Source organism: Oncorhynchus nerka, linkage group LG12, assembly GCF_034236695.1.
Source record: "Oncorhynchus nerka isolate Pitt River linkage group LG12, Oner_Uvic_2.0, whole genome shotgun sequence".
NCBI classification, from domain to species: Eukaryota; Metazoa; Chordata; class Actinopteri; order Salmoniformes; family Salmonidae; genus Oncorhynchus; species Oncorhynchus nerka.
The window spans coordinates 69,086,932-69,216,610 of NC_088407.1; the positions used below are offsets into that span (position 1 = coordinate 69,086,932).

Here is a 129,679-nt window from a genome sequence, read left to right on the forward strand (position 1 = left end):
TTGGGATTCTGATGTTAGGTGTGATTCCATTGTTGGCACGTACTGAACCTTCAAATGGGTGGGCTAGATAAATAAAAAGTGCCCTCAAATAAAAGATGACATTCTGCCAAATGAAATGTGTTAGCTTCACTGTCCAAAGAAATACGTAGGGGAGTGTGCTGTATCGTAAGTATTTGGACAAATTCACATATAGTATATTACATTTAGTCAACGGTTTAGTATTTGGCCCAATATTCCTAGCACGCAATGTATACTCTACAAACTTGCTGGATGCGTTTGCAGTTTGTGGGAGCTTATATTTGTGCTTAATGGCTGTGTTTCAGATTATGTTGTGCCCCTCAATAGAAAATAATGGTAAATAATCTATTGTGTCATTTTGCAGTCACTTTTATTGTAAATAAGAATAGAATATGTTTCTGAACACGTCTATATTAATGTGGATGCTACCATGATTATGGATAATCCTTACTGAATCGTGAATGATGAGTGAGAAGAGGAGTGAAGATCATAAACCCCCCCCTCAAAAAAATAATGCTAACCGTCTCTGTTATTGGTAATGGTGAGAGGATAGTATGTTTTTGGGGGTATAATCTTTGACCCTCTTGCGATGTATTATTTTTGTGCCATTTTTCTTGACTGAATATCACTACTGAATGTTATCCCTTTAAATGGCCTTTCGGTGAAGATTTCATAGACTTTCTATTACTTGAGAGAAGTATTAGGTGTCATGCGGTGGACCTTGTATGCTATTGACCGGTGATCTGCATTGCTAATCAATAAAATATGATATTTCCCTGTGAGTGGTTATGGGGTCAGCCACTGATTAACAGCCACTGATCAACCACTGATTATTGGTTATTTGCCTGCTGGTTGGATGGAAGAGATTGTGTGTTCTTGTTCGAGTCGTGAACCAACATTCGTTCAATATTGAGCATGTTATTGAGCATATTGCAACCTAACATTTTGGACCATGACATGTCCATTTCTTGTATATACTCATTGGTTTACATGGCAGAGAATGTATGCACTCATTTAGTATGCACTAAGTTGCTTTGGATAAACAACATGAGAAATCAGACTGGGATGAAAGTGTCTGCAATGTGGCACATGTTATATTATATATTTTATTTTAGTAAGTAACTGATTTGGAAGTTAGCAATTGTGTTGTTGTTGATACAGTTGGTGCATTATGACATTCATGGAAAAGAGCAAACATACTGTATCTGGCACCATACAAAATGTGCTTGGTTTTTGATTTGGCTTATATTCTAATCCTGTTTGATATTGTCATATGTTGAAATACACTATTTCCTAAAAACTCTGGCACTGGGAAAAGGCAGCGAGTAATTTATAATTAAAATATATGTGACAGATCATAAAAAAATATTATGTAACAGAAATAGCCTGGAGCTGCCAGAGGAGAGAATATGATGAATGTATAGCAGTAGTATTCATTATATGCCCCATAGGCAACGGACTATTTCAAGTACAATCTAATGCTGCATGTTATAGAGATGATCCCTTTCTCCTGTTCTCTCCTCTCCTCTCATCAACACTTCTCTCCTACCAAACAAGCTGGACAATCACACATACTCTCAGTCACACACACACACACACACACACACACACACACACACACACACACACACACACACACACACACACACACACACACACACACACACACACACACGTGCACAGCTCTCAGACTCAGGCAGCACACCTGCCAGATATGGTGATCTGAAGTGTTTTTTTCTCTTTTTCACAGCACTCTCTGGAACATGGAACAAAATGCTTCAGATGTTGGAAGAATGCATTACGTTTGATCCTCCAAGCTGTTACATTTGCCAATATTGAAGATTTTACATTTCCCTAGATGATTCTCATCATTTATTTTGCCAAAGTCATTGATTACTATCCAGGTCACAGACCTCTACCAAAAATATAGACATATTTCAGATTTCATATACTGTATGCAATATCTCAAGTTTTTTGCCTTTTGAGTTCTACCTCTATAGCTGTAACTACAGAGTATTTGAATGTATGAAGGTGTTAAACCATATAGGCTCTCCTGTTTGGCTAAAATTCTAGAGTCATTGGTGAATAGGCAATTACAATCATTTTTAACTGTTAACAATACTCCTTCTAGCAATCAATCTGGCTTCAGATCTAAACACAGTACCACTCCGGCCACTGTACATGTTGTAAATTATATTACTAATGCCCCAGATAATAGAAAGTACTGTGCCGCTTTGTTCATAGATTTATCGAAAGCTTTGACACTGTAGACCATACGATACTTTTGGGTAAGCTGTCGTCAATTGGAATAGGACCGGATGCCTGTCGTTGGTTTCATGACTATCTAAAGGATAGAAGTCAGGCTGTTAGAGTCATCGGCATCCAGTCGGAGCCATTGGAGTTGGTTAAAGGGTTCCCACAAGGTTCTATACTTGGTCCATTACTGTTCACTCTCTACATAAACAATATTGGTGATGAGATAAGTAAGTGTAAAATTCATTTATATGCTGATGACACTATCATGTAATCTATTCTTTCAACAGCTGACCAAGCATTATCACAATTGGAGACAGATTTTAAGATATTACAAAGGCCTTTTATGCAGCTGAAACATGCAAAGAAACCACATTTTATGACTTTTAATAGGTTCAAAAAGTTGGTTGAAAATACACTTGCACTTACGAGCTTAGATGGCTCTCGAATAAATCAGGTCTCTGCATATAAATAATTGGGGATATGGTTGGATGATAAACTGTCTTTTAAAATGGATGTTGACGAACTTTGTAAACGGCTAAAAATCAAGCTAGGCTTCCTCTATAGAAACAGGACATGTGTGTCACTCTACAAATAGAAGACAAATTGTGCAAGCTACTTTTATGTCTGTTATAGATTATGGAGATATTATCTACATGCATGCTACGGCATCCCCACTTTAATAGCTGGATACTACTTATCATTGCGCACTTAGGTTTATTACGGGTGATAGCTACAGAACTCACCACTGTGTTTTATATCAAAATGTGGGTTGGACTTCGCTGTCCATGAGACGAGAAACATGCTCTCGTGTTCGTCTATAAAGCACTTCTGAATAAACAACCTTCTTATTTATCATCACTCATCAACATTAAAATTATAATTCCTTAAACCAGGTCTCAAGCATAGATTACACTTGAGGCCCATGCGATTTCCACAGAGTTGTGTATGGCTGCCTTTTCCTGTTACGCTCCTTGTTTATGGAATAGCCTGCAGACTAAACTTAAACTTGAGACTCTTGTCCCCCTTGCACATTTAAAACATTTATTGGAGGACTTTTATTTTTGTATTGCTTGTAACTGTTTTGGGTAATGCAAGTTCTTGTGCTGTTAGGGGAATCACCTTGTGTAAATGTATCAATATGCTGCTGTATTTTTATGTGTTATCTGTGATCTTTTTGTTTGTCTTGTGTAGTTTCCTAATCGTTGTACCTAAACTGTATGTGTAAACATGTATATGCAGGGCCCAGCTGCAATAGAGACCTTGGTCTCAGTCTGTGAAATAAAAGTATAATATGGTTCCTATGTCTGGCACGGTACAGGGGTCTATGTATGTAGGCAGCAAACACCAGGCAGACTGACTGTGTGCAGCTTGGCTGTATGTGGCCAGTGCTGTGGGTGATTAATGAGTCTATTCTCAGAGATGAAAGTCAGAGCCCACGGCTCCACACACACACACACACACACACACACACACACACACACACACACACACACACACACACACATACACACACACACACACACACACTAGATATCTGAAATAATTCTGTGTGTGACCAACAAACTGAGGTATAGTGCAATAGTCATTTAGAGGAGCAATTTCATCTTCTTCATCATAGAGAATCCAGGAATTATCTAGTTAGCAATATTCTATGAAACACTCTTGGGCTCTTAAAGTCATCTTCATAAGATTCTCACAACCACAATATGGTGATAACTAGAGACTGCAACCATGGTGAACTCATACACAAGTGGTGAAAAAAAATACATTTGGCAATAGAGGTGAAAGTGTTATACAGTCGTAGGATTAGTTGAGTGCTTTTTTTGTAACAGTATTTTTATTGAAATTTCACAATTTTCACCCATATTAAGAGATACAACAACAGAGACAAAGCACACAGAACAAAAAGAAAAACAGCCCCCACTTACCCATATCTACGTGCATATACATACACATACATACATACCCATACATACATATACATATACCCATGCATATACCCACACATATACATACACATACATACATACATACATACACACATATACATATACCCATGCATATACCCACACATATACATACACATACATACATACCCATACATACACACATATACATATACCCATGCATATACACACACATATACATACACATACATACATACCCATACATACACACATATACATATACCCATGCATATACCCACACATATACATACACATACATACATACCCATACATACACACATATACATATACCCATGCATATACCCACACATATGCATACATACACGCACGCACACACATATACACACCCATACATACGTACACCATTTTCCTCTCCCCGCTCTGTGCTTCTCTCACCCCATCACCATCATTGCATCCCTCAATACATACATTTTAAACAAACTTACAAACAGAAATTAAACAAAAAAGCTCAGTTTAAACCAAGAGGTTAGGTTCCACACATGGAACGTACAGTGTAGTTCTGAAATACATAGATCCCCGCCATTCTAAGAGAATCCTTGCAGCATAATAGCTGATACCTCAGGTTCTAGGTAATTTAGATAAGGTTCCCATACTTTGTAGAACTGGTCTGTTTTAGAATGCAATGTACATGTCAGATATTCCAGAGGCACCCATTCAAATAGTATCTTATGCCAGTCTTTAATAGAAGGAACCTTATCACTAATCCACTGTAAAAGGATGTTTTTCCTCGCTGCGAAGGTAAGGATGTTGTAAAGCCTTCTTTTACAGACAGAAGTAACATGCCTACTAGGGAGACCTAACAGTAAAGAAACTGGGTCCAATTCTAGATCAACCCCTAGGATCTTTTCAATTTCTTGCAGGACACCAGACCAGTATCTTTGTATTTTGGTACATGACCATAAACAATGTGTTAGGGTGCCTGTATCAGTTTTGCATTTAAGACACTGAGGGGAAGAGGAAGTGGGGCTAAAAGCATGTCTGCGATTTGGGGATATATGCAATCTGTGTATTATTCTTAATTGGATTGCTCTAGTACGGTTACATATAGATATTGTTTTTGCATATCTCCAAATGTCCTCCCACATCTCTTCGTCAATAGTAACAGACAATTCTTTCTCCCACACTTGTTTCACCCTCTGTGTGTTGACAGCAGAAAAGGACCTTAAAGTATCATAAAACAGACTTACAGACATTTTCCTTTGTGGGAAAAAAAAGCATTCTTTCAATGACAGACATATCAGGGTTACCAATTAAGGTGGTGCTCTCCAGAATATAATGTCTTACTTGTAGGAAGCGGAAAAAGTCCTGCTTTGGGAGTCGATATTTCTCGACCATCTGCTCAAATGACAACAAAATCTTGTCAGCAAATAAGTCGTTTAGCCTGCGTATGCCCTTATTAAGCCATAAGTTAAAGCCAGCATCCAGCAATCCTGGACTGAAATCTGGGTTGTTAAGAATTGGGGTAAGAGCAGAGGTTAGTTTGGACCTTCCCAGGAAGCGTTGAACTGACCTCCATACTTTGAGTGTGTTAAGTGTAACTGGATTATTGCAGTGTTCTTCTACAGACTTGAAACTTCTGAAAAATAAAAGATCCTGTAAGGGGTATTTTGAAAGAGAAGTCTCAATGTCTAACCAAATAGAGGAGTCATCATTTGTGATCCAGTCAGAAATATAACAAAGGTGGGCACACCATTGATAGAACTTGATATTGGCAGGTCCAAGCCGCCCATAGAACTTGGCAGCTGCAATATTGCCATCTTAAGTCTTGGCTTGCGTTTACTCCATATAAAGGAACTTAGCCATCCATTTACATCCTTTGTTACCTTATTGGGGAGTAATACTGGGATCATTTGGATTGGGTAAAGTAGTCTAGGTAAAACGTTCATTTTCAGGAGGGATATTCTACCCAACCAAGAAATGGGGAGAGAGTTCCAGCGCTCCAGATCCTGTCTTATTGTATCAAACAAGGGAACAAAATTGGCTTTGTACATTAGCTGGAATTTAGGAGTTACAAATATACCCAGATACATGAAACCTGAGGGAGACCATTTAAAAGGGAAGGGGGAGAAGTATTAGGTACAGAGTGTAGGCTACCAAGTGGCATAGCCTCTGACTTAGTTAGGTTAATCTTGTAGCCTGAGAATTCACTGAATAATTCAATTATATTAATAAGAGATGTAATTGAAATCTCGGGACTAGAGATGAATATCAGGACATCATCAGCATACAAGCTTATTTTATGGTGAACATCACCAATGAGCAGCCCCTGTATAGCAGGCGTTACCCTGATGGCCTCGGCCAGTGGTTCCATAACGAGTGCAAAGAGGAGGGGGGATAAAGGACAGCCCTGTCTGGTACCTCTGTGTAGAGGTAGAGATTAGAGATTAGTTAGGACAGCAGCCTGAGGATCATCATACAAAACTTTCACCCATTTTATAAAGTTGTCCCCCAGACCAAATTTATTTAGAGCAAATAATAGGTAAGACCACTCCACACGATCAAATGCTTTCTCAGCATCTAGGGAGAGCACAAGACCATCTACAGCACTTTGTTGGTAGGCTTGAATTACATTAAGAAGCCGCCTGACGTTGTTGCATGACTTACGGAAGCCAGTTTGGTCTCCTTTCACAATTAGTGGCAATGAGTCCTCTAATCTTGTGGCTAGAATTTTAGAAAGCAATTTTCTATCCACATTCAGAAGGGAAATTGGTCTGTACGAGGAACAAGACTCTGGACATTTTCCCTTTTTGAGAATAAGTGAAATGTTGGCTTCTCTCAGCGTTTGAGGGAGTTGGTCATTTGAAAATGAGTGGTTAAACATATCACGCAATGGCTCAAGGATCAGGCCATGGAACTCTTTATAGAACTCACTACAAAACCCGTCTGGTCCTGGGGCCTTACCATTTTGCAGATTCTTAATTGCGAACATTATCTCTTCCTTGGTAATAGGGGCATTAAGGAGGGACCTCTGTTCTTCGGAGATAGTAGGGAGCTCAATCTTACCAAAGAAGTTCTCCATTAATTTGGGTGCATCCTTTGGCAGGTCTGAGGCATAAAGGTTTGTATAAAATTTCTTAAATGAGTCACTTATCAATTTATTTTCATATAAATGATTACCATCAGAATCAGTAATAGTAGCAATTGACTGAGAGTCAGCCCTCTTTTTAGCTAGGTATGCCAAGTACTTTCCTGGCTTATCGCCATGTTCATATAGCTTTTGCCTGACAAATCTCATTTTCTTTTCAGCATCCTGTGTTAGGAGAGAGTCTAGCGTTGATCTAATGACTGATATTTCCTTTAATAGGGCAGGAGTGGGCGTTTAATGTAGTCCTTCTCTTTAGTTCCTAATTCACCCTCTAACATTTTTGCTTTTCCCGCTTTTTCCGTCTCTTAGTAGCTGTGTATGACATAATCAGACCCCTGGCATACGCTTTACAGGTCTCCCAAAGGAGCGAGGGGTTATCTGTTGATTGAGAGTTAATAGAGAAAAATGCTTTAAACTCTGTTATAAAGTATGATGTGAATGTATGGTCTTTAAGGATGGTTGTGTTCAACCTCCAATGTCTTGACCGATTGAATGCCCCGTTGAGTTTTATGTCCAGGATCACCTCAGCATGATCAGATATGACTATGCTTCCTATCCTAGCAGATAAAACAGACTGCAAAGACGTCTTGGGCATAAAAAATAATCTATTCTAGTCTGACATCCATGAGGTGCAGAGAAAAAAGTGAACTCTCTGTTGGAGGGATGGAAAGCTCTCCAGACATCCGCATACCCCAGATCATCACAAATAGCTTTAAGTGACTTAGCTTGAGGAGAGAGTGAAGCTATACCACTGGGAAACTTATCAATAAGGGGGTTCAACAAGCAGTTAAAATCTCCTCCAACCACTGCAGTGTCTGAGTTTAATTCTGAAAAGTCTAGAAATGCCTTAGTGAGGAAATCAGGGGGGTGAGCAGGGGGGAAGTAAATGTTCATCATGGAAATGTTCTGCCCTTGTAAAGTACCATTAATTATAACAAAGCGACCAAATTTATCTTTCACACAATTCAAGACCTTAAGTGGTAAGTTCTTTTTCACCAGAATTGCTACACCTCTACTTCTGGATGTAAATGATGAGAAAAACACTTGACCAAACCCTCCTTGTTGTAATTTCAGGTGCTCCTTATCATCCAAATGGGTTTCTTGCAACAGTGCAATATCAATATTTTATTTTTTCAAAAAAGACAATACTTTCTTCCTCTTAATGGGGTTATGGCTCCCTCTAATGTTCCACGTACATACACGCAGTCTGTTATCTGCCATTGTATCTTGACCATTCAATATTCAGACTGGATCCTACTGTAAAAGTGGGGTGGTACCTTTTTCCATGTGTTGAACTCTCCTCTATCTCACTGAGCATAAACAAAAAATATGAACCCTGAACTCGAACTATACTAAACCCAAAAAATAAACATGTAAAATTCCAAAAGGGGGTTTTCCCACTAGCTAACATGCAGGGGATTTCAACTCTCCAATGTAGACTCTTAAGTCCGCATTGCCGCTCAATAGCCTCATCCTTTATATATATGGAAAAGAGAATCAATAGAAGAAGATTGAGGCTCTTCCACCTAAAACCAAGCCTGGGCACCAATATGGATTCACACATATCTCAGCCTGAGCTATAGCGGCTATTAATTTAGCAAGAAAAATAATAAAGTTACGAATATTACTGAGCCGGAGTACGTGGGGACTCACACCACTGTTTCATGATCAGATTCAACCAAAAATAAGCAAAGTTATTCAATGCTGTGGAGGTGCAGCTTAAAGTTATTTACCCGAGAGAGTCAATAAACGCAGCAGCCTCTTCAGGTGTGTAGAGCTTTTTAGGTGATCCGTTGACCATAATCTTCAATGTGGCCGGGTACAACAGTGCGTAGTCCATCTTCATTCTCCTGAGTCGAGCCTTCGCCTCATCAAACGCTTTGCGTCTTCGTACAACCGCTGTGGAATAATCATTGAAGAATGAGACCTTTGGACCTTTATGTTGACTACCATCAGAGCCGATGTTTCTAGCCGCATCCATGACGCGCTGCTTGTCGGTGAAGTTGTGGAACTTTATAACCACCGGCCGTGGGCGTTGATTGGGGCCCGGTATCGGTGCTTGAGAGCGATGGGCTCTGTCCAGCTTCACACGACCAGCCTTAGTGTCCATTTGTAGGTAGCCAGGGATCCATTCCTCAAAGAATTTTACTGAACGTGTCCCTTCAGAATTTTCCGGGAGTCCCACAACACGAATATTGCATCTGCGTCCTCGATTATCCAAGTCGTCAATGTGCTCCGCCATTTCGCGCACCTGTTTCTCAAGTGCTTTTATCTTAGCGTCCATAGGCTCTGTATTTCAGCTGAATGGCCTGCTATTGCTTCCAAGACCGTTCTTATCTTAGCATCGATCACTTTAGTAATGTTATCAGTCATCTTTTGAATCATCAGGTCCATTGTGCCCGGGTCCGCAATGGTGTTAGCTTCGCTAACGTTAGCTAGCTCCTCATGCACATCCACAGGGGTGGTGGTTTTGGTCGACTTCTTAGTATTTCTATTGGGCATGTTGTCGGAGATTTTTGCGAAATAGTCGTCAAGACTCATTATATGGTAACTTATTTAGCCAATTCTACCACTTTTTCAAGCTAGGAGATTAATGTAAGAATATAAATTTACGAATGCCACGAGAGCTCGCTGAAACACCGTGTTCTCTCTACGGCGCCATTTTGTTCGGTCTAGTTGAGTGCTTTTAACTTCCTTTTTGTTTTTTATACAAATGACTATGAATAATCAGGAGAGGGGTGCTGGTGGAGGTTGGCACAGAAAAATAGCACACTTCTCTCCTCATGCAACATGGTTCAAGTGGAGCCTTCCTGCCCTGTATTATTCCTGAAACACACATTATAGCAGATGTCACACACACACACACACACACACACACACACACACACACACACACACACACACACACACACACACACACACACACACACACACGCACACGCACTCTAAGATATTTCACAAACACAGCACATGTGCGCACACTCACACATTCTAAATGTGTTTTTTTTTATACACAAATCATATTACAGTCAAGAAGGATTGAAACATCTCAAAGGACACGGATGTCTGGATACAGAAAGCAACTTCTTCTCCCACACGGCCAGGCTGCCCGAAGCAGTACCTCACTAGCTGCAAAGAGCCTGCTAATATTGGTAATGATTGCAAGTTATTTGCAGTTCAGAGAGAATGATAAACGAATATATAAAGTGTACAGGTTTGTAGAGAGAGACTTCCATTTTATATGTCGAGAAGAATGGATAGAATGTAGTAATGTAGTATTAACCTGTATTAACCTGTATTTAGCTGCTGATGAAAATGTATTGCATGTTGCACTAAAATGTGTGAAACAGAATAAACCAAAAATGGAGGGCCGACAGAACTAAATAAAACAGTGTCATTTTGGAATCCAGATCCATTCTGGTGGTGGCATTACATTAAAGTGTTCCATTATCAATGTCAGTTCATATTTTCTAGAACCTGACTGTCAGCCTGGAGGGTGTAAATGATTTAGCAACACGTATATTGATTCCTGTATTTACTCTCCCTGCATGTCTTTAGCTACAGTAATGTTCATATAATGTTCCCAGGAATGTTTGGGAAGTTGAAGCTCATTTACTGCATTTCTAAACTATTTAAAAACTAAAATGCTATTTGGAGAACAGCAAAAACAAATCAAAATGATCCCAGCCATTAATTATCACCGCAATATTAGGTTTAACCCTGTTGAGTCTATGTAAATCCTGACTGGTTACTGTAATATTATCCTGTCCTCTCCTGCTCCCGGTGTGTCAGTAGTGTGATGGTGTTAGATTGCTTTGGCAGGCTGCAATAGCCTGTGTGTTTTATGGGGTGACAAATTAAGCGCTGGGAGGATTGTGGTGCGGCAGACACTAGAAAGTGGTGGCGGTGGCAGGCGGTCGGTGTAGTGTCATAAACGTGCATCAGAACATTGTGTATGGTGGGGGGGGGGGGGGGCAGTGATTACAGCCTCATTGGACTGTTAGTGGGAATGGAGCAGCCATATTCAGAGGCCTGTAAACCACACGGCGGCTTTACTGTGGTAATGCCTAATGGAATCACTCCAATGCAGACATGTTATTGCAAAGGCATGAAGGCTGGCAGGACGGCACAGGTGCAAGAATAAGGGAAAACTCAATCCGCTAAAAGTCAAATGCCACGTGAGTACTCTCTCCCCCTTTTGCACATACCACCCTCTGTCTCTTTTGCCTCAATCACTCTCTCTCTGAACCTCTCATGGTCCTTTGGGAGCTTACTCTGAATAGTTAGATAACTTGTTAAAACTGAAACACTGAACAAGTCAGAGAGAGAGAGAGTGAGAGAGAGAGAGAGAGCAGTGAGTGTGAGAGACAGAATAGAGAGAGGGGGGAGAGAGAAAGGGGAGAACGGTGAGTGTGAGAGATGAGAGAGAGAAAGGGGAGAACAGTGATTGTGAGAGACAAATAAGAGAGAGAGAGAGACTAGAGGGAGGCTGAGAGAGGGAAAGGGGAGAACAGTGAGTGTGAGAGACAGATAACAGAGAGACTAGAGGGAGGGGGAGAGAGAAAGGGAAACACAGTGAGTGTGAGAGACAGATGAGAGAGACAGATAACAGAGAGACTAGAGGGAGGGGGAGAGAGAAAGGGAAACACAGTGAGTGTGAGAGACAGATGAGAGAGAGAGACTAGAGGGAGGGGGAGAGAGAAAGGGAAACAGTGAGTGTGAGAGACAGATAACAGAGAGACTCGAGGGAGGGGGAGAGAGAAAGGGAAACACATTGAGTGTGAGAGACAGATAACAGAGAGACTAGAGGGAGGGAGAGAGAAAGGGAAACAGTGAGTGTGAGAGACAGATAACAGAGAGACTAGAGGGAGAGGGAGAGAGAAAGGGAAACACAGTGAGTGTGAGAGACAGATGAGAGAGACAGCAGTGTGGAGGTGGTAGGCCTGTGCAGGAGGGAGTGTGAGAGACAGCAGTGTGGAGGTGGTAGGCCTGGGCAGGAGGGAGTGTGAGAGACAGCAGTGTGGAGGTGGTAGGCCTGGGCAGGAGGGAGTGTGAGAGACAGCAGTGTGGAGGTGGTAGGCCTGGGCAGGAGGGAGTGTGAGAGACAGCAGTGTGGAGGTGGTAGGCCTGGGCAGGAGGGAGTGTGAGAGACAGCAGTGTGGAGGTGGTAGGCCTGGGCAGGAGGGAGTGTGAGAGACAGCAGTGTGGAGGTGGTAGGCCTGGGCAGGAGGGAGTGTGAGAGACAGCAGTGTGGAGGTGGTGGGCCTGGGCAGGAGGGAGTGTGAGAGACAGCAGTGTGGAGGTGGTAGGCCTGGGCAGGAGGGAGTGTGAGAGACAGCAGTGTGGAGGTGGTAGGCCTGGGCAGGAGGGAGTGTGAGAGACAGCAGTGTGGAGGTGGTAGGCCTGGGCAGGAGGGAGTGTGAGAGACAGCAGTGTGGAGGTGGTAGGCCTGGGCAGGAGGGAGTATAGGTTGTTCATCTAAGTATGTCATGTCTTATTTAGCTTTTCTTCTTAAGGACTTGAGTGGAATAGGAAAATACTGGAGAACATACTGGAGTAATACAATGAGACAGTCCTAAAACAGCTTCTGTTATGTTTTTTTCTTCATCGGCAGGATAGAACCAGAATGGCTTTCTGTTCTGACTCCCAGCTCTGCTCTGAGATGCACTGTAATTGTTTTGGTTTTAAATAACCTGCTTGAATTATTCAGTGCTACTTAGACAAAGAGCCTGTTAATATTGATTCTGATTGGTGATGGCTGCAAGTTATTTGCAGTTCACAGAGAATGGGCATGAATATATAAAGTGTACAGGTTTGTAGAGAGAGATACACTTCCATTTTATATTACTACAAGAACGAATAGTCAGTAATGCTGTATTAAGCTGCTGATGAAAATTAATTGCATTTTGCTCTAAAATGTGTGAAACAGAATAAACCAAAAAGGGAGGGCCGACAGAACTAAATAAAACAGTGTCATTTTGGAATCCAGATCCATTCTGGTGGTGGCATTACATTTGTCACGGTTCATGAATCCACTGCCTCCTTCTCTCTTTCTCTTTCTCTCTCTCTCTCTCTCTCTCTCTCTCTCCCGTGTTTGTGTGGGCGTGGTTCCCAATCTCGGCCTGATTGTCTGCGCCAGCTGGAATCACTTATCTTCCCTTTATATGTTCTGTAACCAGTGTTTCTTATTGTCAGATCGTTGTTACTTCCCTGAGGTTGTGTCGTGTGTCCGTGCTCATTTCTCGCCGCCCTTGTGTGGATTATCTGCTGTGCTCCTTCCTACCCTTCCGGACACACTCCCCTGGATTTCTCAGCACGCTATCATCGGAAGATGCGCCCTAGTCCCTGGGTCGGATTCCGTCTGAGTACAGTCTGTCTGTCCTGTTGCTGCTGTAAACTGTATTCATTAAACCATCGTTGCTTGCATCTTGCATCCGCCTCTGTATTGTCACAACATTAAAGTGTTCCATTATCAATGTCAGTTCATTCTGGTGGTGGCATTACATTAAAGTGTTCCATTATCAATGTCAGTTCATATTTTCTAGAACCTGACTGTCAGCCTGGAGGGTGTAAATGATTTAGCAACACGTATATTGATTCCTATATTTACTCTCCCTGCATGTCTTTAGCCACAGTAATGTTCATATAATGTTCCCAGGATGCTGCCTGGCTGCCTGCGGTGCTGAGAGGCCTGGCTGCCTGTGGTGCTGAGAGGCCTAGCTGCCTGTGGTGCTGAGAGGCCTGGCTGCCTGTGGTGCTGAGAGGCCTGGCTGCCTGTGGTGCTGAGAGGCCTGGCTGCCTGTGGTGCTGAGAGGCCTGGCTGCCTGTGGTGCTGAGAGGCCTAGCTGCCTGTGGTGCTGAGAGGCCTAGCTGCCTGTGGTGCTGAGAGGCCTGGCTGCCTGTGGTGCTGAGAGGCCTGGCTGCCTGTGGTGCTGAGAGGCCTGGCTGCCTGTGGTGCTGAGAGGCCTGGCTGCTTGCGGTGCTGAGAGGCCTGGCTGCCTGTGGTGCTGAGAGGCCTAGCTGCCTGTGGTGCTGAGAAGCCTGGCTGCCTGTGGTGCTGAGAGGCCTAGCTGCCTGTGGTGCTGAGAGGCCTAGCTACCTGTGGTGCTGAGTGGCCTGGCTGCCTGTGGACTAAATGAGGCAGCTTGACCTGCTGCTGCGGCCCGGTGACATTGTGCATGTGCGTGTGTGTGTCTGCAGGACCCAGTGACATTCCACAGAACAAAGCTCACTGAATAAATGATAGGATACATTGACAGCCTTTCTTTCTTAACACTGCATGGGAGGAGGAGTCAGGTCAGGGTCTGAGTACAAGGAGATAAAAACCATAAAGGGAGCGAGAAAAAGAGTGAGAGAGAGTGTGAAAGACAGGCTTGAGGGAGCACTTGTCTCCAGTGTGATCGCTAGCCAGCTCCAGTGAAGTGGAAGGGTATGGCAGGGTGATCAAGCCTCTCAGGCTGTCTGTCTTTCTGGCAGGACTAACCGTGTGACGTGTGAAAGCAAGTTTCAAAGTTTATTTGTCACGTGGTGTAAAACAGTACAGTGCAATGCTCACTTGTAAGTAGGGTTTAATAGTGGGAACCGGGTTACCGAGATTTCCTGCTCAAACCTGGCTTCTCTACAGCCCTCTCAGCTCTGCTAGTGATCAACACCCAATATGTGTGTGTGAGTGAGTGAGTGAGTGAGTGAGCTTTTGTAGCCTATAAAGAGAAATTGGCCTGCTACAAAAGGGTACAAAAGGCATATACTGGAAAAAAGGAAAACCCTGAAGTCACTAAAATATTTTTTAAAGTTTTAACGTCTTATTTTTAACAGCAGAGGTTATTTTATGCTGCAGCCTTTGTCAGCGTTTGGAGAACATTAGACATCCCGCTGTTGTAGCCTACCATATTTACACAAAGTTGCCATAAATTCAAAGCACACGCATTGCTTATGCTGAAACTGTACAGGTGACCTTGAAATGCAGCTAATACAGTGATAAAATGAGCTGTTGAGCTACCAGTAGGTAGACCTACCTGCTTTTATTCATTCACAAATGTTGGCTTACACTTCTGTGTGGCAAAGCTTCACTAAAATAAATACCACCGAGACAGAATGCAAAATCTGCATACACACAATAAAATGTGCAGGCGGTTTGACAAGTGGATTGATCTGACATGCAGGCCTCCACCCCCAATATAGTGAGTTAAGTGCAGAGGGAGCATCAGCAGCAAAGCATAATTTACTTGGATGGCTTCTATCAATTGAATTGCTAACTATCATGTGCAGGCTACACGTGACCTCTCGACGCAGATACGGTAGACAAACTCTAATCTCAATCTCCATCTCACATTCAAGTCACCTAACTATGTGTGGCACTAGCATCAGCTCAAAATATAAACTGTCTCCTCACAAAACGACTTATAGGCTAAATTGTTTCATGATGTAACGCTAACAAATGTGAGAGCAGTGCGCGTTTAGATTTGAGGGCAATTAATCCCCATAGTGCTGTCCATGGTGCTTCATCTCTGCTACTACCTTATTATGTGTTTGAATAGCAGAGAATCGAATGTGTTCCCTGTGACAAAGTCACCACAAATGAAATAACACACTTCCACATTTCCCACGATAGCCAGGTGCAAGGGGAGAGAAAAGGATCAAGCTGTCTGACATCTTTCAGTCGAAGGTAGGCTAAAATGAATGTAATTTGACTGTAAAAACCTCATAATATTTTAAGTCAACCAACAGTGCTTCATTGGCCGACATTAAAACTAGACTACATCAGCGAAATAGTGTGGTGCATAAGACAAGTTTAACTTGATTAAATAGCAACAAATTCAACAATAAACTGTTAGATTTGTGTGTATATTTCTTCATTTACAGTGGTATAATCTTGTATGATTTTTATTTGCTGTATTATATGCTTTTAAATAGCCCTTGCGGCTTAAATGGTAATTTTTTGCCATTTTCTCATAATGAAAAATTGGTAGATTTTCGCAAAAACAAAATATTCCAAAATCATGGGCATTAATAGAGTTGGTCGCCCTTTTGCTGCTATAACAGCATCCACTCTTCTGGGAAAGATTTCCACTAGATGGTGAAACATTAGTGAGGTCGAGCACTGATGTTGGGCGATTGGGCCTGGCTCGCAGTCACCGTTCCAATTCATCCCAAAGGTGTTCTATAGGCTTGAGGTCAAGGCTCTGTGTAGGCCAGTCAAGTTCTTCCACGCTGATCTCATCAAAACTTTTCTGTATGGACCTCGCTTTGCACATGGGGGCATTGTCATGCTGAAACTTTGAAAGGACCTTCCCCAAACTGTTGCCACAAAGTTGGAAGCACAGAATTGCCAGAATATCATTGTATGCTGTAGATTTATCTTCACTGGAACTAGGGGGCCGAGCCTGAACCATGAAAAACAGCCTCAGACCATTAGTCTTCCCCCACCAAACTTTACAGTTGGCACTATAGCCAAATCCAATCATTTGAAGGGGTGTCCACATACTTTTGTATACATAGTGGATGTACATGTAAACAGGGGTAAAATGTGACTGGTAGCAGGATAAATACTAATGATAATAATAATTAATATAGCAGCAGTGTAAGTGGTGAGTGGGGTATGTGCATGGTGGTGTGTGTGTGTGTGTGTGTGTGTGTGTGTGTGTGTGTGTGTGTGTGTGTGTGTGTGTGTGTGTGTGTGTGTGTGTGTGTGTGTGTGTGTGTGTGTGTGTGTGTGTGTGCGTGCGTGCGTGCGTGCGTGCGTGCGTGCGTGCGTGCGTGCGTGCGTGCGTGCGTGCGTGCGTGCGTGCGTGCGTGCGTGTGTGTCTGTGACTGTATTTGTGTGGTGTCAGTAATGAGTGTGTATGTGAGTATGTGTGTATGCGTGTGGGTGCAGGTGTGTCAGTGTGTGTGAGAATGTGTGGGTAGAGACCTGTGGGTGAGGATAGAGTCAGTGCAGATGTGCAGATAGTCAGTGGGAGAGGGTGGGCAACTGTGGTTTAGCTGTTCAGCAGTCTTATAGCTTGGGAAAAGAATCTGTCTCGGAGCCTGTTGGTCTGACCCGATGCCTGCCGGACGGTAGCAGAGAGAACAGTCTGGGGTGACTGGAGTCTTTGGCAATTTTTGGGGCCTTCCTCAGACACTGCCTGGTATGAATATCCTTATTGGTTGGGAGCTCACCTCCAGTAAAACACGGGGACATCCGCAACACCCTCTGTAGGGCCTTGCATCGAGGGCGGTGCAGTTGCCATAACAGGCGGTGATGCAACCAGTTATTGAGGATCTGATGGGCCTTGCCAAATCTCTTCAGCCTTCTTCACGACTGTGCTGGTGTGAGAGGACCATGTTAAGTCATCAGTTATATGGACATCAAGGAACTTGAAGCTCTTGACCCTCTCCACTGTGGCTCCTTGATGTGGATGGGGGTGTGTGTCCCCTTGTTTCCTGTAGTCCACAATAGTTGGAGTCATGTGTGGCCACGCAGTTGTGGCTAAACAGGAAGTGTAGGAGGGGGATAAGCAGACATCCCTGGGGGGGAAGGGGAAGCAGTGTTAAGGGGCAGCATGGCGGAGGTGTTGTTGCCTACCCTCACCACCTGAGGTCGGCCAGTCAGGAAGAGTCCAGAATCCAGTTGCAGAGAGAGGTGTTAAGGCCCAGGGTCCCAAGCATGGTGACGAGCTTGGAGGGCACTATGGTGTTGATGAACAGTCAATGAACAGCATTCTCATGGGTATTCCTCTTGTCTAGGTGTTAGAGGGCAGTGATGAGTGCAATTGAGATTGCCTCATCTGTGGATCTTTTGGGGTGGTATGCAAATTAGAGTGTGTGCAGGGTGTCTGGGATGACAGAGTTGATGTGTGCCATGTCTAGCCTTTTAAAGCACTTCATGATTACACATTTGAGTGCTACTAGGCGGTAGTTATTGTGGAAGGAGTTTTTGGGAACAGTAAAGATTGTGGTCAGCATGTGGGGATTACATATTGGGACAAGGAGAGGTTGAAAATGTCCATAAAGATGCCTGCCAGCTGGTCTCCGCATGCTCTGAGGAAATGCCCTGGTATTCCATCTGGCACTGCGGCCTTGCGAGTGTTGACCCGTTTAATAGTCTTACTCACGTCGGCCTCGGAGAACGTGATCACCCAGTCCATCAGAACAGCGGGAGCCCTAATGCAAGGGTCATTCTTGTTTTCATTGATGTGCATAAAAAGTTTTAGCGCCCATAGTGGCACAGGAGACATGCTGGTAAAAGTTAGGCATAACATGTTTTGGTGACGCATAGTTAAAGTTGCCGGTCACAAAAAACGCAGCCTCTGGGTGTGTGGTTTCCTGTTTGATCAGAGCCTTGCACAGTTCCTTGAGGCATGGCGTTTGCCAGAGGTGAGATGTAGACACCAGTGATGATACCAGATAAGAACTCTCTCGGGAGATAAAAGGGTCTGCATTTAACCATCAGGTATTCCAGGTCGGTTGAACGATATGACACGACTGTCTCTGCACTTGAGTCTACACACCATTATTGATGAAGAAACATACCCAAATTCTTTGCTTGGTCCCCTCACTGAATGGAGAATCCATCTAGATGGACTGCCATGGGGGTATCGAGAGCCATGTTTCCTTGAGGCAGACTACATTGCTATCTCTACAGATATAGGGTCTTAATTTGATCACTTTTGTTCCTGAGAATTTTCCTTCACAGTAGGAAATGCAAACTTATAGTGTATTCAAGGTTTAAAAAGGATTCTTACGTTTCTAATTTCCACTATAAAATGTCAGACTTGCTTTACCCCAACTAAAAATATATCAGCCCCTACAAATATCAGCCCCCCCCCCCCCCCTTTGCCTTAGTCTCACCAGGATGCCCTCTCTCCTGCCCCTTTTTTGCTGGTGCTTCTTTGGTAGCCCAAAGATGGGGACCTGGTCAGAGGTAAACAAATAGTCCAGGGCTGAGGAGTCAAAGTTCATGTCAAAAGTAAGGTTAATAACTGATGATCTGATGTCCAAAAGTGCTTGTTCGTCATAGGAGATTATAGCGGACACGTTCTGTAAAAAAAACTAAGATAAACACCAAAATAAATCGCAAAATAGCAAAGTTGGGTTGGAGCTCACAAAACGCCAACCTTACAGTACGGAGCCATCTTGAAAATAGCACATCAGCAGGGTTATAATAGTTGTTAGCCGTTAAAGGGGAGTGTGTTGTATATAGATTTTTTTTCTATCGTGTTATTGACTGTACATTTCTTTATCCCATGTGTAACTCTGTTGTTGTTTGTGTCGCACTGCTTTGCTTTATCTTGGCCAGGTTGCAGTTGTAAATGAGAACTTGTTCTAAACAGGCCTACCTGGTTAAATAAAGGTGTAAAAATAAAAAATGTAAATAAAAGTGCTGTGGCTTGTGAAATCATCCTGACAGAGCCTGAGGTGTGTGGTGGACCTTTGAAGAGTAACCCTTCTCCTCTCAGAGCGGAGTCAGAGCCATGGTCAGTGCCGGTCTTAAATGGGCTACTCTATATATAGATTGGGAGGTCAACGTAATACAGAGCCATTCAGCAACCCAAAAATGAACGAGTGGTTAACTTTCCTATAACTTAATGTGTGAAACATTTTTACTCTGAAGATTCAATGTCGAATTGATTTAATTTTTCTGTAGGTATGTGTAGTAAATACATTCTCTTATGGGATTTGAAACTGGATGCTGACATCTCATAGCTTACAGTGGATCCTCTCCTGATGTGTCAATCATTCCGGGTTTGGTTGGAGAGATGTTGGAGGTGGGTACACATGCAAAGATCTCTATCCGATCACTTGTGGTTGTGGAGTGGTTGGGGGGGGGGGTTATGAGTCAAAGCTCTCCTATCCAATCCACTTATCTCTACTCCAAGCATGTTACTCACACAAGAATTGTACTTTTGAATTCTGTAGTCAGTGTGGAAGAGGTGAAAAAATGATTGTTGTCTATCAACAATGACAAGCCACCGGGGTCTGACGATCTGGATGGAAAATTACTGAGGATAATAGGGGACAATATTGCCACCCCTATTTGCAACTTCTTCAATTTAAGCCAACTAGAAAGTGTGTGACCTCAGGCCTGGAGTGAAGCTAAAGACATTCCGCTACCCAAGAATAGTAAAGCCCCCTTAACTGGCTCAAATAGCTGACCAATCAGCCTGTTACCAACCTTTAGTAAACTTCTGGAAAAAATGGTGTTTGACCAGATACAATGCTATTTCACAGTAAACATATTGACAGACTTTCAGCACGCTTATGGGGAAGGACACTCAACGAGCACAACACTTACACAAATGACTGATGATTGGCTGAGGGAAATTGATGATAAAATTATTGTGGGGGCTGACTTGTTAGACTTCAGTGCAGCTTTTGACATTATCGATCATATTCTGCTGCTGTAAAAACTTGTGTTATGGCTTTACACCCCCTGCTATAATCTGGATGAATTGTTACTTGTCTAACAGAACACAGAGGGTGTTCGTTAAATGGAAGCCTCTCAAACATAATCCAGGTAGAATCAGGAATTCACCAGGGTAGCTGTTTAGGCCCCTTACATTTTTTAATCTTTACTAACGACATGCCACTGGCTTTGAGTACGGCCAGTGTGTCTATGTATGCAGATGATTCAACACTATACACGTCAGCTACTACAGCGACTGAAATTACTGCAACACTTAACCAAGAGCTGCAGTTAGTCCTAAATATTTCCATTGTAAGCATTGTATTTGGGACAAATCATTCACTAAACCCTAAACCTCAACTACGTCTCGTAATGAATCATGTGGATATTGAGCAAGTTGAGGTGACTAAACTGCTTGGAGTAAGAATGGATTGAAAGCTGTCATGGTCCAAACCTATTGATACAACAGTAGCTAAGATGGGGAGAAGTTGTGTGTTCAGGAGCCACAAAGACGGACTTTGGAAAATTGCAGTTGGCTCAGAACAGGGCAGCACGCCTGTCCCTTAAAAGTATATGGAGAGCTAACATTAATGACATGCACCTCAATCTCTCCTGGCTCAAAGTGGAAGAGATTGATATCATCATTACTTGTTTTCGTAAGAGGTGTTGACAAGCTGAAGGTACCAAGCTGTCTGTTTTAAAATACCAGCAAACAGCTTGGACACTCATGCATACCCCACAAGACATGCACCAGAGGTCTCTTCACAGTCCGCAAGTCCAGGACAAACCATGGGAGGCGCACAGTACTACAGTACATAGAGCCATGACGACATAGAACTCTACTCCACATCAGATAACTGATGCAAGCAGTATAATCAGATTTAAAAGCAGGTAAAAAAAACACAACGGGGACTGTGAAGAAAGACACAAAGGTACAGACACATACATAAGCACACACTGTGATATTGGTGTACTGAACATTTTGTGTTGTGGATATGTGGTGGTGTAGGGATTTATATGATGCACTGTTTTATCTTTAGCTCATTCAGTACAAACATAATTCACTGTTTTATATGTAATGTGGGTGCTTTGGTGTGTTTGGACTCCAGGAAGAGAAGCTGATGCCTGAAGACTGTGTGTGTCAGGGCTCAGCCTCGCCACATGCCCAGTGGCGCAGAGGCCAAAAAGACTGTTTCTTGTAGGATAGATGTATTCATTATCTCACTTATCTGAAGGTGCACTTGTGTTAATTGACCACAGTAAATCTCCATGGAGCCGACAAGCGAACTGGGTCCATTTGCTTGTATGACAACAATGGGCTGGCTGGCTGGCCGGCGGTGAAAGGAAAGGAAAATGGCGGTTTCTATGGTTATTGAGCATAAAGTAAAGGCTCTCCCGTTGACTGACTAATTGATAAACAAACAAAAACAGATAACAGCTAAATCAAAAATAATAGATTCTGAACCTACAGTTTATTTGGATGATGCATGATAAGCAGATTGCTTTGGAAGATCTTGACATTTTTATGCTCCTGAGCAGTGAGTGCATACGTTTGCATGTTTAGTTTGATAAATGAGGTCCTCTGAGAGTTGGTCAAAGAAAACACTGAACAGGAAAGAGGTCATTAAAGCCCTGAATTCTAAACAAAAACATTGTCATAGATGGTAGTGCTGTGGAGAGGTTGTAGCCATTGTGGGGTGGGCGGGGGGGGGCATTGTAGTCAGTTACTCATCAACAGATATCTGTAGAGCGTGTGTGAGTGTGTGTGTGTGTGTGTGTGTGTGTGTGTGTGTGTGTGTGTGTACAGTATGTGCTGGGGATTAAATGCCAGCTGAGACAGATCAATGCAGGTTTGTAATCAATGTTGACTCCCTCCCTCTATCACAGTATAATTGCATAGTGTATAGAGTTGAACTGGAGCATGACGCTAACCGAAAGAAACCCTGTTGTCTTATAAATGAAGGCATTCTTTATTTCTTTATATCAGAGACATTTATTCATCCCTGATAATTGGATGATATAGAAAACCGAACTTAGCATAGTAAATGTGAATAATTTCTCCTTTGGCACGACAACTTCCTCGGTCTTGGTTCCATCTGGTTAGCATGGGGGAAAACTTGTGTTGTGGCCACACTCACACGCACGCACAGGCAGGCGCACACGCGCAGACACACACAAACAAAAGTTAATTTATGAGCTTTAATACAGCATTCATATCAGAAAGCAGCAGACAGTAGTGTTAATCAGAACTAATACAAGTCAGCAATTATCATGTTCTCTGAAATCATTTGTTCCACTCAGTGTGCATTGGAGGCTGTTTTTTAGAGCCGTGGTGTGCCTGAATGAGAATTGTATGAGTTTATTCATTAACTTTCCATCATACCAATATAAATCCTTTAGTGAGATGACTGACAGTTATTTGGTTGCCTCAAATGATCTGAATTGAATGGATGATGTCTCCCAAAGTGGAGCTGAGTAGTGAATAGAGAGCAGCCTGATGAGGCCAAACATTGCATTTCTTATTTGATATGTTGCTCCTCAGTTGAGATGCTAGGCAGGCCAACATTCAGAAGAATAAAGTTGAATCTATTATTTAGCTCATTAATAAGATCAGTTTATTGCTCGGGGATATGTCAGTTCTCATATTGATAAGAACTCAAATGAATAGTTAGTACACTATTGTTTAAACAATGAAAAGATAAACATTCTCACAGAAAACTTTAGAGTTGTATAAACAAACAAATCCAATAGGGGGATATCTAGCTAAGCATTACACAGGGTCAATTCATCCGCCAAAATCAAAACAACGGCATCAGAACTATCAAAGGCTTCATTATGAGGATACAAAAACAAACAACAACCAAAATGAAATAAAGATACATAACCAACAACAGGGGTGCATATTCACTGAGAAATGTACTTCCTTCATGGGCTATCTGGCCCAGATAAACCAAGCAGCAGCAGAGGCAGAAGATTGGGCATAAAGAGTGTTTGTTTGGCAGAGAGACGGTAATTAAGATTTGATAAAAGGCTACAAATGAAGGGTGGAGCTATTTTTTGTAGTGTGAGGACCAAAAACGACATTTGTTAGGTGGCTTTTATGCGTTGAAATTAAGCATGGGAAAGATGAATGGCAATTTCCTGTGCAGTCAAACGTCATTAACTCTTCTGAGGAAGAGAGTGTGTGCGCGTCTGTGTTGGGGGGTGGTTGGGAGCAGGAGGATGGGAAGGGGGGACAGTGTCCCGCTGTTTCTCACTCAGGCCTCTGTTCTTTATTGGCCATTACTCATCTAACTCATCTATAATTCGAAATGCTTCTGAAAGCAATTACGGTTTAAAGGAAAGACAAGGGAGAGTTTCACATTTTATTTTTCTGAGGCTGAGTTACTGTTGTTGTTGATTATGTTTTTCTTTCTCTACCCATGTCGTTTGGAGAGAAAAAAAAAGTGAGATAGACCGACAGATCCCCCGCACCCCACCCCTCAACTGTGGCTAGAATTCCACTAGAGGAGGGCATCCTCATGAAGGAGAGGGAAGATGGAGAATACAGGGAGCTGTGAATTAAGGCAGTGGAGGGTAGAGGTGGTGGAGGGTAGAGGGTAGAGGTAGAGGAGAGTAGTGTCTACATGCGTTTGTTGGGGGGTGGTTGGGAGCAGAGGGAGAAGGGGGGGGGCAGTGTTCCACTGTTTCTCACTCAGGCCTCTGTTCTTTATTGGCCATTACTCATCTAACTCATCTATAATTCAAAATGCTTTTGAAAGCAATTAAGGTTTAAAAAAAAGACAGAAAAATAAATGTGAAACTCTGGTACTGTTGTTGTTGTTGATTATGTTTTTCTTTCTCTTTAACCATGTCATTTGGAAACCCTTTCAAGCAACAAAAAAAAGAGAGAGAAATTAACGTGTTGAAAATTCCAAATTGTTTGCATAGTCAAATTACGCACAGCTCTGACACACACACTTACCCCACCTGACATGCAAACAGGGGTCTATTCATAATAAAATTCATAGTCAAATCCAGAACAAATTCAAGAAAATGTATAGTATTATATAGGGCCATTATTGCATGGAACTCCCTTCCATCTCATATTGCTCAAATGAACAGTCAACCTGTTTTCAAACACCTCATGGCACAATGCCTCTCCCCTATTTGACCTAGATATTTTGTGTGGATGTATCACAGGAGGTTGGTTGGACCTTAATTGGGGAGGACGGGCTCGTGGTAAGGGCTGGAGCGAAATAAGTGGAATGGTATCAAATACATCAAACATATGGTTTCCATGTGTTTGATGCCATTTCATTTGCTCCATTTCAGCCATTATTATGAGCCGTCCTCCCCTAAGCAGCCTCCCCTGGTATGTATTGATATGTAGGCTGTGCGTGCCGTTTTTAAACGTACACGACCGTTCAAAAGTTTGCTGTCACTTAGAAATGTCCTTGTTTTTGAAAGAAAGTCTACTTTTTGTCCATTTAAAGTAACATCAAATTGATCAGAAATACAGCGTAGACATTGTTAATGTTGTAAATTACTATTGTAGCTGGAAATGGCAGATTTTTTATGGAATATCTACATAGGTGTACAGAGGCCCATTATCAACAACCATAACTCCTGTGTTCCAATAGCACGTTGGGTTAGCAAATCAAAGTTTATAATTTTAAAAGGCTAATTGATCATTAGAAAACCCTTTTGCAATTACGTTAGCACAGCTAAAAACTGTTGTGATGATTAGAGAAGCAACACAACTGGCCTTCTTTAGACTAGTTGAGTATCTGGAGCATCAGCATTTTGTGGGTTTGATTACAGACTCAAAATGGCCAGAAACAAAGATCTTTCTTCTGAAACTATTCTTGTTCTGAGAAAATGAAGGCTATTCCATGCGATCAATTGCCAAGAAACTGAAGATCTCGTACAACGCTGTGTACTACTCCCTTATTTTCTCAGAACAAGAATGATGATGTTTCCAAGAAGAATGATGATTTACTTCCGGCGCCGACAGAGATGGCCGCCTCGCTTCGCGTTCCTAGGAAACCATGCAGTATTTTTTTTGACGTGTTATTTCTTACATTGGTACCCCAGGTAATCTTAGGTTTCATTACATACAGTGGGGAGGAACTACTGAATATAAGAGCAACGTCAACTCACCATCATTACGACCAGGAATATGACTTTCCCGAAGTGGATCCTGTGTTCTGCCTTCCACCCAGGACAATGGATTGGATCCCAGCCGACGACCCAAAACAACGACGTCGTAAAAGAGGAAAACGAAGCTGGTCAGGCTCCGGAGACGGGCACATCGCGCACCGCTCCCTAGCATACTACTCGCCAATGTCCAGCATACAGGAACTCAAGTCCTTCTGTTCACCTGACTTAGAATTCCTCACAATCAAATGTCGATCGCATTATCTACCAAGGGAATTCGCTTCGATTATAATCACAGCCGTATATATTCCCCCCCAAGCAGACACATTGATGGCCCTGAACGAACTTTATTTGACTCTATGCAAACTGGAAACCACATATCCTGAGGCTGCATTCAATGTAGCTGGGGATTTTAACACGGCAAATCTGAAAACAAGACTCCCTAAATTGTATTAGCATATCGATTGCGCAACCAGGGCTGGTAAAACCCTGGATCATTGCTATTCTCACTTCCGCGACGCATATAAGGCTCTCCCCCGCCTTCCTTTCGGAAAACCTGACCACGACTCCATTTTGTTGCTTCCAGCCTACAGACAGAAACTAAAACAAGAAGCTCCCGCACTCAGGTCTGTTCATCGCTGGTCCGACCAATCTGATTCCACACTTCAAGACTGGTTCGATTACGTGGATTGGGATATGATCCGCATTGCGACAAACAACAACATTGATGAATACTCTGATTCAGTGAGCGAGTTCATTAGAAAGTGCATTGACGATGTCGTACCCAGAGCAACGATTAAAACATTCCCAAACCAGAAACCGTAGATTGATGGCAGCATTCGCGTGAAACTGAAAGCTCAAACCACTGCTTTTAACCAGGGCAAGGTGACCGGAAACATGACCGAATACAAACAGTGTAGCTATTCCCTCCGCAAGGCAATCAAACAAGCTAAGCGTCAGTATAGAGACAAAGTAGAGTCGCAATTCAACGGCTCAGACAAACAAGCCCTGTCGCGGACCAGGATGTCTTGCTCCAAGACAGACAAAATATATTTTTTGCCCGCTTTGAGGACAATACAGTGCCAATGACATGGCCCGTAACCAAAACCTGCGGACACTCCTTCACTGCAGCCGATGTGAGTAAAACATTTAAACGTGTTAACCCTCGCAAGGCTGCAGGCCCAGACAGCATCCCCAGCCGCGTCCTCAGAGCATGCGCAGACCAGCTGGCTGGTGTGTTTACGGACATATTCAATCAATCCTTATCCCAGTCTGCTGTTCCCACATGCTTCAAGAGGGCCACCATTGTCCCTGTTTCCAAGAAAGCTAAGGTAACTGAGCTAAACGACTACCGCCCCGTAGCACTCACTTCCGTCATCATGAAGTGCTTTGAGAGACTAGTCAAGGACCATGTCACCTCCACCCTACCTGACACCCTAGACCCACTCCAATTTGCTTACCGCCCAAATAGGTCCACAGACGACGCAATCGCAACCACACTGCACACTGCCCTAACCCATCTGGACAAGAGGAATACCTATGTGAGAATGCTGTTCATTGGCTACAGCTCAGCATTTAACACCATAGTACCCTCCAAACTCGCCATCAAGATCAAAACCCTGGGTCTCGACCCTGCCCTGTGCAACTGGGTACTGGACTTCCTGACGGGCCGCCCCCAGGTGGAGAGGGTAGGTAACACCATCTCCACCCCGCTGATCCTCAACACTGGGGCCCCACAAGGGTGCGTTCTGAGCCCTCTCCTGTACTCCCTGTTCACCCACGACTGCGTGGCCATGCACGCCTCCAACTCAATCATCAAGTTTGCGGACGACACTACAGTGGTAGGCTTGATTACCAACAACGACGAGATGGCCTACAGGGAGGAGGTGAGGGCACTCGGAGTGTGGTGTCAGGAAAATAACCTCACACTCAACGTCAACAAAACAATGGAGATGATTGCAGAGTGAAGGAAAAGCAGCCAACAAGTGCTCAGCATATGTGGGAACTCCTTCAAGACTGTTGGAAAAGCATCCCAGGTGTAGCTGTTTGAGAGAATGCCAAGAGTGTGCAAAGCTGTCATCAAAGCAAAGGTTGGCTATTTGAAGAATCTCAAATAAAAAATATATTTACATTTGTTTAACTCTTTTCTAGTTACTACATGATTCCATATGTGTTATTTCATAGTTGTGATGTCTTCACTATTATTCTACAATGTAGAAAATAGTAAAAATAAGGAAAAACCCTTGAATGAGTAGGTGTTCTGAAACTTTTGACCGGTATTGTGTGTATATATAAACTCAGCAAAAAAAGAAACATCCTCTCACTGTCAACTGCGTTTATTTTCAGCAAACTTAACATGTGTAAATATTTGTATGAACATAACTAGATTCAACAACTGAGACATAAACTGAACAAGATCCACAGACATGTGACTAACAGAAATGGAATAACGTGTTCCTGAACAAAGGGGGGGTCAAAATCAAAAGTAACAGTCAGTATCTGGTGTGGCCACCAGCTGCATTAAGTACTGCAGTGCATCTCCTCCTCATGGACTGCAACAGATTTGCCAGTTCTTGCTGTGAGATGTTACCCCACTCCTCCACCATGGCACCTGCAAATTCCCGGACATTTATGGGGGGGAATGGCCCTAGCCCTCACCCTCCGACCAACAGGTCCCAGACGTGCTCAATGGGATTGAGATCCGGGCTCTTCACTGTCCATGGCAGAACACTGACATTCCTGTCTTTCAGGAAATCATGCACAGAACGAGCAGTATTGCTAGTGGCATTGTCATGCTGAAGGGTCATGTCAGGATGAGACTGCAGGAAGGGTATCACATGAGGGAGGAAGATGACTCCCCTGTAACGTACACCGTTGAGATGGCCAGCAATGACAACAAGTGCAGTCCAATGATGCTGTGACACACAGCCCCAGACCATGACGGACCCTACACCTCCAAATCAATCCCGCTCCAGAGTACAGGCCTCGGTGTAATGCTCATTACTTTGACAATAAACGTGAATCTGACCATCACCCCTGGTGAGACAAAACCGCGACTCATCTGTGAAGAGCACTTTTTGCCAGTCCTGTCTGGTCCAGCGATGGTGGGTTTGTGGCCATAGGCAACGTTGTTGCCGGTGATGTCTGGTGAGGACCTGACTGACAACAATACTACAAGCCGTCAGCCCACCCTCTTTCAGCCTATTGCGGGCAGTCTGAGCATTGATGGAGGGATTGTGCGTTCCTGGTGTAACTCGGGCAGTTGTTGTTGCCATCCTGTACCTGTCCCGCAGGTGTGATGTTCGGATGTTCCAGTCCTGTGCAGGTGTTGTTACACATGGTCTACCACTGTGAGGACGATCAGCTGTCCGTCTTGTCTTCCTGTAGCGCTGTCTTAGGCGTCTCACAGTACGGACATTGCAATTTATTACCCAGGCCACATCTGCAGTCCTGATGCCTCCTTGCAGCATGCCTAAGGCACGTTCAAGCAGATGAGCAGGGACCCTGGGCATCTTTCTTTTGGTGTTTTTCAGAGTCAGTAGAAAGGCCTCTTTTAGTGCCCTACATTTTCATAACTGTGACCTTAATTTCCTGCCGTCTGTAAGCTGTTAGTGTCTTAATGACCGTTCCACAGGTGCATGTTTATGGTTCTTTAAACAAGCATGGGAAACAGTGTTTAAACCCTTTACAGTGAAGATCTGTGAAGATATTTGGATTTTTACAAATTATCTTTGAAAGACAGAGTCCTGAAAAAGGGACGTTTCTGTTTTTTGCTGCGTTTATTTTATATATATATATTTTTATATATATATATATATATATATATATATACACTGTATGTCCAAAATGGATGTAGCAACTAGATTGCTCCTTTACGTCTATCAAAAGTGTGCGAGTTTGAGCATGTGTCCATTAGGCCTATGCATTTATTTATCAGCATGAATTAAATTGAGCAATAAAAGCCCCACTTTTATTTCATAGGCTGGAATCCGCACCATGCAGATGTTACACTGGCTGTCCACTGGTTTCAAAAACATTGATTGATCGGCAGCTTAGACTTCTTCAATTTAGCCATTATTGGGTTCAAATAAAAACATTTAGATTTGTGAACAGCCATCCACAACAACCACAATCCGTAAGGTGCAAATAGCTAAATGATGTGCTATGTAGATACAATTGAAGTTGGAAGATTACATACACCTTAGCCAAATACATTTAAACTCAGTTTTTCACAATTCCTAACATTTAATCCTTGTAAAAATGTCCAGTCTTAGATCAGTTAGGATTACCACTCTCCTGTCTTTGGCATCACTAAACTGAAGACTTATTTGTAGTTTATCAAATCAATTCTCTGTAATTATTATTACGTGATTATTAACTAATCAGGTAGATGTAATTAACTAGGAAGTTGGGGCACCAAGGAAAATATTCAGATATAATTATTCAGATATAAATATTCAGATATATAATATAATTTTCCTAATATAACTTTCAGATATTTTAATATCTGATCAATTAGTCTTCTAATTAATTATTAATTATTCTTTACCTAACGTTAGTCTCATTCCAAACATCGTAAATTGTCACTTATCTGCACGAACCCAGTCTTCACTATGGGTCATCCATTAAAATCAAATCAAATCAAATCAAATTGATTTATATAGCCCTTCGTACATCAGCTGATATCTCAAAGTGCTGTACAGAAACCCAGCCTAAAACCCCAAACAGCAAACAATGCAGGTGTAAAAGCACGATGGCTAGGAAAAACTCCCTAGAAAGGCCAAAACCTAAGAAGAAACCTAGAGAGGAACCAGGCTATGTGGGGTGGACAGTCCTCTTCTGGCTGTGCCGGGTAGAGATTATAACAGAACATGACCAAGATGTTCAAATGTTCATAAATGACCAGCATGGTCGAATAATAATAAGGCAGAACAGTTGAAAATGGAGCAGCAGCACAGTCAGGTGGACTGGGGACAGCAAGGAGTCATCATGTCAGGTAGTCCTGGGGCACGGTCCTAGGGCTCAGGTCCTCCGAGAGAGAGAAAGAAAGAGAGAATTAAAGAGAGCATATGTGGGGTGGCCAGTCCTCTTCTGGCTGTGCCGGGTGGAGATTATAACAGAACGTGGCCAAGATGTTCAAATGTTCATAAATGACCAGCATGGTTGAATAATAGTAAGGCAGAACAGTTGAAACTGGAGCAGCAGCATGGCCAGGTGGACTGGGGACAGCAAGGAGTCATCATGTCAGGTAGTCCTGGGACATGGTCCTAGGGCCCAGGCCAGTTGAAACTGGAGCAGCAGCATGGCCAGGTGGACTGGGGACAGCAAGGAGTCATCATGTCAGGTAGTCCTGGGGCATGGTCCTAGGGCTCAGGTCCTCCGAGAGAGAGAAAGAAAGAGAGAAGGAGAGAATTAGAGAAAGCACACTTAGATTCACACAGGAAACAAAATAGGACAGGAGAAGTACTCCAGATATAACAAACTGACCCTAGCCCCCCGACACATAAACTACTGCAGCATAAATACTGGAGGCTGAGACAGGAGGGGTCAGGAGACACTGTGGCCCCATCCGAGGACACCCCCGGACAGGGCCAAACAGGAAGGATATAACCCCACCCACTTTGCCAAAGCACAGCCCCCACACCACTAGAGGGATATCTTCAACCACCAACTTACCATCCTGAGACAAGGCCGAGTATAGCCCACAAAGATCTCCGCCACGGCACAACCCAAGGGGGGGGCGCCAACCCAGACAGGCTGACCACAACAGTGAATCAACCCACCCAGGTGACGCACCCCACCCAGGGACGGCATGAGAGAGCCCCAGTAAGCCAGTGACTCAGCCCCCGTAACAGGGTAGAGGCAGAGAATTCCAGTGGAAAGAGGGGAACCGGCCAGGCAGAGACAGCAAGGGCGGTTCGTTGCTCCAGAGCCTTTCCGTTCACCTTCCCTCTCCTGGGCCAGACTACACTCAATCATATGACCCACTGAAGAGATGAGTCTTCAGTAAAGACTTAAAGGTTGAGACCGAGTTTGCGTCTCTGACATGGGTAGGCAGACCGTTCCATAAAAATGGAGCTCTATAGGAGAAAGCCCTGCCTCCAGCTGTTTGCTTAGAAATTCTAGGGACAATTAGGAGGCCTGCGTCTTGTGACCGTAGCGTACGTGTAGGTATGTACGGCAGGACCAAATCGGAGAGATAGGTAGGAGCAAGCCCATGTAATGCTTTGTAGGTTAGCAGTAAAACCTTGAAATCAGCCCTTGCTTTGACAGGAAGCCAGTGTAGAGAGGCTAGCACTGGAGTAATATGATCAAATTTTTTGGTTCTAGTCAGGATTCTAGCAGCCGTATTTAGCACTAACTGAAGTTTATTTAGTGCTTTATCCGTGTAGCTGGAAAATAGAGCATTGCAGTAGTCTAACCTAGAAGTGACAAAAGCATGGATTAATTTTTCTGCATCATTTTTGACGTAGATGGAAAAAAGCTGTCCTCGAAATGGTCTTGATATGTTCTTCAAAAGAGAGATCAGGGTCCAGAGTAACGCCGAGGTCCTTCACAGTTTGATTTGAGACGACTGTACAACTATTAAGATTAATTGTCAGATTCAACAGAAGATCTCTTTGTTTCTTGGGACCTAGAACAAGCATCTCTGTTTTGTCCGAGTTTAATAGTAGAAAGTTTGCAGCCATCCACTTCCTTATGTCTGAAACACATGCTTCTAGCGAGGGCAATTTTGGGGCTTCACCATGTTTCATTGAAATGTACAGCTGTGTGTCATCCGCATAGCAGTGAAAGTTTACATTATGTTTTCGAATAACATCCCCAAGAGGTAAAATATATAGTGAAAACAATAGTGGTCCTAAAACAGAACCTTGAGGAACACCGGAATTTACAGTTGATTTGTCAGAGGACAAACCATTCACAGAGACAAACTGATAACTTTCCGACAGATAAGATCTAAACCAGGCCAGAACATGTCCGTGTAGACCAATTTGGGTTTCCAATCTCTCCAAAAGAATGTGGTGATCGATCGTATCAAAAGCAGCACTAAGGTCTAGGAGCACGAGGACAGATGCAGAGCCTCGGTCCGATGCCATTAAAATGTCATTTACCACCTTCACAAGTGCCGTCTCAGTGCTATGATGGGGTCTAAAACCAGACTGAAGCATTTCGTATACATTGTTTGTCTTCAGGAAGGCAGTGAGTTGCTGCGCAACAGCCTTCTCTAAAAATTTTTGAGAGGAATGGAAGATTCGATATAGGCAGATAGTTTTTTATATTTTCTGGGTCAAGGTTTGGCCTTTTTCAAGAGAGGCTTTATTACTGCCACTTTTAGTGAGTTTGGTACACATCCAGTGGATAGAGAGCCGTTTATTATGTTCAACATAGGAGGGCCAAGCACAGGAAGCAGCTCTTTCAGTAGTTTAGTTGGAATAGGGTCCAGTATGCAGCTTGAAGGTTTAGAGGCCATGATTATTTTCATCATTGTGTCAAGAGATATAGTACTAAAAGACTTGAGCGTCTCTCTTGATCCTAGGTCCTGGCAGAGTTGTGCAGACTCAGGACAACTGAGGTTTGGAGGAATACGCAGGTTTAAAGAGGAGTCCGTAATTTGCTTTCTAATAATCATAATCTTTTCCTCAAAGAAGTTCATGAATTTATCACTGCTAAAGTGAAAGTCATCCTCTCTTGGGGAATGCTGCTTTTTAGTTAGCTTTGCGACAGTATCAAAAAGGAATTTCGGATTTGTTCTTATTTTCCTCAATTAAGTTAGAAAAATAGGATGATCGAGCAGCAGTAAGGGCTCTTCGGTACTGCACGGGCCCGTCCTTCCAAGCTAGTCGGAAGACTTCCAGTTTGGTGTGGCGCCATTTCCGTTCCAATTTTCTGGAAGCTTGCTTCAGAGCTCGGGTATTTTCTGTGTACCAGGGAGCTAGTTTCTTATGAGACATTTTTTTAGTTTTTAGGGGTGCAACTGCATCTAAGGGTATTGCGCAAGGTTAAATTGAGGTCCTCATTTAGGTGGTTAACGGATTTTTGTCCTCTGGCGTCCTTGGGTAGGCAGAGGGAGTCTGGAAGGGCATCAAGGAATCTTTGTGTTGTCTGTGAATTTATAGCACGACTTTTGATGTTCCTTGGTTGGGGTCTGAGCAGATTATTTGTTGCAATTGCAAACGTAATAAAATGGTGGTCCGATAGTCCAGGATTATGAGGAAAAACATTAAGATCCACAACATTTATTCCATGGGACAAAACTAGGTCCAGCGTATGACTGTGACAGTGAGTGGGTCCAGAGACATGTTGGACAAAACCCACTGAGTCGATGATGGCTCCGAAAGCCTTTTGGAGTGGGTCTGTGGACTTTTCCATGTGAATATTAAAGTCACCAAAGATTAGAATATTATCTGCAATGACTACAAGGTCCGATAGGAATTCAGGGAACTCAGTGAGAAACGCTGTATATGGCCCAGGAGGCCTGTACATTTACATTACATTTAAGTCATTTAGCAGACGCTCTTATCCAGAGCGACTTACAAATTGGTGCGTTCACCTTATGACATCCAGTGGAACAGCCACTTTACAATAGTGCATCTAAATCTTTTAAGGGGGGTGAGAAGGATTACTTTATCCTATCCTAGGTATTCCTTAAAGAGGTGGGGTTTCAGGTGTCTCCGGAAGGTGGTGATTGACTCCGCTGTCCTGGCGTCGTGAGGGAGTTTGTTCCACCATTGGGGGGCCAGAGCAGCGAACAGTTTTGACTGGGCTGAGCGGGAACTGTACTTCCTCAGTGGTAGGGAGGCGAGCAGGCCAGAGGTGGATGAACGCAGTGCCCTTGTTTGGGTGTAGGGCCTGATCAGAGCCTGGAGGTACTGAGGTGCCGTTCCCCTCACAGCTCCGTAGGCAAGCACCATGGTCTTGTAGCGGATGCGAGCTTCAACTGGAAGCCAGTGGAGAGAGCGGAGGAGCGGGGTGACGTGAGAGAACTTGGGAAGGTTGAACACCAGACGGGCTGCGGCGTTCTGGATGAGTTGTAGGGGTTTAATGGCACAGGCAGGGAGCCCAGCCAACAGCGAGTTGCAGTAATCCAGACGGGAGATGACAAGTGCCTGGATTAGGACCTGCGCCGCTTCCTGTGTGAGGCAGGGTCGTACTCTGCGGATGTTGTAGAGCATGAACCTACAGGAACGGGCCACCGCCTTGATGTTAGTTGAGAACGACAGGGTGTAAACAGTAGCTATAAAAAGTGATTGAGTAGGCTGCATAGATTTCATGACTAGAAGCTCAAAATACATCAAATACATACATACATCAATTCTCTTAAATCATTTATTTATTAACTAACTAAATAATCACAGAAATGCACAAACAAACAAGTAGATATGGTTACAAGAAAATGAGAGGGGAATGTTCCCTAGTGGGCTAAACCGGGATCGCGGTTACAACAACGCCAGACACCAGTTACAACAACGCCAGACACCAGTAACAACAATGCCAGACACCAGTAACACTGGTGGACATAAGGGAAGTGGGAGTCGACTGAGATAAAAGACACTACAAAGTTGATAATTATAACAACTGAAATGCTAATCCTTTGCACATGAACGCTCACTCATTCATTCATTCTCTCTCATCATCACTCAATACCTAGGTTTACCTCCACTGTATTCACATCCTACCATACCTTTGTCTGTACATTATACCTTGAAGCTATTTTATCGCCCCCAGAAACCTCCTTTTACTCTCTGTTCCGGACGTTCTAGACGACCAATTCTCATAGCTTTTAGCCGTACTCGTATCCTACTCCTCCTCTGTTCCTCTGGTGAGGTAGAGGGGAATCCAGGCCCTGCAGTGCCTAGCTCCACTCCTATTCCCCAGGCGCTCTCTTTTGATGACTTCTGTAACCGCAATAGCCTTGGTTTCATGCATGTTAACATTAGAAGCCTCCTCCCTAAGTCTGTTTTATTCACTGCTTTAGCACACTCTGCCAACCCGGATGTTCTAGCCATGTCTGAATCCTGGCTTAGGAAGATCACCAAAAATTCTGAAATCTCCATCCCTTACAACAACATTTTCAGACAAGATATAACGGCCAAAGGAGGCGGTGTTGCATTCTACTGCAAAGATAGCCTGCAGAGTTCTGTCCTACTATCCAGGTCTGTACCCAAACAATTTGAACTTCTACTCTTAAAAATCCACCTCTCTAAAAACAAGTCTCTCACCGTTGACGCCTGCTATAGACCACCCTCTGCCCTCAGCTGTGCTCTGGACACCATATGTGAACTGATTTCCCCCCATCTATCTTCAGAGCTCGTGCTGCTAGGCGACCTAAACTGGAACATGCTTAACACCCCAGCCATCCTAGAATCTAAGCTTGATGCCCTCAATCTCACACAAATTATCATTGAACCTACCAGGTACCACCCCAAAGCCGTAAACACGGGGACCCTCATAGATATCATCCTAACCAACCTGCCCTCTAAATTCACCTCTGCTGTTTTCAACCAAGATCGCAGCGATCACTGCCTCATTGCCTGCATCCGTAATGGGTCAGCGGTCAAACAACCTCCACTCATCACTGTCAAACGCTCCCTGAAACAATTCAGCGAGCAGGCCTTTCTAATCAACCTGGCCGGGGTATCCTGGAAGGATATTGATCTCATCCCGTCAGTAGAGGATGCCTGGTTATTTGTTTTAAATGCCTTCCTAACCATCTTAAATAAGCATGCCCCATTCAAGAAATTTAGAACCAGGGACAGATATAGCCCTTGGTTCTCTCCAGACCTGACTGCCCTTAACCAACACAAAAACATGATATACAGCTTTTCAGGGAAGCTAGAAACCAAGAAACACAGGCAGTTAGAAAAGCCAAGGCTAGCTTTTTCAAGCAGAAATTTGCTTCCTGCAACACAAACTCAAAAAAGTTCTGGGACACTGTAAAGTCCATGGAGAATAAGAACACCTCCTCCCGGCTGCCCACTGCACTGAGGATAGGAAACACTGTCACCACCGATAAATCCACTATAATTGAGAATTTCAATAAGCATTTTTCTACGGCTGGCCATGCCTTCCACCTGGCTACCCCTACCCCGGTCAACTGCACTGCACGCCCCACAGCAACTCGCCCAAGCCTTCCCCATTTCTCCTTCTCCCAAATCCAGTCAGCTGATGTTCTGAAAGAGCTGCCATATCTGGACCCCTACAAATCAGCCGGGCTTGACAATCTGGACCCTTTCTTTCTAAAATGATCTGCCGAAATTGTTGCAACCCCTATTACTAGCCTGTTCAACCTCTCTTTCGTGTCGTCTGAGATTCCCAAAGATTGGAAAGCAGCTGCGGTCATCCCCATCTTCGAAAGGGGGGACCCTCTTGACCCAAACTGCTACAGACCTATATCTATCATACCCTGCCTTTCTAAGGTCTTCGAAAGCCAACAAACAGATTACCGACCATTTCGGATCCCACCATACCTTCTCCGCTATGCAATCTGGTTTCAGAGCTGGTCATGGGTGCACCTCAGCCACGCTCAAGGTCCTAAACGATATCTTAACCGCCATCGATAAGAAACAATACTGTGCAGCCGTATTCATTCACCTGGCCAAGGCTTTCGACTCTGTCAATCACCACATCCTCATCGGCAGATTCGATAGCCTTGGTTTCTCAAATGATTGCCTCGCCTAGTTCACCAACTTCTTCTGATAGTGTTCAGTGTGTCAAATCGGAGGGCCTGTTGTCCGGGCCTCTGGTAGTCTCTATGGGGGTGCCACAGAGTTCAATTCTTGGACCGACTCTCTTCTCTGTATACATCAATGATGTCGCTCTTGCTGCTGGTGAATCTCTGATCCACCTCTATGCAGACGACACCATTCTGTATCCTTCTGGTCCTTCTTTGAACACTGTGTTAACAACCCTCCAGGCAAGCTTCAATGCCATACAACTCTCCTTCCGTGGCCTCCAATTGCTCTTAAATACAAGTAAAACTAAATGCATGCTCTCCACCCGTCCAACCCACCTGTAGCACGCGCTCCAGCAGATATATCTCTCTGATCACCCCCAAAACCATTTCTTCCTTTGGCCACCTCTCCTTCCAGTTCTCTGCTGCCAATGACTGGAACGAACTACAAAAATCTCTGAAACTGGAAACACGTATCTCCCTCACTAGCTTTAAGCACCAGCTGTCAGAGCAGCTCACAGATTACTGCACCTGTACATAGCCCATCTATAATTTAGCCCAAACAACTACTTCTCCCCCTACTGTATTTATTTATTTAGCTCCTTTGCACCCCATTATTTATATCTCTACTTTGCACATTCTTCCACTGCAAATCTACCAATCCAGTGTTTTACTTGTTATTGTCACGTTCTGACCTTTATTTCCTTTGTTTTGTATTTATTTAGTATGGTCAGGGCGTGAGTTGGGTGGGCAGTCTATGTTTGTTTTTCTATGATTTGGGTATTTCTATGTTTCGGCCTAGTATGGTTCTCAATCAGAGGCAGGTGTCATTAGTTGTATCTGATTGAGAATCATACTTAGGTAGCCTGGGTTTCACTGTGTGTTTGTGGGTGATTGTTCCTGTCTCTGTGTTTGCACCAGATAGGACTGTTTAGGTTTTCGCACATTTATTGTTTCATGTTGTTTCCTTTATTAAAGAACATGAATAACCACCACGCTGCATTTTGGTCCGCTTCTCCTTCACCACAGGAAAACCCTTACAGTTATATTGTATTTACTTCGCCACCATGGCCTTTTTTTTGCCTTTACCTCCCTTATCTCACCTCATTTGCTCACATTGTACATAGACTTATTTTTCTACTGTATTATTGACTGTATGTTTGTTTTACTCCATGTGTAACTCGGTGTTGTTGTATGTGTCGAACTGCTTTGCTTTATCTTGGCCAGGTCGCAATTGTAAATGAGAACTTGTTCTCAACTCGCCTACCTGGTTAAATAAAGGTGAAAAAAAGGGGAATAATTGCAATCATTATACATATTTAGGCTCAATGGGTTGTCTTGATATCTGTTGGAAAGTTTGTTTATGTTGGAGAGATTTTCCGCCCTCTCTCTCTTTCTCTCTGCCGTGGTTAGAATGGATAGTTCAGAGTAACATTCAGCAATGTTGTTATAGACAGATGTTTCGGGGGTTGTCGGTCTCCGCGTTCAATGATACCGAATTCCTGGCTGCAGACTAGTAATTAGTATCAAAGACTTGTTCTTATATAGATAGTCTCAGAGTTTAACCACGTGGTATGGTTAAGAATTCAGCAATGGGCTCAAACCTTAGCCCTCTCGTAATTGAGAGAAGCATGGTCTATTATCAAACCTTAGTCCTCTCGGTAATCGAGGTAAGCTTAGTCTGAAGTGGACATAGAAAAGGGCTGTTCCATGACGCCAGGTCATGTCTGTGCTCCTGGGGGCAGGCCAATGACTTAGTGAACCTTTAAACATAAATACAATTCTCTCACATTAACATCATTATATAGCATCACATCATTTCACAAATAGTTTCATCTTTACTCATTCATTTTATACTACAATTAGATGCAAGCCTCACAACTGAGACTCTTGTATAAACAGGGTTATGGTAATGTGGATGTATTGTCTCATGAGTTTCACAAAATTGTACCAAATGGACCAGTTCGTAGCTGGCTACTTCAGCGACCTTTTATACATTTTCCAGAACATGAATATTGTTCAGTTCTCAAGTTCTGTGAGGTGGAAGAAATTCCTTTCTTCTCTCTATGAAAACTCACTCTCTCTATATACTGTCTGGCCATGAGGAAGAATCTCCTCCAGGAATTTATGACCTGCCAGAGAGAGAGAGAGAGAGAGAGAGAGAGATGTGCTCAAAGAAGAGAGATGTGCTCAAGAGAGAGAGAGAGAGAGAGAGAGAGAGAGAGAGAGAGAGAGAGATGTGCTCAAAGAAAGAAGGCAACGTCATGACACCACTATATTTTAAGAATGTGAAATGTCAGAATAATACTAGCGAGAATCATTTATTTCAGCTTTAATTTCTTTCATCACATTCCCAGTGGGTCAGAAGTTTACATACACTCAATTAGTATTTGGTAGCATTGCTATTAAATTGTTTAACTTGGGTCAAACATTCTGGGTAGCCTTCCACAAGCTTCCCACAATAAGTTGGGTGAATTTTGGCCCATTCCCCCTGACAGAGCTGGTGTAACTGAGTCAGGTTTTTAGGCCTCCTTAGTCGCACACGCTTTTTCAGTTCTGCCAACAAATGTTCTGTAGGATTGAGGTCAGGGCTTTGTGATGGCCACTCCCAATACCTTGACTTTGTTGCCATTTTTCCACAACTTTGGAAGTATGCTTGGGGTCATTGTCCATTTGGAAGACCCATTTGCAACCAAGCTTTACCTTCCTGACTGGTGTCTTCCTACCTCATGATGCCATCTAGTTTGTGAAGTGCACCAGTCCCTCCTGCAGCAAAGCACCCCCACAACATGATGCTGCCACCTCCGTGCTTTACGGTTGGGATGGTATTCTTCGGCTTGTAAGCCTCTCTCTTTTTCCTCCAAACATAAAGATGGTAATTATGGCCAAACAGTTATATTTTTGTTTCATCAGACCAGAGGACATTTCTCCAAAAGTATGATCTTTGTCCCCACGTGCAGTTGCAAACCGTAGTCTGGCTTTTTTATGGTGGTTTTGGAGCTGTGGCTTCTTCCTTGCTGAGTAGCCTTTCAAGTTATGTCGATATAGAACTCATTTTACTGTGGATACTTTCGTACCTTTTCCTCCAGCATCTTCACAACGTCCTTTGCTGTTGTGCTGGGATTGATTTGCATTTTTCGCACCAAAGTACATTAATCTCTAGGAGACAGAACGCGTCTCCTTCCTGAGTTGTATGACGGCTGTGTGGTCCCATGGTGTTAATACTTGCGTACTATTGTTTGTACAGATGAACGTAGTACCTTCAGGCGTTTGGAAATTGCTCCCAAGGATGAACCAGACTTGTGGAGGTCTACACATTTGCTTCTGAGGTCTTGGCTGATTTCTTTTGATTTCCCATGATGTCAAGCAAAGAGGCACATAGTTTAAAGGTAGGCCTTGAAATACATCCACTGGTACACCTCCAATTGACTCAAATGATGTCAATTAGCCTATCATTTCTGGAATTTTCTAAGCTGTTTAAAGGCACAGTCAACTTAGTGCATGTAAACGTCTGACCCACTGGAATTGTGATATAGTGAATTATAAGTGAAATAATCTGTCTGTAAACAATTGCTGGAAAAATGGCTTGTGTCATGCACAAAGTAGATGTCCTAACCGACTTGCCAAAACTAGTTTGTTTTCAAGAAATTTGTGGAGTGGTTGAAAAACGAGTTTTAATAACTTCAAACTAAGTGTATGTAAACTTCCGACTTCAACTGTATGTAGCGAACTAAAAACATGGAGCCGAATGTTAGCTAGCTAGCTAACTGCTAGGAGGATGTCATGTCATTGGAGGAGTGGGTGACTGACTGACTTTTTCCCCTCACATCGTTTCTCTATGAACTTAAACTCAGACATCTCAAAATACATAAAGTCAAACATAGACTTGCCATCTCTCTCACTTGACACATCAAAGTAGCCCAAGAAATGTTCCTGAATAAAGCCCTGATCATCCACATAGCTGACAACTGCAAGCAGACTGGTGGTACCATAGGTCCCAGAGTGGTGGGGCATTTTTTTACCCCCTGGGGCCTGGAGTTTTTCCCTATATGTTAATCTAACTAACTAGGACCCTATAAGGTTTGACAATGATTAATCAGTTGTAAAAAGGCTTTATATGGGCTGTTGGGACCAGTTTTTCCTAATCAGGTCACATGGTTTTCAAAAACTCCTGAAAACCCTGTCAAACTGCAGCTACCTTATATTTGGTCATAAAAATTATATTTAGACTAGATTAGGAGGGAGATTTCCTCTAACCAGACATGTAGACAACAACAGAACTCACAGGGTTCTTGATTTATGCATGTTTGCATCATGCAGGCCTATGCAACTGTAGGCCTTACAAAAAAATGTACTCACATTTGTCATCACTATTATTTTGATTAATTAATTCCAGTTAATAGTTTTGGGGTTAAAACATACAGGCAGCCTAGCCAGCCCAATTTTGAATATAGACTCAATTTGATCACATTCTCTCCTGACACATAAATGGACTATAAATACATAACGTTACCAATTAGTTTACTCTGACCAGATGGACAGGGTGCATAGGCTGTATGCATCTGCTCTTATTAGTAGCCTACAGTTGATCAGACTGAAAAATAGTCTTGTTTTCATCCCATACAGCATGTCAGATGTTTAATGTTTAGGTGTAACCTAGGGTGCTGAAACATTTATATCATGAGTTTTTACTTGTGTCTGTCCGGAGTGATTATGTGTTATCATCTTTGCTAAATAAATACAGGAGGAAAGTGGAAAGCCTACATGAGTGCGCCTGCGATTAAAATGCACTACGTCAACCTCTTTAATCTTTTAATGGATAATGCGATGGAAGCTATCAAATCATTCTGAATTATTTTTGACATCCCAGAAGTAAAGCATCGTAATGTGCAATTACCTCTGCAAGCTCCTTGTAGTTGCACTTGTTGGTGTAACTTTCCCTCTCCTCGTGTCCTCTAATAGAACATTCTTGCATGCCCAAAAACGCAGTGGTGCTTGATAAGTTGCTTGAGGACATGGCTGTTTCTTCTTACTGTAAGGACAGATGCCAGGGACAAGAAGCAGGTACATGAAGTGAACATTTAATGAAATAACAGGCATGAAACAGAACACGAACGGAATACAGACAGCGTCTGGACAGAAGAAACGAAGACAATGCTGATACAGGGAACCCACGGGGAAGCAGACAGAAATAGGGAAGGCAATCAACAAATTATAGGAGTCCAGGTGAGTCCAATGATGCGCTGCTGCACATGATGGGGCGGCAGGGTAGCCTAGTGGTTAGAGTGTTGGACTAGTAACCGGAAGGTTGCAAGTTCAAATCCCTGAGCTGACAAGGTACAAATCTGTCGTCCTGCCCCTGAACAGGCAGTTAGCCCACTGTTCCTAGGCCGTCATTGAAAATAAGATTTTTTTCTAAACTGACTTGCCTAGTAAAATAACTAAATAAATAAATAGTGACCGGTGATGAAGCGCAGGTGTGTGTAATGAAGGCAGTCTGGCACCCTCAAGTGCCAGAGAGGAAGAGCATGAGCAGGCGTGAAACTTTCTCATTATGTTCTGCAGTTTGAATATGCAGACCTTCGTCCTGTTAACCAGCTATAATTTTGATACCAGTTGGTATTGAACGCCCTCACCTTTTCGTCCTTCTTTATGGAACTGATCTCAGGCAGAGGACGACTCTCGCTTTTAATTAGCACTTTTTCCATGTACTCCAGAGAATGAAAGGGGTTCAGAATGGCCATTCTACCATTCTGGCAGAGAAAACTGCACACTCGTGCTAGTAGCTAGCTTGCTACTATAGTTAGCAAGGCAAATTTAAATAAATTGCACAAACTGGACACAAAAATAAAGTTCTGAAACCAAGAAAACAATGTATAATATACCTCCTCAGTCTTCTGTGACTTGGAAAAAGTCATTTGAATTGAATAATATTCAAAAAATGCTCAACTATCCCTTTTGACTCATAATCTCTATCCAACATAATCTCTATCCAACAATGTCACCAAGCTTCACAGCACATAGAACCCCCATAATGCTCTGTGGCACAATCCCAATACAACTCACTAGGTTCATTCTCTGATCTGGATTCTATGATTGGATGGACAACATGTCAGTTCATTACAGCAAAAGCTTTGATTGGTTGGGGGATGTCCTCTGGAAGTGGTCATATTTACCATGTATGTCTATGCAAGGAGGTGAGGCCTACGAGCCTCCAAGGTTTTGTATTGAAGTCAATGCAGCCAGAGGAGTACAGAAGTGAGCTGTCCTCCGGCTACACCACGGTGCTACCCCTGACAATGCTCTTGAAGTTACTGTAGACCTTCATTGCAAACAGTGTATTTTAATCAATTATTTGGTGACATATAAATATATTTAATATCGTTTTATCTAAAAAGGATAACTTTTTTAATGTTTCACTATTTTTATATTTATTCAATTTCACTGAGGAGGATGGTCCTCACCTTCCTCCTCTGAGGAGCCTCCACTGGTACACACACCAACAGTACACACCTATATATGTTATATCCCCTATCTTCCTCCATATGGTGATGGAGGAGTAGAAGGGCTCTTGTTCACCCCTGACCTTCCACAGCAGGGGGAGGAGAGGAGCACACAGGAACTCAGTGTCAGTCATAGAACCCTCAGTCAGGGCTGCTTTTACCTCTCTCTCTTGCTCACACACACACATACACACACTCTCTTCCCCTCTCTCACTCCCCTATTCTCTCTTTATCTCTCTCCCCTTCCCTCTTTCTCTCCCTTCTTTTTCTGCCCTCCTCTATTCACTGCTGCACTAAGCTGGCACTCTCAAGCGACTGTCCAACTTGTCATGCCGATGCTGTGTCTCCAAGCTCAGAAAGTCCTGACTTGAAAGAGAGCATATAAGATCAAGCAGTCTGTGGTGTCTCGTTTTGCACTTGGGGGATATCAGGAGAGAGAGAAGGAGACTGTGTTCACAAACAGAGAGAGAAAATCAAAAGAGAGAGAGAGAGGAACAAAAGAGAGAGAGAGAGAGAGAGAGAGAGCGAGACTATTCACAAATACAAACAGACCCCACAGAGCCCCAGGACAAATCATGAGAAAACAAAAAGATAATTACTTGACACATTGGAAATAATTAACCAAAAAACTGAGCAAACTGGAGTGCTATTAGGCCCTAAACAGAGAGTGCACAGTTGCAGAAACCTGACCACTGTGAATGATCCAAAATTAAGGAAAGCTTTGCTATTCAGAGAGGCCTCTCAAGAGAAAACAGGCTATGTACACACTGCCCACAATAAAGTGGAAACTGAGCTGCACTTCCTAACCTCCTGCCTCCTATGTATGACCATACTAGAGACATATTTTCCTCAGATTACACAGACCCACAAAGAATTTGAAAACAAATCCAATTTTGATAAACTGCCATATCTACATTATTACGTGAAATATCACAGTCTGCCATCACAGTAGCAAGATTTGTGACCTCCTGCCACAAGAAAAGGCCAACCAGTGAAGAGCAAGCACCATTGTTAATACAGCCCATATTTATGTTTATTTATTTTCCCTTTTGTACTTCAACTATTTGCACATTGTTACAACCCTCTACATAGCTATAATATGACATTTGACATTTACTCCTGAGGCGCTGACCTGTTGCACCCTCGACAACCACTGTGATTATTATTATTTGACCCTGCTGTTCATCTATGAACATCTTGGCCATGTTCTGTTATAATCTCCACCCGGCACAGCCAGAAGAGGAGGGCCACCCCTCATAGCCTGGTTCCTCTCTAGGTTTCTTCCTAGGTTCTGGCCTTTCTAGGGAGTTTTTCCTAGCCACCATACTTCTACACCTGCATTGCTTGCTGTTTGGGGTTTTAAGCTAGGTTTCTGTACAGCACTTTGAGATATAAGCTGATGTAAGAAGGGCTTTATAAATACATTTGATTTGATTTGAAAGGACTCTCAGACCATGAGAAACAAGATTCTCTGGTCTGATGAAACCAAGATTGAACTCTTTGGCCCGAATGCCAAGCATCACGTCTGGAGGAAACCCGGCACCATCCCTACAGTGAAGCATGGAGATGGCAGCATCATGTCTGGAAGAAACCCGGCACCATCCCTACGGTGAAGCATGGAGGTGGCAGCATCATGTCTGGAGGAAACCCGGCACCATCCCTACGGTGAAGCATGGAGGTGGCAGCATCACGTCTGGAGGAAACCCGGCACCATCCCTACGATGAAGCATGGAGGTGGCAGCATCATGTCTGGAGGAAACCTGGCACCATCCCTACGGTGAAGCATGGAGGTGGCAGCATCATGCTGTGGGGATGTTTGTCAGCGGCAGGGACTGGGCGACTAATCAGGATCGAGGGAAAGGTGAAAAGAGCAAAGTACAGAGAGATGCTTGATAAAACCCTGCTCCAGAGCATTCAGGACCTCAGACTAGGGCAAAGGTTCACCTTCCAACAGGACAACAACCCTAAGCACACAGCCAAGACAATGCAGGAGTTGCTTCGGGGCAAGTCTCTGAATGTTCTTGAGTGGCCAAGCCAGAGCCCGAACTTGAACCCGATCAAACATCTCTGGAGAGACCTGAAAATAGCTGTGCAGTGACGCTCCAAATCCAACCTGACAGAGATTGAGAGGTTCTGCAGAGAAGAATGGGAGAAACTCCCCAAATAAAGGTGTGCCAAGCTTGTAGTGACATACCCAAGAAGACTCACGGCTCTAATCGCTGCCAAAGCTGCTTCTACAAACTACTGAGTAAAGGGTCTGAATACTTATGTAAATTTGATATTTCAGTTTCTTATCTTTAATACATTTGAAAAAATGTATAACCTATAAAATATATTATACTGTTGCTGCTCTGTACATGGACTTTACAGTGTCAGTTGATATTATACTGTTGCTGCTCTGTACATGGACGTTACAGTGTCAGTTGATATTATACTGTTGCTGCTCTGTACATGAACTTTACAGTGTCAGTTGATATTATACTGTTGCTGCTCTGTACATGAACTTTACAGTGTCAGTTGATATTATACTGTTGCTGCTCTGTACATGGACTTTACAGTGTCAGTTGATATTATACTGTTGCTGCTCTGTACATGAACTTTACAGTGTCAGTTGATATTATACTGTTGCTGCTCTGTACATGAATTTTACAGTGTCAGTTGATATTATACTGTTGCTGCTCTGTACATGAACTTTACAGTGTCAGTTGATATTATACTGTTGCTGCTCTGTACATGAACTTTACAGTGTCAGTTGATATTATACTGTTGCTGCTCTGTACATGGACTTTACAGTGTCAGTTGATATTATACTGTTGCTGCTCTGTACATGAACTTTACAGTGTCAGTTGATATTATACTGTTGCTGCTCTGTACATGGACGTTACAGTGTCAGTTGATATTATACTGTTGCTGCACTGCTGGTAAACGTTTTTTATTCTCCCTGGTACTTAAAGTTGATTCACCTAGTTTCAGTTTTAAGTCAGTCCCTTATTAGAGAAGGAAGATGAGAACCAGCAGTGCTGTGGACTGAGATGACTCAGACAGTCATCTAACAAAATGGCGTCTCTCAATTCTGTCTGTATTTAGCATCTCGAAAGGATACAAAACCACATCCAAGTTGGAAAGCAAACCATGTCTATATGCAGTACGATTTAAATAGATGTAAAAGTCAACAAATGACAACACTGCAAATCCTCACACACTGGCGTGACAAGCGTAGACTTGATTAATCAGCCAATAAGAAGCTTAAGTAGACTCTGGCAACTGCATGGAGTACACTGAGTTTCTTCATAACCTTATACAGCATGTGAATATAGAGACATGGATCACGATGCTTAGAGAAGACATGAAAAAGAAATAGAGGCAGAGAGTAGTGGAGAGAGCAGGGAGCGCGAAGGAGAGCAGATGGAGAGACAGATCGAGAGAGAGAGTAACAGACACCATTGTAAATATAACCCAAACAAACACCCCTTCCTCCTATGGGGATTCTCCACTGTTCAGTCGGGATCAGGAGAGGAATAGCACTGTCTGAAAATGAAATTAAAATCTCCCTGCATGCCCTGTACATTATGCCAAGGTGAGAAATTATCCTCAATCATGCTACACACACACGTTTGCTCATGTAACTCACACGCTCACACACACGCTTACATTCACATGCTTGTCTGTGTGAATAGGTGCCTAAGAAATGGAGATAACTAAGCAGCTTCACCCTCACTTTCAAAATAGGGGTGCAAACATATGTTTATGCACCCCAACTTTTTTACAAGAAAATGATGATCCACTTGGTATAATTTGTCACTTTTAATGATTAGTAATGTTTTGAGCTAGTCTGTATTAAAATGGATATGTCCATTTTATAGATTATATTATAATTAACAGATTGCATTTTTCAACCCCTTCCCTGTTGCCTCAAGATTAATGGTTTTGACCACTCTCAAGCGTTGCTTTGCTCCTGCACCCACTGTTTTGGTTCAGTGCAATTAGAAGGCATTAGTTGCACCACTAATGTTTAAAATGAAATGGCACCTTCAAAATATTTTATTTTTAATTTTGTTGTACTGTTATTATATTTGTATCGTTGTTTTATGTACGATGGTGTTGGTCCAATGGTGTTGTTACATATCATTTGAGCTGACTGAGTAGCCTTCCATCAGCCTACCAAAGGTTGCACCTTAGCAGGAAACTGCATGTCCAGTAGTTCGCGGGCTGTCAATGAGTAGTTCACAAGTAGATAGTAAGAAATAATAATCAGTAATATTACATGATTCAAATCTGTGAAATCATTTACACGCATTTAACACCATTCTGCATTTTCACCATCTATTTCCTAACTTCAATCGGTTAAATCACATTTAAAAAATGTTTTCATTAAGTTATAAAAGTAACAATCCTGGCTGAGCCCCATATGGCCACTTCACAGTTACAATGCAACCACCCTGTGTCTGTATGTGCCGATGCATCAAATGAAAAAGCACAGGATATTTGTGTCTAGATAAAACACTGGGCCCGGTTCCACGAGGGGGCAAAAGGGGGCTTAGCCACCTCAGTTGAAACTTGTGCCAAAAAGTTCAAATGATTGAGTGACAGGTTGGCGTGAAATCTGTATCTCCGCTGAGCTGTATCAGCACCATAGATAGAGCACACCGCGGAGTGTGGAGGGGGGCTATGGAAAGCCACTGGGCAGTTAGGTATAGTTCCTTTTGAGTTTCCATAAACAACTTGAAAAAACGCAGCACATCTGTGACATAGGCTATGTGAATAACACGGTACGCCTCCGCCTGTAATATTTTATTTTGATGTGCAAGGATGAAACTGCTTCACTCAACTCTGCCTCACGACCCACCACTACAGAGTTTAGTTAGCTTCTTAGCTAGCTGTAAAAGGCATTAGTGTTGTTAGCCTTTTAGCTCTAACCAGCTAATATGCCACTGCCATGATGGATATCAGAAATCAAATCACAGAGGCAGCAATGATGCTGCCGAACTCCAGCTGGCTACACGTGAAGAGCTCACTTCCCCTTCCACAAGTGTCGCCAGGATAATGGCTCCACAGCCCCGTCCTGTTCCTGATGATCTTGGAACAGAGGAGCCAGCTAAGTTAGCATAGATTCTTACCATAACCTCAGGTTTTCTGTCCAAAAATGTTCATTTAATAGCAATTGGTTCATAGGAAGAGTGTGCTCCTTGCTTGCTGAGTGCCGTTGATTTGATCAGTTACATGTTTCCAGTTAGAATACCTGGCTTGGGTGAAGGCCTTGCCTGCTGTCGTGTCTTTGGCATCATTAAAATAAAGACTGTTAGTTTATCAAATCAATTCTCTGTAATTATTAGGTAAATGTAATTAACTAGGAAGTCGGGGCACCAAGGAAAATATTCAAATTACAAAGTTGTAATTTTCCTAATATAAATTCTCAGATATTTTAAGACAATTAGTCTTCTAATTAATGAATTATTCTTTACCTCACGTTAGTCTCTTTCCAAACTTCGGAAATTGTTGGTTATCTGCACGAACCCAGTCTTCTTATGAATCATCCATACATCAATTGTCTCAATCACTTATTTATTAACCTCTCTTGGGTAGGGGGCAGTATTTTCATGTCCGGATGAAAAGTGTGCCCAAAGTAATCTGCCTGTTACTCAGGCTCAGAAGCTAGAGTATGCATATAATTGGTAGATTTGAATAGAAAACACTCTAAAGTTTCTGAAACCGTTAAAATTATGTCTGTGAGTATAACATAACTGATATGGCAGGCAAAACCCTGATTACAAACCATCCCAAAAAATATATATTTCAGCCTACCACTGTTTTCAATGGCTTTCATGTTTATCACGAGATGTCAACAGTCTTTAGAAAGAGTTTCATGCTGGTTTTTGGAAAAATGAGCCAGATATTGTAGTTTTTCTAGGTGGCTCCTATTTTGGCTGTAGTGTTTCCAAGCACAGGGAAGAAAGTACGTTCTTTGGTATTTTTCTCCAGTAAAGACAATAACAATTCTCTGCCTTAAATTTGATCGTTTAGTAACGTATTAGGGTACCTAAGGTTTGATTATAATTATAATTGATTGGGTCCAATGCAAACACAGACAAAGCCTTCACCCAAAGCAGGTATTCTAAATGGAAGCAGGTGTAACAGTATAACTTTAGTCCGTCCCCTCGCGCGAACCAGGGACCCTCTGCACACAGACAACAGTCACCCTCGAAGCATCGTTACCCATCGCTCCACAATAGCCAAGGGGAACCACTACTTCAAGCTCTCAAAGCGAGTGACGTCACCGATTGAAACGCTATTAGCGCGCACCACCGCTAACTAGCTAGCCATTTCACATCGGTTACACAGTCAATTGATAGAACCAAAGACAAGGAGCATTTGAAATGCACTGCTCTGTGGAAAGAAAAACAAGTTCAAAGTGCTACGGGAACTGAGGTGTCAACGCATGTTAATAATAGGCAGCTGGCAAGAACTAATTTTACACTTTGACAAGTGTGTTCAGTCAGCACAGATTAAGCATATTACACCCAAGGAAAGCTCAACTAATCCAACTGACATTGGAGGGGAATCTAACAAGAAGATTTTGGAAGGAATGGAATGATCGATTACTCAGGAAGTTCAACAGAGCATCAAGGAGGCTGCAACTCTTCTGAAATGGTCAAAAACAATCTAGCTGGGTGGTTTTGATCAAAACCTTGGTGGTATAGCCAGTGATGTAATTTTTCAGAAAAAAACCTAGGGTATGAAATGGCAAAAGCCTTCAATGAACTCTGCATTTTATCTTTTATGTTTATTGTGGTATAGTGAGCTATAAGCAGAATTCAATATAATTCTAATGCTAGAACCCAAATGATGCCTAGGTATAGCTACATAAACGTAGGTATGTTTCATCATAGAAATAGATAGCCTATATTCTATTTCCATGGTTGTCTTGGTAACTTATTGCTTTTCCTCGTTGTAAATGGAACTGTAGTATTGGAAACGTGTTTATGGTAGGCCGGCATTGCTTAATTGATTAAATGGGTGGGTTGAATTTGATCAACAGAAGTGTATTGTGCCATATCGCAACGTGTTGCTGAACTCATGAGCTGCATGATTTTCCATGTTTGATGCAGGATTATAGGCCTATTTATTTGGCAAGACACCTGTGCATGGCTGCATCTGACTATAGTAGGCTGTGGGACATGTTTTGGTTATTTTCATTTGCATTTTGTTTACTGCATTTTTTTTGCTGTTAATGTAACTAGCCTAAATATAGTTTGTGTCATGCCTTTATCAATCTGATATTTTGTTTATAGGCCTATAGTAGTATAGTGGGATCCTGAGTGGCGCAGCGGTCTAAGGCACTGCATCGCAGTGCTAGAAGCGTCACCACAGACCCAGGTTTGATCCCGGGCTGTATCACAACCGGCCATGATCAGGAGTCCCATAGGGCGGCACACAACTGACCCAGCATCGTCCAGGTTAGAGAAAGGTTTGGCCGGGGTAGGCCGTCATTGTAAATAAGAATTTGTTCTTAACTAACTAGTTAAATCAAATGTATTAGTTTGCATTCGCAGTTCTAAGCCAAACTGCTATTCAGTATTATTTAATAACTAGGCTACTACTTTCAGCATTTAGTATGCATTATTTTGGTGAGACAGATGTGTGTACGGCTGTATTCATAGGCTGTTTGTAATAGGTGAATTACCCTATTTATTTTGTAGCCTATATTCATTGCCAAATACATCAAATCAAATCAAATCCGAATACAAGTGTAGACTTTACAGTGAAATGCTTACTTACAAACCCTTAACCAACAGTGCAGTTCAAGAGGAGTTAAGAAAATATTTCCCAAGTAAACTAAAATAAAAAGTAATGATAAAAAGTAGCACAATAAGAATAACAATAATGAGGCTATATACAGGGGGCACCGGTACCAAGTCCGTGTGCAGGGGTACAGGCTAGTTGAGGTAATTTGTACATGTAGGTGGGGGTGAAGGGACTTTGCATAGATAATAAACAGCAAGTAGCAGCAGTGTACAAAGGGGAGGTGTCAATGTAAATTGTCCGGTGGCGATTTTATATATTGTTCAGCAGTCTTATAGATTGGGGGTAGAAGCTGTCAATGAGCCTTTTGGTCCTAGACTTGGCGCTGCTGTACCGCTTGGCGCTGCTGTACCGCTTGCCGTGCGGTAGCAGAGAAAACAGTCTATACTGGACCCTGTCTTGACGCTTTGCTTGTTTACTTGTTTGATAGTTCGTCTTAGGGCATAGCTGGATTTCTTATAATCGTCCTGATTAGTGTCCTGCTCCTTGAAAGTGGCAGCTCTAGCCTTTAGCTCAATGCGCATGTTGCCTGTAATCCATGACTTCTGGTTGGGATATGTACATACAGTCATTGTGGGGATGACATCGTCAATGCACTTATTGATAAAGCCGATGACTGAGGTGGTTTACTCCACCTTCATCATTGGATGAATCCCGGAACATATTCCAGTCTGTGCTAGCAAAACAGTCCTGTAGTGTAGCATCCGCATCATCTGACCACCTCTGTATTGAGCGAGTCACTGGTACTTCCTGCTTTGGTATTTGCTTGTAAGCAGGAATCAGGAGGGTAGAATTATGGTCAGATTTACCAAATGGGGGACGTGGGAGAGCTTTGTGTGCATCTCTGTGTGTGGAGTAAAGGTGGTCAAGGATTTTTTTTTTCTGGTTGCACATGTGACATCCTGGTAGAATTTTGGTAAAAATGATTTGTTTGCCTGCGTTAAAGTCCACGGCCACTAGGAGTGCCGCTTCTGGGTGAGCATTTTCCTCTTTGCTTATGGCCTTAGAGTTGGTTGAGAGCGGTCTCCGTGCCAGCTTCCTTCTGTGGTGGGAAATAGACGTCTACAAATAATATAGATGAGAACTCTCTTGGTAGACAGTGTGGTCTACATTTTATCAGAAGGTAGTCTACCTCAAGCGAGCAATAACTCGAGACTTCTTTAATATTAGATATCGCGCACCAGCTGTTATTGACAAATAGACACACACCCTGTTGGGGTTTGTTTCCTTGTTCCTTGTCAATCATTGGCTCATTGGTGAAATTAGCAATATGATAATATCTTTAATTCAATATTTCAAAAACCTTTATTAATGCAATTGCAGACAGAAGTTGACAACAGGAACATAACGCATGTTTCCGAGTAAGCTCTGCTTCAAAGAAAAAGTCTGAGGTTATTTATTAAACCGAAGTTCAGCCCTGGTGATGTCACTGCCTACGCCATTATCTTTTACTCATGAGACCAAAACCATCCCTACTCTACACTAAAACTCTTGTTTATATAGCTATCTAAAAGCTTAGCAGTAAATGTCCAAGTTGATTTATAGTGGGATGTCTGACTAATCTCTTATCTCTTACACTCACCTGCAGAGTTCTGTCTTCACAGTCACATATTTCTCAGTGGGGTCTCTTTTATAAGAGCAAAGAGACCAGAAAACAACTGTGGAACAATACTAAACCTCTATAATGAATATATATTGTGAATCTGCAGTCTAGGACCCTATAAATGTAAGGAGGGCAGGGTCTTATAACCCCTCCCCTCTATTAATACAACACAAGCATAATCAATTATTATAATACATCAAACATTTGGTACAGCCCCTATCAAGACCCCTAGGTGAACTCCTTTCAACCCCCACCCCTGGTCTTACCAGAGGTAGTGTCTCTGTTCTGCCGGTGTATGGAAAATCCTGCTAGCTCCATATTATTTTCTAACATAAAGAGACGGTAGCAGCAACATTATGTACATAATAAGTTTTTAAAAAATGAGTTATACACAAAACACAAAAAAACTAACAAAATAGCAGAAGTCGTTGGGAGAATGTAAATGTGAGCCATTCTTCGACACCATCTTTCAACTAAATAGGCCTTGCTTTAGTGTGTAGGGTGCTGTCCATTGTGCTGATACGGTCCAGCGGAGATGGACTACAGATTTCACACCAACCTGTCACTTCAAAAGCACTTAATGGTCTCAGAGTCTCAGCATTTGAACTTTATGTTTATTGTGGTATAGCGTAATGTAAGCAGAATTCAATATAATTCCAATGCAAGAGACCCCAAAATTGTGGCCCCTCACAGATTTCAACTGCCGCCTTAGTCACTTTATCCTAGCGTCGAGTCTGGCTGCTTGGCTTAGTGAGTAATATCGACCAAATAAGCCATTTCTACCCTCTTTGCATCAATAATGAGACAAGTTCATTTAGAAAAAAATCATGGTGACAGCACTTCAAACAACGGCCCCAAGCTTTTGCACCCCTACTTTCAGTACAAAGTCAGGCGCCCATGTCTGTGTGCGCGTGCTGGGTATGGCTGATCAGTGGTTTGGTGTCTCCCAGTAGCTCATTAGTAAGAGGAACAATGCTCCTGATGTTTTTTCACTGATGTGGAATATATGACTTCAGGGAGAAGAGGGGAAAGTAGATGATCTGATTGGATGATTGTACCGGACGTCTGGTTCCTTTGTATGTTTCTCCCATCATTCCCCTTGGATCTCGTGTGTGTGTGTGTGTGTGTGTGTTTCATGTTTTATTGTCATGTGCACAGTGAAATGCCTTTCTTACAAGCTCTTTCTCAACAATGCTGTAATCAATATCAGTGTTACAATTAAGTAGAACAAAAACTCACAAGAAATATAAATGCGTGTGCACGTGTGCGTGTGTGTGTGTATGTGCAAGGGATACGCATGTATGCACACACACCTGTGCGCACACACACACACACACACACATTTTTGTTATTCTGTACTGACACGCATGAACATTCACTTGCTATTTATTCAACAGATACATCACAATAATGACCTGCGAAATATAAATGTATTCTGTCACCTATACATGTAGGATATTAATTTGATCACCCCGTTGCAAGAGCACTTTCCTGCTATTCAGGACATTTTAAACTTGTAGTGCATTTGAGAATTAAAAAGGCTTCTGAAGATTGTAATTTACACTTTGACATTTCAGACCTGAAAAATGTATCAACCCCTACAAAAATGTCCATTAATTTTAATCCACATAATAATTCACATTTCCTGTTGCTGCAGGATTCTTTTCCTGCTGTAGAAAACTGGCTCAAATTAAGATCCTACATCTGTACTCACGCAAGCTTACATTATATAGCTCCAGAACTACTAGAATACATTCTGTCTTGTCTATCCATAATTCAGTGCGGTATTATCTCCAATCAGAAGTCTCCTCGCCATGGCTCTGTAATTAATTAAGCTGTCTTCTTTTCTTTATCAGGAGAAGAATGTTGCACTTGACCACATTATATGTGTTTAAAGCAATCGCTCAATCAATTGAGAGCCAAAAATCGTATGAAGGGAAACAATGAACTGAATAAAGCACTTGTTTCTTCTGGCATGATGAAGGGATGACGAAAAGAAGAGCCAGTCAGTATAATACAGTTCTAGTCTCCCCCAGAAGGCAGTCTGTCTGTCTGTCTACCACAGCTGGGTGAATCAGACCCCGAGGACACACTGACTCTGAAGAACTACAGCTCCTCCTCCTCTAAGTAGGTAGCATGAGCACAAGAGGTTAAAATGGAAGGCAAGAAAAAGAAGAAAGTTTAAAGCATTCAAATAATTTATCAGAACTTTTTTAGCCACCTCCCAGGTGGCTAAACTAAACTCGTTGTGGTGCAATGCATGCTGGGATTGGCTGGCTAAACCTGCAGGTCAGAAATGGATTGAGGTTTTTTTGAAGGTTGGAAAGAAGAATGAGAAATATGCAAATCTGTAGTTTTGAGAGGTGGGTGGAAGGGGTTCTGTCTGCATGGCGACAGTAATCTCTCTACTCCACATGCAAATAAAGCAGCAGTAAAAGACTTCGCCACTGTGTCAGGCTTGTCAGTTAAATCTCTCACACTCCTCACAGTGTGTGCCGTAGGCCTCTATTTGTTTGAAGGATTACTCAGACTCAAGCCAGTGACACCACTAGAAGCTAACTAATTTCCTTCCTTAGCTCTAACTCTCTGCCCTGCCAGCCAGTCAACACAGTGTGATGCTTGCCGCTAAACTCTGCGTTGTCAAGATCAACATAAGTAGGTAACGATATAAAATATGGGCTCCCGAGTGGTCCAGCGGTCTAAGGCACTGCATCTCAGTGCAAGAGGCGTCACTACAGTCCCTGATTTGAATCCCGGCTGTATCCCATCTGGCCATGATTGGGAGTCCCATTGGGCGGAGCACAATTGGCCCAGCATCGTCCGGGTTTGGCCAGAGCAGGCCGTCATTGTAAATAAAAATTTGTTCTCAACTGACTTGCTTAGTTAAATAAAGATTACATTTAAAACAATTTTTACAAATTTTAAAATACCTCTGTAACTTCTAGATATTGCATGTTTTGTAGCCAGCAGCATTAAAGACCCAAAAACACTTGAGGCTGTGCTTCCCCATCCCAATCCCTTGCATCCTAGCCTTCTTTTCCCCATGTAGATGTTAGTCTCTTATCCCCAGCCAGTTTGCTATTAGGAACTCCAGTATCCCTTCAGGCATGCAGCCAGAGAAACACCCCACTGTGTGTGGACTATCTGTTTGATACCCTTGACATGAGCAAGGGCTCTGTGAAACATCCAGAAAATATTTTCCTGTCGCTCAAGGAAAAACAGATTGTTAGTGAGCACCCATGGTCTGTAAAGCTCTTGTGTTTGGTTTGATTGACGAATGTAAAGCTGGCATTTTATCTCCAGTGGGATTGAAGTGTTCTGTGTCCATGTGGATTAATGGGGGGCAGGTACGGTATGTGTGTATATGAGGGAGGGGTACGGTTTAATAATTGTTACGTTTACAAAAATAATGATGCGACTAGGAAAGGATTTCTGGCTGCACTTCAGCCAACAGCTCTGTGAGTCTAATGTGGCTGTGTCTTTATCATTTGTATTGTCTCTTACTAATGTAAACGAGTAAGACACAACCGAGAAGGGTGGAATTACATTTAGTCAGAATAGCTCGCAGTTTGTCAGTGCTGCCAAGCTGTACAGACGTCAAGGACACAATATTTGTATATTTTCCTTTCTCTAACACCTACTCTCCCACTTTTTTTCCTCTTGCGCTCTCTCTCATTCTCTCTCTTCCTTTCTATCTCTCTCGTTCTTCGTCATGTGCCATTGTCATCTGGTAAAATAGATGAGGACATGCAGAAGAAATCACCTTGGCTTTTGTAATGTGTGGCTTTCTCTCGGGTTCACCTAACAAAAAAGGACTGGATTGCCAGCTGTCTATTATGATAATTACATTCTGGCCTTGACACGTGACCTTGCAACTCCCCACGAAAATTATAAATCACGATTGCTTATTCAACAGCCTAAGAACACAGGGATGAAATAGTCATTGACATTGAGGAAAAAACAGGCCTAACACACTCATCATTGCCACAGTGGAATCCAAATAAATGATTGAGGTGGAGACAGAGATGGAAGCAAGAATGGACAAAGAGAGGACAATGAAGACTATAATAACTGATTTGAAATCAAAACCTGTGGACAGTTTATAGCAATGTACATGTCTAACACAGTGTGTGTGTTACCGTTGGAGGTCTTAATACTGAGATGTTCTAGCTCTCTGGTATTATATACAAAAAAATATAATGCTGGATGAAGGTTGAACGCCAGGGATCCACTCACTATAGACTATTACCATGAAATGCTGACTGTAAGTCATACTGGATAAGAGTGTCTTCTAAATTTCAAAAATTGATATATAAAATGCAAGTCAGTACAACGATTCTCCTTTTAACAACCACCTTTTCATTTCACCAAATCTCATTCCAACGACCACCATTCTGAACTAACCAAAGTAATACATCCCCATGTACTGTCTTTGTTCAGTATCAACAGCCTACAGACTTCCAACCAATCATTTTCTCTCTTCATATTTGGATATTAATGGGTTCAGCAGGTTGTGTTCTGACTGAGCCCCCTGTTCCCAATGTACAGTTGGAATTAGACTATTAGAGCCTCCTGCTTTCCACAAGGTAACGCTTCAACTGTAATGAATCCAGTAATTAAAGCAGCACTGCAGCCCCAATCCCCTGAACATGATGATGCCACGTACAATACAGGAAAACAGTGCTACTACTCACAAGGATGATCCATACAGCTCATACAGGATGATCCATACAGTTCATACAGGATGATCCATACAGCTCATACAGGATGATCCATACAGCTCATACAGGATGATCCATACAGCTCATACAGGATGATCCATACAGCTCATACAGGATGATCCATACAGCTCATACAGGATGATCCATACAGCTCATACAGGATGATCCATACAGCTCATACAGGATGATCCATGTGGCTCAGAAAGGGAGAGCGACGTTAGCAGAGCCAAGGTCATGGGTTCAAATACCGCAGGGATCACATACACATATTAAAAATGGAGCAGGGGAGGGTCATAGGAATGGCAATATTTACATTTACATTACATTTACATTTAAGTCATTTAGCAGACACTCTTATCCAGAGCGACTTACAAATTGGTGCTTTCACCTTATGACATCCAGTGGAACAGCCACTTTACAATAGTGCATCTAGGTCTTTTAAGGGGGGGGGGTGGGGGGAGAAGGATTACTTTATCCTATCCTAGGTATTCCTTAAAGAGGTGGGGTTTCAGGTGTCTCCGGAAGGTGGTGATTGACGGAAGGTGGTGATTGACAATATAGGGGGTAATAGAGGGAGTAATTCCTATTGACTGAGAAGATGCAATGGATTTATGGTTGCACACAGGTGTTCAGGCCAAAGCTGTGGCCATTTCCAAAGTTCACTGTTCTCTCCCTTGTCAAAGCTCTGTCAGATTGCCCTCCATTCTCTGGTCATCCTTCCTGGCTGACTGATCCAATTCCCTCTCATCACAACCCCTCCCAGGGTACAGGGATCTACTGATGCGTGGGTGAGGAGAGAAAAGCACCGCGGTAAAGGACAGGACAGGTGGCACAGTCAGCTTCTTGGCACCACTGACCGGATACTGCCAGCATTACCCATCTGCCCTTGCAGAAAAACCACATACATTTCATATATGACCACAAACATTTTTTTTAATGTGATCTAATGTGAAGTTAATGTGATAACATTAAACCATATATGTCAAATCATGTGATTTTCTTTAGGGGTAATCCCAGAGGAAGAGAGAGCTCAGGAGGTGCTCTACCCTTCACTCTGTAAAGTCTAATGCACTTCAATGACCGTCAGACATACTAGACAGATGGCACTTTATTCTACCAAAATGACCAGGTATTTATGAAGAAATTACTCTAAAATGTTAATGTGGTAATAACTTTTTGAACTTTTCAAACTTACATGGCAAGAGTTGAAACAATATATGCCTATTAATACATGGACTGATATTTATATTAGCTCTATACCCAACTTAGATTGACAGTTAAGATCCTCCAGGCCTAATTTTAAAATGTTTCCAGTTTATAATCTTAAAGAAGCTGTAGCTTCTTTCCCAATGCCCTGTTAGTTTTCCTTTAATGAAGATGAAGTGCACCAAGTGAAATAACATGCAACAAATTAGGCTGACGATGTCATTGGTGAATATGAGGCGATGGCTCTACCAAAGCAATGACTTCCTATCCCACATAGAATTAGCCAAGAAAATGTATGTATCATGACACAAGGCGAGACGCAGACACAGGAGGCAGATGGTTGGAGTCTTACAATATTTATTAAGCCAATAGGGTAAGGCAAGAGAATGATCGTGGACAGGCAAAAAGGTCCGAACCAGTTCAGAGTCCAAAAGGTACCAAAGTGCAGGCAGGGTTCAAAACCTGGAAGACTAACAAAAAGAAAAATAGCAAAAGGAGAACGGTTAAAACACACTGGTTGACTTGACTAACATACAAGACTAACTGGCGCAGAGAGACAGGAAACACAGGTATAAATACACTGGGGAAAATAAGCGACACCTGGAGGGGGTGGAGACAATCACAGGAATAGCTGAAACAGATCAGGGTGTGACAGTATGTCAACCAATCAGCTGTTAAATGGGGGTGAGAGGGAGGTAGCCCAACAAAATTTAAGTTTAGAGATATTGTTCTGACACTCTTTTCAGCTCTACCTCTGGATGTATAGTACAAACTGTAAATTAACAAAGTAATTGCAGTGATATTTTTTAAATTTTTAGTGTAAGGTGTTATACAGGGCTGCTGAAAAAGGTGTTGATTATATTTGTGTGTCACGCTTGCTCCCGCTCTCCCTCTCTGGTGCTTGAGGGCGCCAGGCTGCCCTTCATTACGCACACCTGTCATTAGGCACACCTGTTATTACGCACAGCAGCGCTCATTGGACTCACCTGGACTCCTTCCCTTTGTTGATTGCCCCGTCTATAACTCTCTGCTCCGCCATTTGTTCCCTATGTCAGCATTAATGTTGTTATGTGTTCACGTCCAGACGCTGTCCTGTTCCACGTCCGGCGCCATTAAAAGTTCACTTCCTGTATCTGCTTCTCGTCTCTACCAGCGTCGACCCTTACACTGTGGCAGATTTACAAAGCTGTTACTGACTTTTACAGTGGTTTTTTTTCATAAGTATTTTTTATTCTGCCTCTGGATTTTCATTAAGGAAAACCATGTTGAAAAACATTACAATATAACCTCAAGGTTATGTTTTCAGTGTACATGGTTTTAGAGTGGCATTTTTAGCTGGAAATATTGCATGTTTATCTTTGGGGAAATTAATGATAAATACTGAGCATCTATGATCAACTATTTAACCCTTCTCTAAGAAAGTCAATATGAATAACAATATGCTGTGTGCATTTCCAGTATACATTTCAAACCATGTTCTACAAATAGCCAATCTTACTGTACTATCGTACAGCATATAAGGACTTGATGAAGGAGAGTGGCTCCATTTCCCCTGACTGCCAGGTCCACCGTATTACGCATAACCCGTCGCTTTGATGACTCTAATAACCTGATAGAGCCCAGCTTCCTCACATCAAAGATAGATCTCAGCTAGTTCAGCTGTCATTGGCAACGGAAGTTCAACTACACAAATCTCTCCAGCTCCTGACAGTACATGGTGGACGTCCAACGACAGACACAGCGAGCAAGACATAGAGATGGAAAGAAGAACAACACTTAGCATTCAATGGTGTTGCCCATGCTAAAGCAAGCTTGGTGGCAAGTGCATCCTCCATACATCTCTATAGAGTGAGAGTAACTAGATTCATGTGAATAATTGAGTTGATGGGGATATCCAAATGGTTATTAACCTGTCTGAGGTGCACTAGTTTTTAATAGGACAAGTCAGGCCCACTCTGCCCTTCTATTTGAGGGGTTGAGGCATGGGATCCTCAGTAATTGCAGAGTAGGGTGACAGAGGTGACGAGCCTCATACATCTTACATGATCTCTTCAGGTTTCTCCCCCAAAGTCTGGTTTAGAATGGAAGTACTGTTGTCTAGGATCCTAGGTTGCTGATTCACTGCTTTAATTAATAGAATCTTAGATACATAATGATGGACTGGAGACCAACTCTAAAAGGTTGGGAAAGCTGCTACATACCTGCTACAGTACCTGTATATACTATCTAGTTACTTAATTGATGATGCATATATTAAAGATACCCATGTGAATGCACAATCATAATATCCAAAGAAGAGTATATAGGTGCATGTAAACCTAAGCGTAATTCCAGTGCCAGCCAACTACGTGAACTCCACTCATTCCCATTCTTGGCACGCTCAATAAATAGGTGAAACCTTGAAAAAATAAACCCTTTTCAATGCGGAGAAAGACTCTATTCTGAAAGGAACACCACCGTCCAAGTAGTCTGCGTTTTTAGAGGCCGACTTGGCAAAGGCTAGTGAAATGCCCAAATCTGCAGGTGATGGGGATGGGGCTGAGGTTGGGAAGGTATACTGTGTCAAAAGTGCTAATGCCTTATCTTCTGCCCTCCGGACCACCAGACACAAAAGGGCTGGCAGAGAAACAAAAACGATCCTCTGACAGTCATGAAAAGGTTATTTTCTTTAAATGCTATAACACTGTGAGCATGCATGCCCTATCAGATGCACCAATCAAAGAATTTTAATGTTACTGGGAGATACTGTGTTGGTTGCAATGGTGGGTCACTAAACTGGTGAACAACAGGTAGAATGACATAAGGCCTCATCACAAATGTGATCAGCAATGGAGTCTCAATGAAAGATAGCACATAATTGCCAATTGTAATTTATCTGTCAGCGAAGACTATGCAAACTTTACCACATAGCTAATTGTGATATCACAGGTCTTGCCATGGCTTGCTAAACCCTCTCCGAGTCAGAGGATAAAGGCATATGGGAGCTGTTAGGTATTTCCAGGTATCTTTGTTATGGTCATGTGCAGTTATGGGGTAAGTGTTCAGGGAACCGTCTGACCTTCAGAATGTTGTCTGGCCTTGGAATGCTGTGTTAGAGAATGGAAAAATACCACTGAGCAGTCCTAGCAACGTCACGTGTATAGATGGGCATGTTATTCATATTTTTACAGTAACACATCCCCATCTACTGGAGAAATGATTTAGCACAACATGTTAGTTCCTCACATTTAATCTGTGTATGACGCTGGAGTGAGATGTACAAACCAAACCAGGACTTTTATAGAATTATCTCCCCTGTTGCCGACCTCAATTCTCAGATGATTACATTGTTTAAAAGAAGCTCTCTCCCCTACATATTTTCTCATCCCTCTGTACTTTGCTCCAAGCTGCAGGACAAGACAGCAGAAGAACAGGTGTGAAAATGTTTCCAGTTAATTACTTACTTCCTAATGAGAATATGACAAAGTGCATCTGTCCAGACCAATTCTCCCCCTTAGCCTGTACATGGTCTTTTATAATGTATGGTTGGGTAACATAGATCAAACATCCATATGTCCTCATAAAAGAAAAAGAGTGGGTTGGACAGCAGTTATACGACTCCCAAAGAAGCTTATTTATCTTTCACAGAAGTTTTCATTTGAAATGTCCCTCAGATGAACAGGCTTACAGTGGCTTAATGTTGGGAAATGTCTGCAGCAAACGCAGACCTCACTGAACAAACAAGGCATTTCCATATTTCATCAGTTTGGAGGTGTACCTACTTACCGTATCGTAGAGCATTATTAGGTTTTATGTCCCTTAAGGCTTTTGAAAAGATAAATGTGATGCTGCCGTGTCTCACTGACAGTCTCTCATTATGAAATGCTAATGCTTTCAACAAATCTCCCAGTTTCACAAGGTGGAGAGGCACTTGTATTGAGAGGTAAAAAAAAAGTACATGTGCCATGAGCATAGAGATACCCTTCATATTTGAATGAACTTGCACTTGCAGACTACAGGATTGACACTGATTGGGCTATAACCCACATATGTAAAGCTGATATCCGCATAAGGTGAACCAGTACCACTGGCCCAGGCGTATCTATTGTTTTTGACACGGGGTAGGAGCATCATAGTATATACTCTACTGTTCCAATGAAACGTGTCTAGAACATCAACATCTTATATTCTGAGAACCATGTTCTGTGTATGTTTGGTGTGACGTTGATGAAATATTCGCCTAACCATCAGAAAACTGCACACATGAATGTTCTTTCAACGTTCCCTTGACGTTTTATAGAACATTAATATCTTAGGCGATATTCTGAGAACATGGAAACCATGTTCTATGTATGTTTGATGTGACGTTGATAGAATATTCTCCTAACCCTCAGAAAACTGGACACGTGAATGTTCTTTCAATGAAACGTGTCAATTCTGAGAACATGGTGAGTTCTGTTTGACATTAAAGGAATGTTATCTAATGCCAAAGTATTCTGAATAGGTTCTTAGGAGGTTTTTGCTAACATACATACATAGAATGTTTCCGTAACTAACGGAAAACTGGACACAAACATCAGGGGACCATTACGGGTAACATTACACAAACTGGCTGGCTAGCTAATGTACTGTGAAGATAATCTTCAAATGCATCTTATCACAGCACACTGGCTGACCAAGGTTGACTAACTCCCTGACCAAAATGACTGACCTTTTATTCTGTCAGACCTTTCATGTCCTTTCTAAAATTCCTAATCCTGTGATAGGCTTCATGAGCTGATTGAATGTAGCACCTAAACAGTTTTCCAGACCTAGTTGGATGTGTTGGAATTGGTGTAAAATGTCAATGAATCTCCATGAAGAACAACTTATTGATAGCTTCATATGTCCTGGTTATAGTGCCTTCACCAATGATTTGGTTCTCACAGAACAGCCACAGCAGGGTTTTCATCTGCGTTTTTCTTCATTTTGAAACGCTTCACTTGCCGTACTGTGACGTATTACGTGAGCGACGCTGATAGACTGTCTGATAGCAAGCAGCTATGGTAAGTGAGGCAGCAGTTTATCCAAATCAATATTTCTATAATTTTAAAGGATTTAATGACTATTTAACCTTAATTGATGATTATATTACGGACTGTCGTATTTTGTTGAACGTGTTTACTGCATTTCAACTACAATCTGCCATTTGTAGCCAGTGGAAAGCTGTTAGCTAGCGTGTTAGCACTGCTAACTAGCTTGATGTCTAGTAAATTGTTATTGTTTTGGACTCCAATCAAGTTACTGTTTTACCAAATGCCTTTAAGTGTATCATCACTGTCTGTCCGACGTGATTTATTTGACAGGGTCAAAGTCAGAGTGGAGGACATGGACCTGGAGGAGGAAAGAAAGACGATAAGGTAAACAATCTATACTAGCTACTCTGTCTCAAGTATAGTAGCTAATGTTGCTAGTTAATAATACTAACCTTCTGAAAACTTGAATATTCATCTTACCAGTTTGGTACACATCGACCCTTCCTGTTGGGATAGGTGATCACACTGTTCTGTAACTTTTGCTGCACTTTCCAGGATAAGAAAAAGAAATATGAACCACCTATCCCCACCAGGGTTGGGAAGAGGAAGAAGAAGAGCAAGGGACCTGATGCTGCCAGCAAGCTACCTCTTGGTAAGTTTAGTTGGCTACTATTAACCTTAGACTTTTCACTATGTCATGGCAGAGTTCCTTTCTATCTACTGAGGTTGAATTGTAAACCATGACAGAGAGTTGTTTACAATTTTACAACTGCTGTTTTTCCTGGACAGTTACCCATTGCATAGAACGGACTGCTCTAACTCTCTCTATCTTTCTCTCTCAGTAACTCCCCACACACACTGCAGGCTGAAACTGCTGAAGCAGGAGAGGATCAAAGACTACTTGCTGATGGAGGAGGAGTTTATCAGGAACCAGGAACAGATGAAACCCCTGGAGGAGAAACAGGAGGTACTCTTCACGTGACAGAAAAGAAAATCAATTCAAATGCCTAGATATTTATTGTTCCCGAAGGACACTTCATGTGCAGGCAGCGTAAGTCCTGTGTGGCACAGTCGGTAGAGCTTGGCGCTTGCAATGCCAGGGTTGTGGGTTCGATTCCCAGTACTGAAAAAAAGTATGAAAAATATACCCGCTCACTGCTGTAAGTCACTCTGGATAAGAGCATCTGCTAAATGACTCAAATGTAAGGAAACATAAAAATAAACACATAGGCTATATGAACAGTTTGTATCCTATCAGTAAAATATAATATATCAGTCGATATCTTTGCATCACATAGCACTATAAAACCTTCACACTGCACCTTTTCATCTAGATATTAATTAATTCACCCATCCGCTCTGCCTTCTGTTGTCCTGCAGGAGGAGAGGTCTAAGGTAGATGATCTGAGAGGGACTCCCATGTCAGTGGGGAACCTGGAGGAGATCATTGATGACAACCACGCCATCGTTTCCACGTCTGTGGGCTCTGAGCACTATGTCAGCATCCTCTCCTTCGTAGACAAAGATCTGCTGGAGCCGGGCTGTTCCGTCCTTCTCAACCACAAAGTACTGACCGAGTCTGCCATTAAGGGAATTGAATCCTCAGTTCATTGACCGATCGTGTTTCAGTCAAGTGAATTTGCTGTGTTTAGTTGTTGCCTTACTGTCATTAGCATTAATTGAAGAGCTCATCTTTACTGTGCAATGCCATTGAGGGACGTGTGTGTGTGTGCATGCGTGGTTTGGTTCTAAAATTTCAAAAAGTCCCCACAAGGAAAATTCGCCCTCGTGGGGACATTTCCCACATCCCCATGAGGACAAAGGCTATTTTAGGCATAGGGGTTACGGTTACAATTATGGTTAGGTTAGGGAAAATAGTATATTTAATGGGAAGACATTTTAGGTCCACACAAGGATAGAAGAACGTAACGTGCGTGTGTTCACAGGTCCATGCCGTCATTGGGGTCCTGATGGATGACACCGATCCTCTGGTGACCGTGATGAAGGTGGAGAAGGCTCCACAGGAAACATATGCTGACATTGGTGGACTGGACCAGCAGATCCAGGAAATTAAGGTGACATTTTCAGACATAGAGATCGTAGAGAAGTAGAATACACGGCAAACTTTATTGTTAATGCTATACTTAAGCACATCGTTTTATTGCGTGAGACTCCCAAAATCTTTCCAACTGTTCTGTATGCACAATGTTAATGTAAATGGATACAGCTGGGTCAGTGGAGGCTGGTGTCACTGATTGAGAGATTTTGCTAGCTGCTCCTGTAGACTTCCAGTTATAGCACTAATGCTAGTTAATTGACAAAATCTCGAACTATCCCTTTAAATCGGAAGACTGGAATGGCTGGATTGGAACGATATCCAACACATGGTAACCATTTCTACTGATTGACAACTGTACTTGTGGTTCCCTATGTCCCTCTCAGGAGTCTGTGGAGCTCCCTCTGACCCATCCAGAGTACTATGAAGAGATGGGCATCAAGCCTCCTAAAGGAGTCATTCTGTATGGGGCACCAGGGACAGGTAAGACAACTGAAACAATGATGGACAAAAATAAAGACAGAACAGAATTTGGATATCTTTATTTTCTCTGGTAATACTCAAAGGGGTGGTTTCCCATGCACAGATTAAGCTTAATACTGGACTGAAAAGCATTTTCAATGGAGATTTTCCATTGAGCTTGCTTTGTAGTCCAAAACTAATTAGAGAAACCGCCTCTAAAGGTGTCATAGATTGACACTGTTCCTATGGTGTGATAGGGAAGACCCTATTGGCGAAAGCAGTGGCCAACCAGACTTCGGCGACTTTCCTGCGTGTGGTGGGCTCTGAGTTGATTCAGAAGTACCTAGGGGATGGGCCCAAGCTGGTCCGAGAGCTGTTTAGGGTGGCTGAGGAACACGCACCCTCCATCGTCTTCATCGACGAGATCGACGCTATCGGGACTAAGAGGCAAGGCTAGCTGTTCTTTAGTCAGGCCGTGGTCATTGAGGTGTGCAGAGTGTGTGTAATTTGTTGATGAGGAGTAAATTAGTTATAGTGAAAAAAATACTGTAGGCTCATTTCATGCAAAAAACATCTATAGACTACTTTGCTACATTATTGCACATAGGGAGAAAGTGCAAACAAGTACACACTAACCCACTTTACAACCGCCATGCCATCCCCGCAATACAACAGTTGTCAGTCAGTGTTTTACATTATCTTGAGGTTATGGCTGCGTTTAGAAAGGCAGCCCAATTCTGATATTTTTTTTCACTAAAAGATCTGATGTGATTGGTCAAAAGACCAGTTTAGTGGAAAATATCAGAATTTGACTTCCTGTCTAAACGCAACCTATGTCAAAATAAGAAAACAATGCTATTGCACAAACTCATTATATTGATATTGGCAGGTTGGGGGTTCAATCCCCGGTCGAGTCATACCAAAGACTCCAATGCCTCTCTGTATGGCACTCAGCATTGTTGGATTGGGGGGTGAGGGTCCTGTCCAGGGGGTGTACTGGTAGGCTGAAATCACGTTGCCTGTCTCCTAATGGCACTTCTGGCTTGGACAAGGCTTACTAGCTTCACTATTGCTTAGTGATTAAATTAGCAGTACAGTGAACACTGTGATTACAGTATGTTTTGTATACTTCGATGAACTTCCATGTATAGGAGGACATCTCTACAATAGTATGGTGTGTCTCAGAGGTTGAGGCTGTGCTGAGTGCCGTGTCCTCTGCAGATATGACTCTAACTCAGGAGGGGAGCGGGAGATCCAAAGGACTTTGCTGGAGCTTCTCAACCAGCTGGATGGCTTTGACTCCAGAGGAGATGTTAAGGTCATTATGGCCACCAACAGGATAGAGACCCTGGACCCTGCACTCATCAGACCAGGTACACAATAACATGATCATATGGCTATGAATCTTCAAAAGAAAATACAATACTGGCTATGCCCACCTAAATGAAGTAATGATTGGAGAGATCTTATGTAATTGCCCCGTGTAGCAGCTCCTCTGATTTGATATATCTTTGTGTGTGTGCCCCCACTCATCAGGCCGTATTGACCGAAAGATAGAGTTCCCCTTGCCGGATGAGAAGACCAAGCGAAGGATCTTCCAGATCCACACCAGCAGGATGACTGTGGCAGACGATGTGATCCTGGACGACCTGATCCTAGCCAAGGATGACCTCTCCGGAGCTGACATCAAGGTGCAATACTGACGTTACAGCAACCAGCTGGGGCATAGTAATTAGACTAATTGTAAAAATGCAGCCTACTGTATATACCTCTTTCTGGAAATTTTAAGATAATACACAACGCAGAGGACTAGGGGTCAGTAGGGGATTAATGATCATTGGAAATAGTTGCTTTTCAGTTCCAACATCTGGTTAGAATCTGTGTAGGGGCCTCCTGAGTGGCGCAGTGGTCTAAGGCACTGCATTGGGGGTTTTAAATTACATCCTGTCTCTTTGTTCTGTGGAGAATCATTGAGGACAGGGATGAATGAACATCTACCATCTACTTCTCAGCATAACTATGATTTGTTCTCTTTGAATAAACCCATCTTTATTTTACTTTCACCTTCTGGTTTTGCTGTCATCCTGTGGCACCTCAATGCATTTTCACTGTTAGTGTTTGTAACTTTGTCTCTCTCTCTCTCAGGCCATTTGTACAGAGGCAGGGCTAATGGCTCTGAGAGAGCGCAGGATGAAGGTGACTAATGAAGACTTTAAGAAGTCAAAGGAGAACGTGCTGTACAAGAAACAGGAAGGGACACCAGAGGGCTTGTACCTCTAAACATGGACAGAACTCACCTCGGCAACATTCTAGTCTTTCACTTACTGCTTCGAAACTGTTATTATCGCCTAGTAAAACTTTTCCTTATGTGTTCATTGTATCGTTGGGTCTAGATGTAGCCAGCTGTTTGGTAGTCAATTCTGCAGCTATTAAATAAAAGTTGGATTTCTGAACAAATGAACAAACTGTATTCTGGTCTGTTACCATAACCTAAGTATTACCTCTTGAAGGACAATAATAATAAATAAACCATTTGGGAAACTGTTCTGTATATCAGATTTTTATTTGAAGTAAAGTATATATAGATTTTTTTTTAGTTAACCATGGTAAATTCTTGTTTTACTATTTGATTGAAGGAACAAGTTAGAATTCATGTTATTCATGTTCATGAATAAATGTTAGAATGTTTCCATAATGTGCAGCTGACAGCTGTTGTTTCAATCAGGGAGGAAGGAGATAAATGGATAACAACTTTGCATGTAAATAAACTGAGCGATAACTAATAAACACTTAGATAATTAACAAAACTACTACAACCAACAAAACTATTAAAGTACAATGCCACAAAGTGTGTCATGGTAGCTTCTTGCTGTTCCAGGTGGTTGTCCTGCCCTTGAACCTGCATTTAAAAAATGAGAGTACCATAGAGGACATTACATTATAAGAGGTCAGATTTACTGTATCAGTCATTATTTCTGCCCATCAACTGCTTCAATGACTTCAAATTGGAATCTCCTTTTCTCCAGCTGAGCTTTCTTTCATACCACCACCTAGCAATAGTGATGGACCAAGAGATAGGGGAAAGTTATGATGAGAGGGTAGCAGTAATATTGTTTTGTTTTTATGCGTTTAGACACACAGAAACACCAATAATTATGGCCAGAGAGGATGAGGGCAACAAAGCCTGGATTGATGGTCTTCATGTCCATGTGTGGCTGCTCATAGTGAAATAATAGTACCTTGGAGTCCCTCGCCACCTCTAGTCTCCGACCATCCATCTCGAGCCCAAATGTTTTGCTTTTCAAATAGATGGGATGGCAACATGGTTACATTTCACAGCGTAGTTAAAGGAAAATATCACCAGCTTGACCCGACCCATGTACAAAAAAACATTACGTTGAAGTATTTCTTAAAATATGAAGCCCTTGAATAGAACGCTACAAAGAGATGTTCAATGACTTTACAATCAAACAGAAAACCTTTTCAAATGTTCTGAAAGCAACAATTACAATAAATAACAATTTCAATAAAATGTCTCACATCTCTCTCAATTTAGTAGGCCACAGTTGCTATTGTTCAACAGTTCTTTGTCTGTCCTGTTGTCAGTCTGGCGGATGGACACTTCCTGGTACAGCTCCTTCACTTGAGGGGGCCGACTGGCACACATTCATAAATACATCTCTCTCACACACACACACACACACACACAATCCCAAACAATAATGTATTAGAAAATGTGCCTGCTTACGCACACATACACTACCGGTCAAAATATTTAGAACACCTACTCGTTCAAAGGTTTTTCTTTATTTGTACTATTTTCTACAGTGTAGAATAATAGTGAAGACATCTGAACTATGAAATAACAGATGGAATCATGTACAGTTGAAGTCGGAAGTTTACATACACTTAGGTTGGAGCCAATAAAACTTGTTTTTCAACCACTCCACAAATTTCTTGTTAACAAACAATCATTTTGGCAAGTCGGTTAGGACATCTACATTGTGCATGACACAAGTCATTTTAACAACAATTGTTTACAGACAGGTTAGAAGTTTACATACACTAAGTTGACTGTGCCTTTAAACAGCTTAGAAATTCCAGAAAATTATGTCATGGCTTTAGAAGCTTCTGATAGGCTAATTGACATCATTTGAGTCAATTGGAGGTGTACCTGTGGATTTATTTCAAGGCCTACCTTCAAACTCAGTGCCTCTTTGCTTGACATCAAGGGGAAATCAAAATAAATAAGCCAAGACCTCAGAGAAAAACCTTGTAGACCTCCACAAGTCAATGGATTCCAATCGCCTGAATGTACCAAGTTCATCTGTACAAACAATAGTACGCAAGTATAAACAACATGGGACCACACAGCTGTCATATCGCTCAGGAAGGAGACGCGTTCTGTCTCCTAGAGATGAACGTACTTTTGTGCGAAAAGTGCAAATCAATCCCAGAACAACAGCAAAGGACCTTTTGAAGATGCTATAGGAAACAGGTACAAAAGTATCTATATCCACAGTAAAAATTAGTCCTATATCAACATAACCTGAAAGGCCGCTCAGCAAGGAAGAAGCCACTGCTCCAAAACCGCCATAAAAAAAGGCAGACTACGGTTTGCAACTGCACATGGGGACAAAGATTGGACTTTTTGGAGAAAAGTCCTCTGGTCTGATGAAACAAAAATGGAACTGTTTGGCCATAATGACCATCGTTATGTTTGGAGGAAAAAGGGGAGGCTTGCAAGCTGAAATACACCATCCCAACCGGGACGCACGGGGGTGGCAGCATCATGTTGTGGAAGTGCTTTGCTGCAGGAGGGACTGGTGCACTTCACAAAATAGATGGCATCATGAGGGAGGGAAAATTATGTGGATTTATTGTAGCAACATCTCAAGACATCCGTCAGGAAGTTAAAGCCTGGTCGCAAATGGGTCTACCAAATGGACAATGACTCCAAGCATACTTCCAAAGTTGTGGCAAAATGGCTTAAGGACAACAATGTCACGGTATTGGAGTGGCCATCACAAAGCCCTGACCTCAATCCTATAGAACATTTGTGGGCAGAACTGAAAAAGTGTTTGTGAGCAAGGAGGCCTACAAACCTAACTCAGTTAGACCAGCTGTCAGGAGGAATGGGCCAAAATTCACCCAACTTTTTGTGGGAAGCTTGTGGAAGGCTACCCAAAATGTTTCACCCAAGTTAAACAATTTAAAGGCAATGCTACTTTTTACTTTCCGAAGGCGTTGTGTATTTCACTAATAAAATATTACATCATAGCCTGAGTAGTATGTAGTAGATCGAGGCCAATCCAGTAAAATGACAGAGGATAATCATCATAGGTTCAAGGTCATCAGAAGCATCACTCACCCGAGACAGCCAGAGTAGATGCTCTAACTACTCTGAAGGACAGTCATTAAAAAGACTATACAAAGCTTCTCTACCCTCGTGTGTTTCCTCTCTTCTTCCGGGCTCTGAAGTGTACCCTCAGGTGTGCTCCTTTCCACACTGTTAAGCTGTGATGATGTCGTTATCCACGCAGGAAATGCACACAAGCATCCCTCAGGGTTCACATTGGCTGAAAGCTCAGAGCTCATTCTTAAATAAAGGTTGATAGGCCAATATTGGGAAACAAAACATTTATTTCAGTCCATAATTTTTTTTTTTTTTTAAATCTAAACAAATCTTTGACAGAAAAATAGTATATTATGTTAATCAAAATATGGATTAAGAATCCATAAAAAGCTGGAAATATAAAAATATGGATTTGCAATCCATCAAAATATTGAATTAACACTAATAAGTGTAACATCATTTATTCACACGTCTGTTTGAATAGTAAAATGGTCTTCTTCATGAAGACACTTGGTTGTTCTATTGGTCAGTGCACAACTTCGGGTATCCACAGTGGAGTGTCTGAGGAAGCCAGGCCCCAGTGCACTGTGGAAAGGGTTTTAGAGCTTCAGTCCTCCAGCAGTATGTCCACCTCCTCCATGGGAACCCTCAGTCTGAGCTCCTTCTCGGTCATCAGGTCCAGGAACTCCTGCACGTGCTCAGGGAAGAGTTGCACCGCGTCCATGTATAAACCCTTTGGATGGACACACGTGAGCACACACACACGTCAGAAACCATGTCATATATTGTGACCAAAACACACCAAAGAGCTAACTAATTATCACTGTTTAATCATTTCATCGGTCACTGTGCCCACCTTTGCCCATGGGACGTCCTGTAGAGCCTTGTAGAAGATACCTCTTCCCTTCTCCACCTTCCCCTCTGACACCTACAGCACACAACAAAACACCAGACGTCAGCTACAACACACAAAACACCAGACGTCAGCTACAACACACAAAACACCAGACGTCAGCTACAACACACAATAAAACACCAGACGTCAGCTACAACACAATAAAACACCAGACGTTAGCTACAACACACAATAAAACACCTGACGTTAGCTACAACACAACAAAACACCAGACGTCAGCTACAACACACAAAACACCAGACGTCAGCTACAACACACAAAACACCAGACGTCAGCTACAACACAACAAAACACCTGACGTTAGCTACAACACACAAAACACCTGACGTTAGCTACAACACACAAAACACCAGACGTCAGCTACAACACACAAAACACCAGACGTCAGCTACAACACAACAAAACACCAGACGTCAGCTACAACACACAATAAAACACCTGACGTTAGCTACAACACAACAAAACACCAGACGTCAGCTACAACACACAAAACACCAGACGTCAGCTACAACACACAAAACACCAGACGTCAGCTACAACACAACAAAACACCAGACGTCAGCTACAACACACAATAAAACACCTGACGTTAGCTACAACACAACAAAACACCAGACGTCAGCTACAACACAACAAAACACCAGACGTCAGCTACAACACACAATAAAACACCTGACGTTAGCTACAACACACAAAACACCAGACGTCAGCTACAACACACAAAACACCAGACGTCAGCTACAACACACAATAAAACACCTGACGTCAGCTACAACACACAATAAAACACCTGACGTTAGCTACAACACAACAAAACACAAAACACCAGCTTCAGCAATACTTCCAAGTCTCCTTCATCCCTCGGCTGTTGGAACAAACCTGAGGTTCTGATAACTGCAATGATTTAAGGGTGTTTTAAAGAGGTGTCTTAACAGGAAGTTCATGTTTTAAAGAGGCGTCTTTTTTACCAGGAAGTTCATGTACATCCTCCACAGCAACGGACAGTGGACCCCGTGCTCTGTTGCTATGGCATTCTCAAACAGCGAGCGGATACGGTTGCTCAGGCCGTTCTCTGGCAGGCTGGAGACGGTGTCACCACAGCAATCAGACCTGCCAAGAAGAAAACAATAACTCATGAAAAAACATCCACGAAATGAATCTAAATGTGAGCTACTACAGTAGTTCTATTACTTTTTTGTGTTTGTGTGTCCTGTTATTGACATTATTAGATTAAGTGATACTGATTAGAGCCTTCATCTTCAGTGTTCTCACCTCTGAACAGAGTCCACTAGCTGCTTCCTTTGCTGCTCTGCGCTGATGGCGAACAGGCGTGGCACGACACTGGTACTAGCCTTGGTCACGCTGTGGAAGAAGCGGCGAGCCCTGCCAGCGCTATGGTAGCGGTTCTCCACCTGCACATACAACTGCCACAGAGAAGTGCTGGAGGCAAAGTGGGCCAGGGCCGAGGTCAGCGCCAGTCTGATATGGCTAAGTGGGTACACGTTGGTGCTGGTGTGGTAGCGCAGTAGCGCCACCTGCTGGACAGCCAGGGCCTCACACTCTGAGACAGAGCTCAGTGTCTGTATGTCACACATAACTTCACTGCTAGCTGACTCCTGGGCTGACATACTGGAGTGTTGCTCCAGCCTCTTTCTGGCCAGGTTGTAGACAGCATCAGCAGCATCAACCCCCACAGTCAGGTACTGGAATAGGGCGTAACACCCCACCAGACCTTTGACCTGCCTGGACTTGGATTGCCCCTGCCCCGCGGCCCCCTCCTCCTGCCCAGGCAGGGAGCTCACCACAGCCTGCTCATAGGCCTTCCTGGCCTTCAGCACGGCCACTGGAGCCAACTGTCCCAGGAAGGGGGCATACGAACTACCCTCTGCTAGCTTGGTGAGGATATAGACCGCTGGTGAAGACATGGCGGTCGTAACAGTCGTCCCTGCCCCGCCCGTATCCCTTCGCCAGGCCTCCTCCACCTCCAGCTGGGCGTAGAGCAGGCAGAGGTCACACAGGGCAGGGTCTGCCAGCCCTCCTGCCACGCCCAGTCCCAGGGCTGTGTCGAACACCTTGTGGGCCTCGTCCAAATTCCCTAGCAGCCACTCCAGGTGGGCGTACTCCCTCCACAGGCTGAGGCGGCCCCGGTTCTCTGGCTCCTTCAGCAGGCGCTTGGCCAGGCGCTTGCTCCTCTTCCCCTGGGATTTCACACGCTTCTTGTTCCTGCCGCGCACGCACCTCAGCACCTTAATGTTACATACAGAGTGGAAGGACAGGAGAGACATGAGCATTAGTGGGAGAATCTCAATGGAGAATGAGAGGGGGAAGGACAAAGTTCAGCATTAAAATGGAATGAAAATACGTACCTTTCATCCTGACTACAATGAACTTAAAATTCCTTCACGATTACCAAAGTAATTGAACTTGGCTGAGCATATGCTTGCCTGGCTCTAAAGCTTATAGCTGGGGTAACCTGGGTTTACCTTGAGCTTCTCATACTGGATCCAGTGTAGTGAGAGGACAGCTCTCTCCTGAGCAGAGAACAGAGGCAGAACCATCTGGAACACGTTGTCTACAAACTCCTCCCCCTGCTTACACAGCCCCACCCCCCTCCTGGCACCCTGCAGAGAGGTCATGTGACCCACGGGGCTGACCCCAGGAACAGGGAGGGCATAAGAGGTCAGTGGTGAGTCAGGGTGGTGAACATCCCCCAGTAGAGCCTGATCATCCAGCAGCAGGCTACAGGAGGGGGCGCTGTAACAGGAAGTGTCAGCAGGCAGACCCAGGAAGTGCAGGAAGGACAGAAGAAGACATAGCTGGAGGTCTGGGCGGACCAGCCGGATCATAGACGGCCCAATGTCATCAAACAGCACCTACATAGAACACACACATGCAGGCAAGTGGTAAGACATAAATAGCAACAGTAGGAACACAGTTTTTAATGGTAGATATATCCCAGTTTTGGCACCACTATCACCAGTAATCACAGCCAATACCTGTCGGTCCGGGTCCTCACAGTCCTCCACCGATTGGCCCTTGGTTTTGTCCGGCCTCCATGGCAGCCAATGGATGGCCTCGCGTGACGTCTCCACATCCAACCAGATCCTCCACTTGGGCCAGGTTTTATCCTTCACCTCCAATTCCTCCTGATCTTCTTCATCTCCATCATCTGTCACACAGAGGTTCCAAAGGTTAACATTACAACACTATGACTTACGTCGCCAAAACGTCCTAACGGGCTACTAGTGTAATTACAGTGTTATAACACAGAGACCATGTAAAGTGTTAGCACAGGTTTTAGTACAGGCAAGGCTATAAAGTTGTTAACCTTGTTCACTGGGTTGGAGCCAGCCCCCTCTCTCCTGCTGGGTCATCCAGGCTCTCCATCCACTGGCCCCTCTCTCCCCGACACGGGGCTCCCCACTGTCCCAGAATGGCTCAAAGAACTCCACCTGGAGGACCACAAAGGGGCAAAGGCCAAAGGGAGGGTTTAATACAACACAGATATTTATATCAATCCCTCAATACTACAGTAATAAATCATGTACAATCACACAGAGGGTGGAGGAGAGGGAATGTTGGGTATTTCAACAATATAATCATTTGTAAACATATCATGATTCATGGGTTGATGGACAGTTGTCTCCATCTGCGCTGAGGTCAGCAGTTCTCCTGACAGGAAGAACAACAGACTGAACTGCTGGACAATAACTAGACGGAATGAATTAGTCCCTCCATGGTAGTGCATGCCTCTCTCTGCCGCCAACACAGTGCTGCAGTGATCAGCAGACCAGACCTCCATGGAGAACAGCAGAAACACATTAGAGTGTGGAATAAAAGGTGGTCCTGAAAAGGAGATCTTCTAATTACTTGGTGACGAATCCAAAAGCTGAAGGATTTTATATATCCATATAGTAATGTTAGATTTAGTGGCAGCGTTGGGATCCAACCCATTTACATTCTTATTAAATATCACGGTCTCTGAGACAAAAGACAGATCGGCTCTGAACATGGGGCTTTGGACATGAGTACTTCCAAATTCGGTAGAGAAATCCTATATGGTGTGGTATCTTAACAATACAAAGCTCAATTGACCTAGACTATCTTCCAATAGCCACACTATCCATACCACTTGAAATGCATAGCCAATACATATTGCTTCATTATAGTACTACGCTAGTATAGGCCTTGGAACAGAGACGTAGTGTTAAGGGACGGTCTCTCATCAACAAATACAACCCTGATCAATTAAAACAGTTCATAAAAGCTAATGCTGTGTTTACCATGTGGACACACACATAGCAACATGCCCTTGCTTCATTTGAGGTATTATACATTCAGAATTATGTCTCCATTATGTAATGTTGCTGGTGCTGGGAGGACAGTGAGCTGTGAGCCACTGCAGCAGTTCTGACAGAAGAGCAAACAGGCCATTATGTGTTCTCTCAAATTAGAATGCCCCACTGCTGGAAAAAGGTCTCTATTAAAAGTTTCCATGTAGTGTGTAAAGTGACAAGGCCCAGACCAGTCTGAAGGGCACTCTGTGGAGAGGGCCCCAGCACTGCTTTAATGACAGTGACAAAAAACAAACAGCATTGGTGCACTGGCTTTGGATAAACAGCCAATACAGTAACACCAATTCATCATCAGTCTATTCTGGAGGGAGATACCAGCTGTATATGAGTACATGTGTTGGAACATGTGTGTTCTTTGCAGAGGAAATTGGGGAATGACTGTGTGTGTGTGTGTACCTGTTGTCTGGTGGGTAGGTCCTTGACAGTGTCTGGCTTGAAGAAGGTGAAGTCCAGTAGGCCCTGGAACAGACACACAGCTTTCTCTGAGTGGCCAGCCTGCCTGAGGAAATGACACTGCTGGAGGAAGATGGCTGCAGAGAGAGAGGAGAGAGCATACAATACCACATCATTAATTATAATTCCTCACACAGATCACCCAGTTCAGTTACACCTATTAGAACAAGCACGTGTGCATTAGTTTAGTATGAGCTCTTAAAGATGAATTAATTGAAAAATCCTCAGACTTTGAAAGAAACAAATAGCATGATTAGGAAGAACGTGCAATTTTTGTTTTGCTTTTGTAAGTAATAACAGATAGATAATCTTCCCTGAATGAAAAATTCAGCAGGCAAATTAAATCTGCACATCCCTGAGGTCACATGATAGGTCAGCTTCTCAAAATCTTTTTATTGCCCCTCACAGTAGTCTTCATTATTCTGAATAATTATCAAGTTATAATTATTGCAGCCATCTCCTGCAGATGTTCCCTTTAAGCTGGGGTTACATTGCCCTGACTTGTAACCTGGTCCCAGATCTGTTTTGTGCTGTCAATGGCCATAGGAGTTGGCAAGACAGCACAAACAGATCTGGGACCAGGCTACCCGCCTTGTACTGCCAGTACAGAGACCGCCTGCATTTTCGAAAAGGAACCAAACAGTCAAAAAGAGTCTCCCTCAGAGGTCAGGTGGAGATATATGCCAAACACTGCAATGTAAGCAGAGGCTATGGTCGAATTTTAGTACATACGGCGTACATCTCCCACACTGTTTGATCCGTCCACAGTGCAGCTTCAGATATGCTAGAATATGTACTATTCAACCACAAGAGGGAGTCTGGGACCATCATCTTATAACAGTAAAACAATTGAAGAGCTTCTGTATCTATTAGGTCGAGTTGAGAATACCAAAGATGTCATGAGTGATGACATACATTGGTTGAACCTGAAACAGCTAGCCTATTTTCTATGATTGAACCTGAAACAGCTAGCCTATTTTCTATGATTGAACCTGAAACAGCTAGCCTATTTTCTATGATTGAACCTGAAACAGCTAGCCTATTTTCTATGATTGAACCTGAAACAGCTAGCCTATTTTCTATGATTGAACCTGAAACAGCTAGCCTATTTTCCATGAGTTGCAGTAGTTGATCTATAAACCTAAATAGTTCCACTATGTTCAATACAATTCCAGGTGATTTCAATAAGCGAAGCATCACTGGATAACATCAAATCCATAACATGTTTTCTACCCTTACATAACAGTTAGCTGTGGTCAACAGATAGGACTGTTTGAGTGGACTAAATCAAGGTTTCCCAAACTCGGTCCTGGGACCAAGTTTGGGAAACCCTGGGCTAAAGAATGTGAGGCAATCACTTCTGTTTCTGATTGTTTAAACCTTATCATTACCTTACCATTATTTTTCATTAAATTAAGGCTGTACTTGAAATGCTCCTGGAGTGCATCCCATCCTTATCATTGTTCAGCAGGCTAAAGCCCTGACAAGACAGTTCCATGTCCAGCCCAGACTGACCACTGGACAGCTAGTCTAACTAGATGATAGTTTCATTAGGCTAATTGAGGGGCAGATGCCAGAGGGCCAGGAGGCTAGTCCAGGACTGTAGTACTCATATCATGGCTCAGCAGCATGGACACTGGAGTGGACATCCATGATCCTCTCTCCCTTTCTCACCCTCCTTCTCCCCTAGTCCATCTGTTCCTCATCTCCTGTCAGTGGTCAGAAACATTATGCAGCACAAACCTGTTTAGGGGTCTGTTCAGGAGAATGAAATATGTTATAGAACATTGCAGATAGATGTGTACTGTATAAAACAGATATAATGGTCAGTCATTGGAAAAAGGAATCTTGTCAGTTCTATTTATGACATTTCTAGCTGCACAATTCCACATTTGTCTACTGAACGAGGCCCTGTGCCACATCCACAGACATCTGGCAATGACATCATGATACACATTAATTAAATGTAGTCTGTCATGACAGATTATAACCACATCAAATCCATACCAAAGACTTCTGAAAGGAGTTTAAAGGAGATACAGTGCCGTGAAAAAGTATTGCCCCTTTCTGATTGTCTATATTTTTTATACTGAATACTATCTTCAAACAAAACCTAATATTAGATAAAGGGAACCGAGTTTACAAATAACACCCCCAAAAAAGTACTTATTTTATTTATTTAATTAACAATATTATGCAACACTCAATTCCCCCGTGTGAAAAGGTAATTGCCACCTTACACTCAATAACGGGTTGTGCCACCTTTAGCTGCAATGACTGCAACCAAATGCTTCCTGTAGTTGTTGATCAGTCTCTCGCGTCGCTGTGGAGGAATTCTGGGCCCATTCTTGCATGCAGAACTGCAGTAACTCAGTGACATCTGTGAGTTTTCAAGCATGAACTACTCGTTTCAAATCCTGCCACAACATCTCAATTGGGATTAGGTCGGGACTTTGACTAGGCCATTCCAAAACTTCAAATTTGTTGCTTTTTAACCATTTTCATGTAGACTTAATTTTGTGTTTTAGATCATTGTCTTGCTGCATCACTCAGCTGCACTTCAGCTCACAGGCGGATTGCCTGACATTCTCCTGTAGAATTCTCTGATACAGAGCAGAATTCATGGTTCCTTCTATTAAGGCAAGTCGTCCAGATCCTGAGGCAGCAAAGCATCCCCAAACCATCACACTACCACCACCATGCTTGTCCGTTGGTATGAGGTTCATACTGTGGAATGCAGTGTTTGGTTTTCGTCAGACTCAATGGGACCCATCTCAACCAAAAAGTTGAATCAAGTTTGCCAAAAAAACACCTGGAAGCACCTGAATAATCATCAAGACTCTTGGAAGAATATTTTATGGACAGATGATTCAATAGTGTAACTTTTTGGGTGTACAGGGGCAATTACTGTTTCACACAGGGAATTGGGTGTTGCATAACTTTGTTATGTGATACGTAAAATAAGTAGCACTTTTTTTGTTATTTGCAAACTCAGGTTCCCTTTATATAATATTAGGTTTTGGTAAAAAATCTGATATTTCAGTTTGAAAAATATGCAAAAATAGGGAAAATCAGAAATGGGGCAAATACTTTTTCACAACACTGTACATAAACACGCACACACTCCGGCAGAGACAACAGCAGCTTTCACTTCCAATAGAATGACAACTAATCCACTCTTCTCTTCAACTCTCATGGTCACAGACACAGTCCAAACATACACAATGAACCACATACAGTTCAATACAGCAGCAGGACAGGACACAATGACAAGGGGAAACCTGAACCATAATACTTGCTCTCTGCTCGCCTCTACAAATATTTACATTGGCTAATGCTTCTCAAGTTTCAGCCCCTCTGCAGTACAGCCATGTGCCAGTGAATAAAAGACGAGAAAGCAAAAACCAATGACTTTCCATCACAACCAAACAGAACAAGTTTGTGAGTTAGAGGATTACTGAAATGTGCAGTCTATAATGTAGAAGCTATCTCGGGGGAAAAGTTCTTAATACGTTATTAATACAAACATTATTATATATAAAGTATATAGTATGTGGCTTGGACCATTACCCAGCATGTGTTCATCAGTGCCCGGCAGCATCTGGTGAGAAACCATGCTCCCATCCTGCACCGCCGCCAGCGTGCTCAGACACTTCCCGTATACCGTGTTGACCTTTGACACGGAGAAGGTACTGAAGTGGCTCTGCATGAACAGCAGGTACTTCCTCCACAGGGGGGCACTGTTGGGGTGCAGGAACACCAGCTTTTTCCACTCCTTCAGCAGGGCTGCCGGCTCCCACAGCTCCCTACAGAGCCGCAGTCGCTCCAGCTTCAGTTCCACGCAGCTCGGATTATTCTCCACTGCTCGATCCAAAATGGCTACCTTCTTCTCCAGCGTGGCGCGCACTGACCTCTTCCGCCGCTCGCTCTCGTTCTCAGAGATGTCAGCAAACACCCCAGGCGCCCCAGCTACCTCGTCCTGTAATACAGTTCTGGAAGTTATTATGTGATTTGTTGTATCAAGATACAGGCCAGGGACTAGAATTTTTCCTGACACGTTGAAATGTCCCGGAAATACTCTTGGCCCTAGTAAAATTTCATGTGATTTGAATGGACTAATTGGTGTGGTGTGTAATTATGGGGTTTTAACATTGAGTAGTGTACCTGGAAGAGGACAAACTGAAGCCAGGTGTGTGTGTCTGTGGGGGTTTCCCTCAGCCTCCTATTGAAGTCCTCCACCCGTTCAGCCAGCATGACGGCAGCATTGTCCCTGGGAGTAGAAGGTTGTTCCTCTGCCTTGCCATGCTCCACCTTCCCCTTCCCCTGGAGCCACAGGGACGTGGAGGAGTCATACACCCCCAGGGGGTTGACCCAGGAGCCCTGGCCTTTGGCAGAGCCACCCCCCTCTGCCTCACCTTCCAGACAGGAGGGCACAGGGATGAAGGATAAAGTGGTGGTTGTGGTGTCCTCTGGTGGAGGTCTGGGCAACGTGGGTTTGCCATCAGACATCAGCAGCTGGCGGACGGTGGGGGAGAAGTAGCGGTTGGGTCTCTGTCTCCTGTCCACTCTCTTCTTCTCTGGGCCAGACTCAGCCCAGCTCACGGCCTGAGACCGCAGGTTCAAACCCAGAGAGGAAGAGCCTTTCCTTTTGTACCTTTAAAAGACATTACAATCATTACAGTCATATGTAGAATCCCTGTGAAGAGAAATAGCAATGTATTGAGAGCGTTTTGAACTGGGCTGCAACTCAGTAAGGGAGGGCAGGGTGAGAAAGAGAAAAAAAGGAGAAATAAACAGAATTGTCTGCGTCACCTGACCTCCTCCAAAAAGGAAGTCCCTCTGCAGCAATACACCAAGCACCAGTCCAATCATGGCTATATTGATCACATTTCACTTAACTTGCTGTGGTGTGTGTATTGACTACACATTAAACCCGATATCATCTGAAACTCAATTTGTTGCCCTTGTGCAGTTAATAAAAATATCAGTGGGTCCTACTACACCACTTCTGTGGACATGCATACGTATATAGACACACACTTAGAAATATGATAATGAAGACAACCATACTCAGAAGCAAACTGAGTTAAAAGAAGACACTACATGACCAAAGGTATGTGGACACCTCCTCGTTGAACATCTCATTCCAAACTCATGGGCGTTAATATGGAGTTGGTCCCCATATGCTGCTATAACAGCCTCCACTCTTCTGGGAAGGCTTTCCACTAGATGTTGGAACATTGCTGCAGGGTCTTGCTTCCATTCAGCCATAAGAGCAATAGGGAGGTCGGGCACTGATGTTGGGCGATTAGGCCTGGCTTGCAGGCGGCGTTCCAATTCATTCCAAAAGTGTTAGATGGGCTTGAGGTCAGGGCTCTGTGCAGGCCAGTCAAGTTCTTCCACACGATCTCGACAAACCATCTCTGTATGGACCTCGCTTTGTGCACAGGGCATTGTTATGCTGAAACAGGAAAGGGCATTTCCCCAACTATTGCCACAAAATTGGAAGCACAGAATTGTCAAGAATATCATGTATGCTGAAGAGTCAAGATTTCCTTTCACTGGAACTAAGGGGCCTAGGCTGAACCATGAAAAACAGCCCCAAACCATTATTCACTATGAAGTCGGCAGATTGCGTTCTCCTGGCATACTCCAAACCCAGATTCTTCAGTCAGACTGGCACGTGGTGAAACGTGATTCATCACTCCAGAGAGGGCGCTTCCTCTGCTCCAGAGTCCAATGGCTGCGAGCTTTACACCACTCCACCCGACACTTGGGCTGCTCGCCCATGGAAACCCATTTCATCAAGCTTCCGACAAACAGTTATTGTGCTGACGTTGCTTCCAGAGGCAGTTTCGAACTCGGTAGTGAGTGTTGCAACTGAGGACAGACTATTTTTAAACGCTACGTGCTTAAGCACTCGCCTGTGCCGTTCTGTGAGCTTGTGTGGCCTACTACTTTGCGGCTGAGCCGTGTTTGCTACTAGACTTTTCCACTTCACAATAATAGCACTTACGGGTGACCGGGACAGCCAGAGCAGAGCAGAAATTTGACTGACTTGTTGGAAAAGGTGGCATCCTATGACAGTGCCAAGTTGAAAGTCACTGAGCTCTTCAGTGAGGCCATTCTACTGCCAATGTTTGTTTATGGAGATTGCATGGCTGTGTGCTGGACTTATACACCTGGTGTGGCTGAAATAGCCAAATCCTCTAATATGAAGGGGTGTCCATATAGTGTACAGTGCATTCGGAAAGTATTCAGACCTTATTCAGGCATTATTCTAAAATTGACAGTGCATGTCAGAGCAAAAACCAAGCCATGAGGTCGAATTAATTGTCCGTTAGAGCTCCAAGACAGGTTTGTGTTGAGGCACAGATCTGAGGAAGGGTACCAAAAAAATGTCTGCAGCATTGAAGTTTCCCAAGAACACAGTGGCCTCCATCATTCTTAAATGGAAGAACTTTGGAACCACCAAGACTCTCCCGAGAGCTGGCCGCCCGGCCAAACTGAGCAATCGGGGGAGAAGGGCCTTGAACCCGATGATCACTCTGATGGAGCTCCAGAGTTCTTCTGTGGAGATGGGAGAAACTTCCAGAAAGACAACCATCTCTGCAGCACTCCACCAATCAGGCCTTTATGGTACAGTGGCCAGACGGAAAACACACCTCAGTAAAAGGCTCATGACAGCCTGCTTGGAGTTTAGCAAAAGGTACCTAAAGGACTCTCAGACCATGAGAAACCAGATTCTCTGGTCTGATGAAACTAAGATTCAACTCTTTGGCCTGAATGCCAAGTGTCACATCTAGAGGAAACTTGGCACCATCCCTATGGTGAAGCATGGTGGTGGCAGCATCATCATGCTGTGGGGATGTTTTTCAGCGGCAGGGACTGGGAGACTAGTCAGGATCGAGGGAAAGATGAACGGAGCAAAGTACAGAGAGATCCTTGATGAAAACCTGCTCCAGAGTGATCAGGACCTCAGACTGGGGTGAAGATTCACCTTCCAACAAGACAACGACCCTAAGCACACAAACAAGACAATGTAGGAATGGCTTCGTGACAAGTCTTTAAATGTCCTTGAGTGGTCCCAGCCAGAGCAAACTGAAAATAGCTGTGCAGCGATGCTCCCCTTCCAACCTGACAAAGCTTGAGAAGATCTGCAGAGAAGAATGGGAGAAACTCCACATATACAGGTGTGCCAAGCTTGTAGTATCATACCCAAGAAGACTCAAGGCTGTAATCGCTGCCAAAGGTGCTTCAAACAAAGGGTCTGAATACTTTCCCGAATGCACTGTACGTATGGCAACAATATATACACCACAGTGAGCGTACATCCTAGGCACGTCATTATTCAATTCACTAAGTATGTAGGGCATAGAGTGCGCTCTGACAGGAAGGAAGGAATTTATAGCAGTTAAAAGCTTTGATTTCAGCACCCTGACTGTGACTGCAGGCTGAGGGCAGTCAGAGGGCTGAAGTAGTAAAACCACCTGTGAGAGATGGATTACTGCAGCGCTACAGACACAAAACTCTGTGCAGCTTTTATTATCACCCCCCCAACTCCACCCTCTGGCCACCCAAGCTCGCGTGTGATGATGTGTACTGTAATGGAGCTGACTGACTCCCTCTCTGATTGACCTTGCGTTGGGAGCAGAACCAGGCAGGGGGGTAAACTAAACACTGCTGGCCAACAGATACCCTTGCAACACTATCGTGCCAACCTGAACGGTACGGTTATTTTCGCATTGTCCTTTCCAGTGCGAGTCCAGCGACAGTGGTGGATGCGCAGCCAGGCCAGTGAGGTATAGCTCAGCTCTGTCCAGCTCAGTGGTGTGGACAGGGTAAGAGTGGGTTGATGATGGCTGACGGACAGCTACACCAGAGCTGAGCTGGCAGTAATGGTGGTGGTGCAGAGGTGAGGGGTGTTAGAGTGGAGAGGCGGAGGGTGGAAGGTGGTGCAGCGGAGGGGGAAGGAAGGTTACCTACCTAGCGATATCTCCTCTGTAAAGTGATTTGTACTCCCAGTTGGCACGGTCTGCTCTCCTGTCCACGCAGAAGGGCTGATCGGTGGGGGTCTGGAGGTCATCCAACCACACAAAAGACCCCTCCACCTGAACCGCCTCACTACAGACAGAGATAGTCAGGATCAATGAAGAGTATAGGCCACACCTCTAAAGAGGGGTGGGTGACGTAGCGAGTCAGCGTTTTCATGATTGGCACAAAAGACAATATAGGGTTAGTGGTGCTACGTCACACAAACATGATGCCATAATGGAAAATGATAAGAAAGCTTTTCATAAAACAGACATAATCGTTAAACATTGACAGTACAGTAACAGATTAGTCGTTAAATATTGCCAGTACAGTACAGATAAAAAAGAATGGCAACATTAGGATAATTTGACTGTAGCTTGAAGGATAAGTTACACAAGTCTCCTGTGGAGGAGCCAGTCCTTGAATTGAGAGAAAGAGAGACAGGTGTGTGTGTGTGGACGTGTTTAACTATTCTTGTGGGGACCAGAAGTCTCCACAAGAATAGTAAGCCAAACAAAAATTTAACCAACTGGGGACATTTTGTTAGTCCCCACAAGGTCAAAAACTATTTCTAGGGGGTTTAGGGTTAAGGTTAGAATTAGTGTTAGAATTATGTTAAGGGTTCGTTTTAGGGTTAAAGTTAGGGTTAGAATACGGGTGGGGGGAATTTCATTGGCAGCTCAGAGACCACCAGGCTTGCTGTAGCAGTTAAATTCAGAGTCTGAGTCAAGAAGAGCTACTCCAACTGGCAGTCAGCCAAGACCCCCAGAGTATACCTCCCCTAACGCACTGAGCCACAGACAATGAATCTCCCTCCTACCTGGAAACACTTCAACCCTGAAACAGAACAACTACTACAGTAATACCAGCCATGGGCAAGCATTCAAAAAGCATCTTATGGTAGGAGTGCTGGTCTAGGATCAACCCCCCCCCCCTGTCCAAATACTCATGCATTATGACATAAATTGCGAAACTGATCATATATATTCCTATTAGAGCATGTATCCTGGGTCTCACTGGGAACAAAATGAGTAAGGTCATACCTGGGAGGAGTGCTCTCAGCCTTTTTTAGGAGGTCACTGGGGTAGATAGTATCCGAATCTGAGCCACTGCTTGCTGGAGAGGGTTCTCCACTCTTCTTCTTGTGCTTCTTCTTTTTTTTTTTCTTCTTCTTCTTCTCCTCCTTCTTCTTTTTCTTCTTGTTGGATTGGACATCATTCTTATCCTCCCTCTCTGGTATAACGTGTCTGCTGAGAAATGTTAGTAGTATACATTTAAGTACAAATATCACAAGCTGTTGATTTTGGGGTGAAACTACCACCACGTCAATGCTGAGATCATATCATCCCACAAAAGTATAAGATATTTGGAGGTAAACTTCTTATAATTGTGTAATAAAAACAAGATTGTGTAGTAAAATTCAAAGCTACTCAATAAAACCTCCAGTGCTTCTCAAACGGGCAGAATGCCTTATCCTGTCTCCTGTACAATGGAGCATGTAATACTATTGAGTCACAGTGAAAGGGGAATAATTGAATAACGATTAAACACTTATGATAATAACACCTTGTTTCTGCCGATTGTGTTTCGTTGGCTTTCTCAGTGGCTCGTTGGTGAAGAGAGAGAGCGTCATCAGTGCGGAAACTTTGATTGTTCAGCCATTCTAGTTCTGAGGAGAGAGAAGAGGAATGTCAAATCAATCGCAATCAGTTCTCTAAGGCTTTTAAGCACAAGAATTAATCAGGTTTGGCGACAGCTTTTTTCAGAAGGAGGCCCACTGATACAGTAAATGCACTAAAGATAGTTCTATGTCAAAGAGTTGTCATATCGCATTGTGCCAATGGGTTTAGAGTTACATTTTATAAGGACATGATATAGTACACCTTTTTGGTTAGATTAAGGTTATGGTGAGGGCCCGATGGGCCAATGCACTGCTGACCTACAGTACATGAGTGTAGGTAAATTGTTTATCATGCTTATTCACCTGGCCACACCACTGAGTAACTAACGTTAATGTTTATCAAATTATAGCTATGGATGCATATTTTGGGGGATGTTATGTTACGAGCAGAGACACTTAGCTAGCTATAGTATAATTGTGTTGTGACCAATGAAGCTAACAAGCTAGTAAAACTAGGACACTGACACTTTCAAGCAGGAACGTTGCACTTACGTTTAATTTCACTAGATATCTCTTTGAAAAGCCGTCACAGAACGGTGGCTAACACATCCACTAAATATAAATAAACATTTGTGGGTCTTACCTTTAGGTGCAATCTCAGCTTTTGTATTTGATAATCCTGCAAAAGCTGGAAATAGTGCCATGTTGATAGCCTCTGCGTGTAAACAGTCGCATGAATATGACGTCATCTCGAACGCGCCTGTGGTTTGTTGGAGAGGTAGAATTTTAGGAATCGCATAATTTTAGGCTGTTTAAATCCTGTTCTCTTGAATGTAAATTGTATGATTGAGCATGAGCACACAAACACACTTCCATAGACTGATTAAACCGTGATTATGCCTGGGACATATTGTTGCAGACTGCAAGATTATTGCCTAAAAGTAAATCTTGGTTTGAATGTAGTAGTTTAATTCACAAAATAGACTCAATCAGCACAGGGTTTCTAATATTTTAATTGTATATTCCCTGATTGATACACCTGTCATTTTCAATTCCGCGACTAAAAGTAAATAGTTCCGTGTATGCTTGCGGTGACCAATCGCCGATCCCCACCATTCCTCCCAAAAAACTCCAATCGAGCCCCTGCCAGATCAGGATGTATGATTTTGAGGAACTAGGCAGACTGAAAGAAACTTCTTGTCGACAGCAATAACTATAGTATTACAAAATTCTCTGTGATACAAAGTAGACTGTCCGGCCATACCGTTTTCCTAAACTACTCAGGTAATATTAGGCGCCATTGTTTGACGCATTGCAGATCCAACGTAGCCAATCGTGGGCTCCCGTACAATGGGCAGAATATTGCAGGTCCACTGTATCCAATGAGAAGCGCCGTCTCAAAAATAATTGCAATTTCTCCAGCGTCAACAGACACTGGCCAGTGTTTTTGGGTATTCTTCCGCAGAGATAAAAGAGCATAAAGTAGAGCGCCATGTTCCAGCTCGAGCGCATCAGAAACCTGTATATTCATAGGCACGGGATGCAATGAGGAGTCACTGGACAGACCGGAATCTGTCGAATTATACTACAGCTGCACTGTTGGCCACATGACCAAAGCCAATGTCACAATTTATTTTGTGCCTATGTATGTCAATCATTTACAGATTTTTGTATTTACTGTTTTGGTTGTAAATATGACACCTTATTAGGTTTTAGTTTTTTTATAATCACAAAACAGCATGCAAAATTTGGATAATCAACCTAGCAATTATTTTCATACCCTGATCAATTTACAAATGCATGAACTGAATATATGCTGTTCACTTTATTTGAGAGTAATAAAATATAGGCTATAGATATTGAATAGTGATCCCCTGAAGGCATGCTCCTTGTAATTTCATTTTTAGAAGAAATTATATATTTCAGATTTCATGACAAATGCTGAAAACAAGTTGATTCTGAGTTTGCAAAAACATTGGAAATAAATATGTCATTTTCATCAGTTTTATAGCCAAACAGGCCAACTATAAAACTACATTATTCATCATTTTGTCAATGATTGATGTTGGGTAATGAATATTAATTCAATATGACAAATAGGCTAGCCTAAATAAATCTCTTATTGTCCGATTATCACCATCGGCCTATTTTGTTTTTAAAGTAATAATGTAGTGCACATTTCATAGCTTCAATTATCATGAAGTGATGTTGGAATGCCAGCTATTCTACCAACAACATCTTATGTGTACTTTTTCTTTTTAATACTCTGTCTGGTGTTGCTTATCTCCAATGCAACAATAACTCAAGGAATGGCTGGTCAAATCCAAATGTATTAATATATGAGTAGGAGTACTTGTACCAGTAAGTGTCAGATACTGTCTGTATGAAATAATAAACACATTTGGTGAGTGCTTATATTTGTCCTATTTCACATATGTAGGCCACAAGTGAGTATTATATATATGCATATGTGAATTGGATTTATTTTTATTTTTTTGTATATCCCAACTCCCCTGAGACACTCTTGGAGAGTATATCAACAGCTACCCTGGAGCAATTAGGGTTAAGTGCCTTGGCAGATTGCTCACATTGTCAGCTCTGGGATTCAAACTAGTGACCCTTTGGTTACTAACCCAATGCTCTTACCGCTAGGCTTCCTGGCGCCAAAGGCAAATTGGTCACTGGTCTGTGTTGTTCTATGTGTGTGGCTTTAGGTTTTTGTGCCACTGCACTGTACACTGTCCTTCTCTCAGCACATATCAAAGCTGCAGGCTGAAGTCAAATTTAGACTTGGTTTCCTCTATTGTAATCGCTCCTCTTTCACCCCAACTGCCGAAGTAACCCTGATTCAGATTGCCATTTTACCCATGCTAGATTACGGAGACATCATTTATAGATCGGCAGGTAAGGGTGCTCTTGAGCGGCTAGATGTTCTTTACCATTCGGCCATCAAATTTGCCACCAATGCTCCTTGTAGGACACATCATGACCCTCTATACTCCTCTGTAAACTGGCCATCTCTGTGTACCCACCGCAAGACCCACTGGTTGATGCATATTAATAAAACCCACTTAGGCCTCACTCCCCCCTATCTGAGATATCTACTGCAGCCCTCATCCTCCACATCCAACACCCGTTCTGACAGTCACATTCTGTTAAAGGTCCCCAAAGCACACACATCTCTGGGTCGCTCCTCTTTTCAGTTCACTGCAGCTAGCGACTGGAACGAGCTGCAAAAAAACACTCAAACTGGACAGTTTTATCTCAATCTCTTCATTCAAAGTCTCAGTCATGGACACACTTACTGACAGTTGTGGCTGCTTTGTGTGATGTATTGTTGTTTCTACCTTTGTTCCCTTTGTGCTGTTGTCTGTGCCCAAAAATGTGTGTACCTTGTTTTGTGTTGCTACCATGTTGTTGTCATATTGTGTTGCTTTCATGCTGTGTTGTCATGTGTCATGCTATGTTGCTGTCTTAGGTATCTCTTTGTGTAGTGTTGTGTTGTTTCTCTTGTCTTGATGTGTGTTTTGTCCTATTTTTCCACCTAATAGATTTTTTAAAAGTGTTAATCCCACCCCCCTTCCCCGCAGGAAGCCTTTTTACCTTTTGGTAGGCCGTCATTGTTAATAAGAATGTGTTCTTAACTGACTTGAGTAGTTAAATAAAGTTTCTTTTTAAATATACAAATAACAACTCTGTCAGGCAAGTTTTCTGAGAAGGGAGGGAGGGAGTGATACATGCTGCCTGTCCTGCAGTGGGAAAATGCGGAAGTGAGTGAGAAGGGTTTTCAGCGGCGGAGGAATACACCAAGCTATATAGACAGAGATCGCGAGAGATACACACCTTCAACCCATCAGTAGAGGTCCCGGGAACTGGTCAATCTCGTAGTCTAGTTTTAGAAAACTAACACATTCAGCGCCGACAGACATGGTGAGTATTATATCATGTGCTGCGTTGGAAATATTATTTTTAATTCAATATCATTTCAAGCAATGGTAAGGTTTCCTCGTTGCATGAATGCATGCTTTTCCTGCAGAGGAAGATTCGCGTGAACCGTTGAGTGACGGTCGGAGTGATCCTGCGTCGACGCTAGCTTGTCAGATTTTTGGGGTGTTACATGATTGATTATAGGATCCTTCCTACAATTCCTATGCATTGCTGATTGTGTTTTTGATGGAGCGATATTTAAGACGAATGATGATAACTCAAAAGTATATTTTTGTCTGATGATGATCGAGGCAATTACTTCATGTCAGCGAGCCAGACCTGACTCCATGCGCCCGTGAAACAGTAGCATTTTATGGTTTTAATGTTTAACAAACCCGTGTACTGATCCGGTAATGGAACGTGTTAAGATTCTGTAACATAATATATGTGTAATATAGAATGTGGGCTATCCAATTATGATCGATATAAAGCTGAACAACCATTGAGATTTTAATATTTTCCACATGCACAAGCGGACCTCTCAATGCAGCGAACAAATATCTGATGCGGTTCGAGGGAGCAGTGCATACGATCTACCGCTGTACCTATCGTACACCCGCCCCCATAAAATCACTGTAATTCAGAATTATATACAATGTTCTAGGAATTTGACAAGATATTGCGTTTGCCACTATGAACCAGCAGTTCACCAGATCGTGTATCATTTTTACTATGATCAGTCTTTTTCAGGTTCTATTACTGTTGTATGATGTAGAATGCATCGTTTCATTTATCTTTCTGCCTCAGGAGACTCCATCTAAAGAATTAAAGTCTACGTCTTTGCAATATTAACGGAGTTAGATGCATGCTGTCAGTCACTTTTTTTTCTATGGTAATTACAAATAATTGATAGACTTGTTATACGATTTCTAAACACCAATGGCTTCAATTTGATCAAAAATGTAATCTGTGACATTCTTGTATACTATTTGTCTGGCCGAACGTGATATGATACTCTTGGAATAACTGTAGCTGCCCTATCTCTGACATGACCATGTTTGATTTATGCCTTGGTCTTACCACTTTTTATACACAGATCTACATTGTTCCATATATCATGTTGTTTTTCAGTTAGTAATTACCATTGTCACAGGAGGTTCAACCTCCAAGATCCTTTTCTATGCCTGTCTCCCTGGGAGGGATTGGGTTGTATAGCAGCGGGAGAACAGCGTTAACATGATTCTCAAAGTAAGTCATGTTCTTGTGCTCAATGCACACATTGTTTCTCCAAAAGCATGGAAGTACTGTCTCCACCAATGTGGGGATTACAAAGCTATGGATTGTAGTCTCTGAATCCGTCTGTCCACTGTTTCGGCCCTCGCTCGAATGTTTGATTGGTTGAGGTGGACAATCGTAAGAAGGAATGTTTTTAGATGTGTGTTGCTGTGCTGTGAAGGCGTGTACTAAAAGGTTGTGTCGACTCCACTCCTCTGCTCTCGTCTGTAGTAATGCCTCAGTAGACGGGTGGGTCCTCTGCTCTCGTCTGTAGTAATGCCTCAGTAGACGGGTGGGTCCTCTGCTCTCGTCTGTAGTAATGCCTCAGTAGACGGGTGGGTCCTCTGCTCTCGTCTGTAGTAATGCCTCAGTAGACGGGTGGGTCCTCTGCTCTCGTCTGTAGTAATGCCTCAGTAGACGGGTGGGTCCTCTGCTCTCGTCTGTAGTAATGCCTCAGTAGACGGGTGGGTCCTCTGCTCTCTGCTGTAGTTGTGGGGACATTGACCCTGCCCCGCTCTAAATCAAATCACATTTTCAAATGTATTGGTCACGCCACAGGATCCTGCTGTGTGCCCTAACAAGGAAATGAACGTGCTAGAAGACAGCCCCAGTGTATTGAGCTGATCTGCTCTATCAGAGTTAGTGTGGCGACTCCATGTAGAAAAGGCCATTGCACTGTCTGATTGGATTCTTGTTATTCTCGTTTTACTGGCATGGAATGGCCACAACCTAAATGCAGGGTGCCTGACCGCCTTGGCAGTGCCAGGGGGGGGGGGTGCTCTTCTGTCTAGGGCTACCATTCTGTAACAATAAGTTGTAAATTCAACAATAAGCAGCATAACCAATTGATGTCGATATGCTGAATATTGCTGCAAGAGATTTATGAGCGAGGTTGGGTGGAGGCTATGAATCTATAGACGATGACTAGGCACTATCACTGCACGTGATGTTACATGCTCATATGTAGGGGTAGTGTCTGATTAACTCCATCCCTCTGCTGTAGCTCTATGTTGGCGTCTGGTGCAAAGCATCACTTCTCATTTCTGAGATGTTGTACATTGTCCCTGTTCTAATAAACTTAAATAAAAGTGGAGCTCCAGTCATGTGAGCAGACAGACACAGATGGGACATAGCAGTGACAGGAAGCCCTCACTCCCAATCTTCTGTGTGTCACTACACTACCACCACCACATGGCCCTCAGGGACCACTTGTCGACGTGAAAGTGGCTATGCCATGCTGTAGCAGCTATGGTGTTTTTAGGTATCTGGGCCAGGATAGTATATCAGCAGCTATGGTGTTTTTAGGTCTCTGGGCTAGGATAGGATAGCTGCAGCTATGGTGTTTTTAGGTCTCTGGGCCAGGATAGGATAGCTGCAGCTATGGTGTTTTTAGGTCTCTGGGCCAGGATAGGATAGCTGCAGCTATGGTGTTTTTAGGTCTCTGGGCCAGGATAGGATAGCTGCAGCTATGGTGTTTTTAGGTCTCTGGGCCAGGATAGGATAGCTGCAGCTATGGCAGCAAGCAGTGCTCTCATTTCTTGCTAATCCAGGCCAGATTTCTGGCTGCCATGTGTGTTGGGGGTGTGTGTTGGGGTCTCGTTCCCTGCCCGAGGGGCCAGAGAGAGGAAGGTCCTGGCTGGGCTTCAGCAGCGTTTCATGCTATAGGCTGGGGTTACAGTGGGCTGGCCCTGAGGATCCAGTAGGGTGAGGAGCAGGAGGAGGACCTCCCTTCTGGGCACACTGCCAGAGAATGCTGCTGCTGCCAATGCTCAAGGAACCCAACAGAGGGAGAGAGACCGAGGGAGCCACGGACAAGAAAAAAGGACCGTACAGGACCGGGAAAGACTGTACAAACAGAGAGGTGTTTAGGTAACACCAGAGAAACAAACATGCAAGCAAAGACAAACCGATAATGCCAAAAGTAAAGAAGGCCTACTGGTTCAGGGAGAGAGAAAGAGGCTAAGGGCCTAAGGATGGTTCAGAGAAAAACAAAGCCATTGTATAGTCTAGCCCTAAATTAAAGCCTATGTATCACAGTGAGGTACGGTGTTTCCACTAGGAATTTCTTCAACAACAAAGGGGGGATGCGGCGGATGGGTTCATCTTGTGGCAGACAGCCGTCAGCTTAAGCATCTAGCCTCTCTGGCCCTGGATGCTGTGGCTCTGTCTGTCCAGCTAGCCTGGCAGGGGACCCTAAGCATCATGTGACCAGGCCCTAATCACGGAAATTATCCTTCAGACCCCCTCGTTGGTTTTTGTAACTGTATCACTGCGCTGACAGTCCGGATTGTGGTCGGCGGGGTGGCGAAAAGCAAAACACGATACATTAACCCCAGTGCTTCTGTTGAAACGTCCCATGTGTAAGTTAGGATTCCCAAAGATATCCAGTACAGACAGCAGCCCCAATGTTAGGCTGCCGCTACAGTACAGGGGAGGTAGCCAGTCAGTCACATCACTCCATCACTGCCACCGTACCTCAGGCTTCAGGTCAGGTAAACCCTGCTTCTTTATCAGTCTAGTCCTCCTCTGTCTGGTGCGTAGTTCAGCCAGCTGAGCCCCACTCCCGGAGACTTGACACAGCTCCCCACGGCTAGCAGCCAGAGACCTGACCTGCACAGCTCCAGTCATCCAGACAGGCAGGCTGAGGAGCCCGAGGAGAACCATGTTGCCCAAGAAGGCACCCTGCTACCAGGATGATGACCTGGTTTCTCTGTCCATGTTATATGAGCTTCTAGACCAGCAGCAGTTCTTCTATAAAGAGTTGATTGAGCTGCAGGAGAGGAACTACAAGTCCTTCCTGCAGATGCTGGTGGACTCTACCAATAGTCGCATCGATAGCGTGGTCAAAGAGGTACAGGACATGAAGAATGGCTTGCAGATCACCAAGACCGAGCTGGGGGACATCAGGCGCCAGGGCAACATAAACACCAAACGTGCGGAGTGCCTGGCCGAGGGGCTGGTGATGGTGCGAGAGGCCATGGATGTCGTCCCCTCCAAGGCCGGGGGGTCCAATGGGAAGCCCAAGAAGGGTAATCTACTTCTGGACTGCAAGCCAGAAACGAGGATAGCAGATACCTGGCAGGACCAGCCAAAGGCAAAGAGGCTGGTAGCCGACCTGACCGACCTGCATTTTTACGAGTTTCAGGTCCCAACGCTCTGCTATGCCTTCTCTGAGTGATGGGGAAGCTGAAATTGGTTGAATACTGTATGAGTGATCTGATGGGATAGCTGCTGTGGTGTGCTCCGGTTTACTGTATGAGTGATCTGATGTGGTGTGCTCCGGTTACTGTATGAGTGATCTGATGGGGTAGCTGCTGTGGTGTGCTCCGGTTACTGTATGAGTGGTGGTGGGAATGGAGATAGTAGAACAGGCTCTAATTTTGGACGGTTCTCTTTAGTAGACGTGTAGAGTGAGAGCAGATTTTGTGGGGAACATGGCTGGTTGGGTGTGAAGTGTTCTCTAAATGTGACTACCACTGTCTTTACTGTCCTCATGCATTGTGTGTGTTTACTGTCCTCATGCATTGTGTGTGTTTACTGTAGGCATATATTAAATTAAAGTGGGAAATGTGTCCTGCATACCTCCATAGAGGGAGGCGTTTCATCCCAATGTGATCATTGTATTCATATCTCGTCAGCAGATGAGCCGTGTTGCTGAAATGTAAATATGAGATCCACTGTGTGATGACTCGTAGAGAACAACCGATAATATCGGCACGGACGATTTCCCCATTATAGCGCGAGCGCACTGTTCTCTCATAAAACTCCTGCAAGTAGGCCTATCTGGAGGCGAAACAAATCACACCTGTTTAGGCGAGGTGCTGGCTAGCGGAGTAGAACACCTGTTTAGGCGAGGTGCTGGCTAGCGGAGTAGAACACCTGTTTAGGCGAGGTGCTGGCTAGCGGAGTAGAACACCTGTTTAGGCGAGGTGCTGGCTAGCGGAGTAGAACACCTGTTTAGGCGAGGTGCTGGCTAGCGGAGTAGAACACCTGTTTAGGCGAGGTGCTGGCTAGCGGAGTAGAACACTTGAAAAAGAAAAGGAGAGCCGCACACTCTAGGAGCTCAGAAGCAATAATTGAATAACCAACATTTCGACCGACAAGCTGTCTTCATCAGGGTATAATGTTCAGTAGGCCTAACATGGACCCAGATGAAAGGGAATCAGATTGTTTGTCATGTGTAGCCCCAAAGACTACTGGAATCAGCCAAAACAAGCTCAATAACTCCATGCATGCATACACTCCCATTGAATATGAATTCACCTATCTTGATTACTCAGTTTATCAAGAGATTGACCATTTTAAATAGATGACTGTTAACTTGTTAAAAATAAAGTCATATGCATTGTATAGTTTTATAATTGATGTGTTATTGCATAAATGGTTGTCTCTGGAAAAAGTTATTGTAAAAATGGTATTATTTATTATCGGCATAAAGTATTGTCCATTGGCCTCCTTGGTCATTTTCTAGGGAGGAGCAGAGGAGCCAATCAACATGCATGTTAAACTGCTGTGCAATGATTGGCCTGGCCTCTCCTCCGTGGCATTGTAACTTAACAGCACAGACAGACAGGGTGTCTTCTCCACCAGGTTACTGTATTCTCTGCTCTGCCTTAGCTGGATCGTTACCTTGGCTACATAACATCTGATCTCTTGCTCAGAGATCACTGGCTAATATCTGCTGCTCAGAGGTGGGCTAGGATGGAAAGGGAAGAAATTGGGCAGTTTTCTGTAGTGCTGCTTGTGTTCAGAGTCGTTATCCAAAATACAATGCCATTTCTCTTCTTTTTTTCTCCTCTCTGTCCTCAGGCTGACCAACTAACAGAGGAGCAGATTGCCGGTAAGCAGTTCAGCACACACACATTTGAGCTGTGAATGAATATTTAATGTGAGTGAGGCGTCTGCTAGCTCCTGACCACTGATGAAAACCTGACATTAGCATCATCACTAACGGCTACACAAAGTGGTAGACCAACACGCACACACAGAGGGACATTCCTGTGCTGTTGCCTCTTCAAAAGGTTGAAGGAATATACAAATCACTTATGCAGTTTGTTCATGTCGTATGGTAATAAGTTAATTTCCTACCAAGTTGAATACATTTTTGAACATTGTTGAATTGCGTTTTAATGTCTGGATTTCGTGATTCCAGCCGCGTTCTCAACGTAGATTTTATACGGCCCTAATAATGGGCAGATACCTCACCAATGGCAGACAGAGACTTAGCAGACATACCTGTTGTTGACAATACTTTTATCCGCTCACCTTTACAATGAACAAATGTAATCTTTTCAAGTCTTTCCATAGCCCAGGAGGTCAGGCTTAGGTGTGATTACTGGAATACAGAACCCTGTATGGTGAAATTTAGGAATTATGGCTACTACTTATAAATAGTATTAATTTTAGCTAAGAATATAATAAACCATTTTTAATAATGGACAAAAGAGCAGCATAATTTATATTTTGTTATTATATGCAAACATACTTTGGAAATATGCACTGGTAGCCAGGGAGGCGTCTCTTTGTTTGAACAATTGCCCACGTCAGTCTCGGGTACCAACTCCAGCTGACTCCTTTATTGAACAGCACAATATGTGCTGGGAAGAAGAAAAAAGTAGCAAAACATGAGTTAATGTACCAAAATTGAGACAATGCTCTGCAGACTTATCATTTTTCTGATGTAGATTAGAAGAACAATTGACATGCAGTTGTCAGCAGCAGCAGACGAGCAAAACATGGTGTGTTATCATGTCATGATTAACTAGGCTATTGAATCACCAAGACTTATTATAAATCATTTAGATGCATACCTCTTCTCAGTCAGCCCACAGCCCATCACCTGCATTCATCAAGGGTCAGCAGCAGTCTTCAAATGGCTTCAGGAAACAGTCCCCTCATTTGACTTCATACTGAAATACAGTAACATTTAGCTAATTGCAATGTCAGGCTAGGTCTGTAGCTCGATTTGGCATATTCCATTATATTTATTTGTAAGCATTGGCTGGCTAGCTTGTAAAGTGGCTAATACAAGTAGCCTAGCTTTTTCCTGCTAGATGGCTAGCTTACATACGGTGCTCAAATTCTAATAACGTTTAGTTATCTAGCTATAGCTTATTTGACTTTAGCTTCATATATTTGAATGAAATCATCAACTTTGCTTAACTTTTTAATAAATGTAAAAAATAATGTGCTTATTTGTAAGCTACACTACATGACCGAAAGTATGTGGACACCTGCTCATCAAGAATCTAATTCCAATATCATAGGCATTGATATGGAGTTGGTTCCCCCCCTTGCTGCTATAACAGCCTCCACTCTTCTAGGAAGGCATTCCAGTAGATGTTGCGGACTTGCTTCCATTCATCCACAAGGCCTGGCTCCTCGCAGTCGGCGTTCCAATTCATCCCAAAGGTGTTTGGTGGGGTTGAGGTCAAAGGCTTTGTGCAGGCCACTCAAGTTCTTTCACACTGATCTTGACAAACCATCTCTGTATGGACCTGCTTTGTGCATGGGGGCATTGTCATGCTGAAATGAGAAAGGGCCTTCCCCATACTGTTGCCATGAAGTTGAAAGCACAGAATTGTCTAGAATGTGGACACTCCTTCAAATTAGTGGATTTGGCCATTTCAGCCACACCTGTTGCTGACGGGTGTAGACAATTGATTTCACAGCCATGCAATGTCCATAGAAAAAACATTGGCATTAGAATGGCCTTACTGAAGAGCTCAGTTTGTCAAATTTTGAAAAAATGTCTAAAATCCTGATTTTGCTTTGTCATTACGGGGTATTGTGTGTAGATTGATGGAATAAAACTATTTCATCCATTTTAGAATCTGGCTGTAACCTAACAAAATGTGAAAAGGGATGTGGTCTGAATACTTTCTGAATGCACTGTATAACCTCAAAGAACCCTTTTTTTCAAAGAGGTTAGATAAGATAAGTCTAATCAAAATGTATTGGTCACATGCGCCAAAATACAACGGGTATGCTTGCTTACAAGCCCTTAACCAACAATGCAGTTTAAAGTAACATGATTAAAGAGCAGCAGTAAAATAAAAATAGCGAGGCTATATTCAGGAGGTACAGGGGCACTGTTTAGTCAAGGTAATTGAGATAATATGTACATGTAGGTAGCATTAAAGTGACTGCATAGATGATAAAACAGCAACAGCATAAAAGAGGGGGCCAGGCAATGCAAATAGTCTGGGTAGCCATTTGATTAGTTGGATTATGGCTGTTAAGAAGTCTTTTGGACCTAGACTTGGCGCTCTGATACCACTTGCTGTGCGGTAGCAGAGAGAACTAGGGTGTCTGGAGTCTTTGACAATTATTTGGGCCTTCCTTTGACACCGCATGGTATAAAGGTCCTGGGTGGCAGGGAGCTCAGCCCCAGTGATGTATGGATGCCAAGTAGTTGCCATACCAAGTTTTGATGCCGTACCCACTACCCTCTGCAGTGCCTCGCGGTCGGAGGCTGAGCAGTTGCCATACCAGGCAGTGGTGCAACCAGTTAGGATGCTCTCGATGGTGCAGCTGTAGAACCTTTTGATGATCTGGGGACTCATTCCAAGCCTTTTCAGTCTCCTGAAGGGGAATAGGTTGTCGTGCCCTCTTCACGACTGTCTTGGTGTGTTTGGACCATGATAGTTTGTTGGTGATGTGGACACCAAGGAACTTGAAGCTCTCAACTTGTTCCACTACAGCTCCATCGATGAGAATGTGGTGTGCTCAGTCCTCCTTTTCCTGTAGTCCACAATCATCTCCTTTGTCTTGATCACATCGAGGGAGAGGTTGTTGTCCTGGCACCACACAGCCAGGTCTCTGACCTCCTATAAGCTGTCTCGTCGGTGATCAGGCCTACCACTGTTGTGTCATCAGCAAACTTAATGATGGTGTTGCAGTCGTGCCTGGCTGTGCAGTCATGAGTGAACAGGGAGTAGAGGAGGGGACTGAGCACGCACCCCTGAGGGATCCTCGTGTTGAGGATCAGGGTGGCGGATGTGTTGTTACCTACCCTTACCACCGGGGGGCGGCCCGACAGGAAGTCCAGGATCCAGTAGCGGAGGGAGGTGTTTAGTCCCAGGGTCCTTAGCTTAGTGATATGCTTTGAGGGCACTATGGTGTTGAACGCTGAGCTGTCAATGAATAGCATTCTCACATAGGTGTTCCTTTTGTCCAGGTGGGAAAGGGCAGTGTGGAATGCAATAAAGATTGCATCATCTGTGGATCTGTTGGGGCGGTATGCAAATTGGAGTGGGTCTAGGGTTTCTGGGATAATGATGTTGATGTGAGCAATGACCAGCCTTTCAAAGCTCTTCAATGGCTACAGACGTGAGTGCTACGGGTCGGTGACTAATTGTCTAATCAAGTTTTTACTGGAGCTCAGATGTGATATTTTTCCTTGTAATTATTTTGGACACACAAATCTTATTTTCTGCAGAGTTCAAGGAGGCATTCTCCTTGTTCGATAAGGACGGCGATGGCACCATCACAACCAAAGAGCTGGGCACTGTGATGAGGTCGCTGGGACAGAACCCCACAGAAGCTGAGCTGCAGGACATGATCAACGAAGTCGATGCTGATGGTGAGTTCCGCCTGCTGGGGTCCAACAGTGTTTGGTGAAGTTGTCCCAGATGCTGATCTTGGTTCAATTGATAATTTTCACCTGTAATGGTTAGGATTTGGGGAGGGGAAGCTGATCTTAAGTCTGTAGCTATGGGGAAACTTCACCCTGGAGTGTGTCCAACTAGGGTTGTAAAGTTCCAGGTTTTCCAGAAATCCTAGGTGGTGGATTCCTGGAATTGGGTGAGAATCCTTCAACTGGGATTTCTGGAGAAGCTGAGAATGTAAGTAAGGAGTGGCAGAAGTACTACTCTATTTCCTTGGGCTGTGTGTGTGTCGGTTCAGTCACTATAGAGTTAACCAGCATCTAGTCCTAAAAACAACGTAACCTCTGGTTCGTTCAGCCATTCCTATGGTGAAAGAATAGGGTTTTGGGATAAACGCTGAAAATAAGGTCTGAGGTAAACACAGGCTTAGATCTTATTTGTTTTGTTCTGAGATAATATCAGTCAACATGACCTTTTTATGAATAATGAGACCTGGGCATTTTTTGATTATATAAATCTTTCCTAATCTTCATCGGCTAACGTAACTTAGTGAATTATCTCATTGAGCGAATTTTATAAGCTCTCCTAAACCTGTGATTTAACACACACTTTATTTTCGCAGTGTATCCAAAAACTAAACTTTCCCATAGGTTTTATCCAATGAAACATGGTGGAGTTAGTGCATACAAAAAGTCACCATTACTATTGCTCTCTATACTAATCTCCCTTCTGGAAGTCAATCTGATGGTGATGAGTAGTGATTCTTATTGATCGAGTTCTTGATGCGTTCATCCACGTCCTAACTTGTGTTAGTGCTTGGACTGGAGGTGTTCTCATTGAACACCATGTCTTCTCTCTGACTGTCTGACTATCTAGGTCAGGCAGACCGAGCGACTGGCTGCAACAAAGCCAGTTAAATAACCGCCGTAGGTAATAATGGCCTAGTGAAATCCATGACATAATCCGCTCTGCTCTGCTGGGCTGTACATTCTGAGGCCCCACGGCCCAGGGAAATGGTTCACATCAGCTGTGGTAGACCCTGCCTACACACAAACAACAGTAGCAGTCCAGTTATTCACACACTGAGGAAGGTGAAACAGCCAGTCTGTGCATTATATGGCCCTATATAAGTAATGTAATAGTCAGACACACACACACACACACACACACACTAGGGACATGCAGAGTGGAGAACAGACGTGCATTGATTCACTGGGGAACTGTATGTCAGCCATGTACCACCAGGGGAGGGGACAGCTGTGTGCTCAGGAGAACAGTCTTCCCCAGGAATCACACATGATCACACACTTAAACAGCTGAGGGCTGTACCTGGAGACATCTCGGTTACACACACACACACACACACACACACACTCCTGACTAGCCCAGACTAATCCAGGTTAATTATGATCAGTGTGAGTTTCTTCTCCAAAGGGTTTAGCCAGACTCTGGAAATGCACACAAGGGGTGGTATTTTTCTGGGAGGGGGGGTTCACACAAAACAATTTAGGCAGCATGGATCTCGACGCAAGAGGGAAACTGTCTCTGCTGTAACTAAGAAGCTTGATCTTGCCATAGCCACTAGCAAGTTAGCAAACCAACTGCATAGCTAGTGCCCTGAGCTGAGTATGTTATTTGGCACATCTTAAGATAGTTAACTTAGCGTTATAAGCAGTGGCTTCGCACGCATCCCGCAGCCTCCGCAAGGCGGGGGAGCCCCCCCCAACTCAAATTATTATTGTTTTTTAAGTTATGTTTATGATATTGAAAATCATACTGTTGGTATGTGTAAATAGTGTATACTGGGGTATTTACACATCGCCCAAGCCTACTGCCCTGTATATGTAATGGAATAGTCACACACGTGTGTGTGTGTGTGATATATATATATATATATCTCACACACACTAGGGACATGCAGAGTGGAGAACAGATGTGCATTGATTCACTGGGGAACTGTATGTCAGCCATGTACCACCAAGGGAGGGGACAGCTGTGTGCTCAGGAGAACAGTCTTCCCCAGGAATCACACATGATCACACACTTAAACAGCTGAGGGCTGCTGGGATTTTTCATCCATTTAAATACTTGGGCCTCATTTTTTTTGTTTTGGGGCCGCTTAAGTCGAAACAATGTAGGGTAGAGAAACGTTTCAATGTAAACGGCTAAAACCAGATATAAAGTATGTAGAAAAGATAATGGACTTATAGTGTTTTATAATATAACCTTTTGAGAAGTAAATCGCTTAAATAAAATCTAGAATCAGTGAGAATTTGAAACATTTCAAAAACTATTAATTTAAAGTATTGGTTTTTGTTTGAGCAAAATAACACCGCATTAGCCATGGCAAAATGCATAGAATTGCAGGGAATTTGGTTAAACATGGCTAAATGTCTCTACACTACCAAGATGGGGGGCCTCAAATGTTCTCTCAAATTTGGCCACGCTGACTGTGCCCATTGGCATGCCCCCTGCCACACCCACCACATACGCCCCTTTTTGATCAATAAAAAAAACCTTCCTAAGCCCCCCCCCCTTTTTTTTATCCAGAAAAATCACTCGACTGTACCTCCTATTACACTGTTGTCGTAGTCTACCATACACAGCCCACTCTAGACAACGCATGGCCTGTTGCAACTGGGGTTTTAATCCCAGATAAGTAACTATCAATTCTGCCTATCCACTTCTACTGGTCTCCCCCTTTCCAACAGTCTACAAAAAGCAAGCCAAACCCTCTCTCTCTCTCTCCACTTCCTCTCTCCTTCTCTCCATCTCCCAGGCAATGGAACCATTGACTTCCCAGAGTTCCTTACAATGATGGCCAGGAAAATGAAGGACACAGACAGCGAGGAGGAGATTCGCGAGGCGTTCCGGGTATTCGACAAGGTAAGAATTGTTTTTGTGACTGATTTTATTTATTCACCTCATGTATACATTGCCTTTGTTTGTCAAGCAGTATATGGTCAGTGATATCCTGTATGGTTGCTCTTACTGCATACATAAATTACATTGGTATGTTAAAGTGCCTTTGTAAAAGGCAGGTGTGTTTACTGTGAGGTCACACACTCCTCACATCGTCTCCCCTGCAGGATGGGAATGGTTACATCAGTGCAGCAGAGCTCCGTCATGTCATGACAAACCTGGGAGAGAAGTTAACAGACGAGGAGGTCGATGAGATGATCAGAGAAGCCGACATCGACGGAGATGGACAGGTCAACTATGAAGGTAAGAAGAGGACAATGGAACTTTTCTCTCTCCCGATCTTGTTCTGCTGTGAGGGAGTGTACAGTAGTTCTCAGCAGTGTCCCTATGGGGGGCCTTGAGTCAGGACAGCTGTCACCCACTCAGTCAACTTCACCATGCTACTGTACAGTAGAGCCAGTCTTTTGTTTCTACTGCTCCCTGCATCCCTTCTCTACAGCTCTAATCCACCTCTTCTCTCATCTCTTTGTACTGCCTGATCCCCCTCTTCACTCTCTACCACTCTCATCCCCCTCTTCACTCTCTACCACTCTCATCCCCCTCTTCACTCTCTACCACTCTCATCCCCCTCTTCTCTCATCACTTTGTACTGCCTGATCCCCCTCTTCACTCTCTACCACTCTCATCCCCCTCTTCCTCTCTACCACTCTCATCCCCCTCTTCACTCTCTACCACTCTCATCCCCCTCTCTCATCACTTTGTACTGCCTGATCCCCCTCTTCACTCTCTACCACTCTCATCCCCCTCCTCTCTACCACTCTCATCCCCCTCTTCACTCTCTACCACTCTCATCCCCCTCTTCACTCTCTACCACTCTCATCCCCCTCTTCACTCTCTACCACTCTCATCCCCCTCTTCACTCATCCCTTTCTACCATCCTGAGCCCCCTGTTCTTTCTTATATAATTGGTCCATCTCTCTGTAATGGGATGTTGGACTTATGTAAACAGTCTCCTATGACGATGACCGATAACAGTTTAATTAGTTTTATGAGCTGTATGTCTTGATTTGTCTGTGACGGACATGTTTTATTTCATTATGTCTGGATCTGTGAAGTTTGATCAGTGGTTGGTTGGTTTCTGTTTGTTCTCATGTCTATTTTGTTTTTGCTTTGCTCTTTTGTCCACAGAATTTGTACAAATGATGACAGCAAAATGAAGCTCTCCTACCCTTCTCCTGGCCTCCTTAGAAGACAAAAAAAAAAATCAGTCACATGTTTTACTTACCTCTTGCAAAAATCATACTGTTTCTGTATAGAAAACATAACTGAATGTTGAAAAATGACAAATCTGTCCACATAAAATAAGTTTAAAAAATTAAGCAAAAATAAATTATCTGCATGTACTGGTTAGTGGTCCTGTCCCCAAAGACGAGTTTAGACATCAGTAATAAAATAATACCTGTAAACAAAACGACAACAACAATCAACAACTAAAGAAAGCACTTGGTGAACTGCCTATTGGTTCCAGTTGCTAGTGGTAATGTTTGGGCTGACCATTTTATATATGTTTCTGTTCTTCATGCATGCAGCTTGAGACTGGTGCCGCAGTCTGGCCAATGGGCTCACTCTGATTCCACAGCGGTGCCATGGGTACCGTTGGTGGGTTTTGGTGCAGTCTATATTGAGAGACGAGCTCACGAGATGGGGATGGGGAGTCCTACTAAACCACCGGAGGTTGGTGCACCTTAATTGGGGAGGATGGGCTTGTGATAATGGCTGGACCGGGATGTGTGGAATGGTATCAAATGGCTCAAACGCATGGTTTCGATGTCTTTGATGCCATTCCATTCACTCCATTCCAGCCATTATGGGCTGTCCTCCCCTCAGCAGCCTCCACTGTACTAAACTCACATAGAGATGGAATTAATGGGACCTTTTGCAGTTTGCTTAATTCATTACAAAAATTAATATTTTTAAGATGATGAACATTTACAAAATAAATACATTTAGAACTATGTTTGGCATGTTGGGAATATTTGGAGTTCTGTTTCCTTGTTGTGCGTGAAACTTTGGGTAGGATTCAAGGGTGGGAGGTGGGCTGGAGATCTTTTTACCTGCTAGGGGAAGTCTTTGTTTTTTTTTTGGCAAGGGAATGCGGATGTACCGTCAATGTTTCTACCTTCTGTTTCTCGACTCTGACCATGGTTGCGTGTGGGTTTTGAGTGACCTACAGCGCATCATAGGGTCTTCAACACCAGAGTCTTCTCTAGACTGTCCATCTTGAGTTCAGTTTACCTTCATTCCAAGTTGTACATGCTAGTCTTTGATTATAATTTTTTTTTCAATAAAATACCATGAACTTTAACCTTAACTCTCCCACCCTTTCCTTTGTGTGCTTTGTGCATGCACATCTGTTGGTTGCGACACTGAGTGATCTTGTATTACATTAGAATAGGACAGGTTTGATAACTCAAATGTCTCTCCTTGAAGATTCTGTCCTTTAACTTATTAACCTCAGTCTTAAACCATGTATGGAATTGTTTTAAGATTGTCATACCAGGGATCATTTAGCGATTTAATTTGGAATTTTAGGACCCATTTTGATATAAAGCTAAAATATTGAATTTGGCCATTACTACTATAGCCCATAGAAACGCATTGAATAACAGATTCTTAAATGTCAAACCTGTATGAAGGTTTTGAGGTGTCTGGCCTATATCTAGGCGATCTAAGAAAGCTCAGGAATCATTTTTTTGGACACCTATTTAACCCTTATTTTTGTTGGGACAAACCTACCTCCATTATTCCGTTCGTTTTGTATCGGTTACCTTCAGGTGAGTCCCGTGACACTTGTGGGGGTCGAAGAGCAAAACTGAGTGCGGTGATATTAGTTTGTAGCCCAAACGATTCGGATGCTACAGACAGTTGGTACATCAGCGTTACGGACTTCAGACGAGTCCAGTGGGACCGCTCGGCCACCTTCCACTGCAGATGCGGAAGGCCGACATGGGCAGATGCGGAAGGCCGACATGGGCAGATGCGGAAGGCCGACATGGGCAGATGCGGAAGGCCGACATGGGCAGATGCGGAAGGCCGACATGGGCAGATGCGGAAGGCCGACATGGGCAGATGCGGAAGGCCGACATGGGCAGATGCGGAAGGCCGACATGGGCAGATGCGGAAGGCCGACATGGGCAGATGCGGTGGATTGAGATGCAACAAAAAAACCATCTCTAGCTTAATTAAACTGCAGATTTTTTTGTATATGTTACTTAGACTCTTAGGGATTTATTTTTATTGAACCTTTTATTTAACTAGGCAAGTCCGTTAAGAACACATTCTTATTTTACGATGACGGCCAAACCCTCCCCTAACCCGGACGACGCTGGGCGAATTGTGCGCCGCCCTATGCGACTCCTGATCATGGCCTGGTGTGATACAGCCCGAGATCAAACCAGGGTCTGTAGTGACTCCTCTAGCATTGAGATGCAGTGCCTTAGAACGCTGAACCACTCGGGATTAATGCACACCCTCACCCTACCTCTTCACTGACATTTAATTACCCTATTCGGATAATTGCCAGACCTATGATTTGATGACTCATCTCATTTTAGATACAAAATATACAGCCCATCGTGTTACACCAGAAGGAGATCACTATCCAGGCAGTTAACAGTGGCTGAATGGATTGGTGTGAACCCCCTCCATCCTATACCAGATGGTGACACGTTAGCTTGAAACTAATGGCTGTCCTCAAAGTCTAGCAACGATCCTGAGTGGAGCATGCGTCCCTTCCCAGTCAACCCAATGATCCTGAGCGCAGCATGCTTTCCTTCCCAGTCAACCCAACGATCCTGCGCTTAGCATGCTTCCCTTCCCAGTCAACCCAATGATCCTGAGCGCAGCATGCTTTCCTTCCCAGTCAACCCAACGATCCTGCGCTTAGCATGCTTTCCTTCCCAGTCAACCCAACGATCCTGAGCGGAGCATGCTTCCCTTCCCGGCCAACCCAACGATCCTGAGCGGAGCATGCTTCCCTTCCCGGCCAACCCTCTCTACCGCCCACTGCTGCCTGCACTCTAGGAACCACTTACAGCAGAGAGACTAGGATCACCATAGCAACATGTCTTTTTTGGGAACCGTGTTACTCAGTGATTATGTGTGTTATGTTTCATGAGGACTTCTCTCACAAGCTGAGCGATTGGTCGTCGAGAACGTCTGCATTCACAGAGCGAGAGCGACCGTGGGTTGCCAAGCAACCGCATGCTGGGATGACGGGAGGGAAAGGGAGCGGGAGAATATCTATCTGCTGTTCTGCAGGGCCCTCCGCTCACAAAGCCACAGCATCAGTTGATTTCTCACCCCACCCCCTCAAAGTGATGTAGGGAGGTGTGTTTCAGCTTCTAGCGTTGTAGAGTCAGACCGACTTGACTTCCTCCTTTTCAGAAGTGATGCTTATGCAATGGGACTTGTTTTAATATGCTAAACCCCAGTCATCATTCCTCAACATGCTGCAAAAGCTTCAAGATGGCTACACACGGTTGGACAATTAGGGAAGCTGTAGACAACCGTGGATGAGCATTTCTCTGCCGTGCGTGTGTTCACTGTAGCTGTGCTGTAGAGTGGTGGGGAACAGAGCGCAGTGACAGGCGCGTGGGGAGGAGAGAGGCTCAGAGTAGCGTGGTGTGCCAGCAGCCCACGCCTCGCTGGCAGACAAGCTGCACGTTGCCCGCTGTGTGTATGTATCAACTGATCATTTCAGCTTCCCTGTTTAAGGCACACTAGCACTCACAAACTAAACCCAGGGAACTAATTCAGAACTGACAAGCAGATATGCTCCCATAGTTATTTGTGCAAGGTTTTGACCCAAGGGTAACCCTGAAGGGTTAAAGGGGACCTAAAGGGGACATTTAATTTACTGGGAGCTAGGAAGGGAACTGCCCCATTTCACGGGACCTGTAGGCCTCCCACTTCTATCTTCCAACTCAATCCCACCCCCCACATCATCTCATCCCCAATCCCCAGCCAGTCTATGATGCTTGGGTGGCAGCATGCTCAGCAGACAGCAGAACCTGGAGCTGAGCCTAGCCGAGACTGACTGTGATTGCACCAATCAGATGCGCCCGAGTTGGCTTTCAGCGCTGGAGGAGACTTCACGGACTACTGCTTCCCTCTCTCTCTTTGCCTCCTTCTGCCTCTCTCCATCCTTTCACCCCCCCCCCCCTGCATTAACCCAGCCAAGGAGATGAAATCGTCATCCACAATGACAGAGGTGCTTTGTTTAAAAAATAAATAAAAAATAGGCACCAAACACAGTGAACGATGCAGTCAGAGAAATGAAGAAATGCTTGAGGGGGTTTAGTTCTTGTTCTGGCCTGGTAGAGGTAGGGAAGCTTATTGTTGACCAGACCTCCCTCAGACCTGGGCAGTGACTTAAATAGCACCCTAATCCCTATAAAGATCAGTAATGTTTACCAGAGCCCTGGTGAAAAGTAACGCACTATAAAGGGAATAAGGTGCCATTTGGGATGCAGCTCCTGGGTGTGTCACCTCGGTGGTTATGGGTGAATGACCCTGTCACTGTCTCCCTAACAACACAATGCTGAAATATGGCACTTGATACAATTGGCTCCTGAATAAACTGTGTGTGTGTGCGTACGTGACAGTGTGCTTCGAGGGCCTATTTAATTCATAAATGATTGAAGGTTGCGATCCCTTAACACCCCTCTCGTATTCGAGCCGATGGAGCGCACTGGACAATTAAAGCTCTCTCTCTCTCTTTCTCTCTCTTTGTCTATGTCTCCCTCTCTCTGTTGTCCTCTTTTCTATCTCCTCTCTCCTGGATGTGAGGCGAGGCGCAGGCAGTGGCCCATGCTAAATCATTATGTAAAGATCTCTGTGTGTTGGTGTCCAGCGGAGCGGAAGAGCATGGTGCATGGTGGGGGAAGGGTTGAATAACCATCTCTGTGTGTTGGTGTCCAGCGGAGCGGAAGAGCATGGTGCATGGTGGGGGAAGGGTTGAATAACCATCTCTGTGTGTTGGTGTCCAGCGGAGCGGAAGAGCATGGTGCATGGTGGGGGAAGGATTGAATAACCATCTCTGTGTGTTGGTGTCCAGCGGAGCGGAAGAGCATGGTGCATGGTGGGGGAAGGATTGAATAACCATCTCTGTATGTTGGTGTCCAGCGGAGCGGAAGAGCATGGTGAATAACCATGGTGGGGGAATGGTGGGGGATTGAATAACCATCTCTGTATGTTGGTGTCCAGCGGAGCGGAAGAGCATGGTGCATGGTGGGGGAAGGATTGAATAACCATCTCTGTATGTTGGTGTCCAGCGGAGCGGAAGAGCATGGTGCATGGTGGGGGAAGGATTGAATAACCATCTCTGTATGTTGGTGTCCAGCGGAGCGGAAGAGCATGGTGCATGGTGGGGGAAGGATTGAATAACCATCTCTGTGTGTTGGTGTCCAGCGGAGCGGAAGAGCATGGTGGGGGAAGGATTGAATAACCATCTCTGCTGCTTGACACCTTGCCAATTCTGCTAATGACGATACATACAGTATATAGACTAGGCCTATACTGTATATGCAGTGTGTATGAGTGCTTGTGGTATGAGGGTTTATTTTCAAATAAAATAAAATGTGTTTGTCACATGCTTCGTAAACAACAGGTGTGAACTAATAGTGGAATGCTTACTTATGGGCCCTTCCCAACAATGCAGAGAGAAAGAAAATAGAGAAATAATACAAAAGTAAAACACTTAATAAAAGTAATAATAAATACCCAATGAGTAACTAGAACTATTGCTATATGCAAGGGATAACAGTAGTGAGTCGATGTGCAGGGGTCAAAGGTAATTGAGGTAGACGTATAATAAAGTGACAGAATGTAAACAATAGCTGCATATGTGATGAATCAAAAAAGTACCAATGCAGGGGTCAATGCAGATAGTCTGGGTAGTTATTTGGTTAACTATTTTGCTATTTAGCAGTCTTTTGGCTTGGGAGTAGAAGCTGATCAGGGTCCTGTTGGTTCCAGACTTGTTGCATCTGTACTTCTTGCCATGTGGTAGCAGAGAGAACAGTCTATGACTTGGGTGGCTGGAGTCTCTGACAATTTTTAGGGCCTTCCTCTGACACCGCCTGGTATAAAGGCAGGGAGCTCAGCCCCAGTGATGTATGGATGCCAAGTAGTTGCCATACCAAGTTTTGATGCAGCCAGTCAAGATGCTCTCAATGGTGCACCTATAGAACTTTTTGAGGATCTGAGGGCCCAAGCCAAATCTTTTCAGCCTCCTGGGAGTCTTTGGACCATGATAGATCCTTAGTGGTGTGGACACTGAAGAACTTGAAGCTCCCGACCCGATCCACTACAGCCCCGTTGATGTGAATGGGGATGTGCTCTGCCCTCCGTTTCCTGTAGTCCACGATCAGCTCCTTTGTCTTGCTGACTTTGAGCAAGAGGTTGTTGTCCGGGCACCACACTGCCAGAGCTCTGACTTCCTCCCTGTAGGCAGCCTCCTCGTCGTCAGTAATCAGGCTAACCACCATTGCGTCGTTGGGAAACTTAATGATGGTGTTGAAGTCGTGCTTGGCCATGCAGTCGTGGGTGAACAGGGAGCACAAGAGGGGACTAAGCACACACTCCAGAGGGCCCCGGTGTTCAGGGTCAGTGTGGCAGATGTGTTGTTGCCTACCCACACATCTGGGGGCGTCCCGTCAGGAAGTCCAGGATCCAGTTGCAGAGGAATGAACAGCGTTCTCACATAGGTGTTCCTTTTGTTCAAGTGCAAAAGGGCAGTGTGGAGTGAAATAGAGATTGCATCATCTGTGGATCTGTTCGGTCAGTAGGCAAATTGGAGTGGGTCTGGGATGATGGTATTGATGTGAGCCATGACCAGCCTTTCAAAGCATTTCATGGCTACAGATGTGAGTGCTATGGGACGATAGTCATTTAGACATGTTACCATGGAGTTCTTGGGCACAGAGACTTTGCTAGTCTGCTTGAAACATGTAGATATTACAGACTGGGTCAGGCAGAGGTTGAAAATATCAGTGAAGACACTTGCCAGCTGGTTAGCGCATGCTCTGAGTACATGTCCTGGTAATCCGTCTAGCCCTGCGGCCTTGTGAATGTCAACCTATTTAAAGGTCTTACTCACATCGGCTACGGAGAGCGTGATCACACAGTCATCCGGAACAGTTGGTGCTCTTACGCATTGTTCAGTGTTGCTTGCCTCGAAACGAGCATAGAAGACATTTAGCTCATCTGGTAGGCTCAAGTCATTGGGCAGCTCGTGGCTGGGTTTCCCTTTATAATCCGTTATAGTTTGCAAGCCCTGCCACATCCGACGAGTGTCAGAGCCGATGTAGTGAGATTCGATCTTAGTGATGTTTTGACGCTTTGCCTGTTTGATGGTTGTTCGGAGGGTATAGTGGGATTTCTTATAAGCATCTTTTTTAGTGTCCTCCTCCTCTAGCCTTTGTGTCTCTGTTTGAGGAGTAAAAGTGATCAAGAGTTTTTTTTCGCCTCTAGTTGGACAGGTGACATGCTGGTAGAAATTAGGTAAAATGGATTTCAGTTTTCCTTAATTCACCGGCCACTAGGAGCGCTGCCTCTGAATGAGCACTTTCCTGTTTGCTTATGGCCCTGTACAGCTCATTGAGTGCGGTCTTAGTGCCAGCATCGGTTTGTGGTGGTAAATAGACAGCTACGAAAAATATAGCAGAGAATTGTTTGTAAATAGTATGGTCTACAGCTTATCGTGAGGTATTCTAACACAGGCGAGCAGAACTTAGAGACTTAATATTAGAGTCTGTGCACCAGCTGTTGTTATCAAAGAGACACACACCACCCCCTAGGAGCTTACCCAAAGCTGCCTGTTCTGTCCTGCAGTCACATAGAAAAACAAGCTAGAATATTATCCATGTCCTTATTCAGACAAGTTTTTGAGAAACATAGTGCATAACAGTTCTTCAGGTCCCGTTGATAAGATCTCGAATGGAGCTAGTCCAATTTGTTCTCCAGTGATTGTTCATTCACCAATAGAACAGAGGGTAGAGGCAGTTTATTTACTCGCCACTGTAGTTTAATCAGGGTACACGTACTTCGGCCTCTATAGTGCTATCTCTTTCTCTTCCAAGAGTCAGGGATAGGACCTGGTCTGGGGTGAGCACTATGCCCTGCGCTGTTCTGGGGGGTGAGCAGATTGTCCTGCACTGTTCTGGGGTGAGCAGATTGTCCTGCGCTGTTCTGGGGTGAGCACTATGCCCTGCGCTGTTCTGGGGTGAGCAGATTGTCCTGCAATGTTCTGGGGTGAGCAGATTGTCCTGCGCTGTTCTGGGGTGAGCAGATTGTCCTGCAATGTTCTGGGGTGAGCAGATTGTCCTGCGCTGTTCTGGGGTGAGCAGATTGTCCTGCGCTGTTCTGGGGTGAGCAGATTGTCCTGCAATGTTCTGGGGTGAGCAGATTGTCCTGCAATGTTCTGGGGTGAGCAGATTGTCCTGCGCTGTTCTGGGGTGAGCAGATTGTCCTGCGCTGTTCTGGGGTGAACAGATTGTCCTGTAATGTTCTGGGGTGAGCAGATTGTCCTGCAATGTTCTGGGGTGAGCAGATTGTCCTGTAATGTTCTGGGGTGAACAGATTGTCCTGTAATGTTCTGGGGTGAGCAGATTGTCCTGTAATGTTCTGGGGTGAGCAGATTGTCCTGTAATGTTCTGGGGTGAACAGATTGTCCTGTAATGTTCTGGGGTGAGCAGATTGTCCTGTAATGTTCTGGGGTGAGCATATTGTCCTGTAATGTTCTGGGGTGAACAGATTGTCCTGTAATGTTCTGGGGTGAGCAGATTGTCCTGTAATGTTCTGGGGTGAGCAGATTGTCCTGCAATGTTCTGGGGTGAGCAGATTGTCCTGTAATGTTCTGGGGTGAGCAGATTGTCCTGCAATGTTCTGGGGTGAGCAGATTGTCCTGTAATGTTCTGGGGTGAGCAGATTGTCCTGCAATGTTCTGGGGTGAGCAGATTGTCCTGGGGTGAGCACTATGCCCTGCGCTGTTCTGGGGTGAGCACTATGCCCTGTGCTGTTCTGGGGTGAGCACTATGCCCTGCACTGTTCTGGGGTGAGCAGATTGTCCTGTACTGTTCTGGGGTGAGCAGATTGTCCTGCAATGTTCTGGGGTGAGCAGATTGTCCTGGGGTGAGCACTATGCCCTGCGCTGTTCTGGGGTGAGCACTATGCCCTGCGCTGTTCGGGGGTGAGCACTATGCCCTGTGCTGTTCTGGGGTGAGCACTATGCCCTGCACTGTTCTGGGGTGAGCAGATTGCCCTGCGCTGTTCTGGGGTGAGCACTATGTCCTGCGCTGTTCTGGGGTGAGCAGATTGCCCTGCGCTGTTCTGGGGTGAGCACTATGCCCTGTGCTGTTCTGGGGTGAGCACTATGCCCTGCACTGTTCTGGGGTGAGCAGATTGCCCTGCGCTGTTCTGGGGTGAGCACTATGTCCTGCGCTGTTCTGGGGTGAGCAGATTGCCCTGCGCTGTTCTGGGGTGAGCACTATGCCCTGCGCTGTTCTGGGGTGAGCACTATGCCCTGCGCTGTTCTGGGGTGAGCACTATGCCCTGCGCTGTTCTGGGGTGAGCACTATGCCCTGCGCTGTTCTGGGGTGAGCACTATGCCCTGCGCTGTTCTGGGGTGAGCACTATGCCATGCGCTGTTCTGGGGTGCTTCAGGGCCAGAAGTTGTGCGTCTTGATCGTTGACCAATGACCAGTCATCAGCGTTGGCACGCAAATCTAGAGTAGTGATCAGAAATAACTTGTTTCATCTCCTTCAGTTTCGCCTGGTAATAACAGAGTAGGGCTGCGTTTATCATCCATATACAGTTTAGCATTCTACTGCTGACTCATCTTAGCTAGAACAATAGGCAACCTGGTGATTTGATTGATCCTTGTCATCATTTCAGATAGGCCTAATTTGGGTGCCTACTGGATATATTTCTAAAAATATAAGCAGCTGTAACATCGCACTGACTTCAATATTATGGGATGAAGATGTAACATATTCTGGCAAATTTATTTTGATATTTGTATGAGAGAACAGGGCTACCCCGCTGGCAACAAGCATCTATGAAGGCACGCTGCCCTCCCAAATGATGGTGAGGTGCAGACAGAACATCCTTCCCTCCGATCCTGCAACCTCTGCTACAAGTAGGCCATATGATTGAGCTTCCTCTGGACTCCAGAGAAGTGACATGATATATCGCTAGTTGATATTGGCTGCTAACATTAATGACTTTCAGCTTCAAATCCAGGTGTAAAACACAGGCTACAGAAATAAACTATCTTGCATTTTGTAAATGCATTACCATTTATGGCTGCATGTTTGTGTTTGCACACGTGCATGTGAGTACGCAGGGGTCTCAAGTTTTGTACCACTCCTTTTTAGGGGTCCGGGGTCAAAACGTTTGCAAACCACTGGGATACATAGTGGCAACACATAGACTTGGGTTGGATATAGTAATGGTAGGCTACAATATTCCATTTTCACTAGAATTGTGTTGGTCATTCTTAATAAATGCAGCATTTATTCCAGTTAAAATGTTTTGCAAAAATACTTTACTCATCAGATTGGGCTGCCCCCCCCCTTTTATAATAATTTCTCAAGGAGTCTGTGACTCTATAACCTATAGGAGTCGGGCAGAGTTTAGATTGCTTAAGGAACATCCTAACCGACTCTTCCATGTTGGGACAAACCCTCCCTGGATTATTCAGAGAAACAAGGATAAATCTTGGTTCCCACTATATGGCCAAGCTGGGAAGTGGAAAACAATGGTTGTTGTGTAGTGCACAAACACACAGCGACAGCCAAGTCATTAGAACCAACAGAGACAGAGTATTTAGAGGTTTTATATAATTCAGCTGGCCAGTAACCTGTCCATTTCTTGGAGTTACGTGTAGTCAGTCAGTCAGTCCAGGAAAGGCTGTTGCTTAGATTCCAGTGGAAGGAGGAGGGGCCTGTTGGATGAGTGACAGCCCACCTCCCTCCCAGGGTTAAATTAAGCCTGGTGGAGAGACATTAATATTTTACATGTAGGGTAGAGGTGCACAGTGCAGTGGGGGCAGTAAGGGAAGAGGTGTGTGTGAGCAGCAGTGCAGAGTCAACAAGATCTCACGGTTTGACTTCAGTATTCAACGTTTGTCTGGTGGTGGGGGGATAAATGTCAAATTTCGATGGTTAAGTTTAGGCATTCATTCCGAGTGGTTAAGGTAAGGGTTATATGTTCGGGATAGGGTTAAAACCACCCAAAATATAAACAAGTGCCTAGCACAGGAATTGAACACACAACCCTTGGAGCTGGAGCTCGTGGTTTACGCCCATCCACAACACCCTAGCAAGCCAACAGGGCCTACTTGACAGGTAATAGCGCTCAACATTGCCCCTTGAATGCACGTCCTGGGGACCTGGATGAACGATGAATAGCGTCTTGGATCTCGAGTGACCTGGCTGCCACACAGAGTTGGGTATGGGACTTTCGAAATGTAATCCGTTTCAGATACTAGTAACCTGTCCACATTTTTTGGGATGACCACAACTCAGAAACATTATCTGATTACTTTCTGTTACTTTTGGATTACTTTCCCCTTAACATGCATTAGAAGAAGACAAAAAGGATCCATCAAACGCATTTGGTGTGTCATCATAGTGCTCTCTGACTTGTGGTCAGACTCGCTCAGGTGGAACAAACCTACATTTGAGCCTTTTATCAATGCTGAATTTAATGTAATTGAGAAGACAGAAAGGTGCCATAATGTATTTTTTTGCAAACGTCCTATAAATAATCTAGTTTTTCAAAAGTATCTGTAATCCTGGTTACGGAACTGATTACTGTTACAGTTTCTTTTGTAATCAGATTACAGTCAGGGATTATTTTTGTATCACAGCTGCAGGAGATGTTATAAGAGCTACAACACACAGCCACACTCACACCAAAGACACAAAATGCCAGCTGTTGGACAAATATTTAACACCGCAATACACAGCAAGATTGTACTGTACATACTGCAACAAAACACCTGCAGGCTGTTCTATACAGGACCTTTACTGCACACATGCAGTGGCTAAAACAACTGCAAGCTATTTTATAGACACAGCACATTTACTGAACAACTTCAGTTCATATGTTGACCACAAAATAAGTGCAAGCTATCAACACGTGGTAGAACAAAACCTCTGAGTTTTACATGCAGAAACCCATTCCTTAGGGCCATACACCAGGCCTAACTGTATCATCCATTATTAACACCATGAAAACTAGGACAAACAGGGTACACTCAGTCTTCCTTTTTTGAAGTTCATCAACTGCATCTCTGATTAACAAATTGCATGTAGTTAGCCGGAGCCGAGCTGCGAGGGGCAAAATGGGTGAAGTCATTCTCCTTTTCTAACTCGTAAACTCTCTAGTTCATCAGTCTCCCTCCTACTGAATGATGTATTTGATTAACAAATGAGCTACTCTGCCGACTTGAGAGGGGGCATGAGTTTGCTGGGGTTGCAGAGTATGTTACATTAGTGATCCTCAGTGGAGAGCAGCAGATACATTATTTAATTTCTAACGATAAGAAGGATTGAAGAGGCTCATGGGAAATGAAAGGGATCCTGCTCCAGAGACAGGAAACAGGCTACAGGGTCCTCCTATTTCCCTATTCTCATAACTGTCCACTACTGTAGCTGTCTGGTTGTTTCTGACACCGCCCAACTCTTTGACCTCTGACCCCTGAGCACGGGTTCCCTCTCTTGTCAGCCAACGTACGCACACACGCACATCACTGCCACACTGCATGACTTCATGGCATGAGAATGATGATGGTGGGTGGGAGGGAGGGAAGGAAGGAGTTTGACTAACTGCATGTAGACACACGCATTTAGACTCACTGATCATAGATCAGGGAGAGAGAGAGGGCAGATTTCAGGAATACCAGCTGACAGCTTTATTTAACACCACCTGCTCCGCCTGCCACGCCCCTGCACATGCACATAGCCCTGTCCCTCCTCAACATGCCCCTTTACCCTGCCCCCCCCCCCCCCCCCCCCCCCCACTACGACCACACCAAAATGGGTCAACCTGATGAGGGAAACTAGGGTTGGGGTTAGGTTGCAGCATATGTCATGTAAGTTGATCCTAACTCGGGTAGGGACATTCTAATGCCATTCCAGAGTTAGGGTTAGATTCATGTCCACATCCGGCTCAACCCTAACCCTAGAACGGTATTACAATGTCCCTACACTAGCTAGGTACAACTTACATGACGGATCATGTCTTCTGGAAGCTATAGTACCTGGAATGAGCAGCCCAGCCATGTAGGCAGCCAAGGAACGTCAGAATACTAGTGAGCAGTGGAGCATCAGAGTTTCGGTCTATCTGCTCAGCTTTCTTCCTTGTTCTCTCTACTCTAGTTTGTATTTTTTTCTGCTCTCTCTCTTTTCTCTGTCTGCTTTGATAGGATTCCCTAGCCACCCTCCCTCCCTACCCTCTCCTCCTCCCTCTTCTCCCTCCCTCCCTGCCCTCTCTTCCTCCTTCTCCTCCCTCCTCTTCTCCTCCCTCCCTGCCCTCTCCTCCCTCTCCCTACTCCTCCATCTGCTCATCCCCTCCCCTGTCCCTCGGCGTCCATCCGGGTTAGGCACAAGGGCTTGCGTCGCTCCACATCAACAATCCCACATATGCCTGGAGAGTGGTCCCACACCCAGCAGATGTGGGATCAGATGGGGCTCAGATGGGTCCAATCCAAAAACCACACAGATAGCCAGACTACAGGCCCCCGTCATAATCACTGGCAAACCAATAACCCTGACAGATTCTTTCAAATTCCTCTGTACTTACAACTCATTGAAATGGGTCATCAACTCCAACCACATCATCAAGACGACCCAGCAGAGACTGTAATTGTTAAGGCAACTGAAAAGCACAGGGTTAAACAACAGCTGCTGGTTCAGTTTTACACAGCCATCATACAGAGCATTCTCACATCATCCATTACAGTTTGGTATGGGAACATGGACCGCCACACTAAGAAGAGACTAGAGAGGGTTGTGTCGAAAGCCTCAAAGGTCACTGGCTGGGACCTTCCCTCTGTGAGCTCTCTGTATCCCTCCCATCCCTCCCATCCCCCATAACTGCTCCAGGGATCCCACACTTTATGGACTTATGGACTCTATGGATTGTTGATATTCATGTGGCGATGCTATTCTTGTGGCTTGTGATGAATTAGTGACTAAACTCTGTACACGTTAAATTCATGTGGGTGAATATTTGTTGTATGAGGTGAGGCTGGGGTGTATATGTGTATTAGTCACGTCAGAGCTACCATGCTGTACCGTAAACACACACCACCGACACTGGTTGCATGGCAATAAAGTGTCTTGTATCTTGTGACATACATGAGTGCCAGTGTCCTTAACTCACTTCTACAATAATAAAATGTGTCTGTTGACATCTGACCGCAATATACAAGTGTACCAGCACAGGCATACCAATTGATGGACCATATGAAAATGTAATGAACAATTCATTACTTTTCTGACACAAATGTTCTTGCACTGCAGAAAGAAGAGAGACTGAAGCGACAGGAAAAGACTGAAGCTACAGGAAAAGACTGAAGCTACAGGAAAAAGTAGGGAAGTCACAGGAAAAGGCTGTGAAGCTACAGGAAAAGCTCAAAGACCAAACATAGAGTACATATATCCAGTACATCTCAATGTCTGTCATCAGTCTCCAGAGATGGAAGGGCAAGTAAGGATGTGACTATATAAGCAGATTCAGGGTTGGTTGGTGTGAAAAGCTCATGGCCCCCAGGCCTGTCCTCAGGGGGAAACATGAATGCTGGAGTTGGTAGTCAGGGCTTTGGCACACACGCACGCACAGACTCCCCCCTCACGCTCCCTCTCCCAAGCCAGGTCAGGGCAGTGTGTGTAGCCCAGGCGGCTATGGCCCCAGCTTGATCCTGCCTCCCTGATGAGGCAGGTGGACCAGCCAGCGGGGCCGGCACGTCAATGGACGTTACGTCAGCACTGTCACACACAGCGTACTAATCCCCCGATGACAGAGGCAGCGGCCACCGGGGCCAGCTCCAGGGGCCATGAACTCTGGGGGATCTATGGTCACTCAGGAACACTCTCTCTCTCACACACACACAGACCCAAGCTCACTCACACACAAACACACAGTGTTCCCAAACTAAGTGGTAGGCAGTGGATCGCCCTCCAAAAAAAGGAACTCAGTTCGGCTCTAAACTTACTGTTGAAAGTTGTAATAGTGGAACGCACATTAGGTACTGCATTATCAGTTCCTCTTGTCATTTTAGTTATTGAATACCTTAGAGAGCTGTTTATAACTTATAAGAACTGTCCAGATCAACTAGCCCATATGCGTACACAAAAGCACAAACAGTATGCCTGCGGTGTTTACCTTCCACTCTAATCTAAACGGGGGGCAACACACATCAGCAACTAGCACACACAAACACTGCTCTGTGGTCAACAGGGCACAATATCTATTATCACCTGAAAGAAGAGGCTGTTCAACTTAGGTGGACATTTTCCAAACTAGATAACTGTAATTTACTGGTAATTAAGTTGGCCTAATAATTAACCTGGTTTTCATTTAACTTTCATTCTGAGAAAAGTATAGTTGTCCATCCGGGAGTAATGTTGCTAGGCAACCACTTTGTCAAATATCTCAGAAAGCAGCACTTAAGGGAGGTGAGAGAGAGACAGAGAGAAAGAGAGAGTGAGGGAGAAAGAAAAGAGAGAGAAGGATAGAGAACGAAAGAGTGTATATATATATATATATATATAGAGAGAGAGAGAGAGAGAGAGAGGGGGGTCTCTCATGGATACTCCTGGTTTTGCAGCTAGCTGCTCTGAGAAGCCTGGATAGAAAAGGTCTATTAATACTTGGCTCAGCTCTATTCTTAGTTCACCTCTGGCTTCACACGGAGATTATATTAGAGCCTGGCTTTTATTCTCCCAAAACCCACAAACTGTCCATCTGTTGTTAGCTAGCTCCTCTCTCCACCATTTCACAGGCCACAAATCATAAAACACATTTTCTCTGTAGTCTATACTTTGATTGCTAAGTGTGTACTTTTATAATTCAATCTACATGCAATCGTCTAAATGCTTGTTTGTTTATATTTCATATTGGTTTTATCCATATCACTAACTAGGATTGGGACATTGTAATACCAGTATTGATGGCAATAGTGAAATGTTGAGGCATCAGTACAATACTGCTACACTACAGTGGTCCCAAACCGAGATTATGCACATCGTACACATCCACATGAGCACACTCACGCACGCACGCTCGCACACACACACACCGTTCTGGCCATTGAGACTTTAACTCAAAGGCAGTATGGGGTTCACAGGAGAGAACATACTGATCAGGAATTCCCTTTCAACACAGTTATGGGATCTGAGCAGTAGGCTATCAGTGACACACAGTACTAGCACTGCTATGGCTGAGCTCTCTCACACACACACCATCTGCTCCTCATGAAGATAAACTGTACAAGGCCATTTCCCTGTTGAACCATTTCGTGAAGACGGTTAATATTACAAGCCCAAGACGATGCCCCTTTGATTGTCACTCGATTACAGTACATACTGTAGGGAGCTTTATAACCAAAGAAAAGAGAAGAGAGAACAAGAAGAGAGAACAAGAAGAGAGGGAGAAGAGAGAACAAGAAGAGAGGGAGAAGAGAGAACAAGAGAGAGGGAGAAGAGAGAACAAGAAGATAGAGGGAGAAGAGAGAACAAGAAGAGGGAGAAGAGAGAACAAGAAGAGGGAGAAGAAAGAACAAGAAGAGGGAGAAGAAAGAACAAGAAGAGAGGGAGAAGAGAGAACAAGAGAGAGGGAGAAGAGAGAACAAGAAGAGGGAGAAGAAAGAACAAGAAGAGAGGGAGAAGAGAGAACAAGAGAGAGGGAGAAGAGAGAGGGAGAAGAGAGAACAAGAAGAGAGCGGGAAGAGAGAACAAGAAGAGAGGGAGAAGAGAACAAGAAGAGAGGGAGAAGAGAACAAGAAGAGGGAGAAGATAACAAGTAGAGAGAGGGAGAAGAGAGAACATGGAGAGAACAAGGAGAGGGAGAAGATAACAAGTAGAGAGAGGCAGAAGAGAGAACAAGAAGAGAGAACATGGAGAGAACAAGGAGAAGGAGAAGATAACAAGTAGAGAGAGGGAGAAGAGAGAACAAGAATAGAGGGAGAAGAGAACAAGAAGAGAGGGAGAAGAGAGAACAAGAGAGAGGGAGAAGAGAGAGGGAGAAGAGGGAGAAGAGAGAGGGAGAAGAGGGAGAAGAGAGAACAAGAAGAGAGGGAGAAGAGAACAATAAGAGAGGGAGAAGAGAACAAGAAGAGAGGGAGAAGAGAACAAGAAGAGAGGGAGAAGAGAGGGAGAAGAAAGAACAAGAAGAGAGGGAGAAGATAACAAGTAGAGAGAGGGAGAAGAGAGAACAAGAAGAGAGAACAAGGAGAGGGAGAAGATAACAAGTAGAGAGAGGGAGAAGAGAGAACATGGAGAGAACAAGGAGAGGGAGAAGATAACAAGTAGAGAGAGGGAGAAGAGAGAACATGGAGAGAACAAGGAGAGGGAGAAGATAACAAGTAGAGAGAGGGAGAAGAGAGAACAAGAAGAGAGAACAAGAAGAGAGAACATGGAGAGAGAGGGAGAAAAGAAAGGGAGAAGAGAGAACAAGAAGAGAAAGGGAGAAAAGAGAGGGAGAAGAGAGGGGCCTCTGTGGGAATATTTTAGCAGCTTGAAGATTGATTCCATAATTGTGTCAGGACATTGATCATGTTTAATTTAGTGAAGCCTGCAGGCAACGCTCTCTGTTGGTAAACACACACACAGACAGCAAATCAATTACTTTGACGACCTTAACAAGGACATCACTTGTTTCGACAGACAGGATCTCAATGTCTTTATTACAGCTTGACACAGAACATCACCATAAAACAGAAAGTAGCTTCTCATACACTAGATAAAAGCTCTTGATGTAAGACAGCCTACTGTCAGTGTCAAGGGCAGGTTTAGCTTTTGTGTGATCAAATCTAGTTTATTTTCAGCAGCCAGGATGTGTTGTTGCTGTGATCTAACCATTAGTGTGTTTATGAGGGGGTAGTAGAAACAGACGGCCATGGAGTGATCACGAGACAGCTGCCAAGTCCCGCGAGCTACCCACTCCCTATCTCAGGGTGCCGCTGGCACCTCCAACACAGCACCAGCCCCTGCCAAAACATACTAGACCCCTCCAGTCCCTCTCTCCATGCAGACCTGGCCCTCTGAGATCACCAACAAGCAAACAGAGGAGGACCAATGTGGAGGAGCGGTGTTGGTGAGTTGCTCCATACATACAGATGGAAATTCCCAAGATGGTGAACATACAGAGCACACCATCTCAAGGCCCTGGTGCACACAAACACCCATAAGTCACTATGATGTGTAGCTCTAACATTCCACAAACATCACATGATGAGAGAGTATTCAGAGACATATATAGAGATATACAGTACATTATGACTATGGATATACTATGGCCCTGTGTGTGACATATTTCAATGTGATTTCCTCAGTCTTTCATGACAGATTTCCCATTCGGGGTAATTGGAACAGATTTCTCTCTTTCTAAGTATCTGTAATGAACGTATTCCAGCGGGTTTGTATGTAGAGCAGCCTGTCACTGTGCACTGTTAACCCAGTTCACTACAGTGTAGCCATGGAGCAATGTGATTGGACTAGGGTTTTGTTTCGCGTGCTACTGCCACAGTGTGGAACGCTGTGATTGGCTGGCAAACCCACGAGACTGAGCAGTGGTGCACCAGGACTACAAGAAATCACTGTGATTGGTTGAGACGTAATGCAGCAGAGCGTGGAAGGGCTGTGATTGGTGGATAGGCAGTTCAGATAGAGGTAGTTGGCAGGTGACCAGGTCAGGGACAGACGATGGAGGGAGTGATGTGTTTGAGTGCGTTAGTATGAGTGTAGATGCATGCCTGTGTGTGTGTGTGTGTGTGTGTGTGTGTGTGTGTGTGTGTGTGTGTGTGTGTGTGTGTGTGTGTGTGTGTGTGTGTGTGTGCGTGCGTGTGCGTGCGTGCGTGCGTGCGTGCGTGCGTGCGTGCGTGCGTGCGTGCGTGCGTGCGTGCGTGCGTGCGCTTGCGTGCATATGTTGTGCATGCGTGAGTGTGTGTAATTGGCTGTGTGGCTGGACGAGACCGCCATTACGCATTAGCGCTGGTCCAGCAGATTGGCAGGCAGGGAGGGAGGCGGACAGTGGCTGCTGACAGAAACAGATGAGCTAAGCAGAAGTGATGTGGACTGGACTGCAGTGTGGGATAGGTAGGGGTGAGTGTGTGTTTTGCGGGTCTGGGGTTCAGGGGGGAGGAGAAGTGTAAGGTTGAAGTGTCACTCCCCATCCCTAGCAGCAGTGACCTGTGGGGGTAGGAGGTGGTGAGCATTAGGGGTGGGCACTGCAGCAGAGCCTCTCATTCTGTCAGTCTCTCTCTCTTCCCTAACCTCTCCCCTCTCCCTGTCACTCTCTCTCTCCTTCCCTGTGTGTTTCTAGGTTGTTACTTCAGCCTAAACCCAAGGCCACTAGCCACTGGGCACACCACGTCACTACTCTTAGTTCCTCCTTTCCTTCTTAGAGAGAAACGAACAGATGATAAAACAGGAGTGTCCAGCTTGTGTGAGTCTTCCTCATACCAGCCAGAGTACAGCTGACAAGGGAACTATGAGAGACAGAGAGACAAAGAGAGAGAGAGCTAGCCAGCTCTGAACTGAACTGCTTCCAACCCTGGTATGTGGAAGAGGGAGAGGGGGAAAAGGTTGAGGACATTAGGAGGGAGGACTGAGCATTGCTGTGACAGACAGGGACATGGGTGTTTCTTCTCACCTAGCAAGACCAGCCTGTGAGGAGAGGACAGACTCAGTGGTGCTAAACTGAGATGAATGGTACAAAATGTCCTGTCTGTATGGTTTAGGCTCCTGCTGTCTTTTTATTTTACCTTTATTTAACTAGGCAAGTCAGTTAAGAACAAATTCGGCCTAGTGCCTGTTCAGGGGCAGAATGACAGATTTGCACCTTGTCAGCTCGGGGATTTGAACTTACAACCTTCCGGTTACTAGTCCAACGCTCTAACCACTACGCTACCCTGCCGCCCCTTGAGCCAGACAACTGATTCTATTTCAGAGTGTGAGTTGAGCTGTGAAGTGACTGGTTTTAAAGTCACAGGTGATTCAGGGCAGACAGGAGTGTTGCACTTCTCTGTGTGTGTATGTGTGTGTCACCGTCTCAGATTTGAGCAAACAGCCCGGCGGTGGGGTCTCCCAGAGGCCTTGGTGCTGTAATAACGCTGCTGTTCTCACCGTCACCACAGCTCTCGCTCTCTTTCAATGTTTTTAATAACCTGCTCAATCACTTCTATAAATGTTCAATTACAGAACACAGCCCGTCATTCCCCTGGAGATTTACCACATGGCTCGCGCCGTATAGCCGAGTTGAGCATGGCGGGGAACTCTAATTTCGTTCAAGGCAGGGCTGTTGTGCATTAAATTATCCCCTTCCCTCCCTCTCCTCCTTTCTCCTGTCAGCCCTTATTTTTATAACCCTCCCTTAGTTCATATATTTTCCTCCTCTGTTGTTGTTTTCTGGAGGTGATTCCCCTTCTTCTCCCTCACTCCTTTTAATATGTTTGAGTTTTGAACTCCTGGAATGCCTTCATCAATGTTTGTTGTTCTTTTTAACAACCTAGAACAAGGTGCACACACACACACACACACAGACACACACACACACACACAGACACACACACACACACACACACACACACACACACACACACACACACACACACACACACACACACACACACACACACACACACACACACACACACACACACACACACACACACACACACACACACACACACACACACACACCAGCAACAAGGAAGAGAGACCCGGAACTCATCCAATATTCATGAATGGCGATGAAGCTTCTCTTCTTGAGATGAAAAAGTAGAAGAGAAAAGATAAGGGGAAATTAAAGGAGAGGGAAGAGAAGAAACTCACCCTGCAGTCATCATCTAACACTATCCCCATTCTGGACTGACTGAATTTTCCAGACAGCTCTCATCTTTCTAGTAGAGAACAGATTACAGAAAAGCTGCCACTATATCTCCCTCGTCTTCTTATTCCAGCAACACAGCACAACACTGAAACCCTGGAAATGTCTTGCATCGCTAGATGTTACTGTATCAATTGAAACGAGTGGTGTAGTGCTCTCTGATGCATTTCAAATGGCAAGGCATTCTGATACATACCTGTGTCTCTGACACATACCTAACCACATTACACTGTATTTATTCCAATCACTTTTTATTGACATCATTATAAAGTTTGTCCAGTTGTTTCATACAGGGTTGTGTGCTATAGGCCCAGACAGACAGACTCTGTCTCAATGCTGCCTTGGTTGGACCATATTAAACCAGAGGCCTGTGGCATACTGGCCATTCACAAAGGGACATGCCATGAAAGGCTCCTATTGCAGTTGCTAGGTAGATCCTGCATTCAGAGAGGCTCTACAGCAGACTAAAACCATGTATATATGACCCTATATCTGAACTGAAACAGTCACATCCTCTCCACTTTTATTTCAAGTACAACCTACTCAAAGAAAATGTATGTTGCATCTCAGCAACGTCATTCACTGTAAAATATCATTTAAACATCTAAAATAATAAACATCTCATAATTCAACCAGTCAGAAATAATAATAACAATAATAATAATTTGCACTTGTAATCAAAGATAATGTGAAAAACAAAAAAACGATATTAATCTTCTCTGACTTGGACAGAAAGAAAACAGAAATAGACAAAACATGAAGTGTTTCAGAATCACCGTTTTTGTCTTTCACGTTATTGAGCTTGTGACTAACTAACTGATCTAAGGTTACAGTGACTGAAATAATAACCACATCTGATGATCCCAGAAAATTATGTCATGGCTTTAGAAGCTTCTGATAGGCTAATTGACATCATTTGAGTCAATTGGAGGTGTACCTGTGGATGTATTTCAAGGCCTACCTTCAAACTCAGTGCCTCTTTGCTTGACATCATCGGAAAATCAAAAGAAATCAGCTAAGACCTCAGAAAAAAAATTGTAGACCTCCACAAGTCTGGTTCATCCTTGGGAGAAATTTACAAACGCCTGAATGTACCACATTGATCTGTACAAACAATAGTACACAAGTATAAACACCATGGGATGACACAGCCGTCATACCGCTCAGGAAGGAGATGCGTTCTGTCTCCTAGAGATGAATGTACTTTGGTGCGAAAAGTGCAAATCAATCCCAGAACAACAGCAAAGGACCTTGTGAAGATGCTGGAGGAAACAGGTACAAAAGCATCTATATCCACAGTAAAACAAGTCCTATATCGGCATAACCTGAAAAGCCGCTCAGCAAGGAAGAAGCCACTGCTCCAAAACCGCCATAAAAAAGCCAGACTACGGTTTCAACTGCACATGGGGACAAAGATTGTACTTTTTGGAGAAATGTCCTCTGGTCTGATGAAACAAAAATAGAACTGTTTGGCCATAATGACCATCATTATGTTTGGAGGAAAAAGGGGGAGGCTTGCAAGCCAGAGAACACCATCCCAACGGGGGTGGCAGCATCATGTTGTGGGGGTGCTTTGCTGCAGGAGGGACTGGTGCACTTCACAAACTAGATGGCTTCATGAGGAAGGAAAATTATGTGGATATATTGAAGCAACATCTCAAGACATCAGTCAGGAAGTTAAAGCTTGGTCGCAAATGGGTCTTCCAAATGAACAATGACACCAAGCATACTTCCAAAGTTGTGGCAAAATGGCTTAAAGACAAGGTATTGGAGTGGCCATCACAAAGTCCTGACCTCAATCCCATAGAAAATTTGTGGGAAGAACTGAAAAAGCGTGTGCAAGCAAGGAGGCCTACAAACCAGCTCTGTCAGGAGGAATGGACCAAAATTTACCCAACTTATTGTGGAAGGTTACCCTAAATGTTTGACCAAAGTTAAACATTTAAAGACAATGCTACCAAATGTTAATTGTGTATGTAAACTTCTGACCCACTGCGAATGTGATGAAAGAAATAAAAGCTGAAATAAGCCATTCTCTCTACTATTATTCTGACATTTCACATTCTTAAAATAAAGTGGTGATCCTGACTAAATAATACAGGGAATTTGAACTAGGATTAAATGTCAGAAATTGTGAAAAACTGAGTTTAAATGTATTTGCTAAGGTGTATGTAAACGTCTGACTTCAACTGTATACACAAATGTGCACAGACACATTGGAGTTGAAAGCTAGGACAGGGTGGGGGGTCTGGTGATGGCAAGCACCACAGTGGCCAGCCATTGTCCACTGCTCAGCACAACATTGTCTATGTCATCTGCAATGCCAACCTCTGCAACTCTGTCTGTCTGAAAAACACCTCTGCTCTGTCCCTCTCCTCTCCCATCAATCAACAGCCAGAGAAAAGAGAGAGACCAGTGAGTGACCCACCTGTACGGCCAACTCTCTCTCTCTCTCTATCCTGACGTCCTTTCACTTCTGTTCTCGCAACACCACACACGGTGGAGAAAGTCGCCAGTAACTGCCTGGTAGTGGCTAGAAATGCTCGGGTTACTACAGCTGACTTCATTGTTAGGATCATGGGCAGAAATAGTACTGCAGCCTTGAGCTTAGATCTGATTTCCACCATGTAGATATGATAAAGGCAGGAGTGCAGGAGTCACAGTCAAGAACAGCAAGGGATTGTGGGATACGATACGGTGGTCAGAGCAGAGACTAGGGGGCGGGGACAGCACAGTGGTGTTGGCATGGCAACAACAGCTATTGTACATTATTGGACCAGATAGAGAGCTCTGTTCTGTCAGTTGGGTGTGTCCATTGGGCAGTCCCTCCCTCTCTCCAGCTCATCTAGCTCAGCATATGACTGGGTTCAAGAGGAGAGGGGTGGTTGTCTGATCATATGGGGTGAAAGAGCTGAGTGCAAGGCATCATAGGGTTGTGGTGGTGCTGGTTCTGACAGCAGAGAGGCCTGAAGCAGGAGGTGGTAGGTAAGAGGAAGGTTGTTGGCACCCTCGCCCTGGGGGGGTAGAGCGGCTTGGTCAGTCGGTGTGGGTGAGGAGTGTATATATATTTATATTTGTGTGTGGCTGATGGATATATGTACAGTATGTGTGTGTTCTTCAATCCACACCAGCATACTACTCAGAA

General features: G+C 43.9%; 3 protein-coding genes across 5 annotated transcripts; 2 read left to right on the forward strand and 1 right to left on the reverse strand.

The window, feature by feature from the left end:
* Positions 1-64,346: 64,346 nt before the first annotated feature.
* Positions 64,347-69,430, forward strand: LOC115138652 (26S proteasome regulatory subunit 4-like). The gene is made up of 11 exons (XM_029675743.2): positions 64,347-64,398; positions 64,699-64,752; positions 64,924-65,020; positions 65,211-65,335; positions 65,749-65,934; positions 66,315-66,443; positions 66,811-66,907; positions 67,144-67,333; positions 68,108-68,259; positions 68,423-68,577; positions 69,032-69,430. The coding sequence occupies exons 1-11, from the start codon at positions 64,396-64,398 to the stop codon at positions 69,164-69,166; spliced, it is 1,323 nt and encodes a 440-aa protein (XP_029531603.1). The 5' UTR covers positions 64,347-64,395; the 3' UTR covers positions 69,167-69,430.
* A 1,244-nt stretch (positions 69,431-70,674) lies between these two features.
* Positions 70,675-89,112, reverse strand: nrde2 (NRDE-2, necessary for RNA interference, domain containing). 3 transcript variants are annotated; one of them, XM_029675745.2, is made up of 15 exons: positions 88,886-89,090; positions 88,265-88,381; positions 87,567-87,669; positions 87,044-87,250; positions 85,953-86,090; positions 82,131-82,620; positions 81,537-81,945; positions 77,910-78,043; positions 76,487-76,610; positions 76,155-76,327; positions 75,642-76,031; positions 74,431-75,404; positions 74,127-74,268; positions 73,099-73,170; positions 70,675-72,975 (listed from the first exon to the last, which is right to left on the reverse strand). In XM_029675745.2, exons 2-15 carry the CDS (start codon positions 88,368-88,370, stop codon positions 72,850-72,852), a joined length of 3,588 nt encoding a protein of 1,195 aa, XP_029531605.2. In that variant the 5' UTR covers positions 88,371-88,381; positions 88,886-89,090; the 3' UTR covers positions 70,675-72,849. The 3 variants fall into 3 exon arrangements, with proteins under 3 accessions (XP_029531605.2, XP_029531604.2, XP_029531606.2); XM_029675744.2 differs by having other exon boundaries at positions 88,735-89,090; XM_029675746.2 differs by having other exon boundaries at positions 87,044-87,247; positions 88,265-89,112.
* Positions 89,113-91,444: 2,332 nt separating this feature from the next.
* Positions 91,445-106,719, forward strand: calm1a (calmodulin 1a). The gene is made up of 6 exons (XM_029675747.2): positions 91,445-91,551; positions 97,633-97,663; positions 101,264-101,407; positions 104,212-104,318; positions 104,522-104,657; positions 105,543-106,719. Exons 1-6 carry the CDS (start codon positions 91,549-91,551, stop codon positions 105,569-105,571), a joined length of 450 nt encoding a protein of 149 aa, XP_029531607.1. The 5' UTR covers positions 91,445-91,548; the 3' UTR covers positions 105,572-106,719.
* The last annotated feature ends 22,960 nt before the right edge of the window (positions 106,720-129,679 follow it).

Bases quoted from the DNA above. Each gene is read 5' to 3' on its own strand.
- LOC115138652 (XM_029675743.2), top strand. The intron at 65,935-66,314 runs GTACTGACCGAG...GTGTGTTCACAG, and splicing joins CCGTCCTTCTCAACCACAAA to GTCCATGCCGTCATTGGGGT. The intron at 68,260-68,422 runs GTACACAATAAC...CCCACTCATCAG, and splicing joins CCCTGCACTCATCAGACCAG to GCCGTATTGACCGAAAGATA.
- nrde2 (XM_029675745.2), bottom strand. From the start codon at position 88,370: ATGACGTCATATTCATGCGACTGTTTACACGCAGAGGCTATCAACATG. The intron at 81,946-82,130 runs GTACACTACTCA...ACTGTATTACAG, and splicing joins TTCAGTTTGTCCTCTTCCAG to GACGAGGTAGCTGGGGCGCC. The intron at 73,171-74,126 runs GTAAAAAAGACG...TGTGTGCTGTAG, and splicing joins GGATGTACATGAACTTCCTG to GTGTCAGAGGGGAAGGTGGA.
- calm1a (XM_029675747.2), top strand. The intron at 101,408-104,211 runs GTGAGTTCCGCC...TCCATCTCCCAG, and splicing joins CAACGAAGTCGATGCTGATG to GCAATGGAACCATTGACTTC. The intron at 104,319-104,521 runs GTAAGAATTGTT...TCTCCCCTGCAG, and splicing joins CGTTCCGGGTATTCGACAAG to GATGGGAATGGTTACATCAG.